The following is a 141145-nucleotide window of genomic DNA, read 5'->3' on the forward strand; positions in this document are numbered from 1 at the left end:
ATGAAAAAAGATACAATTTATACTTTCACTTAATTATGATATTCTGTAATTGAAATATTGCAAAGAAGGCACTGACTTTTTAGCCTATGGTCAATTTTTTCATTGCTTTATGGTCCATAAAAGCATTTGGGCACTTCTCTCATCTATACCATTAATGCAGGTGGCTTGAACTTTATTTTGCAAGTGACGAATTGCAGTCTACAATAGCTGTCAGCATAACCTTTGTTGTTGGTATTCTGAAGCCAAGTAGTAATGCATTTTGTATTATTGGATTTCCCTGATACTAAGCACTAATATATAATGCATTAGCACTTAATATACAATCAAAGTCCACCCATCAGCAGTGACACATTAACAGTGGAACTGAACAGCACATTAAATCAACTCTGAACTGCACCTCTCTCTTCATCAAGTAATTTACAAAGTCCAACACAGACTGGTTAAAATATTCACACAACTGTTTTTCAAAACATTTTATTGCATTATATTTGGTACCTTATGTTTGACAAAGGAAATTACATCTGTAACTGCAGGAATAAGAAGCTGGTCTGTTATTTGAAAAAAAAAAAAAATCTTGGGCCCCTTAAAAGTTACAAAGTCTTGAGTTTGCCTGAAACAACTGAGCAAGAAATATATTCTTAGAAATGTAGGGCTTCAAGTATTACAAACCGGTGACACTGTGGAAAAGTTCCAGAGGTATCTAAACTGCAGCACTTGTTTTTCTCTGCATAACGTGAACAAGGCCTGCTGAGGTTTTAAACTATTAGTCTCTTGATCAGTCATAAAATGGTAGTCAGGAGTTCCGCTCTTTGTAACTTCAAGCCATAGTATGTTCTCATTTTGTTTTCACTCTATGTGAAAAATGCACACTATCTTTCTAATTAGTTGGTGCCACATCACAGTGCATAATTTCATTTGGTTCTTGCATTACAGTTTTAACAAGTTTGGCCAAACTATGCTGTGAGGTTCATCTCAAAAACAGCAGTGTTCTTTCTTTTCAAGTTTAATTAAAATGAAGAGATTGTTCTAACTGGTTCCTTCAGTTTAAAACTGTGGTGCAAGAACACCAAACTGATCGTGTACAGTGAACTTTGGAGACACAACAAGCTTATTGAACACCCTATGTTTCTTAATTCTGCTTGGTATCTATATGTCCCAGTCTCTACAACATCACATGTATGTTGTAGTTTTCTCTGTAAATAGTGATTCACAATGAATACTTCCTATGAATAGAATCATCTCCATATCAAAATCAGTCAGATGCTAAAGCCCCAACAACTCTTTGTGCTCAGTGAAAGAATCCAGTGCTAAAACAGCGTTTTTGCTGTCTGAGATAATAGTAATCTCACAAGACAAATTTAAAGTAATATTTCTGCCACACACCTGCTCTGAGGGCTATGAGCCTCCAGATTTCATATAAATTAGTTTAAAAACATGGGGTAGGTAGGTAAGGATAAGGGTTTTTTTTTCTTCAATTTTAGCAGCTTTTAATTTTTCTTAAGAAACTGAACAACCTATATCCAGTAATATGTTAGATATTTTATATATATACTTTGTCAGCAGGATAAAAAAAGTAAAACTATTTGAAGGCAACATTTTTACTCCTTCCTTTCTCTGTGTAAGTTAGAACAATTCAGCAGGTGCGTGACAAAAATATTATACACCAGATATGGACCAATGTTATTCCATTCTTTCTTCCTTTTCCTTTTTTTTTTTTTTTTTTTAAACAAAGTTGTTCATATTTCATTGGCCAGTTCTTCAGTTTCTGCAGAACTATCTCCATTAACTGTGATCTTCATATCCTCTTCATATCCAGGGGGCATGAAAGCCAAAGCATAAGGGAAAAGCTTATGACAATTCGCTCTGTAAGTTTCAGCTGCTTCTTTACAGTCTCCCAGGCTACCATCATTCAAAGCTTCTAATACCTCCATACACGTCTAATTAAAACAAAAGAACGAAGTGTTAAATCTTCTTATAAATATTCATCTATGACACTCATTAAAAGATATAATACTTCTGAATATATAGTTATTTTCTAGCTTCTGCCCTACTTTCAAATGTGTATTTTTCTAAATAAATACATATACAGAACATTATGCATATTTGAGAAAGTCATACGAACATTTTTAGACTTAGTTTAAGGGCATAGCTGCAAAAGCCTTCTTATAGCATATTGTAAAAATACTAAATTTACTCCCTAGAGTCAAAGCATCAAGTAAAGTGAAATTTCTAGCCCTACTAGTTGCAGAGAGTCTTTTAACACAAATAATTATCACTTCACTTTGTTGACTCTCCTGGCAGAAAAAGCTGGAAGAGCATCAAAGTGTCAACATCACACAATTCCAGAGGTCAGCAATTCCAGTGATAAAACATTTGATTTAAATTTTGTTTCTAGCTTTACCTACACAATGATTCTAGATGAAATCAGAATTTTTTTTTCCTAAATATTTGGACTGTACAATTATGTGACTGTGTCTCGGACTCACTAGAGTTTATAAAACAAAGGAAAAAATACTTAGTAGTTATTTTTCATTTATAGGTGTTTTGCATTGCAAGAGATCCATATTCCTGCAATAACACTCCTCATACATAACTAATGGGACTGCATTACTCAAAATCCTCAGTCAATGGGTTCCAGAAGGGACCAGTGTACACCAGTACAGTGGAACTTGAAATAAGCCACAGCACTTCCAAGTATTAGCTCCCACGTAAAAGGTGTGATTCTTAAAAAACTGTTACAGAAGCCCCAACTCTAAGGCAAAAAAAGGCCCAGTTACAGGCACAAAAATACTATTCAAAAATTACACGGAAGTATGTTTTCTTTTTATCAAATGTAGATGCCTTGCATGGAGACTCAAAGAGTTACAAGAATAATGTGCCCTTTATTAAAAAGGGTATAGAACTCTGCATTAAAGTGGGCCTGCAAGCAGAAGAGTTTGGAAAGAATACTTGAAGACACCTTGATAACCACACAGGGAAAAGATACTGGACCAGAAGAATGACATAGTATAGAGGAAACTGTGGAGAACTGTCTGCAAATTATAAAGACATCCACTAAATAAAACATCTGGGAGGTATAACAGGTGGAGCATTCATAACTCAAAGACTTAGAACACTGGTGGCAAAAATCTAGATTTTTACTATGAGGCTGAATTAAAGCAATAATACTTTATGAGTACACCTCTACCCTGATATAACGCGACCCGATACAACATGAATTCGGATATAACGCGGTAAAGCAGTGCTCCGCGGGGGCGGGGCTGTGCACTCCGGCGGATCAAAGCAAGTTCGATACAACACGGTTTCACCTATAATGTGGTAAGATTTTTTGGCTCCCGAGGACAGTGTTACATCGGGGTAGAGGTGTATTTGAAAACTCCATGTAGTTTCCCTACATTTGTTAAAAAAGGGTAAATGGGATGACTTGGGTAATTATAGGCCTGTCAGCCTGACATCGATCCTAGGCAAGATAATGGAGCAGCTGATACTCAATTAATAAGGAGTTAAAGGGTAATATAATTAATGTCAATCACTATGGGTTTATAGAAAATACATCCTGTGAAACGAATATGATATCTTTATTGATAAGATTACAAGTTTGGTTGATAAAGATAATCGTGTTTACATAACGTAGTCAGACTTCTGTAAGGTGTTTGACTTGATATCACACAATATTGTGAATAAAAAACTAGACCGATATAAAATGAACATGGCACACACTGAAAGGATTAAAAACCAGCTCACTGATTAGTTTCACAACGTAACTATAAACGGGGAATCATCATCAAGTGGGTGTTTCTCCAGTGGGATCGCACAGAGACTGGTTCTTAGCCCTATGCTACTTAACATATTTGCAAAGGACACAAAAATTGAAGGAGTGATAAAAATGAAAAGGACGGGTCACTGATTCAGAGTGGTCTAAGTCTCTTGATATGCTGGACGCAAGGAAACAATATGCATTTGACTAGGGCTAAGTGTATACATCTATGAACAAAGAACATAGGCCATACTTACAGGATGGGGGACTCTATCCTGGGAAGCAGTGACAAATAAATTTGGGGATTGTGGTGGATAATCAGCTGAACATGAGCTCCCAGTGTGATGCTGTGGCTGAAAGAGCTCACACAATCCTGGGATGCATGAACAGGGAATTTTTGAGTAGGAGTAGAGAGATTATTTCACCTCTGTACTTGATATTGGTGCAACTGCTGCTGGAATACTGTGTCCAGTTCTGTTGCCCACAGTTCAAGGATGTTGATACATTGGAGAGGGTTCAGAGGAGAACCACAAGTATGATTACAGGATTAGAAAACCTGCCTTATAGTGATAGATTCAAAGGGTATGTCTACACTGCAATTAAACACCCATGGCTGGCCCATGTCAGCTGACTCAGGCTTGAGGGGCTTAGGCTATAGAGCTGTTTAACTATGGCATAGACCTTTGGGCTCGGGCTAAAGCCTGGGCTCTGGAACCCCACGAGGAGGAAAGGTCCCAGAGCCCAGGCTCCAGCTCAATGGTCTACAAAGCAATTAAAGAGTTCTCGAACTGATCCACTCTCTCTGCAGGCTGCAGTCACTGCAAAGAATAAAGATCTTCATGCGAGTTCAAGATTACACAAAGTAGCTCAAAATCCAATTTCTATTTACTTCTAATTGTTGGAACTATTAGGCTAAGAGTATTTAAGATGTGTGACTTCCTGATAATTAGTGGTTCTTGGATTATGAGAATGCTATAATTAATCCTATCCTTCGAGTGGCTATTCAGTGTATTCTTAGTCTATTTTTAATGCAAGCAATCATTAAGTCACTAAAATTCAGAGTCAGACTTCCCTTCACTGGTTAAGAAAATAGTACCACAATGCTGGAAAGCATCAACAACTCCATGTATAGCTAGCAGTTCTGTAAATAGTTCTGTTCTCAAAGTATCACCGAAAAACATTTTCTATTTTCGGACGATTATACTGAAAAAACTCAACTTCACAGCTAGTCTACTATACTGGGAATAAGAAACTGGTGACATGTGATGCTGATAAATGGTTTATTTTTAGTTTAACATGAAACAGCACTAAGTTCTATCGTAAGTATATGAATTCTGCTGCAGAAAACCTGAGTTTTTTCTTCCAAGAATGTGAAGAGACAGACAGGTCTGCTACAACAACTGATGAACATTGATCTCGGTAGTAAGAAAGGAACTAGACAGCTGGCAGCACAAGAGGCACTTGGGTTCTGCAGCTGGGGTTATATACAATGCTAGAGCCTAATGGCTTAGCTTTTTGAGCTCTAGGCATTCCAGTCAAGCACTAGGAGCAAGAGCCAAGGAGCATACTGAAAAGAACAGCCTTTGAAGAATCACATTTTCTAGTAAGTCCAGGAGTGCTGGAAATTTTTTTTTTATAGTGGGAGTGCTGAGAGCAACTGAACCAAACTGTAAACCCTGCATATAATGGAAACCACTTCAAGCCAGGGGGTGCTGCAGCACCCTCCGCACCTTAGTTCCAGCACCTATGAGTAAGTGTCAAGGGCATTGAAGGACGGAGGAGAAAAAGAGGAAATTAAGAAGAATTTTGTACATTAATCCAGACAGTTTAGATCTCTTCATTCTGATTTGTTTAAAATACACCTCTACCCCGATATAACGCTGTCCTCGGGAGCCAAAAAAATCTTACCGCATTATAGGTGAAACCGCATTATATCAAACTTGCTTTGATCTGTCGGAGTGCGCAGCCCCGCCCTCCTGGAGCACTGCTTTATCACATTATATTCGAATTTGTGTTATATCAGGTCGCCTTATATCGGGGTAGAGGTGTAGCTGGAATTATAATGACCTTTATCTGAGGTCCCAATACTAGATTTTCAGTCATCAGATACATGTTGTCCTAATTCTTTCCTATATTATGTCTTCCTGAAAGAGAGAATATTTCACAGATTCCAAGTCCATATGCCCCCAGAAAGAGCAGGATAAAAGATTCCTAAGTCTGTGGCAAAAGCAGTTAAGATGGGAAAGAAGCTATTTTAACAGTTTTTATGACTGACAAAAGCATCCTAAAGTCAGGATTTCTGCCCATCTGCAGAATACCAGATTATGGATGTACCAACTGTCTAACACAATCTAAAACTTCCCAAACAACCAAAATGATATTGCTTACAGAACCAAAAAGTTTAAGGGGGCTAATACAGCAGGGAGACAAAACACATGAACAACACTCCTGGTGCCAATTATCTAGAAGAGGCAAACTCTCAGGTTCCAAAAAAATCTCCCCTCTTTACCTGAAGATTCCTGTTGGTAAGGGATTCATCGAGGGATGTTGCCAGCTCCACTGCTCTTTTCTGACTGGAAGGATCCAAATAGTACACCATTTTGGCAGCTACAAGAGAAAAATAATTTTCTCCAGCATAATATCAAGTCAAACAAGTCTGTATTACACAATATTACACAGCTCTGAAAAAAATGGGATACTGAGTTCTAGATCAAAATTCAAAACTGGCCCAAAAGGATTCCCATTTGGAGTCTTGTGTTCAATGTTCTCCATATTAGAGTAAATAAATGGGTGCGCTATGTCTATTTTTTAATGCACAAGTTTCTACATAAAACAAATTAAGATTGGCAAAGTTGGTGGTGGTTTCAAAATACAAAATAGGCATGGAGAATGTACTAACCTCTAAATGCTAGTGGTGGCCCCTCTAGATCAAAGCTGAGGCACGATATCAGGGCTGTGCTGGGAACCCTGCATCACCACTGCCCAGGCTGTAATGCAGCAGCCACTAGAATATGTAATCACCATTGGGAAAGGGTGCTATGGAAAACCATGACTTGAAAAATGAGGACACCTAATAACTGGATGATAAACTACTAGGCGGAAATAAACATGGGAGATTAAGAGGGAAGGTTCTACCATAGGTGCTAGAACTAGGGTTGGTGAGGGTGCTGCCCCACCCCCTGGCTTCAAGTAATAACAACAACCCAAATACATGGTTGCCACCTTCAGCACCCCCACTATAAATATTGTTCCAGCACCACGGGGTTCTACTGGTGAGGTCAAGGGAATAATGCCCTGATAAGAAGGCCAACTCTTTATGCCACTCTGCAGGAAAAGTGGAGGTTTGTATGCTTCAAATTACTGTCTGCACCTTGGAGATTTTTCACCAGCACTAAACATTTTAACACATTTTAGGAAACCTGTATTAATATAATATTATGGTTGACATTTCAGACATACATGAAGAAACTCAAATTTGGCTTCCCACAGCTATTACAAATCATCCACTTGTAGCATTTCTATCATTGTGTATCGTGTTAATTTTAATGCTTTAATATAATATTAAAAAAATACATTAAAAAAATATTTCCGTTCAAAAGTCAAGCACTCAAAAAGTTCCAAACTGACAGAATCCACGCTGCCCATGCAACCTTAGATTGGCCTCTTGTGCATATACATGATAGCCTTTTATCATGATTACGTTACATTTTCCTCAGGATCCCTGCTTCATACAGTAAATTAGTAGTTATTCAGTATTTCAGTTTATCCTCCTCACTAAATAAGGGATCTACCACACACTGAATGTAAACCATCTAAATCCTGCACTGAATAAAAAATTATTATTAATTTCCTGGTGAGTGTGTATCCTGAATTCACCATACTGAGTACTTCAAGAACAATTAATTTATCTTTCCAACACCCCAGTGAGATTAGGTGGCATTCATACAACTAGGGAAATGAGGCACAAAGAGATCAAGGACAAAACTGTTGTAATTAAAAACAAAACAAAGCACCCCTTAAAAATAGAAATTCCATCACATGGAATCACACTCATCCTCATCTTGGGTCATCAGAAAAATTGAGACCTTTAGAGACACAGCACAGACATCCACCTCTTCAGCTAATGGTGTAACTGGTAGCAGTACTGTAGACTGTTATTGTCTATATGGAACAGCCACTAAAGGGGATGAGACACTTTGCCAGTGAGTTTCACAGCTATTTGCTGACAGCAGAAGAATATACAGACTCAGGACACCTGGCTGCAATTCCAGGTTAAGTGAGAGAGTGTTCTCTAGTGGCTACGGGCCATTCTACAGATTCCTGCCCTACTGGAGCCAACCAATTCAGACAATGTTTGAGTCAAACTGCAGCAGAAGCTCTTCCGTGACACATCAACCCTTATGTTGAGAACTTTACATTGCAGAGCTCTATAGTAGAGATGGCAGCTGCCTGAATCTTGTGCAGCATATTTAGACTACTGGACCCACTATTTATTATCTATTTTGATCAAATACCACTTGTTGCCAATACCATTTGCAGTTGGAATCTCTGATTTGCAACAAATTTAATCCAACAATTTCAGAAACAGAAAACCAGCACTGAAGAATCACGTATTCTAAAATCAATGAATTATTGCTAGAATTAGGAAAAAAGCTTGCTGGAAAAGTGTTTCACAATATTAAGTTTTTCCATTTAAGGGAAACTTCCCATCCCCAGGATATTTTAAACTTAATGAATCAATAAAATACAATTATTTTGTATAGTGTCATTCATATAAACCGTATCCCAAAACATTTTAGAATTAACAGTTAGCATTAAAAGATCTTTCATGACACTTCACTTACGCCAGAAATGTCTATGGGCCAGAGGTGATGCAAAGATTTTTTACACAGTGCAGCCAAGAATTGAGGCATACAGGGAGAGATATTAAGATATATAGGCAAGGACAAAAAGTTGTTTTCAACTGAGAATTTAAATGGATACAAGAAAGCCATTCCAGATGGAAAAAGCAGCCTATCACACCTATAGTGTGGGAACAGAGAGGGGCCAATGCTATATGGGCATAGGAAGTGGGAAAGAGGAAGAGAAAGATAAGGGTCCTTGAGGTAAATCCACAGAAACAGGAAACAATTTAGAAATAACAAAAACAAAGTACCTGATAACCTATGTGGTAGTGAGTCATAGTTCTTTTTAAGGAAAGCTTCATTGAAGTTCTTTGGATTAGTTGCCCCAAAAAGCCGATTCATTTCTTGATTTAACACTGTTCTAACTGTATCGGGTAGATCTTTACTTTCAGATACTATTGGGTAAAAAGGAAAAAAAATATTTAACACAAATATGGATATTTTCTACCATTAAATCACAGCAAAATATAACTGACTTGAAAAATATTACCCACCATTTTTATATTAGTGTAATTGAAAGAAATCAGTGTCAACGGAAAATTCATTAAGATGAAGAAAGGTAAATAACCAAAAAGTTCTATTTTTTCCCCTCTTTATACTTTATCACTAATAAGCCTTTACAGACAAAAAGATTGCAAACTGTGCTTTTACAGATTATATTGAGGGTAAAGGTCATCTCATTATAGAAATGCCAAATACTATAACAATTGCTGGTGCCCAGAAATTGACAAAAATAATAGCGATTTACTCTACAATAACTGTGGTTCTTTGAGATGCTGTAGGCAGTGTGGATCCTACTGTACAGCGTGCATACATCTCATGCATCCAAGACCAGAAATTTGAGTAGCAGGGTCTGTCAAGGGCGCACATGTCGTACAAAGGCATAAAGGGTGGGGCAGCTATGACCCTCCTTCAGTTCCCTCGCAATTTGAAGCCAGTGACAGCTAAAGACACCAAAAAGCAGGGATGGATGGCAGGTTATGAGATCTACAGTGACTACAACATCTCAAAGAACCACAATTACTGTTGGGTAAGTATCATTCTCTCTTCTTTGAGCATGATACAAGATGGAAATGCACTGCGCAATCCACTTCAAGACTCTCTGAGATGAGATGGCTTGGCCTTTGGATGGAACAGAAGGGGTCACAAAGAGGCAGGGAGACAGCTAAAATGGATCAGGTCCTATTAAAGTAATACAGTAAATGCTCTGGATGCATGTCCAACGTGTGTAGTTTCTTCTTTCCTATTGTGTGCGATTTCGGGAAGAACACTGGCAAGGTTAGGTACAAATCTGAGACTACCTTAGGGATGAACTTGGGGTGCAGTCTTAGCACTACCTAGACCCTACAGAAGGATGGGCAAGCGGATATTGCTGCTAGCTCGACCTAGAGAACACCAAACACTTGTTTCAGGAGCAGCACATAATCTAGTACCTTTGGTACTGGTGCCCCAATTGGGTCTAAGTTGTTTTGGGTTGCCCAAAGGGAAAATCTTTTCTACTTTGAGAGTAAGTCTTCTTGATGGAAGACCTTCTACTTTGTATGAGAATTAATGGAACTTGAAGGGAGCAACCTATTAGTACTGCTTAACCAGAAACATCCAAGCTGTCAGGTGCAATGACTGGAGATCTGCATGGTAGATGAAGAGGATACTCACCTTGTGAAGTAACTGTGGTTCTTTGAGAAGTGGGTCCTTATGGGTGCTCCGCTTCAGGTGTGCATGCACCTCTTGAGCCTTTGATTGGAAATTTTCTGTTGGCAGTATCTGTTTTGCCCACGTGTGCGCTCTACACAACATTGTGCTGTGCACTGAGGGTATATAGAGCTGTGAGTGCAAATCACCCTCAGTTCCTTCTCTATTGGAATGTTCAACGAAGAAATCTAAAGCAAAGGGGAAAGAGGGCGAGTAGTGGAGCACTCATAGGGACACACATCCCAAAGAACCACAGTGACTGCCCAAGGTCAGTAACTTCTTTGAGTAGGGTTTCCATGGGTGCTCCACTTCAGGTGACTCCCAAGCAGTATCCCCACAGGGAGGAGGGAGCTTTGGAATTGAGTCCAAGACTAAAGACAGTACAGCAATACTAGGAACCACATCAGATCTGACAGCGTGGATCATGGAACAGCGTTTAGAAAAAGTATGCAATGAGGGTCATGTAGCAGCTCTGCATATCTCGGACACTGGAATGCTCTTGAATAAACCTGGGGAAGTTGCCTGTGATTGGGTAGAGTGTGGTATTATCGCTTGGGGAGATAGAGCAGCAGCTGTGATGATACACCCAGAGATCCACCTAGAAGTCTGTGCAGAGGTTGTGGACCCCCTGGATCTCTCTGCGATGGAGACAAACAGTCTAGGTGATTTCCAAAATTGCTTGGTCTCATCTAGATAAAAGGCCAATGCATGTCTAATGTCCAAAGTATGAAAGGAGGTCTCACACTGAGATCTACGTGGATTAGGGAAAAATACTGATAGATGAATAGCCTGGTTAAGATGAAAATCTGACAGCACTTTAGGTAAGAATTTAGGGTACAGCTGTAAAAAGACCTTATCCTTAAAAAATACCATAAATAGAAGGTCTGTGAACAATGCCCCAATTTCCCCAACCTTGTGGGCTGATGTGATAGCTTCTAGACAGGCCATAGTCATAGATAATGGAAGCAAGGAGCAGGTTGCCATAGGTTCAAACAGAGGTCCCATGAGGTATCTAAATACCAAGTTGAGATCCCAAGAAAGAGTAGGATCCTTAACCCGGGGTATAGGTTCCCTAAACCCTTAATAAATCTTGAGGGCATAGGATGAGCAGTGTTCTCCATTATACTCCTGTGAAAAATGTTCAATAAATGCTGCAAACTTGATGTAATTTGTGAAGTTATACTTGGCCATGATTGCCTGACAGTTTGCTATCCAAAACTAGAGGGTCGCAGATGAGTAAACCTTTCAGCCAAGAAGGTCTAACCTCTTCTGGTCCTTACAAGGGGGAGACCTAGAGTGATGCTGCTTACCCCCCTCATTTACTTCCATTACCATGGAATCAGGTGAGTGGGTGGGAAAACAAAAATTCTGAGTCTCTCGGAGAGACATAATATTTCTTATCTGCCCATTTGCAAGTTGGTGGGATGGTGGCATGAATTTGCCACACAGTCTTCAATGGATCTAGGAGCATTTCATTAACAGATAGTCAACACCACCCACATGGGTTGCGCTGAAAGAGCTGGACAGAGCTTGTGTTGTGGGTCTTTATCCTTTAGATCTCTCTTGAGGAGGTTGTCAGCCACCCTCTTCATAAGGTTCTTGAATTGTCAAAAATCACTGGCTATCGGTGGTGGTGTAAGCAAGACTGCCTCATTAAGAGTCGAGGATGAAATAAGAGTTCGAGGGATGGCCTCCTTATCCACCCTAGTCTCCTGCTCTTCAAGAGCCTCCTCATGTTGGGGATTTGATAGAGCAGATTGTTTAGCCCTAGCTTCTCAGTGCAATGGAGCTAGAGATCTGGCAAACTGTTGCTGATCCCAAGGATCCCAGTATGGCATGGGGGGGAGGGGGCATATTGGAGAGGGGGAGGCACTCAATACCGATCTCTCCATCCCTGTTGTGGGTAAGGATCCTTGTCAAAGTATGGGTTACTGTATGGATGTGGAGGGGAACCTGCACTGATGAGGAGGCTGATTGAAGGTCTCCGTCCTCCTCCTCAGTGTCCTCCAATGGGGAGGCAGGGGGCAGTAGAAAAAGACAGAGAATCTTGTGGTACCAGGAAGCAATGATAATCCAAAGACCGGGGTCTCAGTACTGGGAGTCATTCGGTACCCCTAAGAAGTGGGGACTCTAGATCATCTAAACCTGGCATGTCTCTGGAGTTGCAGAATTCCTGCAGTACTGAGTGGGTCAGTATTGATGCAGCAGTTGAGGTGGACGATACTGTTGATCTGGAGCCAGGACGAAAAGTGTCTGGTGCTTCAATTTTTCTGGGAACAACAGTGCCGAGTGAGAAGACACCGATGATAAGTCTGATGTAGACGGTGCCATTCTAGAGGAATGTATGTCCTGGACCTCCCTGTCCTTCACAGACAATACTGGAGGGCCTGCTAGAGCTATGCTTCTCAAAAGCACTCCGGGGTCGCCCAGATCTGCTGAAAAGTCCAGAGAAAAGTCTTTCATTTCCAGAGTACTGAGCCGAGCCATTGAGGGCTCCAACACCATAGACTTAGTGGGAGATTGGGGCCTTCTGGGAGCCAGCTCTTTGTGGTGAGAGACCAAGCTCCTCCTCTTTGGAGCATTCCCAGAGTCCTCTGAAATCTTGCCCCTCTTAGGAGAGACCTGGCTGAGGTCGAAGGGACACTGGATCTGGGAAGAGACAGATGTATGGCATGTGTGCACAATCCTGTCCTGACTCAGAAGTGGGTCGAAGGGAGCACTCCATCATCAGAAGCCTCAGTTTTGTCTCCTGATTCTTCTGTGCTCTAAATTTGGGAGCTAGGCAAAAGTTACACTCTTGGGACACATGGGATTCTTCCAAGCAACAGATACACTTAAGAGTGGCTCTCGCTGACCGGGATAGCCTCCTGACAACAGAGGAAGCATATGAAACCTGGCTAGCAAGGCATGCCCAGCCAGGCCAAATAAGCTCCCCAGAAAAAGGGGAGAAAAAAACCCCAAACCTCTCACTACTAACAACAACAACAAACATTAACTAGAAACATTAAACTAACTGAAAAAACAACTGTAGAACACACTAAGGCATGGCCAAAGTGGACATACTAGAGTTCTGCCTCACACCAAGGTGGTAGAGAAGAAACTGAGGCCGGTTTGCCAGTGCAACTCTATATACCCTTGGTGTGTGGCATGCATATATGTGGGCTGAACAGATTCTGCTAATGGAAAATCTCCGATCAAGGGCTCAAGAGGCACAAGCACACCTGAAGTGGAGCATCCACAGGGACACTACTCAAAGAAGAACTGACTGTGATTCCGAGATATTATGTCCAAAGTAGGCCATGAGGTGCCCGGGAGGTCACGTGAACGTCTACAGCAGATCCAACAACCAAAAATCTGTCTCAGCCAGTAAAGAGCTATCAGGATTATTGTAGCGTGATCTCTCCTGATCTTGGATGCTATTCTGAAGATCAGGGGAATCTGTGGGAAGACAAGAGGAGTCCTTGATACCACCAAAGAAAGGTGTCCAGCAATGGTCCTGGCCTCATGCCTCCTCTGGAGAAGTCTGTCATTTGGTGTTCTCCTCTGTGACAAACAAGTCTACTATAGTAGCCCCTCATTAATTAAATATGGGATCTATGACATTTCCTCATTGGCCACTTGTGGTTGGTCACTGCATGTCTAATTAAGAAGTCTGCCAGGTCACTGCTGGGAAGTGGGATGTTCAGAGCCAGTGGGATTATCCCATGTTGATGACTCCACTTCCAGGCAGACAGAGCATGATCAAGCTCCTCCCTGCTTATATAGTACATCTTGGATGCACGGTCAGGATCTGCACCCACTGTGCACTCCCGCAGAACAGGCAGAAACACTATGCATGGCAGCCTGATGGGTCTCATCTCCAGGACGTCTAGTCATAATTCAGATTATCCTGAGACCATGTCCCTTGCATCTACAGGTGGCTCAGGTGGGCACTCCTGGCTGTCCCTGAAGCATCTGTGATGTGTATCAGTCAGGGAGGGGATAGAGAACAGGATCCCTGTTCTGCTGATGGTCTTTTTTGTAGATTGGGACCCCTTAATGAATCCCTTAAAGTGCAAGAGTGCTGAACCTTTAACGAAAAAGAACTTTTTTTCTAACTCTTTGCTCAGGTATTTCAACTTAAACAAGTATTAAATACAGCAAATAAGCAATTTTTCTCTCAAAACAAGACCAGAGTTTCCAAAAAACAAAAATCAATTAAAGAAATAAAAAGCCTCTGTTGACCCATCCTCATCTTCTTCCGTCCTGCTGAAAGTACAGATCCATTGTCCTCTTCTCCTACATCCTGCTAGAAGTATAGATTCACAGGACCACCACCTGTTCTTTGTCCCACACATTCAACCATTTCTAAATTCACCTAGATGCTTTCACCAAAGTAGACTTTGGGCATATAGTACTCTAAGCTACATTTTGTTTAAGCACACCTCCTTACTGGAGAAATTGCCTAACTGTTCTGTACTTCCAGCAGGATTGAAGGAGAGGTGGGATTCCAACACATTTCTTAACAGCATGCAAATTAGCCTTTAGGTGTCCTAAAAACATCACAAACAAGCAGAAGTGCACAATCCCAATTTTTCCTCCCCTCTTTGCAGATCACATCTAAAAAGTTTGTCAGCAGAAGTTAATCAGGGCCATTGAAAAACTGTATTAGTGGACAGTCCTTTTGTATGTTTTAATTTATGGATAAGGGCCCAGAACACAGGATGCTTTCCTAAAAACATTTTACTCAACAGTTTAACAGTATTAACCTGAACCCGAATAAGTCTTCAGTAATGTAAGATGTAGCATGTTAACATTTTAGTGCAACTTTGCCTTAATAAAAAGTTCAAAACAAAAAAAAAAAGTTGCAGAATGTTTTCTTCTTAACAAATGGCAAGATTTAGGTGTTGAGTATACATTTTATACAAAATTCATGAAGGCATGTTGTGGTATAAAGTTACACTGGTATGAGTTTCAGATGTCCACGTTAGTCAACTACTCACAATTGACTTCACTTGATGCCAAGAACTAGCAAAACTACTCCCAAGTTACGCAGAACATACCACCAAACACAAACAAGTACTTTGGCTATGCCACATTTTAAAAAGAGAAAACACCTCTCTCCAACCCCATATCCATTTAACTGCAAAACTAATTGCCTTAGGTACCACTGCCTTAGAATGGGGGGGGGGGGGGAAATAACGAATTATCAAAGGGTTTTCTAAAAGTTAGAAAACCACATTAGTTAAAGGGATAATGTCAACATAAGTTTGTGCCAAAATTTAAGTTCTGAAAAAAACAATCTTATTTTTTAAACAAAGAAGTATTCTCATGGAGCATTTGTAACCCAAAGACTGCAGCATTATGAACATGAAAGGAAAATGTTTACCAGAAGGTAAACCTGTATTCACCAATTTTCATTATCATAGCTGCAAGAAATGCAAAAGGGCAACAGAACTTACATAACAGGAAGTAAATTTGACTTAAAATGCCTTAGTTTTAATAGCACTGGTCAAGAAGTTTGTTTACAGAATATGATTTTTAATATCACAGCGCTCTTTTAAGTCACTCTGTAGTAGTCAAAACTGTACTGTTAATCTAGCAACATGAAGTTATTCATTTAAAGAGCATTCTAATGTATGTACATTTGATATTAAATATTTTGAATTAATTGTGTTGATAGTTTGTAAATGGAAACAGATAACCACAAAAGATAGCTGCAGATGTCATATATATTACTCCTGCGAGAATTTTGCACCTCTGCACAAGTGCAGTATTCATGTCCCCGGCCAAATTTGTTTTCTCCGCAGAAAATACATTCTTTTGCCCACCAGAGTCTGCTGTGGCACGAGACCAGAGGGCAGCCGTTCCCAGACGGGAGCAGCCCTCTGCGGATATGTAGGAGAAGAGGCTGCATTCCTTACAGTAACCTTACTGTGGGGCCAGGTGAGGAGGCACATGGGGGGGATGGACAGGTTGAGGCACATGGGACTGCTGGGGGGGTGTCACAGACTGGGGTTCAGAAGGAGTAGTGGGGGACAGACGGGTGGGGGCTGAATGGGAGTGGGGGTGCAGGGACACCTGGGGACGGGGGGTGCAGGGACACCTGGGGACGGGGGGTGCAGGGACACCTGGGGACGGGGGCAGATGTGTTTGACTGAATGAAAAAGGCTAGGGGCCAGCCATGGTCTGCATGGGTGAGGTTTCCCAACTCCCTAGCAATTCCACCCCCCTAACCACCCAACCCCAAACTCTTCCATACTTCTCCCACACACTCAACAATCCGCCAGGTTCACTTCTAAGCTTCTTCCTAGCAATTACTTCCCTCTCCCTCAGCTCCTCCATTACCTCTGACCTCCTAATCCCCCGCCAAGCCTTTGCACTGCTTCTGAGGTGTGTAGAAACTACATTTCTGTATTGTAGTTTAAATGAATTATTACTCAAAGTTGTGTATTAATATGCCTAATAAGAAATCTATTTGTCAAAAAACATTTCCTGAATCTTTTTTGTTGTCTGCATTGTTACAAGCATACTTCTTGACAGATATCATGGATTCACAGGACTGGAAGGGACCTTTTTAGGTCATCTAGTCCACTCATGGCAGGACTAAATATTATCTAGACCATCCCTTATTTTGAAATAAATTACTAAAATAATTGAAACTGGCCTGATTATATTGTGTTATTTTTGACAAATAAAATTATGCAAAATTCTGCATATTTTAACATATTGTGCGCAGAATTTTAAAATTTTTGGTGCCAAATTTTTAATTTTTGGTGCACAATTCCTCCAGGAATACTATATGTAGAGATATATATGATAGATACATACCACTGCCAAAGAGGTGAATCATACACTCATGAAGCCAAGGATGACTGGAGTCAATAGCAAATGCTCTTTTCACAGACTGCAGCATCAGAAGAAATTTTTCTGTAAATGAAATAATGGTGGTGGCTGGTTATAGAACTATCTCTGAAAATCTTTTAAATGAAACCATCAAATTAAGTTTTAGATGTTAAGATTGAGAATGATAATTATATTTGAAATGTCAATGACCAGAACAAATCAAAGATGAATGTATTACCATTACTTCTTTTGCAAGTAATTCGCCCCTCCTTCATTAGTGAGTGAATTCAGATACAAGCTATTCAAACTAAAACAATGTTTTATTTGATAGCTTAAATGTACAAAAGTTAAGCAATTAAAATGTCTAGTTTGGACGTCAACTGAATATCTTGTTCTTTTTATAGTGTTTCATATTACTGTACTGGTAGTACAATTTATCTCAATACTGTACAATATGGCCAAATTAAGGTTGTTGTGAGGAAGTATTGCAGATTTCAGTTTTGTGCATGGCAGAAATGTCTCAGGGCATTCAAATCACACTTTTTTTTTCTAAGCTGAAACTGAAAGGCTGGAAAAAAAACAACAACATCAGAGGTATCAGTGCTGAAGTCACCATAGAGGCAAGCGTAGATAACGCTGATGTGGTCTGTGTCACAGAATTCTAAGCAGCAATATGATATTTGTTATTCAGTCTGGACCCAATAGGAGGGAAGACAACACTGCCCACAACCCCTCAATGAAAAGCCCTGACCTAAGCGCCCTTAATAACTGTACTGATCAGAAATGGACATTAGGAGCATATCCCATTTTGACTTATGAATGTCCTGATCCAACACAGTGAGGATCTTTCTGCTACAAAACATATCTGAGTGAAAGAAATCTTAATATTACCTATGCTTACATAAGAACACAAGCCTAAAATCAGATTAAACACTTAAATCCAAATGTAAAAATCTGCATGTCTTTAACTTGCATTCATGAATGACTATGGGTGCAAGCAAGCAAACTGGGAAAGTGCAAGTTTGCACATTTTTATCTCTGATCCGTAAGGATTTAAAGAATACACCAAAAAAACTAGATAAACACCAGCTCTTCCAGATCTGTGAAAATGGCGGTCCTTGCTATTCCACAGAACCACCAGGGGAGGGGATGTGTCCAATTAAAAGTGATCTGCATCAACCAGTAATACTGCAGCAGTATAGGTCAGTGATGATTAATGTAATATCTACGAAAATTATTCTAGTGTGACAACTACAAAAGTTCTTTATTCTATTAGTTCTCTCACTTACCTTTCCTGAAGTAAATCTCAAAAGCAAAAAGATGGGTCTCTATTTTGTTCTTCACCAAATTCTTCAACGGTGTTAAAAATTTAATGGCTTCTTCCAAAGGTGCTTCAGCCTAAAAAGGCAAGAAATAGGCAACTCAAATGGGAATAAAATGAATGAGATTAATTTTCTCCTTTACCAATAGGAATATGAACTTTCTACAGTAACTCCTCGCTTAAAGTCATCCCGCTTAACATTGTTACGTTGCTGATCAGTTAAGGAACATACTCATTTAAAGTTGTGCAATGCTCCACTCTTACGTTGTTTGGCTGCCTGCTTTCTCCACAGCTGGCAGCCTCCCTACGGCCCCTCCCCCCCAGTGCCTTCCGCCTGTCGGCAGACTCTGAGGATCAGCGCCTTCCCCTTCCTCCCCCCCGCCTCCTGTCGGCAGCAATCAGCTGGCTTGCTGCGTTTTGGAGGCAGGAGGGAGGAGTGAGGACTTAGCGCGCAGGCTCCCCTTCCCTCCTGGCAGCGGCAATCAGCTGGCTTGCGGCATTCAGGAGGCAGGGGAAGGAGGGGGGAGGCGTGCCAAGTCCTCGCTCCTCCCCACTCCCTCCTGCCCGGGGCAATCAGCTGGCTTGCCGGGTCCAGGAGGCAGGGGAAGCCTGGGCGCTGAGTCCTTGCTCCTCCCCAGTCCCTCCTGCCTCCAAAACGCCGCAAGCCAGCTGATTGCCGCCGGCAGGAGAGGGAGTGGAGGTGCGTTGAGTCCTCGCTCCTCCCGCCTCCCTCGTGCCCAGGGCAATCAGCTGGCTTGCGGCATTTAGAAGGGAGGTGAGGGGAAGGGAGACAGGACGCAGTGAGCGAAGTAAAGGGGGAGGAGGTGGGGAGGAGAAGAGGTGGGTCAAGGGTGGGAGTTTGGGGGAAGGAGTGGAGTGGGCAGGCTGAAGGTTGAACCCCCTGCCTCTGGTGCTTGCAGAGTAGGGGAAGCTGCCCTGGAACCTAACCCCCTTCATTTACATTAATTCCTATGGGGAAATTGGATTCACTTAACATCGTTTCACTTAAAGTCGCATTTTTCAGGAACATAACTACAATGTTAAGTGAGGAGTTACTGTAGTTTGAAGTCAAACCAGCAATATGACTGCTCTCACATGGTGATGTACACTGGATGCCCAGAAAGTATATTATTTCATATATTTCATGTCAGATATTGCATTCAGATGTAGGTATAAGAACATGGATTGTCAAAGTATTAGCATGCCTTGGTGGCCTTTAAAACAAAAAGTATGCTCAGGTATCTAGCACTCAGTTGACATGCCACTCAACGGTCACTGGAGCTGTCCACCCATAGCACCGTTCCCAATTAAGACACTGATAAGCTTTAAGGCAGACTAAGTGACTAAACATTGATTTTGGTCACTAGATCCCAGCTAGAACAGTCCAGTAAACATTTCTTTCCTGCTCTGTGTTTATTTTCTATAAAGTGCAACAATTTTACTTTGGGAGTTTTGAACAACTCTGGATGTCATAATTTAGGAATCTTTTGTTCAATTCACTTAAAAAAAATTAAAAACATCTGTAGCCCTTTCCCTTATAGAGATGGATCTCAAAATTTAACTAGCCAACAGGGGGGCTCATCAGTAGAATACAATTTCCTCTCCAAAAGATTTGAGAGGGCTCCTGCTGAGTCTCCTAAGATTCACTGGGGGTTTCTCTTGAAGGATTTATTCTACCAGAGATCCCTCTCTAATGGTTAATAAAACGTTAGAGGCCCTGGTGCTAAGACACTTACTTAACCCTCATGGTAGCCTCAGATGTCTAAGGTTTAGAGACTGAAGCATTTTAAATAAGAGCCAGCTGTTGCCTTTATCACTGGTAATACATTATTTCAAAAACAGGAGTATCAAAGTCATTTTTCCCCAGAGGCCAAATATTAAATTTTAATTAAGGTCTGTCAGCTGAGATTACCCTACTGAGAATTAAAAAATTTAAAGTTAATAAAGGTTTTGTTGCATTCAATGCTGGCATTTCACTCGCCACACAAAGCTTTCTTTGCTTCACTCCTCACAGATCTGCTTCATACAAAATCAGCACTGGTCACACAACTACACCTCTGCCCCAATACAACGCTGTCCTCGAGAGCCAAAAAATCTTACCGCGTTATATCGAACTTGCTTTGATCTGCTGGAGTGCGCAGCCCCACCCCCCTGGAGCGCTGCTTTACCGCATTATATCCGAATTAGTGTCATACCGGGTCGCGTTATATAGGGGTAGAGGTGTATTCCTCTGCCACAGCTCTTATTCATGGTTGTCAGAACTCATATGCATTAGTGTATTTCCTTTCTCTGTGGTTTTGTTCAGGCCTTGTCTCTAAAATTCAACTTGCCCAATCTGTAGCAATTTAATTTCCATACCAAAAACCAAATCAATCTTTTCAAATCACTGGCTTCTTGTCACCATATCAGCTTTCAGTTAAAAATCCCACAATAGTATTCAAGATCCTCATGGAATTAGTCTGCTCTCCCTATCTGTCCAATCTAAACTCTTCCATACTCTGCAACACTTCAAATGTTTTTCTATTCCTCCTACTCAAAGCCTATGTTTCACAAGAACAGAAGCACAGAACATTCTTCTCATAAGCTGTTCTCCCTCTACTTATTGCAATTTCTTTGATAAACTATTCCATAACTTGTAATCCAATCTCAAACCCATCCTCCCGGTAATTCCAAACAAATGTTTCACCCAATTTCCTCAACCTTTTAACGGAAACTTTTTCAGTTACCTCTTAGTTCCTACGAATTCCACAATGCCTGACAAACTGCAAATACAAATTACTACGTGATGTGAAGAATCTAACAATGAATGTATCTATCTCACCTTCAGAATATAAAGGTTTTCAACTGGCTAAACTTGATGATAAATCTAATTAGTGACCTAGTACAACACATTTATGAAGATATTTCTACTTATTGTGGGGGACTGAACAGTTCTTGCTGCAATGCATGCTGTTTTTGAAGGACTAGAGACAAACTCAGTTCCTCCAGAACACTTGTAGATTACAGACCAGATAAGAAATTGTTCCAGAAACCTTTTGTTTTGAAATGGTGGCACTTCAGAATAGAAGCTACGCAAGAATAAAATTTAATGGCTCTCTGGAGTTCAAGGTAATATTCTGCAAAGCTGATTTTAATCTGATAGCCAATTACCGAACACTGTCAGGCAAGTACCTTTGCTAGTTTCTCAGGGATAAGTTCTTCTTTCGGACCGCCAATTTCCTCATCATCATCATCCTTTTTCTTCTTCTGATTTCTCTGCTGCTTCTCTTTTTCTGCATTCTTCTTCTCTTCCTCCAGTTGTGCTTTTTTCTGTGCTCTTCTCTGCTTATTGCGAAGCTTCTTTAGCTCCTTGTCAGACATATTTGCTGCACAATGTTTCAATAAAAGGGTGATTATACAGATTACCTTGATTTTTTTAAAACTACGTATTTGAATTTACTCTACTCAAATGACTGCCAGTTTCCACGTCTATTTTCTAACCCATATTTTTCCTATTGAGTAATGCTGCCGTTACATTTGTAAAAAGTTCTGACTTAACAAGTCAGTGGCAGAGCTGGGAGTAGAACTCAAAGCAGAGAACAGATCCTTGAGTTCTAACTACTAAAGAAAGCTCCTGCTTAACAAATTACCTAAACATTTAGCAAAAATATTTGAGGTAAACCATTAAATCTTTAAATACATGGTGCGATTAGGTTTAACTTTTAACTGCCTATATAGATGAATACGCAGATTTCCGTAACAACCAAAGCATTGTGAAATTTTGAAACACAAAAAGTAATCTGTAAAAACATATTGCATTTGTGCCCTTTCTAGCTTCTTTAGACCTGAAGCTATGCAAGTGAAACGGAGATGAGAAGCAATTTTTACTGAACCATTTAAACTGTTTAGTTTTGTTCATTCCTATTTCTTTAACAAAGATTCAGTACCCTTTCTTTCAACTCCTCTGTTAAGGAAGTCTCCAGTCCACAAGTCATCCAAGTTGTCCTTCAGTTAAGACCGACAAGACTGATGTTTTAAAAATAAAAACAACCCCGGCCCGCCAAATACTTAACACTGAGGACTTTATAGATCAAAAAGCAGGAGACCTATGCAACAGTCTGTACCCTCATGTTTGCCCCTTTTACAAAGCTATAACGGATTTTGTTCAAAGTATGCCTTGTGAGGTATTATTTGAAAACTCAATTTGCTGATTATTATTGTCCTGGTAAATTATGTCTAGCAACACTATATATAAAGTTATAAGATTTAACATTACTGAGACATGTTCCAAGTTTAGAAAAGCAGGCACAAACCAGTTCCTCAAAGACAAAAGGAAATTGATGCCTCAGCCAGGTGTCAACAAAATGAAATGAACTATCACCTGGTTAAGCGACCTCGGTCAGCAAGAAAAAAAGATGCGAGTGAGAAATTTACACTTTGGAAAAAAAAACAGCTAGAGGTTCCTGTCCTCCCAGACCTTAGATCTCCTGAACCTCAGCTGGAGTGGACTTTCAAAGAAAAAGAGAGCTATAAGAAAGCAGGACAGATGCCCCAAAATATCTCTCCCTTCATCTCTACTCACGGCATCGTCAACACTTGAAGGACAAAGGAAGCATCAATGGACTGGGGAGGGATCATGGCTGAAAGAATTTCAGTCAGTAAGACTGCTAAAACATGTGGTGAGAGACTTTTGCTTTGAAATTACTTACCTTGTTGAAAGCAACAAAGAGTCCTGCGGCTCCTTATAGACTAACAGATGTATTGGAGCATAAATTTTTGTGGGTGAATACTCACTTCGTCAGAGGCATAACACATGCGTCTGACGAAGTGGGTATTCACCTACGAAAGCTTATGCTCCAATACATCTGTTAGTCTATAAGATGCCACAGGACTCTGTTGCTTTTTACAGATCCAGACTAACACGGCTACCCCTCTGATACTTAGCTTGTTAAGTTAGTTACATTTTATTTAGTATTTCTTTGTACCCAATTCTGACTTTTATGCCTCATTACTTGTAATCGCTTAAAATCTATCTTTCTGTAATTACTAAACTTGTTTTATTGTTTTATCTAAACCAGTGTGTATTTGGACTGAAGTGTTTCGGAAACTTCATCTGAGATAAGATTTGTGCATATAATTTTCTATTAATGAAATGATGGACTTTACATGAGCTTGTATGGTCCAGGAAAGTGCTGGGGAAGTACAAGACGCACAGTTCTGGGGAAAGTCTGGGACCGGGAGTTGTTGCCCTGGAAGCAGTGTGAGAGCTGACCACGAGTGGTTGCTGTCACAGATACACAGTGTAAAAGGCATTGGAGAATCAGTCTAGATTGTACCCTGGGGAATGTCAACAGTACAACTCAATTTTTCTACCTTTCACAGGGCACCTTCGAATTGTGCCAAAATTTATTGGAAGAACAGCTGCTTCAAATGCAACCCCTCAGATCTGCTTCATCAGGACAACAGACCATGAATATGCAGCATTTTCTCAATCACTCTCAAATTAAATTTGAATGTTTTTCTTTTGGAAATTATACAAGGGCTCGAAAGAGTGTTTTAGAATTACTCCATCAAAATCCGACTTGTATTTTAACTTTAGACCTGTGCTGTATAAACAGAATGCGTAATAGTAATAATACCACTTTTCATCCGTAGATCTGAAAGCACTTGAACAAAGGAGGTCAGTATCATTATCCCATTTTTACAGATGGGGAAACTGTGGCACAGAGAGTTAAAATGACTTGCCCATTGTCACCAAGCAGGCTAGTGACAGAATAGAACCCAGATCTCCTGAGTCTCAGTCCAGCGCTCTATCCACTGGCTACACTCCCTCTATTTTTAATAGAGACTTGGCATTCACTTCTTACAAGTCAATTCCTGGCTTGCAACTTTTACCACTGAAGTAGGAGCTCCAGTCTAACTATCAGTATCAAACATACAAGTATTTATATCTACAGAATATACCCCAAAACACTTAAACTGCACACAAAATAAATCCAGGAAATTTCTTGTACCTGTATCAGCCTCGCGTTCTTTATTCTCATCTATTAGAGGATTATCATGAAGCTTCAAATATATCTCTATGGCAATTCGTGCTGCCTTGAAGTAAAATGGATGTTGTCGAAGTACATCTTCTAGTTTTAACAAGTCCACATAAGACCTAAGTGTAATCTTTCTCATACAGTAAGTGTGGAAGTCAAACTGGTCATCTGTAATTTCTACGAAATGCTAACAGAAAACAGCAAGTTTTAGCAAGTGTTAGAGAACAAAACAATCCTGAAATTCAAATACATATTTTCTTATAAACAGCTATGGAAAAAAATTGAAACTGAAGAAAAACCAGACAACTGATAATGGATCAGTCTCTTACATACTCAACTAGTGAGTGTCATTCAAGTTTTGGCACTTGGACTTAAGAAAAACGTATTAAGTTATGGGTGAAGTTACAAAATGACATTTTTCTCCTAAAAGCTGACAAAAATAATTCCACAAACTATCTAATACCCAATGTCAAAAAAGGAACTACTCCAGGACACAGGTAGAGTGTAACAAGTGAGGACCAATAAGCACAAGTTAAATTCTTTCAGACACTACTACAGTCAATAGAGGAGAGGAGAGTGCTGGAAAACTAAAACAAACTTGTCAAAGAATATGATTTTGTGAGAAAAAAGTTTATATTCATGTTAAATTCTAAGAAAAAAAGGCATGGACGACTTTGTGGACTGGTCCAGCCTTAAGCACACAAGTTGAGTAGTTGCAGAGTACCAAACAAAGTTTTGACTTGTGGCACAATTTTTCTCCTCCAGCAATTAAACCAGAGACAAATCATTCTGATCTTCTGGCTGCTTTCAGGCATCTTGGGGCTATAAAAAAGTCATTACAATGGCCTTGTTTGTCAAGACCCATGCAGATTAAGTCCCAATCCTGCAAGCATTTAGGCACATGCTTAACTTTATTCATATGAGTACTTCCATTGAACACAATGGGACTACTCATATGAGTAAGATTAAACACGTGTGTTTGCAGGATTAGAGCTTTATTTAATACAGTTACAATTAGAAATGGGTATAGGCTTCCACTTCACACTTGGAAGGCCACAGCATGCCACAGGAAATTACAAGGTTTCTAAGGGCCAGACTGGAGATGTTAATGTTTAGATGAAACATGCAATGACAGCAAAGCTAAACTGGAAATTTTAACAGATTAAATTACTTAGATACATACTCTCTCAATTTCATGGCATTTCTTAAGTGCTTCTCCAAATTTATTCATTGCCTTGTAAGCTTGGGCACATTCTGTCTGGAACCACATGCACTGCATTTCATTCAAGTTCTCTACTGCTGAGGTTCCTTCCTAAAAGCAAAACAGAAATATTAGAAATAATCCAAAAACATTTCCCTGGCTCAGGCACACCTCCTGCCTTCCCTGAAGAAAGAGAGGAACAGACGAATGGAAGCAATAACTAAGGGCAGCTTGTGGCCTCAGTGCCTCTGTCAACAATAAGAGGGCAGTCATTTTGAGCAATCTGGTGAAAGACTATGCCAGCCTCTGCTGAAAAATAAATTTTCAGTTATGAAGAACACTGGCAAAAAGTGACCATCAATTCTCAAAAATTCTTCACACGTAGCCCATTATCAAGATTTCAGTGCATTTTAGCCTCTAATTTATAAAACAAAAACAGAACGCCTAACTAAGGCTAAAAATGTCCCTGCCATAAACAAGAAGAAATAAAATTAAATAATTTGCAGAACACAAAACTGTCCTCCCCACAACTCCGATTACTCTCAGAAGCCCACTTCCCCAGCAGCCCAACAAATAAGATGCACCTTAGAGTATGCCTTGGAAATCATTACACCCAGGATATTTCCGACAAAGGGGATGGGAAACAAGGGACCTCACAGAATACTATTACCAACTATATGGAACGACTATGACGAAAGTTTAAATAGTCTCTATTATTGAGATCAGTTGGAACAAAAAAAGATTTCACAAAAGATTCTAAATTTCTTAAATAAATTTTAAGAATTAATTTAAAATCTAAACTGATCTATCTGTAAGTTCTCAGAAACTTCTGTACTGAGAGTAAAGTGCTGTACTTTTGGGGAGGATGTACTGCATTTTTCATATGTAACAAAGAAGCTGAATCCTTGTAAGTGCAAAACTCAGCTTAACCTTAACTATGGAGGCATTATCATCATGTAAATGAAATCTAGCTACAAACTACAAGTGAAGCGAGCAACCTTCATAGCTCAGCCAGAAGAGGGAAAGAAAGCTCATTACTGACCAAAATAGAGGCTCACAAGGACAGCTAAAATATGCAAGGTACTTTACACTTGATTATATCTACATTTTATTCAGCAAAAGTTATAGTAACTGGAACAAACCCTTGTAAACTTAGAACACATTTCTTCTGCCTCTTTAATCAAGTTGGCTTTCAACATATATTTTGCACATTTGGAGTTGATAAATCTGTCCGCTGTGTCCAAGGCCTGGGCTTCATCCATCCACCTCGCAGCTTCTTTAATGTTTCCAGCATGCTTAAAAAAAAAAAATTCAAATCAAGTAAGCAAGGAAATTGTAAAATGCACATAGTTTAGCCTTATCCACTCACTCTTCATTAACAAATGAAATATTATACAATAGGGTTAATTTAAACAAGGTATCAAAAATTTTATTAAACAGTTTTGCTTACAACAAAACGATACCTCAAAACAAAAAAGCGGCGATGCAACTGCATCTCAATATTATAGTTTCCCTCCTTTGACACTACAATCTTCAAACAGACCTTGTTAATCCATATTTTGCTAATTCACAAGCCTAAGAGCTCTTAATAAAACCAGGCCTCACTACAGCACTTTCTGGTTTGTTACAAAGAAGTGAGGTCAGACTAGGGTGTTTTTAGGACATGGTTATTTAAAAAATAATTAATAAGTTTACTAGTTCATTATAATTTAGCAAAGTAAACTAAAAATCCAGTAACTGTCAAAATCAACAAAGTACATTTTGTGATAACACTTTTCCTTTTTAATTGTTTGGTCAGTTACTAATTTGCAATAAACTCATTGATGTAAATTTAGGGAGGTTCTACTATATGGAATTTTAAGAACCCATGGAAACATTTCTTCTTGTAAAAGTCTGCTCATACAAAACCCAACTCCTCAACCAGTATTAGTGCTGAACCACTACAGAGAAGTACAGTCATGATTAAAGGTTTCACTGCAAAATAAAAGAGAATTCCTATCTGATAATGAAGAACAAATCAATCAAGATTACCTTATAGATTTTAGCCTTTACAAGGAAGAGTTCTATCAAGGTGGGAGTACTTTCTATAGCTGCATTTATGTATTCCAGAGCCATGGGTGGCTGCCCAATTTTGTCATAATGTTGTGCTAAGTAGTACTGGACCCACAGTAAAGTGGTTGGAGGTTCTTCTTTACCATCATCTATGGGGGGGAAAAGATGTCATATATTCCATTTAACCAGCATATAGCACAAGCAATAGCCTATTGATGTAGTGTATAGAATTTTTGTTTATCTCTATATCTAGCTCTCAACTCACTGATAGATCAGAAAAGTAGGAAACATGTTTACTTTATCTGGAGAGTAATCTTAGCACCTTCCAGTAAATTACTGTTTTAGGTCAAAGATATAGTACACCAATTGCATATATTATCAATTGAACTGTATCATTGTATTTGGCATTTACATCAGTATATTTTCAATACACCAATTTAAAACACTTTACATATTTAACTAGCTCAGACTAAGTCAGCACCAATCTATTCCTGTCTCATTATAAGTATCTTTAAAAAGCTTGGGACATACCTGGCATTGGAATAAAACCCACCTAGAATAGATAATTTTTTTCCAATTTTTTCTAAAGTAATCCTAAATCATAACTATAGATATCTCCTTTGTGTGCAACATAAACCACGACTCTGAAAGGACTCAATCCTGCAAGATGCTGAGCCCCAGATCCAGCAAAGCACTTAAGCACCAGCCAGTAGAGACTACTCAAGGCCTAAAGTTAAGTTCACGCCAAATTGGGAATGAGTGTCCAGTACCAGAACAAGCCCAAAGGCTTCAGTACCTATGACTAAGGCTGCATGTATGTCAGGGAGGTCATGGATTCTATGATTTTCTGTGACCTCTGTGACTTTTGCAGCGGCTGGCTCAAGGGGATGGGGTGCAGGGCAGCGCTTACCTTGGGAGGGGGCTCCCCGGAAGTAGACACCACGTTCCTGCAGCTGCTAGGTGGAGGGGCCAGGGGGCTCTGCACGCTGTCCCTGCTTGCAGGCACCACCCCCGCAGTTCCCATTGACTGCGGTTCCCAGCTAATAGGAGCTGCAGAGCCGGAGCTTGTAGCAGGGGCAGCACGCGGAGCTCCCCTGGCCTTCCCTCCCCGTAGGAGCTGCGGAGACATGCCGTCTGCTTCCGGGGAACTGTGCAGAGCCAGGTAGGGAGCCTGCCAACCCCTCCAACTCTCCCCACTCCCTTCCCCCTCAGCACCAGCATGGGTCCTGGGCCATGGACCGTCACCCACTCTCCCCAGCACCCGCAGGGGTCCTCCCCCTGCAGCACCAGACCGCCCCCCGGCCCAAGTTTTAGTTAGGGGTATACTGTACAAGTCACGGACAGGGCACGGGCCGTGAATTTTTGTTTACTGCCTGTTACCTGTCCATGACGTTTACTAAAAATACCAGTGACTAAAACGAAGCCTTACAGATGACACGATCATATTTTTACTTTTAATACTTTCTCTCCTATGAAAATTAAACAGACTGAGTTTTGTTCAGCCATGTCCACACAAATATGCCCCAATTTAAAGTTTTTCTTAAAAAACAGTACAAGTTTATGTTTAGATTTTTGATTCAGTTTGAGAGATTGGCTTATTTCAGTTTAGTCTAATACTGTAAAAAAAACAAGAGACTAAGCCAAAATGAAGTAAGCCATTCTCTTAGCCGAAGAGCATCTCCACACTACTTCCACTGGTTTGAAAAACACATCTTTAGTTAACTGGTGCATGTTTACATGTAGACAATGTTTTCACATTCAAGGAAGGATGAATTTTTAATTAACTGCCCAAAGAAGGACTTGACTTAAGACTGTGAAACAGTCATCATTTCTTGAAAAAAGATAGATTGGCCAAGATATCTAAATATGGGAATTTTAGATCTAAAGTTCTTCTCTGATAGAAAGTTTTATTATAACAAACAATATATACTAAATAGTATCAATACGGTTACAACATAATCCATTTTTGTTTCACATGGCTGCCGTAATTATAATGCTCTCCTCACCACATTTAAGAGTGTCCCAAGCTATGATATCTTGAAGTGAGTGCTGATAGCTGCTTAGGCTAAAACAGCATATATTTTGAGTACAGATTTAGAACATACTCAAATTCTAAGGAGGGCTACGGCTCATTTCTCTACTTTCAAAAAAGTTTTTAGGGTTTTTCCTATTCCTTCACCTCTGCCTGAATTGTTACATATAACATACGATGGGCACAGTATTTTCATAAAGTATTAAATCATTGTCACTCACCATTGGGATTAAATAACCTGCAGCTTTTTAGAGAAGTTTCATAACCTACCACCAACTCTTCTATAATTATGACCTATACATGCAAAGACAAGACAAGAAATATTAGTGATCCAGATATTATTTCACTTCAACATGAATGTCCTTGGTGTTAACTATACTGACTATTCTATTGTAAGAGATCTACTATTGCAATATACGAAGTCCTAGTACAAAGGGGAATGTGCTCAATTCCCATCTCTCCTGCTGGCATATAGAGAAAAATCTCACAATTTTGTGAACACAACACCTAATTGGTTTCTGTAAGTATTTCATGGTTTGGTACAACAACTGACTTGGAAAAGAGCTATGTAAATTTGCACAGTAGGAATTGTAGCACTACATTTCTGCTTCTGTGACCTAGAATAATCAGAATTATCAAGTCAGTGACAGTAATATAGTGTCAGCTGGGAGATCCCATTCTAAGTGCTGAACTTTCAGGCCAAAGTAGGCTCCAACTTAACATAAAGTTGCTTTTATTCCTTTAGTGTATAAGAATAAATCCATATTGTTGGAAAGATTCATTTACCTTTTCTTTATCTTTGTACAATGATCTCAAAGTATTAAAAACAGGTGGACAGCCTTTGCTGAAATTCATCCTTAGAAACTTGTCCAAACATTCCTTAAACTTTTCACCTTTGAGGGAAAAAGATCTGTTGATTTTGTTTTTTTACCAAATACTACTTTGCAATTTTAAAGTTTTATACTGTTAAATAGGAAGTTTTAGCAAAAAATATATTGTGAAACTATTTTTATTTGCTTGCAAAAATGCACATACCAGATAAAAAGTTTAGCGGCAGTCTTCTTGGAACCAGTCCCCTTGGGTACTTAGTCCAGGCCTCTTCATAGATTTTCAGCCTCTCAAGCATATTGGCTAGAACAAAACAAAATTTGGAAACTACTAAAAAGAATCTTTTCTGGTAATTAAATTACACACACCCCAGAATATATAGCAAGTAGTAGCTGTATACTTAAAGTAACACAATTAATTTGCAATGTAGTCCATTTTGAAAGGTCATTAAAAAGTAGTTTCAGGTACAATGGTTATGAGTCCCCTTGCCAGTTTGTTGATTGCATTCTCCCCTTTTAAAAAAAGGTTTCTTTCCTCCATTGCTGTGTGAATTACCCACACAGAGGAAAACCAACTGTACGGCTGGAGCAATTAAACTGATTGTATTTAAAGTGCTGTCAAAGGCACAAAGTAAATAAACAGAAAGAAATCATACTTCTGTCTGAAAATTGTATTGACTGTAAACACAAGATTACTATAAATGAAAGATCAGAGAAAAAATTAAATTGATAGTGTCCCTTCTAAAAAAGAACTTTGCCTTCTATTTCTACCATTCATACAAAGAGAAGGACTACAGCACTTACAGTCTGCCATTTTTTATCTATCTTTTACCAGATGAAGACAAACAGGACATCAGGACAAAAAGTCATGCAAGTCTTACAAGATAATGCTAGTAACAAAAAAATAATAAATCCCTTCTACATATCAAAAATTAGACTAGACATTGTCAAATATAAGTGTCCCTTTAAGAATGTACTTAATGCATGTTTTCAATGCATAAGTAAATGACAACTGAGCAAAAATAGATTCTTGATACTCTGTTATTACAAGCTGTAAAATCATTACCTGGTTTAAGTGCCTTTTCTAAGCCTTTGTAGTAAGCCCAGTTTTCAGGATTCCTTTCTTGCAATCCTCTATACACCTCAGCTGCTTCTTCCAGCCTGCAGAGTTGTAACAGAAGTTCTCCTGTTTAAAATTCATAAAGTTATACACTGAGTGTGAGGGAGAATGCAACAGCTAAACATCTGTAGGGCTAATCTGACAGTTGGACATTCCTCAATTCTTTGTTAATCTACGTTTCTTAGACATGAATATCAATGGTATGCCTGACAACTTCAATTTTGAGATTTAACCAAGTTTTCATGTTCATAGCCAACAACTCAATAAGCTTTTTAGTTGAAGACTTACACTTCATTAAGCATGAGGAACAAAAATTAGATGCATCTTGATTAAAATTTTTGAAGATCTAAGTACTGTTCTACTATGAAAAGTAATTAAAAACGGTACATGGTGTTCCATGTTTATAGTTTCTTGATATCCAGTTTGCAAGTAAAAGGATAAATTTACAAAAGTCAAGTGTGAAAAACCATCTTTTCAGATTTGTACATCAGCTATTTGCCTAACTTGTGAGTTGTACTGAGAGATTCTGCAGGCAAGTTCTTCCCGCACTGATACCTGGCAATAGGATGGCATAGTGGTAACAAAGATAGAATTTGGACCAGCATGTGTAACCAGCATTTCTGTTGATGCTACAGCCAGAAAACAATCCATCTCACTATTTCAGAGCTGCATTGACTTAGCAGTGCTAAAAAACAGTAAAAGTAATTTTACACACACACAGACACACACACACTTAGAAGTAACTAGACATCTCATAACTGATGACGCCTCCCCCCCTCACACACCCATTCAAGTAAGCACACTTGACTGAATTCATGAGAGGTGATCTGGTAATTAAGAAGGCATCGCCTGTAGAGCCAGGTCTCAATAACTTAGTGAATTTTGCTCTACAGAAAGGAAGAAAAGAGCAAAGTCTTACCCCTCACCTCTATTCAAACAACTTTCACAGCACAAGCTAGTGCTTACTACAGAAATGTTAACTTGGGCTATGGATCTTCACATAGCAGCCACTTTAGATAATCTTAAACCAGGGAGAGATACCTCTGGCCCACCCACCAGCATGACAGGGCCAGGAAATAGTATCTCACCAAAAGAGACCCAAATTCTGCCATGGAAGGCAAGAGTTATCATTGCTAATTCAATTCTAAACTCCTATACATGCCAGAACACTTTCCACTATGACTCAGTTATATTTCATTCATAGTATGTTTTATTATGCATTGTTAATATAAGAGACTCATTTATTTGTAGATTTTTCTGTGTCACTTACTTTTAGTACCTAAGCACATCACAAACTTTAATAATGTAATCTCATATGGCTGCTGGAGAAAAAATAGGTCAGTATTATAGGTTTTTACCGATGAGGGACTGAAAAACAGATTAAGTAGTTTGTTCAAGCTCACACAGAAGCCTGTGGAAAAGCTCATATTCAGAACTCAGATCTAATTCTCCTGTGACTTAACCAAAATTTGTCTGATGTACACATTGTATACAGAGTACTACAAGGTAGTTCAAATACATATCAAGTTGCAGAAGAGTGGTAAGATATTATGCTTGGCAAATAGTACGTGTTTATGTAATTAAAGACCTATCATAACACATTCATAAAGGACAGAGCTAAAGATCCACATATATCAATTCTGGCATTTCCTGATTTGTGTTTGCAAGATAAAAGCCCCTGTGTGCTTATATTTAATCATGGGAATCATCTCATTGACTTCAGTGGGACTATTTCTGTACTAAGTATGTAAATATGTGCAGGATCAGGTCCTTGGATCTTCACTGAGGAACTTCAATGCCATCAGTTGTTTTTCACTGGGTCTCTCTAATATCCTGGGACTGACATGGCTAACACTAAACTGCATTACCATTCACTATCATTAGGGTAAACTATTTAAATGGAGGACATAATACCTGTCCCAACATATGGTATACCATGCCAGTGGTATACTGTAATTACAGTTTACATTTATATAGCATTTTTCATACCAAAACCTTCTGTATATTATATATACACATGAGCATCATGGAACTATGTCAGCATCTCAGGTGGTGCAGCACCTGAATATTAGCCTGGGCTGGCTAATACTCAACAGTGGGGAGAAATACTGCAATATATAGGATGCAAACACTGTAAAATACGTTTAAAATTGAGTTTTTTGTAAAAATGAAGTTTAACAAAATTAAAGAACATTAAAAGTCCCATGAAAACAGTTTTTGCCTAATTGTAGACCTAAGCTGGCCTGTCTGGTATATTTCATAATTCAGTCATATAAAAATAGCTCATTTCTTTTATTTCTCAAACAATATATACAGGAACTACACACAAGATTCCATACTGCAGATATGTACAAGCACAAAGAGTGACAGCATCCTGAAGAGGCAAATACCTTTAGTTTCTTCAACAGCCAGTTTATCACAGATCTGCTTTTCATAGGTACCAAGATGTTCCAAGGCTTCTTTGTAGAGTCCTGCTTCTCGGAGGACTTGATTCTGATACAACAACAGCTCACTGTACTCATAGTCCACTTTATCAGGAGACGTCTGAATGTAAACAAGGCATATGAGTGTTCACCTTTGTCGCATACACTTAAACTTAGGGTAAACTGAATTCATTTGGTTTTAAAAATCTACATTTTATTAAATTGTTTCTGTGTTTGAAAGAATTACTTTTTTTGGCTCACAGCTAATCAAAACATATGAAGAATTCCATGTTTTCTTTTTTATACCTGTTGAGTCTTCCTAAATTCCTCTAAAATCTTTGCTGCCATTTCATAATCTTCCAGCAGATGATAAGCAATAGCATAACCAATCCATGAGGCTCGCTGTGCAGGTCGGAGCTGAAGTAACTGGTACCTGGTTTCCTGCAAGACAGTTTAACTACTAATTTTCCTGTTCTCATGGACTCTGAAGTTCTCCATAAAATACTGTAGCTTTAACATTTCAATATATTTGAATAAGACTACTTAACACAGAACAAAGGAAAAACTAGCAATTGCGCCAAATTAAAAAGCTTGAACTTTGATAAAGTGAAAAAAGGTAACAGTCAACTAAAACAGTACTAAAGAGGTACTATTTCCAACTAAGCTGTCCTCATGAGCCAAACTAACATCAATGTAGGTATCAAGACATGTTCTTCTCTATCCTAAAAATACTAAATAAAGAGCATCATTCAGGATATTTCAGTTTGAGACCTAGGGAACAGTTCTTGTAGTAATGACATTTCAGATTTATCAAGGAGTCTGTATGAATTCAATCAGAGATTCTACCCAACTCAACATAAGTGCTTGCATGAAGAAGGACTAGTGTAAGTGGCAGCCATCTTTATGGATATCTGCAAATGGCCTTTAATTAGTTTCAGAACCTAGCTGTATGACTCTCCAGGGAGTCGTGAATTTTTTTGACTGAGATTTCTGGAACAGCAAGTAATTTTAAAATATTTTTTAAAAGTCACTAAATACATAGAGGGTAACAAGCATGAGAAATAAACAGAAAAGAATCATGAAGAACAGCAAAGAGTAATAATAAACAATAATGCATAAAACTGGGGGAGCTGCATTATGTCTAATCTTAATTAACTTTTATATTAAATGAGATAAATATCTATCAGGGATGGTCTAAGACAGTATTTGGTCCTGCCATGAGGGCAGGGGACTGGACTCTATGACCTCTCGAGGTCCCTTCCAGTCCTAGAATCCATGAATCTATGAGCTAGCAGTAGAAAACTGCATGATGACATTCACAGATTTAAAATTGGGATGAGTTTTGAGCTTCAGTCAAGACAGATTAAATACAAAGGGACTTGGAGAAATTAGAAACATGGACAGCATATGAGATTCAACTTGAAACATGCAAGCACATACGTTTGGGGGAAAATATCCCACCTTCAATATACATGGGGAGATAAAAAACTAATTCTTAATTTCAGCAAATCAGACCTGAGTCTGCAATGCCACAGAACAGCAAAAAAGGGCAATTCAATTTGGGGATGCATTTGCAGAGATGTCAGCAGTGGTTGTAGTCCTTGTCCACAGAAACAAAACACCATAGTGCGACTGCATCTAGAACAGCGTCTTCAGTTCTAAGCAACATTTTACCAGAAAACTATTGACAAACTGACAGGAATTCAGAGAAGAGCAACACATATAGTCAGGAGCTGCAGAAACTGGCTTAAAAGGAAAATAGAAGGTTGAAAACTAAAATAAGTTCAGTTTGGCTACAAGATAATCAACAGGAGAAACATGGTAACAGTCTATGAACATTTGAAAATCTAAAACACAGGAATAAGAGGAACAGACAGAGGCTTATATGGGGAATAACAGGGATGAATATATGGGAGAAAGTTATGAAAGGAAAATATTTTGGTTGAATATTAGGACAGTCTTCCTGATAGTAAACTTTGTTAGGCAGCAGACAGTCTCCAAAAGAAAGTGGTAAAAGCCCTATCAACACCTGGGACACTTACAGACTAGACAAAACTCAAAGTGTCCACTAGTGAACAACTCTACTTTAATAGAAAGATAACCTAGCAAATTATATTCTTTATATGAAAGTCATTAAAAAGTAGTCTTCTGCATATCTGAGTCTGAATGTCAAAAGTGTTAAGCATATAAGGGTTTAATGTTTTGATTCCTATGGCCTTTAACCTGAGGAAACTGTATGCAAGTTACTAATTATTGCACGAACCCTTTGCTCTGTTTTCCTGGAAGCCTATAATAATGTAAATACTCTACTTACCCTGTAACCCTCGAGATCTCTCATTTGAATCTGTAGCAGAGAGAGATCTCTCAAGATTTGAAGATTGTCTTTATCCCATTTCAGTGCATTTCTGTAACATTTGATAGCTTCGTCGTACTTTTTGTCTGACCTCTGGAGAAGACCATAGACATGCCAGCCTGGAAAACTTTGTTAAGGATGCTACTGCATTTGAGGGTGAAGAAAATCAATCCAGAATGACAGATAAAGAGTGCCTACTAGGTAAAATAAATAAAATAATAATAATAATAATAATAATAATAAATAAAAAATCCAGCTTTGTAACAGACAGTAACACCACTAGAACATTCATACTGAAGATATAAAGCTTTTCACCAATTGATATTACAGGAACATGGTGTGTGTGGGAAGGGGGCACAATATTGCAATTCATTTTCCTACTGTTTGAAAGGACTATCAACTTGTATTACCTGCATTTTTTAACTTACCTAATACAGGCCCCAATTCAGGCACACACTTAAGTATGTATTTAAACTTCAAGTATGTCACTAGTCCCACTGACATCAGTAGGATAATCATGTGCTTAAAGTTAGGCACATGCTCAAGTATATGCTTAAATCAGGGCCATAGCAAGCAATTCTGAAGGAAAAAGGTTACACTTGCAAATACAATGGAAAAGAATAGCATGATTTTGATTCAACAACTATAATTCTTCCCACAAAAGCAAGAATGTGTATTTAATTGCTTGCGCTTCCTAGGACAGCTTTGTGACAAAATTTAGGTATGAAATTGTTCAGATAAGTTTAAACAAAATGTACTTGTATATGTATATGCATATTAAACTTACCATTTGTACACTTTCAATTTGGAACAGCAATAAATGTTGGCTCTTGTTCACATTCTATAAAATAATCAGTTTCTCTAACAGCCTTCTCTGCATTCAGAAATGGAAGGCATATTCAAAAAGGATACAGACATGACTCTTTAAATCATTCCGTAAGCCTCTACGCACTAGTTCATATGCTTCCTCTTTCTTCCCTAGACAGTTCAGCGTTAGTCCTTTCATCGCCAGAGTTTCTAAAAAACATTAGGATTCAATTGATACCAATCTATTATTTTATTAAACACAAAAGACATTCTATAAACCAGGGACAGGGAATTTTTTTTTCTATCAGGGGACACTGACCCACAGAAAATAAATCAGTTGCGGGGCACACAGCTCCGCGAGGTGGTGCGAAGGCTCGGGGCTTCCTCTAGGCTCCGGAGTGGGGTCAGAAAAAGGGGTTCAGGGTGCGGGAGGGGACTCTGGGCTGGGGTGCGGGAGGGAGTGAGGGCTCTACCTGGGTGTGGGGGCTCTGGGGTGCAGGAGGGGACTCAGGGCTGGGGTGCGGGAGGAGGGTTGGGGTGTGGGCTCCAGGAGGGGCTCAGGCCTGGGGGTTTAATCTAGTAAATGCTCCCTGCCTGCCCTGGCTCCGTGCTGCTCCCCGCGCCCACAGCTCCATTGGCTGTGGTTCCTGGCCAATGGGAGCTGCGGAGCAGGTGCTGGGGGCAGCACGCAGAGCTTCCCTGATTGCCCCTGCTTCTAAGGGCCACAGGGACATGTCGGTCGCTTCTGGGAGCTATGTGGAGCTGGCCGGACTTTTAACGGCCTGGGAACCCTAATTTCCCCCCACTGTGGGGCGAGCCAGTGCACGCGGCTCCAGGCCCGCAGGGGGTGGGGGTGGTACTGAGGCTCAGGGCTTCCGGCCCACGATGCGGAGACTTGCCACAGGCCGGATGAAATGAAGCAGCGGGACAGATCTGGCCCGCAGGCAGTAGATTCCTCAGCCCTGATATAAACTAATAACTTAAACCATATAAATATTCATACATAAGACTTTAGACTCAGGAAAGTTAGTAGCACAAAAAGATTCCAATTATTCTATTTTCAGATACAAAAGATTACACTTGTAGCTTATTCAGTTAGCGTATGAGGCTCAAACAATAAGTTCTGTATCATATTTCCAGTTTAAAAAAAACAGTATTCTGGTTAAAAAAAACAGTATTATAGAATACTGAACCAGTATTCTACTTTAAAGCATGTCAGTTTTCCCTGTATACACTGGTAGGCAGACACACTTCCTCTACTGGAAAGGAGTGCCATGTCTGTTTAAATAGTCCATTCTTTAACAGAAAAGGCAGTCATTTAAAGTGGATTTCAGAAAAGGACAGTCATGCCAGTCTAACAGGTAAAAAGGAAATTCCTTTGAGTACTTCAAAAGAGAGGTTCAACCGAAAGAGTGAAGACAGACCCCCCCCCCCAAAAAAAGTTGGGTGAGAAAAAAAAAAAACCCTTTTTTCTCTTCCAAACTGTTTCCCCCCTCACTGGAGGATCAAGATGATAATGCTAACCGCCATGTATGTGTGGTGTTCAACCCAACCCCTTCCCTAAATCATGTACTGCTTTTTCAGATATGAGAGAGAAAAAATAAAAAGATTAAGGACAGCTATTAAAAATGTTATATCAGCAATAAAGTATCACATTATGGTACAGGGTTTCCAAAAGTTACACTTTGTACTTCATCAGTTTCCCCTTAAAATTACTTATCCAAAGGATGAACAAAAAGATGCTAAAAGACTTGACATTTTACAGAAAATCTCTTAAAGTATGTATTACTTGTCTTAAAGCATATAATAAGCAGGCTATGGTAGTTTTATATGCCATATGAAGCCTCACCTCCATGTTCTGCAAACTTTGGATTAGAAAGGATCTGTTTACAAAACTTCAGCCCATTTCTGTACTGTTTATGTTCGTAACACCTCTGTAGAAGAACAGCAAAGTCAGTAACTTAATTCACAAAAGTAACACAAATGTTTTGCAATGTTAAAACAAGAAGCTATAGCACTATAATTTCAGATATTGAAATGTCAGCGTGAAGAATTTGGGATTTCAAAACACAAATGGGAAATGTCCATTTACATACTATGGTAATGTTAAGAATATCAGTCATTTGTACCAACATACTGGATATTATTGCTTTAAGCAATATAGCTTTTACTGCTAGAAAAACTAATATTTCATGTCCTTGGCAATTTTATTAACCTTACAATAGAAATCTGTGGCACTTCATCAAAATTAAAAAAACATCTTCATACTGTACCCATACTCACGCTACGTAATTTATCTAAACGCTTATCACAATGTAAGTGATTCACATTTGAACATAATGTTCCTGTACAACAACTCATATTCATTCAGACTCTACATTATGGAAGCCATATTAGATACTTTTATGGATAGCTCTAACTCCTTTAAAACCGATTACCTTTTTTATTAAACACACATGCCTTACAAATGTTCAATCAACTTTGGCATAATGCCACTTCCCAGGAGGGATAAAGCACAACACAAATATTCTAGATGGACAAATGGGGAGAAGGGTGGTTGTGATGATTCTTGGGGTACCCAGAACTGAGAGTCAGTTACAGTGGGATGAGTCTTTCCTGTGGCAGCTCCAGGTTAGTTCCATATCTCCTCCAAGCTATGCGAGCCCTCACTTCACCTTGCAGGTTAGCAAGAGGTACATCCCAGTTCCTGAGCCCCCTTAAAGCATTCCCCTCTGATATCCAGCCCCTGACACTGGCTTCTCATAGAAATCACAGATCCTCTACTCCCACATGAATAATGTAGCCCAGTTTACCAATTTTACCTTAAATCACCACTCTATAACACACAGCTCTTGTGAGCACTTAATATAAAGAAGATTTAAGTAAAAAAGAATAGAGGTTCCACTAAAAACAAGAAAGTGTGATGGAAACAGGTGGTTACAAAATAAACTAAATTCATACACCACAAACTAGGACCTACAATTAAGTTACCTTTCCTATTGAATAAAGTAGATTCCTTTCCCCACCCCCAAAGTTCATTCTCTTGCAGAGCTAAACTTTCATGGAATACACCCCCTTTCAACAAATTGTCTCCCCAGTGAATGGATACAGAGGGTCTTTTTCCACCCCCTCATATACTGAATCAAATCTTTTGTCTTTATTCACAGACAGGGTGAGCTCTTGTCTGTTACTGTTCCTTTTTACCTCCAAGTGGTTTTGATTCTTTGCAGTTGTTTTTGGTGGTTTTCCAGTGACTGTTCTTGGATGGGGCAAGGGTGGGCAATCAAACACATTACATAATTGGCTAGCCAGGGCAGGGTGACAACTCCCTCTCACATGAATGGGTCATCACCAAGACACGTGGTTACCTGTGGACTAACTTTTACTCCAAGACCATAAGGGGAATATTTTTCAATATAGTTACATTCATCCTTAAATATTATCCATTCATAATGAGGAGGAGTACTGGTAAGTTACAAACTTGCAGTACAGACCTCACCCTTCGTTGATAAATACCATAAAAGTGATGTATTAGGTACAGTGAGTTTGTCAGGTCAGAGATGAGTAGAGAAAAGTGAACCCTTCTGCCAGCTGTCACCAATGAGCCTGTCACAGAGGTTATTAATGTGAAATGTAATTTTTATTGGCCACATAGGCAGAAAAGATTGGGAAAAGTAGCAAGGTTCAGATCTCTATAATCTCTCATAGGTCAGTTTATGTGAAGCTGTGGTTTTCCTTGCTGTCCCTTGGCGTGGAATAGTAGGGATAAGGAGGTGGCCCGTGAGGCCACATGGAATGTGGGGGAAGGTAGGTGAGTTGGTACCATGCAATTCTCAGACAACTGCAAAGGGTGGGGAGTCCGGGATTGCTGGACCTGTATGTCAACCAGCGTCGGCTATGTGGCATTTATGTTTGCTGCCTCAGAAGCCCCATTATGTCCTGGTGCATTTCCCTCTCTTTTTCCTGCTGGGATTCCTGGGCCTGTCTCCTGTCCACTCTACCCTTTTCTTGCTGTCTGACATGTTGACCCTCCAGGGCCTTTGTTCATGGTTGGATGCAGCACTGGCTTGCAGGATCTTGCTGAATATATCCTCCTTAGTCCTCTTCTTTCTCCTTCTCATCAAGTTAAGCTGTTCTGAATGTGTGGCAGTGGCACCCATTAAGGCCAAACTGGCAGCAGCAGCTGATTAAAACAGAGAAGCACATCACTTGATTTACAGTCAGAATGGAAAAGGAAAGATACATTTCAGAACTCCCTTCCCTTATTCCAGGTAAAAACAAAAAACTTAGTATGACATGCTTATTAACTTTAGCTTTGGAGCGCCTTTTCACAGCACTGTCCTCCAGCCTCAGCCATGGTGAGTATGAGCCACCACGAAAAGAGGGGGGCAGTAAAGATTTATGATTGTATGAATCAAAATTTTGGTCCTTATTCCATGGGTACAAATATAGGGGAAATAGCACTGAATATTGGCACTATTTACCACAGGCGATGGAGATTTTAGCTGATCTCTCACTCTTGAAGGTAACAAAGGCACAGAAAGCACAGCTGCTACTGGTGTCCCGACCTGTATGCCACTAGCCTGTTTAATGCACTGGTGCCAGCCAAACTCATTGCAGAATGGCACAGGAAAGTGTTCTAGTGTGGAGGGAGAGATAAGGCAGCCATCCATAGAAACCTTTGGGAGAGGATTGCAGAGTATCTCCATGAAAGTTTAATTGAGATGCCATGGAAGGATACCCTAGGTACATAAACTGCTCCACCAGGTTGTCTCCGCCTAAACCAATAAGGAAATGAAAAGCAGATACCAACTCTACTCTGTTGTACCACTATCTCTTCTCTTACGAGTAAAACAATGCAAAGTCGATACCTGTGTCTTGTTAACTTGTTGGCAGGGCACCATCTTTAAATGTAAAACATTGCAAGGGAAAATTGATGCACACACTTACCCAAGGTTCTTTCCCCTTCACTGGGCTCATCTGTGTTTGGCTGGCAGGACTGGCTAGATGGTGGTGGAGACTACCAGGTTCTGGCTCGTGGCATGACTGGATCCCTCCACTGCATCTTCCCCGCTCCTTCACCTCGCTATTCATGGGCGGGGGTCTCAGACTCATCCAAAGTTCTCAGGGGGTGGTCTGCTTGGTGTTGATGGGTTCTCTGCTAAATATGGCATGCAGTTTGGTGTAAAAGTGGCAGGTCAGCAGCTCAGCACAAGATCAATTGTTGTGATATGCCTGTTGCAGTTCCTTCACTTTCACATGGCACTTCATACTCCTTTCCCTGCATCCCCTGTGTAATCTTCTCGTAGATGTCCTCATTCTTACAGCTGGTCTATAGCTATGTTTGCATAGCCTCTTCTCCCCACAGGCCCAGGAGATACAATACATCCTGTCTATTCCATGGAGGAGTCAGTCTAGAGTGTGGACCTGGCATGGTCAGTTGGGCAGTTGCACACTCAAAGGAGAGCTATTAGGTGTGCTCACCAAAATGGACAATCAGAAAAAGGCACGTCAAAGGGTGTTTTTAAACAGGGTGTGGGGGTGGCTTCCAGTCTCTGTGACCCTGGCAGTCAACTTCAGACTTGTGACTAAAGTGGCTACTGCAGAGGGAACGTAGCATTGTGGGACAGCCGCTGGAAGACTGTTAGGATCAACACAGGTCACACACTGTCTACACTCGCACTACATCAAACTCAGGAGGTCAACCGGGGCTCAAAGGCAAAGGGGGAGGTGGTTTTACTGTGTTGCTGTAACAGGGCACTTATGTCGGCGGGAGACAACTTTGAATGTAGTCTGTAGACACATGCACAAATAGGGTTAATGTAAAGCGACTTATGTCGACCTAACTTTGTAGCTGTAGACCAGGTCACAGACATATGCCATGTGGTCATTAGATAAAGGTTTCTGGCAATATTTATCTAGCTTAATTTGAATTTGATCTTCAGTTTATCATGTGATCCTTTGTTATTTATTCCTGGATATAACAGAAAACCGAGGGACTTGTCTACTTCTCAGAACCACACTAATCACAAAAAAATATACTGCAAAGAAATGGAAAGCAGAAAAACTGAAGTTTCCTATTAGCGTCTGGTACAAGTTCAGTGACCTAGTAAGTCTTGAGAGTTTTCCTCTTGGTAAGTCAGAGCTTGGCTTCCTTTGAAGAAATATGGTCTTCATTCCTGGAAGTGTATAGTAAAGACACTTTACAGCAATAAGGTATCAGTCTATGTCATGAGGATTGCATATGGTATCCGTTCCTGTTCTCTCCACCTCCTTTTCTGCTTCACCCTTCTATTGTCTTGTTTTTGCTAATTAGATTCACTTGAATGTAGCTAATAAATGTTATTTGTATGGTATGTAATTTTCTAAAACTGTTACTAAGATGTTTACAGTCAATTACATATTTGAAACAGATTTTTTCTCAGCAAACGGGAAACCACTAGCAAGACTCAAAGACTAAATTGTACACATTTTTTTCTCCTTTCTGGAATACTGGGATAACACCAGATCCATTTTGCTTTTTTTAATACTTTCATCACAGTAGCACTAAATCCACAAAGACTTAGGCACACGTACACGTGCAACCTGAAACACTTGGGTAGAGTTTCACTGATATAAACAGTGAGAACAGGCCCACTAATTTAAAAGCTGTGTAGTCTGGGGCTGAGCACTCATGGGAATACTCATGTGCAAAGTTACACATATGCTTAAGTCTTCACACCTTTGGGGCTTATACTATATTTCCTCACGACCCCAACAAAAACAGTAACCTGAATGCAATCCCTGAGGTTTTTATACCAGAAGCAGGAAACTCTCCAAAATAAAAATTATTTAAATAAGCTAAGTGAAACTACTCCACTTTGAGCTGTGGAACTGTTTTTTTAAAAAACTAGTTAACTGAGCAAGGTAGTTTTCCTGCTTAGTATAATAGCCTCTCACAGAGATGAACCTGTGACCTTTTCAGATATATTTCAGAATGCCATATTCAGCAGGACAGGATCCAAGACGTTTTTAAGGCTATGTCTACACTACAACCTATGTTGGCAGAACTTACGTCGCTCAGGGGTATGAACATTCCACCTCCTGAGTGACATAAGTTACACTGACATAAGCATTCATGTGCACAATGTTATGTAGCAGAGGTGGGTTTTTTATGCCGACGGGAGAGCTCTCTCCCACTAACATAGAGCAGTGGTTCCCAAACTTGTTCCACCGCTTGTACAGGGAAAGCCCCTGGCGGGTCGGGCCGGTTTGTTTACCTGCCGCATCCGCAGGTTCGGCCGATCGCGGCTCCCAGCGGCCGCGGTTCGCTGCTCCAGGCCAATGGGAGCTGCTGGAAGCAGTGGCCAATATGTCCCTTGGCCCGCGCCGCTTCCAGCAGCTCCCATTGGCCTGGAGCAGCGAACCGCGGCCACTGGGAGCCGCGATCGGCCGAACCTGCGGATGCGGCAGGTAAACAAACCGGCCCGACCCGCCAGGGGCTTTCCCTGCACAAGCGGCGGAACAAGTTTGGGAACCACTGGCATAGACCGTCTTCACTACATGTGCTGCTGCAGCGCTGTATGTATACACGTGGCCTAAATGTCTAACTAGGATAACAAATGGGATTTCCAGAATTTGCTATTTAAATAGATAATAAGAGATCATTGTATAAGATGCACTGTGAAATAAGACAGTGTGAAGGAAAAGACCAATGATTTGTAATATTTTGGATAGCAGTTAATTAAATAAGATAATACTTTAACAGCAAAAGCTGATCATTACATGGAGGGTGTTTTTGTGTGTGTATGTTGTTTTATTTTATTATATACAAGACACTTGATTTCTTCTTTGTAATTACATGAAGCAATTGCTCTTATTACACTGGAGTTTTCCTTTAACAGTACCATGATGGAAATGCTACTGAAAGCTACTAAAGCTGCAGATGTTCTCCAGTTTCTCCCTTTTTTTTATTTTAAAGTGGTCATCTTGATGAGAACATAGCTTTCAGTAGCACGTTTTTTTTTTTAAAAAGTCAGGATTAATATATGTTCCACTTTCGTACCTAAAAGTTTAAAGGGTTTTGTTATTTAGTTTACATTTGAAATCTAGGATTTGTTTAGAACAAAGATTATGATAAGAATTTTAAATGCATGAACAGATTTTTATTTTGAAATATTTAAACACTCCTCTTCAGTTTTGTAAAATCCAAACCAAATAGTCTGCTTATGTACGACACAAAGCAGATGAAACTGACCATTCTAGTTCTGTCATCGAAGGGACTAAAGGAGGGGGGTCTAAAGTGCAGCTTGCAATAGTAACACGGATAGCACCATAAAAAGAAGGGGACAAATTTTTGGCTTTGCATTTCAGCTTTAAGTACAACTGTTACACTAATTTGCCTGCTAGAAACACTGGATCTTACCTCTTGGCAATTTAGTTGTATGTGCTTTAACAGAAGTCTTATCTTGACATTTAAGGCAAGTCAACAAAGATGCATATTATACACTAATGAGAAGTAAAAAAATATCTACACAAATTTTAGATGTCCAGATAATTTTAGAAGATGCTGAATAAGTTTTATGACGACTGCCAGCATAACACAAGGTAAGAATGACAGCAAATTTTCTCTTTTAGACAACTAAGGACCTGATCCTATGAGCACTGAAGTCAACGGAAAGACACCCATTTACTTCAATGAGCTTTGGTAAGACCTTAAGAGCTTTTTACAAATTGACTCAAACACTGATGCTTGAGGCTCTGAAACTGAGGACCCAGCAGTAATAGTTGCATGCTTTCTTGGGAAATGAACAAACTGATTATAGATAGGGGCCTAGAATTCTTAACTACCCTGTTTTTGTTTTCAGATGTTGGTAGGACAAAGGAAATTAAATTGTTCTGACACTGATTTCCTGCATGTAATATCTCCAAACTTCCTGGTTCACACTCTCCAATCTATTTCACTCTGTAAAAGGAAAACTTCAGTGATTGTGTAATTCTGAAACTTGACAAGCATGTGTAAAATAATTTTTTTAAAATCTGTTTTAATAAAAATGGTAAGATACACTGACTTCATGAAGATTGCCATCTTCCCTGTGAACCAGTTAAATAAAAATAGCAAAGTACACTTGAAAAGGAAAAATATTTATAAATAAGTTTATCTGCATATTTTTAAATGCATGCTGAAATGATTTTATTTAAAACTGATTTTATTTAAATTTTATTTAAAAATGATTTATTTCACAGGCAGATGGTGTTCAGGAATTTTAGAGACAAACAAGTATCACCCATCCTAAAAACATGTCTTTATGAAGAGCTTCCTCAAACCCTGTGTCTGTCTATACACACTCCATTTGGAATGGGGGGGAGGGGGGAAGAGAGAGAATTAAGGGAGATTTATTTCCCCCCATTTAAATAAATGGGAAAATGTCCTTTCATTGAAGTTTGCCTGTTATTATGGTAATACCAACCGGCCCCAACCCACTGTTCTGGGCACTCTAGTTCGCAGACTCCAAGCCACAGTTTGAAGGCAGCTTCTACAAATAAATACAAAAACTATCAGCTGCCACAGAAATGTTGAAACTTCCCCAGGTAGCTGTTAAATTATTTGCACTTATACAGGGCTTTTCAAAGATATCCCTTTCTATATGTGCTATGGACATAAAATTTAACTTTTAAGTTGCCTATCATTATATGGTGATATCTGATACATCTCAGTTAAATCTCTATATTTATAACATGGAAATAACTGAGGTATCTGCTCATGGGACTGTAAGGGACACCACTGTATATAACAGGGGTCGGCAACCTTTCAGAAGTGGTGTGCCGAGTCTTCATTTATTCACTCTAATTTAAGGTTTTGTATGCCAGTAATACATTTTAATGTTTTTAGAAGGTCTCTTTCTATAAGTCTATACTATATAACTAAACTATTGTTGTATGTAAAGTAAATAAGGTTTTTAAAATGTTTAAGAAGCTTCATTTAAAATTAAATTAAAATGCAGAGCCCCCCGGACTGGTGGCCAGGACCCGGGCAGTGTGAGTGCCACTGAAAATCAGCTTGCGTGCCGCCTTTGGCACGCGTGCCATAGGTTGCCTACCCCTGGTATATAAGATGAGGCAGACTTGTCCAAAGACACACTGAGTCAGTGGCAAAAATGGGAACAAAACTCACATTGCCTACTGTTCTCTGCTCTAATCACTAGATTATTCAGCCTGATTTTTACTGATTTATTTTTTCATTAAATATTTATTCTAGGGCTTTGGAAGCATGATGTGTACTAGCTAGACTGAGCCATATAATACAGATGGAGTGAGATCTATAACCTATAATACCCTAGTAAGAAGTCCAACCCCCCACCCCCCAATGTTGAGAACGGGCAAGGGCTCACATTCCAGTATGTGTAGGGACACCCCTCTTGAATTACCTTTTGTCTAACAGATGGCCAATAAATAAATCCTTACTACCACCACACACAATCAACCCTTCAGACATTAAAAGGTTGAAGGAGCTTTCTCTCTGTTTCTCCCCAGCCTCTTCCCATCCAGAGCCTCCTGGTTGCCAGCAGGATAAGGTGGAGGGACTCGGCTTCTTTACACCTCACCTCACTCAGACTCCTGGTTGCTGCCACAAGGAGCTGGAGGAAGGTGTGCCCTTCCTTCAACTTTCTGGATTAGGCTTGACAAACTGGTCAATTGACTTATTATTATTTGAACATGGTCAAATAGTTAAATATTCCAGCAAGAATGCCTTCATGTAAGTGGTGACCTACATTTTTCACTGCATGATGGTGCCATCTGTTAAGAAGCCCTACTTAAATGTTTGGATCACTTACTGTACTACATACTAATGCCACCTGTTGGGGAAAAAGGGGAACTAATTGAAAGTTGAGCATCTTGATTGGCTGGAATATTCTAGAACAAACATTGTATGTATGTGTAGCTTTATTTGTATACCATGCCATCAACACACAAAGAAATTTACAAAAAGCACATTAAACAAGGTAAGACACAGCCCGTGCCCTGAAGAGCTTCTTCCTCTACACAAAGAGAAATGTGCAGCCATTAAGCCTCTCCCTTAAATAAAAGTAACACAGCTATTAAACCCCTCTAATAGTTCCCCACCAACCCTCAATAACCTACATTAAAACACCCATGTAACTAAACCCTCACTCCTCCCCCTCAACAAGAATCCCCTTCATACCACACATTTCCCCAGCAATACTTTGTTGATAATATGCAAAGTTCTAGGCTAATGAAGGAGCTGTAACATCACATCTCTGTAAAGACCCTCTCTTCCTGCAGCTGCTTATTAGTCCATTGTGTTAGTCCAAGAAGATGGACTGCCTGCCACCCTTCCCCTCCATGTAATCTGTAAGGCTCCTGGGAGGTAGAGGGCAACATGCCGGAAAACACTGAGTGGCTGGAATCTTCTGGTACAGCAGCCATTAGAAAACAGAACTGCATTATTACTGGTTGATTGAAATCCATGAGATACTTCATAAATCTAGATATTAATGTCTCACTACTTCTGGAATGCTAACATCATAATATATGTAGAGTCAGGGAAAACTAAAAATAATTTGTATGGACATTTTTTACTACACAAACTTTGAAAACATTAAAGCTAAACGTAAGTACTGTGCTTCTGACTATGTGAAACATAGATAGATGGAGAAATGCTTGTTAAATTCTTGTGATATGTGTTCATCAGTGTCCTCTGAACAGAAAAACAAACCTGACCATCTGTTTACTAGAGGTATAAATGCCAGCAATAAACCATTTAATACAGAAAAAAATCCTTATATACTAGATTTTTTTGAGAAGTTGTGTCCAATTTACAAAGTAGGAAACAGCTTGCAGGAAAGTCTTCTGAATGCCAAAAGTGGACATGAAAAAGAATTATTGTTCTTATTCCTCAAGTTCCTCATGTGTCTCTAATATCTGATAGATGAAGCAATATTCACAGTGAGAACGTCATCAACTTCATGGTAACAACTCCACAACTAGTGGTTTACTCATTCCAATGCACAACTGAGCATTATCATGCAGCCTAATATTGCTGACAATACAATAAATGAATTGGGTCCACACAGAAGGGTATTTCAGTTGTGACTGAGAATGTGACTAATGTGAAAGCAGCTTAGTCTTTGCTGATAAATGAGTATCCACATCTTCTGTGTTATGAGCATGCTGCTCTGAGGAGGCAGCATTTCATTGGTGATGTTGAAGATTTGACAAACTTTCTCGTCACATATGAGAAAAGTGAAAAAACACTGTCAAATTTTTCAAAAATAAAGTACCAGCTGCCATTTTCAACATCATTTAGTAAAGCACTCAATTTCATCCATGCTGAGTAAGTCTTGCATACTCAATGGGGCTCTTCTATTAAATGCCTCAAAGATCTTCCAATGTACAAGCAGACCCTTCAATCAGCTGCTGCTTAAGAAAGGGTGGCTGGGCGCTGCCCCCAAGTAATCTTTACTCATGTTCTTGATGATGCAGTCTTTTGCAAATGTTAAAGGACATACAAACAAACAATTCTGATGGAAGTAGCAAAGTATAAAGCAAGAAGCAACCCATTCAGTTGTAAAACAACCAGAGAGCAAACCCAGCCATTGAATCAAAACACCTCTCTCTATCATGGTGGAAAGGGTCATGCCCAACTTGCAGTTTAGCTACAGCAACAGAAATTCTTTTCATACTTCTGTATACTACTACTGTATGCACAAAACAACGTTTAAAAAATTACTTCCTTTATAGTTGCTATGTTTGTTTTATTTCCATTACAAAAGAAAAACGATAATGAAAATGTGACAATTATTCAAGACTGAACAGTTTCATTTTTTAGAACTTCATTTAATTATGTTTTGCATTTTTCTGAGTTAAAATAACGCAGTTAAAAATTTGTTTTTTGTAATTAGGCATAAGAATCTAAGGCTAAGCCTATTGGAGACCATAAAGTCTTACTCCTTTTGTTATAGTTATTGTTCTAACAAATTAGTGCTTTAAAATAGTTGGCCATTTTTCACATTTGACAATATTTGACCAATGTTTGCAATTGACCGATTATTTTGGACTGGTCAAATGCCCAACTCTATTCTGACTGCTACAACGGGATCTTTTCTATTACTCTATCCTTCTCGCAGACACCAATTTAAGTTCCGCCTCTCTATTTAATATCTCTAGTGCCTGCATCTGCTGCTCAGAGCTTCCCAAACAAACTGCTACAGAATAAAACTTGACTTGATTCTCATCAGTTTCACTATGTACCCACAAGGTTATAAACAACCACAATGAAAACTGACAGGTTCTTGTCAGTGATCACTCTGGAAAGCTCTGAGCAGCAGCATTAGCACTGAAGTCACGTATGTGTTGTCTTATGTCTGTAATGTATTGGTTTACACTTGGTATTAATATGGAAAGTTTATCTTCACACCCGTAAAGACTAGAAACTTTTTTTTTTTTTTTTTTTAAGAATCTGCAAAAGCTACTTCCACTAATTCTTCCTCTTCCCCCTCACCAGAGGCAAGTAAGCAAATGGACTTTTCCAGCCCTAATTTATCCATCCAACATATGTTTATTTTCTCTCAAAACTGAGTTTTAATTTAAATGGCCATGTATGTATGTTCTCTACTAAAACATAAGAATACAAATCAAGTAAAGAACTAATATCTGAGTGTGAATCATAGTGTCAAATATATGGCATGAGCTGCTGAGACAATGATGCATATCATATATCTTTACTTCAAAGAAAAAAATATACAGCTGCAGGTCATTTTCTGCCACAAAGTACCAGCAATCTTCCTATTGTGCATGCATTCAATCCCTTGGACAGGACATTTAATAGCTGTCCCCACTTAAACTCAATTTATTGCCTAGAAATTTCAATCACTGAACAAGCTCTTCCATGTTCACTAATGATCACGCTAACAGTAGCTGTAACTCTATGCCCCCATTGCAGGGTCTCAGAGCCTGAGTATTTACACCACAATTAAACAGCCCCATAGACTGAACCCAAGTCAGCTAACACGTGCCAGCCCCAGCTGTTTAACTGCAGTGTAGACATACCCTGACTCCCTCTGGCTGCTTGAAGCAAGTAGTAACAGTTTCAATACTCACACCATTTTCACTGCAATACTTGTGGTTTGTTGGCTACTATGAGGAGGATAGTGGGAGGATCTCTACTAATGTATGTCTACTGAACCTGAGCTGCTATTCCATGTTAGAAGCAGAGCTGCCCTATCTTAACTTCTATTTTAACCTGAGTTAGTTGACATGCGTTAGCTAACCAGAGTTAAGAACACACACTTTTTTGCCGTGATGACGTATCATAGGAAGAGAATAATTAAACAGTTTACATTTGGGTCACGTTGGGAACAATCTCTTTGCAACCATAAAGACTAAGTTTTCTTTAAATGAAAGTGTCAGACATGTCTTCCCTGCATCATTAACTCAAGCTATAACTTGAATTTTGCCCCAGCCCAACTTCCAGCCACATACAAGAATCTCTAGTTAGTAATGCAGTGGAGATGCTGCAGCTCAAGTTGCAACAAATCATCTGCTGCTAATCCACTCACTCATTTAATATCACTGTGTATCTTGATTGTTTTGCAATGTGGTCACTCTCAATCTAGCTCAGTGGTTCTCAACCTGCGGCCCACGGCCTGCTTGTGGCCCTATCAGCATACAGCTGCTGCCTATGTGACATCCTCAGGGCCATACAGGTAGTATTGGATGCAGCCCACATAACACAGTGTGGACCACATATATAGCCCACAATGGTCAATAAGTTGAGATCCACTGCTCTAGCTGCTCAAATGTAGGTAACTCCAGTGTACCAACTTGAGCTCCCTGGGGCAGTGAAGACAAGCCCACAATTCGGAAAAAGTTGGTGACACTGACATGAAAACCACTACACATGAGCAAGTGGATTTTTTTGAGCCCTGATCCTACCGAACAACACAGTAGTCCCTAGGCATCTGATACCCCCACACTATCCTGACAGGGGATCCTGGTTCAATGACTAAAGACATACATAAAATGGAGGATTGAAGATTAGAGCACCTCAGCAGAAAGATGTGTATTTAATCTGAACCAGCTGTGCAAACCACCTGATTAATCCTATGCTAAAGAGCTAAAAAACTAAGAAATAGCCTTCTGCCACTGATGTAAAATCCTGGCAGACAGAATTGTTCTGGAACGCAAGTCTCAGCAATCTACACTAGTCCCAGGGCCTAAAGAATCCTCCAGCTGCAAAGAACCTTGTCTTACTTCCCAGAAGAGATTGACTGAAAGTATCACAGGTCCATTGGAATCACTGGGGGGGGGGGGGGGGGGGGGGAATCTCTCCCCCAACTAGCTTCAGGCAAGTCTAAGAAATGAAGTGGATGTTTCTTTTGTGGTGGTGTAGAAAGAATCTGTACAAACATCTGAACTGTCCCTCCATTCATTGGTGGTGAAATCTAGTGAGGAACAGAATCTGACAAAGACAAACTCCTCTTAATCCTTAATCATGTATGTGTGACACTTGCTCAAAAAGCCATCTTTCAGCATCAACTATCTTAGCAACTATTCCCTTACTTTTAGTGTCTCCTTCTTGGAAAAAAGTTATTCAAAAAGTGGCAGTGGGCCAAACAACAGCTGACTTCCATCCAATACTCTAGATCTTTTTCAATCAGGCTTCATGACTGAATATGGCACAAAGATCATACTGGTAGCACTGATGGATGATCTCTCTCAGAATGGAGGTTGAAGATCCATACTACTAGATCTGCTGGCATTCTTCAACATCATGGATCACAAGGTTATGCTAGCTCAAATGCAGACTCTCACAGAAGTAGATGGAAACATGTTAGGTCTGAGAACAGAATCAGCATAAGAGTAGCAATGCACAATTGGTCTTCTTCTCCAAGGACCTGAATCTGCCAAGTCCAGAAAAGTTCAGTCTTGTCACTGCTCTTATTCAATGTCTGTGATACACTTAAAAGTGATAACACACAATAAATCAATAGTGTAATCTAAACTGACTATGTCTAGCAAGCAAAACCAGCAGATCTTCCTGACACTAAAGTATATGGAAGAAACTGAAACATAAATTGCTAGGTTAGATTCAATTAGAGCAAGACAGAAGGTAGTATTTGTTGACAGAAGATACTGTACAAAACTGGTTGAGTTTGGATCCACCTCCTTCACTGAGACTATTCCCCACTCCAGACTGTCATGCAATGCACAACCTCTGGGTTCTGCTAATTTCATATCTGCTCCTAGATTCCTGTATTTACAGCTATGGCTGATTAGGAGATGTTTCCTATTCTTTCAGTTAAGAGCCTTAGGTAGAAGCTTCTTCGATCACAAGCAAGGGTCTTTTTCTTCACACTTAAGAAAACAGAGAATCAAATGATAAATACTATGAACTTTTGAGCAGGGAATTTTGTGTGTAAAATCCATGACACAGTTGATGCAAGACAGCAATTTCAGTTGGTAAACAAGCTTATTAAATTACCTAATTACTTACATGGCCTATAGTCCCCAAGAGCTTTAAACACTAAAATTGATCTTCAACATTCCTATAAGGTAGGGAAATAATATTCTCATTTTCACAGAAGCAGTAAGGTCACAAAGGTGGCTGTGTAAGAGACAGGAACTGAACCTAGGTCTGAGTTCCTGCCCACAAGACCATCCTTCCACTTAATTACTGGAAAGATTAATTAGTAAAATATCCTTCCTAGCAAGGAAAACCAGAAACCAATACAATATCATCTTGTTATCCCTACCCATTTGAGAACATGGTGATATATATATTTAAACTACAGAATTCAGCATACTCAAGTAACCAGTAACATTATGGTGCAGCAATGATCATCGTTGGTGTATAGTCTATTAACTCTGTGGGTTATCGCTATACATTGGAATTATCACAATCTTTAATCTTGGACCGGGTTGCTGCTGCATGGCATAAAAGAATATATCTTGAACACCACACAGTATGTACTTAATACTAGATCTAAAACACATACTTGAATATTGTTAATTTTAGCACATCTAGTACAAAGCTTTGAAGCAGTGGAGAAACATAATCCCTATAGCAGACATGGTCTAGGTGTAATTTCCTCATTTGAAAATGTTTTCTTTACAAAATTGAAATTAAATATTGTTATATCTGAGGTTCAAAAAAAGTTACCTGTCACCTATTAAGCCAATACTAGCCAGGGTGAAATGTACATATAACACCATGCTTTCCCAAAAGGATACTGTTCTCCAAAGTTATTTCCTCTGCAATTTGAAAGAATAAAAAAGTTTTGTAATATCATATACCATATTTAACTATCATTGCAAATCAGCTTTCTGATTATTCCCGCTCCCGCCCCCCATGCATGTAACTACTAGGTCTGGTCAAACAAAAGCATTCATTTAATATTTGACATATCCAATTGGTACTAATCTAAATACATTTGCTGAGTTGTATTTGACCAGCTAGTCATACCATGAAAGCTGGTTAAATAGCATAAGTATTAACTGAATATTTGCCAAAAACCTGTAAAATTCACCAGTCATTTGTAAACTACAACTCAAACAGTCCTACCTCCTGCATGCCTTGATTTTGTTTTACCTTCTTTGCCTTTTTCTTCACTCCACTTTCTCCTTTCCTTCCCAGGAAAGTGCATTTCTCCATTACATTACAACTCACCAGCCTCTGCAAAGGGGGTGCATGTTGTTTTAACCCTCCCGCAACTTTCTGGCTGGTGAAAGGGGTGTTTCTTACTCTTCCCTCTTCTCAACCCCATTTTGAGTCCTCCTTCCAGTGTTAGCCTCTGCTGTTGCTCATCGCTTGTACAAGTACAGCTGAATGAAATAGACCCAATTAATGTCAGTTTCACTGATGCCCACAAGGATCAAAAAGAAACAGTGAAAAGTGACAACTTAGGACAGCCACTTTCCCTCTTCTGCACCCTGTGGAAGCCCTGAACAATAGCAGAGGTACTGGAGCGCTCTGTCTGCAGATTTAACACAACAGTGAATTAGTTTAACCTTGGTTTGCACTTGCATACCTTCATATCTCTAAGAGCTAGAGAAACATATTCAAAAATGAACTTAAGTTCAGCAGAAAGTGGTAACTTCCTGGGAGAGTTTCTTACTCATACTGGGGTGAATGGATTTTTTGAGCCTTGATTGTCTGTATTACAGTAGTGTCGAAATGTTAAATATGGTACACACAGAGAGCACATTCCCAATAAAACTGCCATACATCTATGAGCAATTTAGGAAAATCTTACTCTATTTAGTGCTTTTAGCAAACAGTGATAGGACACATACAGATAAGTGGAAGAACAGGTTTGCAAGCAGATTTCTACATAAACATTTCTGTTACAGATTTCTGATCTTGATAGCTTTAAAAAACTGACAACTGCTCCAAACCTCCAAAGATTAAAAGGTAAATTATTTCCCCAACAGACTGATCAGATCCTGTCCTGTTTCTGTAAGGCATAACATTTAAGTTTTGAGTACATTTTCTCAACACTATGAATAAATGAGACCCCTCTCCAAAGTATACAGAATTGGTTTAGTGTCCAAAATATCTATGTCTGTTTTAATCTTTGCTTACAAAAATAAAATGGCAGTTTATCTGCTTGAACTATTGAGTTTACAACAGCTGAGAGAACTGCAGTTTCGATGGTTCTGTATTCTGGTAAAACTTCTGTGTAACAATATTATCTATTGAAGGGCAATACGCCTCTTTTGGGTACTCTGTAGGCTAGATCACATCAGTGTCTGCTGAAAAAATCTTGACGCTATAAGTCACCTCTTGATATATACAAATAAATGACATACCTGAATCGTGGCATGTTCACTGGTCAAGCTTTCAATAAGAATACTGAAACTTATTTTTCAATCTACCTATTTTATTTTGCAACAAATTAGAAAACCACAGAACGGTCTACACATGTGAACCGTGGTCGTGGGCTCAAATACCATGAAAGGGAAAGGGGCAGCAAGAGTGAGGAGCATTAAGTGTTAAATTGTACATCACACAGGAACTGAAGTTATTTAGGTTACAAAGATTCCCCCCCAACTTGATGACAACAGACCGCCCAGTTAAAACAAACAAACAGACAGAATGAAAACAAACAGGCTAAACAAAATCTGCTTGGTCTGGAACAGATCTCAGCCTAAAACCAAGTTTCCTGAGCTGGACCAAGCTTTATTGCTCCTTAACGTCATCTTCACTGAACTCCAGCTATGACAGAACACTCCAAACCAAACCTTTCAAAGTGGAATGCCAAGACAACTTTGATATTTGAGGAACTTTTCAAAGGAAGTTTGAAGAGACTGCATGGCAAGGATTTAGAATGTACTTGTGTCCACATTTGGGTGGTGACTTCTGTTCTTCAGTACTAACTGAAGTTGTATGTTTCGTGATAATACATACCTTTGCACTCTTAACTATTGTGCAGTTATTTACAGTTCTGTACATTTCTAATGTAGCGTTTTTAAACCAAACACTCAGTAATAGAATACATATATGATACATTAAAAGCAAACATTTATAGAAGATTTTAAGAATGTTTTGCACACAAAAACCTTAAGATGCGTATATTAAAAGAGATATTTCTCATTATTTCAGGAGAATTGATAAGACTGAACTAATATGAATAAGATGCAGCCTTCTAATGAGTTTCTCTGCATAAACCAATTGTCTTCATCCGTGCTACAGATTACAATTTCTGCAATCTGAGACATTTCAAATAGATTACAGAATCTGGTTTAACATTCCTGATCTCTGGGAGCACATAATAAGTTTAAGAATCTTTAAAAACAGACAAACATTTTGGAAACCTAAACTAACATGCAATATTTTGCAAAAAAAAAAGTTGTGGGAGAGAACTATATGATATTTCAAGATTAAGTAGTTAAGAGGGAATCCTCTTAATATGAAACTCTTGACAATCATTCATTAATTGATCCATCTCCTTACAATACTCCATTTGCCCCAAGTGCCTTATATACAAATTTCATACTGCACTGAATCAAAGCGGATGTGCACTTATTATATTGCTTTGTACAGTGAATTATTCATTCCTTTTATGCACACTTTAAATGGAAAGTATAATGTCTTCGTTTGTACTCTTAGTAATTATTTTGTGGTGCAGAGCTTGTTTCATTGACATATGCTGGAATCAGAATCCAGGGAAAGTAAACTGTCAAAATGTTTTCCATAGACAAGGCTTAATTGCTCAGTTAGTCTAGGAAAAGTCACTCTAAAACCTTCACCATTTTACATTTCCTCTGGCCAAAGAAACATTCCCCATTGAACAGCAAGAACTAATCTCTCCAAATCTGACTTTTAAAAAACCCAGAGGAAGCCCAAGGCCCCCAGCTACTGTAGGAACAGAATTAGTGAATTCAGGATGCTTTAAAGAGCCTATGATCTTGCACTAGCTTAGGATCACATCTGACTCTCTTTATACAATTCTGAAGTGGTCAGTAAGATGCAAAATGCAGTGTGCGCAATGTACTAGACCCTCACCCAAACATAATGGGCAGGATTCAAACTAAAAATTCACTAGTTAATGGGTGTTCAGAGCTCTTCTGCTCCCCCCTCAGCGAAACGCAGCCTGAGAAACCAACCCACCCCTGTCGCTTTTGCTTACCCAGGACAGCACAGGAGGAAGAGGCTCGAAAGGGGGCTACTGACGGGGAGGAGTTGGAAACTCCCCTCAATTATAGACTTTCCTCCTATCTCCTCAGGTTTTCTGCCCAGCCCCTCCCCGGACCCCTTTCTCCCGGGCCTCCTACCACATGCCGGGGGAAGTCCTTCGTTCCCAAGCACTGGGGGAGTATGGGGGCTTTCGCCCGTCCTCCCGCTCCTCTTCAGGGGGCAACGGGGGAAGACAGACCCTGAAGCTGGCAGGATGCAGCAACCAGCGGAACAGGGGGTTACGAGAGCCGGCGCCAGGGCCCAGGCAGAGGTGTGGGGGCTCCCTAGGTCCCGTCCCACCGAAGCAGCCAAGGCTGTAGCTCCCTACGTTTCACCGGGCGCAGGGGCCTGCCCAGGCGCCGCCGAGAGCCCCCCGCCCGACTCACTCACCAGGATGCGCTTGAAGAGCGCGTTCTCCTTGGGCGGGAGGCTCACGGACGGCATCGCTCCTGCTGCTGCCGCGGCCGGCTCAGGCTCCGGCTCCGCTTGGAGGCTCCGGGGGGCGGGGTGTCTCCTGCCGCTGCTCGGTCACCGCCGCCTCCCGGGACTCCCTGCCGGGCCGCCCCCGCCGCCCCCTAATCGCTTCCGTCCCAGGCCCGGCCCCTCCAGGCCGCCGTATCCGCGCCGGGTTCCCCCTTGCCCCGCACCGAGTCCCAGGCGACAGTTCACGTGGTAACTGAACAGGCCGGAGAGAGGCACCGCCAAAATGGCCGCCGCCGCTTAGGGCTTCCCCAGCCGGGTCACGCTGCTCAACGCGCATGCGCCGCGACCCCATTGCCCAGCCCGGCTCGGGAGTCGGTGCGGGGCATGCTGGGAAGCGAGGCCGCTCCCGTGTTCCGCCCTGGTGACTCAGAGCCCGTCCCAGGCGTCCCCCGCGGGGCGGCCGGAGTTGTCGTGACTCGCCTCCGTCCCCCGCAGCCGCAAAAGCCCGGGGTGAAATGGGGCCGTTCGGGGGCTTTGCCCCAACCATTATGCACCCAGCCCTTCCTCGCCCTCCAGCGGCTCCGGGGCCGCCTCTATTTTACGGGCCCTGCGATCTGGTTGCAGGCGCGTCTCCCACCAGAGGCTGGACAGCTCCGGCCCGGCTGGCCTAGGGTTTAAGGTGTGCTGATCGCCTGAGTTAGCTAGCACGTTGTAGAAGCTTAATGTAAACAAGGCCTGCTGCCTCTAAGGTGTCAGCCTGGTGGGGCTAAAGTCGGGGGAGCGCAGGGCTTAGCTCATGGAAAAGGGCTGTGCTTTGGCTACATTAAAATGATTAGATTGTTAGCTCGTGCTAACATTGTGCCTTTAAATCCTACTCTAGATCAGGCCTGGGTACATGCCATTTGGAGGAACATAGCATACCTCCCTCTCTGGCTTTTTACCAAAAGTGATGAGTAGCTACCATATGTGGGCATTTGGTCCAGTGCCAGCTCCCCTTACACCACTCTGACGTGGCACCTCCACCTGCGGCCTCACCCTGCTATCTTCCAATCTTGCTGAACCAGTTTTAGTTACAAAAAAGGCACATGCCTGCTATTTTTTGGGACCCACCCTCGCAGTGCTGTGCCAGCAAAACAACTCAGAAGCTAGTCAATTCTTGCCCCAAGACAGTGGTTCAGGCCACTGTTTGCTCTCCTCTGCTTCCCTCCTGGAACTTGGAACCACAGAAAACATGATGACTGTTGCACATTTGGGTGTCCGTAAAGCAATTATTATGTGCGGTGTTAGAATTTTGTATGGTATTTAAATGCAAATTAGGATGAGATCCTCAGTTTTTGTCTATAACTTCAGCAGGATTTGAACACAGTTGTCCAATGAAAAGTTTACATTCAACCTATTGTGCCACAAGCCTTCAGCTGATGATATTGCAAAACAGTTTTGTACCCTAAATAAGTACTGAACTGCTTTTAACATCAAAAGTAGTAATGGAATGAGAGTTAAAGTACTTTTATGGATTAGAAACTTGCTAAGAAACAGAAAACGAATAGGAAGAAACAGTCTTGTTTCAGCATGGCAAAAGTTAACAATGGGGTGCCTTGCTTCTGCATTAGGGGCCTGATCTACTGGCCCACTGAAATCAATGGGAGTCTTTCCTTTTACTTCAGTGGGCTTTGGATAAGGCTGTATGAGGTGTTTAATATATTTATTAATTATATGGAAAAAGGAATCGACACTGGGACACAAAATTTGCATATGAAGAGACTAAAGAGTGCTCTGAGAAGCTTCAGCAGGAATTAAAGATTAAACTAAGATCCCAATCGTGTAAAGATTTATGCACATTGCACATGCTTAACTTTACTATTGTCTTGCTGTCTGGAGTAGCTCATGACCGTGAATGCCAACCTTAGGGCAGATTGTCAAAAAACAGGGAAAAAATCCCAAACTGGTTGTATGTTCTATAACACTGCTCTACAGCCAAAATGCTTCTGAAATAAATGTAGTCAAACTTTACTAATTCTGGGTCACTGAGAACAAAAATGATGCTTAAAATTGTTGATTGGCTCTAGTTTTCAAGATATGCTATTGGGTCAGTATACACGACCCTTGACTTGGGAATGGCAGAGGATAAGTGAGTTATAAAGTTAAATCTCAATTTAAACCAGAAATGACTAAAATACATCTTTGACTGGATCTATGAATAAATCTATGACTGGGTTTGGACAGTATTTGCTTTTTAGGCAAAACAATGAATGATGCAATCTGAAGCTGGTATTGTGTAATACATGATATGAATTGCATCATGTTATTCCTAGAAGTCATGGATGATGTAATCGTCACGAAGCTTACATCACTCTGCTGAACAAATTGCCCTATATCAGCTCTAGAAATCATACAGTGTCATGCTCTCTTATTTGTCAGTGTTTGATTTTGCAAAGGGACACATTTCTATTTAGCCAAAGTGAGCAGAGATGCCTCGTACTTGTGTGAACAGTGCAGATAACTTCTGCTATGTTTGTGGTGAAGTGACTTTTGCATCACAAAAGCGCAATATAACCCCTCTGGTTAAGACAGCCTATCACCTTTATTTTGGCTGCAAAATTGGAGATCAGGACAAGAGGTGGGCCCCACACAAACTGCTGCAACACTTGTTCAACAAATCTTTGCCAGTGGTTGAACAGGAAAAGGAAATCTATGCATTTTGCAGTGCCAATGATTTGGAGAGAGCCAACAGATCATACTAGCAATTGTTACTTCTGCATGGTGCCTCCAGTTGGGAAAGGTGTGTCAAAGAAGAAAAAGTGGACTGTGCATTATCCAAACATTGCATCAGCTATACGCCCAGTACCCCACGGAGAAGGACTGCCGGTTCCTGATGCACCAGAATCGTTCTCACTTGAGTCAGACGAGGAAGAGGAAGAGGATGAAACTTCTGGTGTTGAACCATCAATGTCACAGGAGCCACATTTTCTCCCATCCTCCTCCTCTGAACCACACCTCATAACACAAGGTGAACTGAATGACCTTGTCAGGGATTTGGAACTGCCCAAGAGTAAGGCAGAGCTGTTGGGCTCCAGACTATAGCAGTGGAATCTCCTGGCAGGTGATGTTAGGGTTTCCATGTTCCTTGACCGTCAAAAGGATCTTGTCCCATTCTTCTTCATGGAAGGTGATCTTATAGCCTGCAACATCGATGGTGTGATGGCAGCCCTCAACATCGTTCATGATCCAGATGAGTGGAGACTGTTCATTGATTCATCGAAGACGAGTCTTAAAGCTGTTTTACTGCATAATGGCAATGTTTTGCCATCAATTCCAGTTGGTCATGCAGTCCATATGAAGGAAACCTATGACGACATGAAACAACTTTTGAGGTGCATAAACTATGACCAACATCAGTGGCAGCTTTGTGGCGATTTGAAGGTTGTTGCTCTCTTGCTTGGTCTGCAGACTGGATACACAAAGTACTGCTGTTTTCTCTGCTAATGGGATAGTCGTGCAAGAGATTCCCACTACATCAAGAAAGATTGGCCACTCCGGCAGTAATTGGAGCCTGGGAGGAAAAGTGTTCAGCATCCACCACTTGTTGAATCAAGGAAGATTTTGTTACCACTCTTACACATCAAGCTGGGTTTGATGAAGAACTTTGTCAAGGCCATTGACAAAACACAAGCAGCTTTCAAGTACCTCCGTGGAAAATTTCCAAGGTTAAGTGAAGCTAAGATAAAGGAAGGTGTCTTTGTTGGTCCTCAGATTCGTGAACTTCTTCGAGATGATGCATTTGACCATGCACTGCGTGGCAAGGAAAAGACGGCATGGAAAGCCTTCCAGTTAGTGGCAATAAATTTTCTTGGAAACAACAAGGCAGACAACTACAGGTTGTTGGTGGAAAACCTCCTCAAAGCATGCAAAAGCCTTGGTTGCAACATGTCACTAAAGATACATTTTTTGCACTCTCATCTAGATTTTTTTCCACCGAACTGCGGAGCAGTGAGCGACGAGCACGGCGAGCAATTTCACCAGGACATTGCAACAATAGAGAAATGCTATCAAGGCAAATGGAGCCCATCAATGCTTGCAGACTACTATTGCTGGACAGTGACAAGAGATGCTCCATTTAACGAATACAAGAGACAAGCCAAGAAGCGCCGAGCGGACACTGAATAGGACTAAACTGTATATAATAGTTTTTTGCCTTTTGTTTCGTAAATTTTATTTATATAACCCTTTTGCTGATTTTTAAACTGTTACATAAACAGGACAGGTGAAATATTATCATGTAAGGCAACCATAAACACATGAAAAGACTTAGGTTTACAATTTATGATTAAAACTCTACTATCTACACAATATACATAGACATAAAATGTAAAAACTTAAATATCTTAGAAACAGTAGCCAATCAGTTGTTTTAATTGTCATATTTGAATTCAGCACATCAAAATACATAATAAATAGCACATTTTATCTCTGAAGCAGACGACTTCTCAAAAATTGTAGACCAGTGTAATTAGATTTCACCAACCTAGTAACAAGTGTGAACTCCTGAAGCACTATAACATCTTACCACGGAGTCATAGATAGTCCCCTTGGGCATTCCAATTTATCTTGCCACCCAGGAAAGATGGACTATGTGATAGATGATCATTTTACACCAGAAATCACAATAATATTCAGAGGTACTTGTGGCACCTTAGAGACTAACAAATTTATTAGAGCATAAGCTTTCGTGGGCTACTGCCCACTTCTTCGGATCCAGTAGCCCACGAAAGCTTATGCTCTAATAAATTTGTTAGTCTCTAAGGTGCCACAAGTACTCCTGTTCTTTTTGCGGATACAGACTAACACGGCTGCTACTCTGAAATAATATTCAGGTTACTCCCAGTCCCAAGGGGCCAGTCACTTACGCCAGGTCAATTTGCACTTTAGATCTCACACCAAAGACAACATTTGTAGCCAATCCTGTAATTAACTTAAGATTTCTTAACTAAGAAAATAAATGCGCATTATTTACAAGGTTAAAACAGGAAACACACACACGCACACAAGTTACAGTCTTAGATTTAAAAAGGTAATATAAGCTTCTATAATAAGCAGCTCTATATGACCTTTAGGGCTGGCCTATACCAAGAGGATCTCTTGCTTATGCTTAGGAATCTTTTCCCTCTGAGGGTATGTCTATACTGCAATTAGATGCCCATAGCTGGCATATGCCATCCACCTCAGGCGCACAGGGCTTCGGCTAAGGGGCTGTTTAATTGCAGTGTAGATGTTTGGACTCGGGCTGCAGCCTGAGCTCTGGGACCTCCCACCTTGCAAGGTCCCAGAACCTGAGCTGCAACCTGAGCTCAGACATCTACACCACAGTTAAACAGCACCTCGGCGCATGCCCTGCGAACCCAAGTCAGCAGGCACGGGCCAGCCACAGGTTTTTAATTGCAGTGTAGATATACCCTCATTGTCCAGACAGCATAAAGAGTCCCAGTTTCTCCTTGTTAGAGATTTTTATCGCCTCTCAACCTAGAATCCAAGCTGACGGGATGAGTTCATGCGCAATCCTCCCCTTCCTGGAGGGAGTTGGGAATGTAATCAACAAGGTCTCTCTTCCCTTTGGTGCTACACGATGCCTCATTTGCTTTCAGTGGGCCATCTTGTGTGCAGAATGAACACTTCACCTTCATTAATGCTTCTTTTCCTGTTTGGTGAGGACTTTATAAGTGGGATACAGATATTATAAGTAGGATTAACACATGTAGCATCCTACAAGCATTCCATAAAGTATAAATACTTTCTTATAATTAATATCTATTTTAACTATACTAACCCACAGGTAAGTTTCCAACTATGCTTTGGTCAGTGTTCAGTGAGGCCCTGGGCTTTGGCGTGAGCTGACACCTGGTCTGCCAGCATCATGGTTACCATGAATAGTCCCATTGATTTTGATAGGACTACTCATGGTAGTAAAGTTAAGCACATGTATAAGTGTTTGCAGGGTTGGGACCCATGTGACTCATTCTTATATATTGATGCACAATTCTTTAAAAAGCTGGGACATCTCCACACAAAATACTTAGCCCACTGTGAGTTACAGTTGCTAGCATATTCCACCAAACAAGTCATTCAACACCCCATCTATACTCCATCTGTTTGATTTTTGTCCCTCAAATACCTTTTTTCCATCACCGACATTGTTGCGAGTTTATCACGAGTATCATGGTCTTTGGTGTTTTCCCTAAAGCCGCAGCTCCTGGAGCCATGAGATTATCTGAGATTTGGAAATGTAGTGATTTTTAAATCAATTGTAGATTTTTGGGGGCTTGACGGGATTTGTGAATGCTTGGGTTTGGCACTGCTGTACCTCCCACTTTATTCTGGGAGATTATTTCTCATTGGATGGTTAATTCTGTCAATTTGCTACTCTCTATTTGAAGGTTTCAAGTGGAAAAATACAGAAGAAAATGAAAAAGTCCAGAGATGGTGCTTAGAGGATGAGACTTGTAGGTTACAAAAGAAGGCCAAAAAATGGGGATGATTTAAAATCAAGCAGGTGATGAGTTAAAGAAGAGATACTCAGAAGTAGGAAGGGTGCAGTGAACACTGATTTGTCCCTTTGCTTTGAATGGTAAATGAAAGGGTAGACACTCTCGGGGAGGGTTGGGTGGATCAATGCTGCTTTATACATGTGTGCAGCCAGCGAGGGGCGTTCCTGTGGGCAGGTTGTTGGACAACCTACCAAGTGCTTCATTTGTAATGAAACAGGTGCCAGGGCTCAAGCACTTTTTTTACATTCATAACTGCTGCAGCAAGCCCAGAGGTGGTGGGGCTATGAACTGCCAAGCCCTGGCACAAATTAAGCACTGCACCCACCCACCGAGTGACGCAGGGCCCCCAGGCAGCCCGCGAGCCCCTCAGTGAGAGTGGCAGGATGTTGCCTCGGCAGCCCGGCCAGGAGAGGAGTGAGGGTCCCTGCTAAAGGAGACGGGCTGGGCAGGAGCATCACAGGTCTCCCGCTTCCGGGTACTGCGCCAGGGCTTCTCCGCAGCAGGGGGAGCCCTACGCGCCACAGCCCCGCCCCCGGACTGCTCAGGCCGGACTGCGGCGGCGCGGGTGGAGCTGGGCCGGGAAGATGGCGCCGCCGCTGGGGCTGGCGAAGCGGCTGTTCCTGGCGTCCGGGAGCCTGAACCACAGTGAGTGCGCGCGGGCCCCGCCCTGGTGGGGATGGAGGCTGGGGAGACCTGACCGCAGCTGCGAGGAGGGGAGCGGCGGGCCCCAACTCCAGCAGTGCCCGGTAATGTCCCCCTCCCCGCCCACGGTCTCCGTGGGAAGGGCTGGCGGCCCCCCGCCTTGGCGCTGCGAGTGACCTTCAGCCTCCCGCTGGGCCGGTGCGCGCCGCTGTCCCTGGCCGAGGCGGGGGGTGGCTGGCAGGATCGGTGCGGGGAGATCCCTTATTTGGTGCCCCGTGTCCTACGTCGGCTCAGCGGAGCGCGGCCGCGTTGTCTTGGGTGTCGGCAAAGGCTAGCAGGCGCTGGTACACATGGAGGGGTTTGCACGGTAGGTGCTCGCCCGCGACATAGGATTTGTCCTGGATTTAGCATATACTTGCCCTTTACTGCCTCAGAAAGTAGGTGATCAGACTTGGGGGAGAGAGCGGGTTTTGCTGGTCCCCAGGAGCTGGGTCTTTGGAAGAGGTTTGGAGAGGGGGAGCATTTATGGGATTTGCCCGTCATATTCTGTGTGTGTAGTTTCAATGTCCATGAGCCCATCTGTTAAATGGGGCTAGCTGGGGCCAGGCTTGGACACAAACAAATGACTTTTTCTGACCCTTCTTTCTATGTTGCCTCTAAATCCCAGAGAAGTTCTATACCAACTCATTGCCAGACTGTCCTTCCTTTATATTTTCACACATACCTTGGAACAGGCAGAGGCCAATCCTACCCTGCTTTTGCCCTCAGCCTCTCTTACTGCCATCTCTGGGCAGGCTCAGGTTAACAATACTGCCTATCTCATAGTATTAGGATTAAGTTTTAAAAATATTTTTAACCTTTGCATATAACATTTATAATAAGTGGAAAATCCTTATCCTAATCCCCCTTTATATTGAAACACTTAAGGTGCTTTGAGAAAATTGTATGAAAGAAATTATAACAACTTATTTATTGTCTTTATTACTTTATTCTGAGCACCAATCACTATAGGAACTAGGGTGACCAGATTTCCCAATTTTATGGGACAGTCCCAATATTTGGGGCTTTGTCTTATATAGGTGCCTGTTATCCCCCACCCTGTGCTGATTTTTCACACTTGCTATCTGGTCACCCTAATAGCAACAGGGCACTTATATAGAAATGCACAATATTATTGCCTGTATTACATGGAGCTGTTTTTATTTCACACACACAATTGTCTTTAGGAAGGTTTTCTGGCTAAGCTAAAGGGTGACAACAAAGGTTTTATTACTTTTATCATCAAAGATAATTGGTTAACCTCTCTCTGAGTATCTTAAGCTGCTTCCCCCAGGAAATGCCCATCTTCTCGCTCTTGTTGTGTTTTTACTTTTTGACTCTTGAAGTCCTGATTAAATAATCTTCACCATAATAAAGACTTTTTCCCTTTCTCCTCTTTGTGATGATTAGATCTAATACACAGTGTGATGATATATGTAGGGAAGTGGTGGAAGACCTATTGCTTAGGACTTCTAAAGTGGGACAACCAACTGAGTAAAATATAGTAGGGTACAATCCTGTATTCCCAGAGGGACGGAAATAGGTATAGTCAGAATTGTGCTATCATTGTTGCTTCTCATCCTTCCCTTGATGAATTCCTGTGCTCAATGAATGATCTTTGCAGAAATGGGTGAAATGAGAGGGCTGGAAGACCATTTACACAAATAATATAGTTTGTCAGAAAATCTTTTATAATACAGATCAGACAAGACTGTCATGAATTGGTTTGATAATCTAAATAGACTTGACAGAAACTAATGTGTGCATGTATAAAATTCCTATATTTTAGCATTGACTCGTTCTGCATTCATTGCAAGAAAACCTGACTATGCAAAACCAAACTGGGGAAAGGTTGGACTGACTTTTGGCACCACTGCAGCTCTGTGGGTCCTAGTAAGTATTCTCACGTTGTTACGCTATACTTAACTAGTCACTAGAGAAATCTTAACAGTAGCTACTGTTAAGAGAAGGTTGTACATAAATACCTATTAATTTGCTGTAATAGATAGGATAACTGCAGGGAATGTCAAGATTTAAGAAATACACATAGATCAAATATGTCTCTCTGAAGACTCAGGTAGTTTGTAATATTCCTTTAAAAACTAGAAATTCACTAAGCTATTCCTCTTTGCTACAACTTTCCAAACAACCATACACTGAAGAATTGATTTTCTACAGATCTACCAACTTCTCTCCCAGACAAGGGGTGGGCATGTATATATCTATGTGTAGAGGTGTTTAACAGTATGTTCTTTTCTGCTCTAAGAAAAACTAGACATGTTTTAGGGAGGGGCTGTAATAAAACCTTATTTTTCTTTTTGAATATATTAGGAAAATCATAATTTTATGACTGGATCAGACACTCATATTTTTTGCTAGTTTAAAGCTTTATCCTGTCAACTATTAGGGCAGCATTGTGCAAGGCACTGTGCAAATTCTTAAATAAAATTTCTCTGCCTGAGAGACCTCATGGCCCAGGATAATGGCAAGACATGACAGGTGAAGGGAGCATGTAATAATTGTAAAATGAACATGTTATGCAGAATAAGCAGCAGTCAGAGGAATGTTTCACTGTTCCCAATTTGTCCGGTATCCAGTATCCTGTCTCTATCAGTGGCCAGCGCAAGATGCTGCTGTGGAAGGTGTAAGAAACCTCCCTGTGGGTAGTAGTGGGGTAAACTTTCCTCCTAGGGAGTCTCCTCCTAACTTCTGATTGTCAAACACTGGCTTATATCCTGAATCAGGAGATTTTATCTCTCTTAAAACTTACTTTTATTTCTTTTTACAATAATGCTGGTTCCAGCTGGCTGCTTCCCCGTATGGCTTTTTTTAATCATACTGTCATCTTCTAGCTCTTCAAGCAACATAATGAAGATGTAATGGAATATGAAAGGAGAAGAGAAGAGAGGGAGAAACGTGATGCATGTACAGGATGTTCATAGTAAGTATACAAATACAGACTGGTAATACATAGACTGATTTATCTCTTTGTAGACAAGCCTACCTCCTCAAAGGTGCTTACTGGCCTGTCTTGCCAATTAAACAATGAGAGTTGACTCTTCCTCTTCTTGTTTCCTACCCTTACTCACTATCTCCCCCCCCCCTTCCCCTAACTCAACCCCTCGTTAAAGGTTTTAAAAAAGAAAAAAAGGCCAACACAAATAATAAGTAAGATAACTGTGCCAATTCATCGCTATATTAATTTACATGTATGTTTTATCACCATTCCCAAGCCTTTGTTTGGTTTTTAGACTGTAAGCCCACCAAGGCCTGAATTCTCTTTTTGTATGTGTGTGTCAGAGCATTTGTATGATGGCCAGGACAACGGGGCCTCAGTCCTTATTGAGGCATATAGGCAGTACCATAATATATATGTTTTGATAATAAGGTGTCTCAAGGAGCTGTTCAGCTTATTGTAGGATCAGACCCATAAGAGAAATCATTATTTTCTTAATTTCACATATCAGAGTATTCCTGTGCCTTGTATTTTATATACCCTGGTTACATAGAGGATACCACAACTCTAAATCAATGCATATTAATTGGGCCACTTGATTTTTGAAATATAAAGATAATAGCCCTCATCATGCCAATCAGAAATGGATATTTCACTCATTATCTGTGTTGAAATGTAATTTATTTACTTTACTGTTACAAAACATATAATTAACTGACAGATATTCGTTCAGAGGCAGTTAATATGCAGTTTTAAAAGAACATTTTTTGTTGGGAAACCCCACAGTTGATGGTCACTTTCTCTTCAATTTTCTATAAATGTCTCTACTGTGCAGCTAAAAATGGAATGAACACAGAGAAAACATGTAATCACACTTATTGAACATATTTCATTTTCCATGTCAACCTTACAAGTATGTTTTTTTCCTAGGTTGAAGATATGCTCGAGGAAGTGATTGAGCGATAATTGTAATCCACAAGGAAATGATGAACAGGGTATCAGAAAATATCTGGATATTTATCTGTTCTCAATGTTTTGTACAAAGCACTGTGAAATAAACAGCAATTAATATGGAAGAAGGTGGTTGAATCTATTTTCTTGCTGTACGTGTTTTATTCTGAAGACTAGCAGAAAGTGTGTTTAACTGTTAAAGGTGTTTAATTTCACCTTTGCATAAAATCAGTGTTACTGTTTCAGAGTTAATGATTTTTCATTTTTAACAAATCATTGTGCTTTTGAGATTCTCAGTTATTCTGAAAGGTGGAATTCAAATAGCACTGTCTCTGAATTTTTATATGTAGCAAATTGCTGAAGTCATTAACTAAATAATTTCAGTCACTAACCCTTAAAAGTAGAGAAAATAAACCATATGACTTACATAAGTGTAGGGAATTCACTTAGAAAAAGTGAATCCTGCTTCGTGAAGAAGAGCACTTACAGTTGCAATCTGTATATAAATGCTAAAATGTGCATTTCTGGATTTTTACCTTGTGAATATTGTACATTGAAAATATTTTTTTCTTATAAGTCTTGTTTGAAATTCCACTTGGTTTTGGAGAAGTTGCTTCAGAAGCTACTGCAACTCACGTTTACGCATCTGCATGCAAGCTTGAAGTCATTCCTAGAGCACTAGTGTGCTTCTCCAATCCTGTCTGCTCCGCAAGATGCACACTGAGTTCATTGCCCTATAGTATTTGGGCCATAAAACATGTAGCTGATAAATACTATTATGGTAGATTGTTAGTTTTATGCCTTGAGGTTGGATAATAAACTGCAATTCCATTCTTACAAATGATCTCTTATCAGTAGGATACTGAACCTCTGCAGACAAAGGTAGTGCCCCACTGCTCTTGTGTCAATTCAAAATACTTCATTATCATGACAAGTTAATCAAAGTGCTAATGAGGCAGAAATACTTAGAATTTCTCAAAGGTATGTGTGATATACCAAGCATCTTCCTAGGATGGGACTTGAAAGTATGTTTAGGATTCAGTTTCCTGCCACTACTTGGTCATTGTCCATTCTGTATTTGTTATTACTGATTCCATGTGTGAGCTAATGATTCTGTGGTCATTTAGTTTACAGCAAAGAAAAAGGAGAGGATTCCAGAACTCTCACCCTGAAACTTCATCGGTCATGCATCTGTATTGCTATCGTACCTTTGTCCCTTTCCCCTTTCAGCCTCTCTTTTACTAACAAGGAAGGTTGTGGTTTAGGTATTTGACCTCATGGCTTATACTAAGTCTTTGACTGTACTGTATTTTGAAACAGCCAATGAGAATTAGGTCTTTGCATGAGGAAATTGACCAGCATAACTATTCTGGAATAAGTGATTTTATTTTCAAATAATTACTTGGCTCTCTGAGAGTAATTTTCTCTGATATGTAATATAGTTAAATATTCCCACAGTCCAGTTTTTGCTGTTGTAAAACAGATTTTCATCCCATATGCTTAGTGAGTTATGTCTATTTAAGTACTACGCTATTTCATCCCTTTATATACCAATCCACCCCTAAAGATATCACATGTTCCCTGAGATGGATGGTGACTCAGAAGTCTTAAACTGATATTTGGTGGTCTCTAATTAACATGTTTTTGCATTAAATGATAACATTTCAAGACCTCTAAATATATATGTAAGAGAATGGTTTCCTCCTATTTAAAGGCTGCTTAGAAAGGGTAAAAATGGGACTGAGGGTTTTTTGTTTTAAAAAACGCATTTATGATGTAGAGAAAGTGTGATGCTTTTTTCATTTAAAAGAGAAAAAAGGAGTAGGGTTATGGTTTCTACTTAATTTTTCTTTACTGAATTAAGTCTTCCCTCCCTTAGATGATTACAGGTTTGTCTTTCTTAGAAAAATTAACAGTACATAAATTAAATTGATGCAGTTAACCTATTAGACTGGGGTGCAAATGGTTAGTATAATACCTAGACCTTATACAGTGCTTTACACAGGATCATTATCCCCATTTTACAGATGGGGAAACTGGGGCAGAGAGGTGAAGTAATTTGCCCAAGATCGCAGAGTAGGGAATAGAACCTAGCTCCAGGGTCCTAGTCCAGCACCTAATCCAGTGGATCATGCTACCTGTAGATGCATGTAACCATTTGAAATCAATTAATCTGTTTAAGCGTGATTTAATCTAGTTAAGTGCATCGATATTATTAAGGGTTTGAACCAATGTAACTAGATAGATTTTATATCTGGTCACACACCAGTGTATACATCTAAACTAGTCCAGTCTTAAAAGAATTGCAGTGGAAGCACTTGAAGGAGCAAGGATGCTGAGTCTCAGAGAAAACTCAAACAGCTAGAATAAAAGCTAAATAGGTGCTAACATCAAGAAATTAATCAGACTGGAGTAAAATAATTTCCCCTCTCAGCTAATCAGGTTCTTATTTCCTTTAAACCTCTGTTGGCATACCTACTACACCTCTACCCCAATATAATGTGACCTGATATAACAAGAATTCGGATATAGCGAGGTAAAGCAGTGCTCCGGGGGGCGGGGCTGTGTACTCTAGCGGATCAAAGCAAGTTCGATTATAATGCGGTTTCACCTATAACACGGTAAGATTTTTTTGGCTCCCGAGGACAGTGTTATATTGGGGTAGAGGTGTATTTTTGCAGTCAGCCACCAGGCCTTTTATGAAATTGTCAGACAAAATCTGAATTTCTGTAGGAGGAACAAACCCTTTTGGGGGTTTGGAAGGGGCTTTAAGTTTGCTTGATTAATCACAGAGCAACAAAGGATACAGAACTATTTTGTTTCCTTTGCAGGTCATAGTTAAGGACCTGATCCTGTGGCCCTTATTTGTGTGAGAAGCTCTATTGCCTTAAATGAAGACTACTCAACCCTACTGAAAATTCCAGCAACTCCTTTGTGATTATCCAGCTAATCTCTGTTTCTTCTGCGCCCTGTTTCTTTCAATCAGATACAGGCATAGAAACCGGCAGCTGTTACCCTGTTCCTAACATACCTCTGAACCTGCCAAGACCCAAACTTGCGACACAATATGTGACAAAGACTTGCAATATAATAATTATGCATGAAATTTAAAATGCTATGGGATTCTTTACTAAAATAACCTTTATTTTTATGTACATTTTCTACAAATAGAGAGGACACCAACTTTGTGTGAAATGTAGGAAAATGGGACTAAAATGAGTGATATCACTCAAAATGAGGGACATTAGGGAAAGATGATTCTCCAGTGAAAAATCTTCAAATGAACTTCCCTTTTGGGCCATTTGCAAGGGCTGCTGGATCAACCCTTAAAATTTCAGCATTCACAGAAGCCTGACCTAGCAGGGATTAATCTTGTATGCATTTTGGAGCATAGATCTAGATCATATTCTATTCCTTTTCATTACAGGTTGGTGTTTATGAGGCAGCATTGGTCCCTACACTAAAGTGATAGAAATAAATTTGACTTCTGCTGAAGGTGTGGAGTTCTCAAACATAATAAAAGTTTGACTATGCAGGTTGAGAATTGGCAGCATGGGGCCCAGCTTGAAGTTCTGCTGTGACAATATTTAGCTCAAGGATAGCCAATCTGGAGGGACAGATGCTTTTGAATGGACCATGAAATCTTTTTATTTATTTGTTATTTTTCTGAGTCTGAACCTTGACTATACCTTGACCAAGAAATTTAGGCCTTGACAAAAAATAATTGATTACCTTTGATTTAGCATATGGAACTGCTCATCCTACTGTGGCCTAAATAGCAATCAGAGGGTGGGAAACTTTCAAACAGTATGTTTTGTTTCTCTAGCACTAACTGTAGCAGAGGATTAAAATAAAGTGAGACACAAAACTGGAAAGACAGCAAAACCCTTCTTCACGATAAGAGAACCTCTGATCTTCAAGAATCTTGCATTCCTGGCTTTTAAATCAGCTAGACCTGACTAGCAAAATCCTTCATCGCAAACGTGAGAGATCATCCCTTGTGTGCCGAAGGATTTGTGTGTGCGCATTACGCAGATTACAACTTTTTTTTAACCTCTCCTTTAATCACCCTAGCCCTTTAGTTATGTAAATGACTCCCAATGGGAGAGCTCCCAATTCCTCGGGGACTGGTAGGTCGGCACAGTACGTGGCTCGTGACTCAGCCTTCTTGGGGTCATTTCACGGACAGCAGAGGGGAGGGAAAGGACGTGAGGTCCGAGTCAGAAGGAAGGGATGCTGGGCCCTGGTTGGAGAGGTGCGGCCTGGCCCCGGGAGGAGGAGAGTGGGCCGAGTCTGCCCTCTCTCTCCCCTCCCACCTGCTCCCTCCCACTCATGCGGAATCGCTGCCTCCTTCCCTCGCTCGATCCCGCAGCTTCGCTCGGCAGCCGGGTGAGCTCTGCCCAGTCGCTCCGTGCAGCCGCCGCAGCACAGCCACCATGTACGTCTGCAGGGCTGCCTGGCAGGCGCTAGCCGCTCGCTTGGCCAGCGTGTCCTCCACTGCCACGCTGCTCAGAAAGCATGGTAAGAGCGACAGGCAGCCGGGGAGCCGAGCGCGTGGGGACGGGACACGGACGGGCTGAGCTGCAGGCAGGCGGGGGTAGAGGTCAGACAGCAGCGATTCATGGTCACGGCTCCGTTAGGCCACCTGCAGCCCCCGGCTGGGCGAGGGGGTGGAATCGCGCTGGTGAAGGGCGCCCTGCGCGTGCCTGTTGTTGAAATGCCCTGGGAGAGGAGAAGTGAAGGTCACAGGTGGGGAATGGAGCCCAGCCCAGCCCAGCCGCGGGTAAGTTACAGCGCAGCCTGGCTATCCCCCTGCCAGGTCCTGCAGAGGAGGAATGCCAGGCAGAGGCAGGAACGACACAACCGGCTCCAGGTGGTTTGACATATCTAGGTGTCGCCCGTCTCTCTCTGTACCGTTGCTATTTGCCTGACCAAGAAGTGTCGTTCAATCTTGAGCTACCGGATCCCTCTGCGCTGATTTTTATTGCTATGTCGTGCTGAACACTGGGGGTGGGCTCTGTTTTTGCTGAAGAAGAAAGGGGGGGGGGACACGAGTCTATAAAAATGCCAGCTGAGCATTGTGAGCGTGTTGTGCAATTGAAGCCAGACGTCCTCAGTCTGCGCCCTACAGGGATCCTGCATGTGACCAGCTGACACAAATACAGGAGATCGCAAATAAGGTCCAACGATTCTGTGAATAATTTGGAGCTCTGAATGTGGCTGGGTTGGAATAACGAACGAGAACGGAATTTTCATGCGGTTCAGCACCAAAAGCTGCTGCCTTCAGTCATTGTTGATCCATTTCATTTGTTGTTCCTGAAAATTTAGATGCATTGCAATAAGCTGTGTGTTTATCTGAGTGTATGTACTTACTCTGTTAGGTTATAGTTGGGCCTTGTAACCTTATCTTTCCCCCATATATTTTTCTAAAGTCCATGTAATGTTATCTTAGAAGAACAAAACTTGTTTTAATTTTTTAAAGGTAATGATTAATACACTGCAGCAACCGCTGCAACAGTGCTTCATCAATATTTATGCAAAGTAAGAATATCCATCGGGTTCCTGCACCAAGAGAAGAGTCAGATTAGCATGTGATGAGACAAATGCTGCTCGACATAATCTGGCACATGACGGTAATAAGAAGAACAGGAGTACTTGTGGCACCTTAGAGACTAACAAATTTATTAGAGCATAAGCTTTCGTGGACTACAGCCCACTTCTTCGGATGCATATAGAATGGAACATATAATGAGGAGATATATATACACACATACAGAGAGCATAAACAGGTGGGAGTTGTCTTACCAACTCTGAGAGGCCAATTAATTAAGAGAAAAAAAAAAAAAACTTTTGAAGTGATAATCAAGCTAGCCGAGTACAGACAGTGTGATAAGAAGTGTGAGAGTACTTACAAGGGGAGATAGTCAACGTTTGTAATGGCTCAGCCATTCCCAGTCCTTATTCAAGATCCATAAACCTGGATATCGTGGACGCCCCATCATCTCAGGCATTGGCACCCTAACATCAGGCTTGTCTGGTTATGTAGACTCTGTCCTAAGACCCTACGCTACCAGCACTCCCAGCTATCTTCGAGACACCACTGACTTCCTGAGGAAACTACAATCCATCGGTGATCTTCCAGAAAACACCATCCTGGCCACTATGGACGTAGAAGCCCTCTACACCAATATTCCACACAAAGATGGACTACAAGCTATCAGGAACAGTATCCCTGATAATGTCACAGCTAACCTGGTGGCTGAACTTTGTGATTTTGTCCTCACCCACAACTATTTCACATTTGGGGACAATATATACCTTCAAGTCAGCGGCACTGCTATGGGTACCCGCATGGCCCCACAATATGCCAACATTTTTATGGCTGACTTAGAACAACGCTTCCTTAGCTCTCGTCCCCTAACGCCCCTACTCTACTTGCGCTACATTGATGACATCTTCATCATCTGGACCCATGGAAAAGAAGCCCTTGAGGAATTTCACCATGATTTTAATAATTTCCATCCCACCATCAACCTCAGCCTAGATCAATCCACACAAGCGGTCCATTTCCTGGACACTACTGTGCTAATAAGCGATGGTCACATCAATACCACCCTATACCGGAAACCTACTGACCGCTACACTTACCTACATGCCTCCAGCTTCCATCCAGGACACACCACACGATCCATTGTCTACAGCCAAGCTCTAAGATATAACCGCATTTGCTCCAATCCCTCGGATAGAGACAAGCACCTACAAGATCTCTATCAAGCATTCTTAAAACTACAATACCCACCTGCTGAAGTGAAAAAACAGTTTGACAGAGCCAGGCGAGTACCCAGAAGTCACCTCCTACAAGACAGGCCCAACAAAGAAAATAACAGAACACCACTAGCTGTCACCTTCAGCCCCCAACTAAAACCTCTCCAGCGCATCATCAGAGATCTACAACCTATCCTGAAAGATGATCCTTTACTCTCACAGATCTTGGGAGACAGACCTGTCCTCGCTTACAGACAACCCCCCAACCTAAAGCAAATACTCACCAGCAACCACACATCACTGAACAAAACCACTAACCCAGGAACCTATCCTTGTAACAAACCCCGATGCCAACTCTGTCCACATATCTATTCAAGTGACATCATCATAGGACCTAATCACATCAGCCATACCATCAGGGGCTCGTTCACCTGCACATCTACCAATGTGATATATGCCATCATGTGCCAGCAATGCCCCTCTGCCATGTACATTGGCCAAACCGGACAGTCTCTACGCAAAAGAATTAATGGACACAAATCTGACATCAGGAATCAAAATACTCAAAAACCAGTGGGAGAACACTTTAACCTGTCTGGTCATTCAGTGACAGACCTGCGGGTGGCTATATTACAACAGAAAAACTTCAAAAACAGACTCCAAAGAGAGACTGCAGAGCTAGAATTGATATGCAAACTAGACACAATCAACTCCGGTTTGAATAAGGACTGGGAATGGCTGAGCCATTACAAACGTTGACTATCTCCCCTTGTAAGTACTCTCACACTTCTTATCACACTGTCTGTACTCGGCTAGCTTGATTATCACTTCAAAAGTTTTTTTTTTTTTTCTCTTAATTAATTGGCCTCTCAGAGTTGGTAAGACAACTCCCACCTGTTTATGCTCTCTGTATGTGTGTATATATATCTCCTCAATATATGTTCCATTCTATATGCATCCGAAGAAGTGGGCTGTAGTCCACGAAAGCTTATGCTCTAATAAATTTGTTAGTCTCTAAGGTGCCACAAGTACTCCTGTTCTTCTTTTTGCGGATACAGACTAACACGGCTGTTACTCTGAAACATGACGGTAATAGTTTATCATAGAATGAGGCTATTGAGTCTTCTTACAGCCACTGGTGTGTATACAGCTGCAGAAACGACTGAACAATATACATATATTTTAAATTGCAATATATCCTATGAATATATGATTAAATTGCTGCGGGCTGGAGTCCGTTTTGCCTCCCTAAATACCCTAGTTACAACTCGGATGACAGAACTGCTTTATATTTAATGAAAGATCATTCAGGAACATAACACTTAGTATACATTATTAATTTGGGGTGCAGTTACAGAGTGCAGTTAAAATCTTCATTAGGTCACAGTAATATGTATGTTTTTTTCTAAGCTCTATTTGACATTTAAACTGATGTGCAATAGAATTCTGTGGCTATTGGATCTACATCTGGGTGAGCATCAAACCAACAGAATCAGACAAAAACAAACCTAGCCAACAACGCTACTGTGCCCCAAAACAAAATAAATTTCAACCAGTACTGATAACGTGGTGTAATACCCCACCCTTTCTTAACCCTTCCCAAATGCCTAAGAGACAGGGCCTTGTGGGATGTCCCAGACCAGGACTCCTTGGAGTGACCTCCAAGTTTGAGCTATTGGGACCAGGAATATGTAAATCTAAAGCCAAGGACTCCTCCCAGAGAATGCCCAGCCTCCTTTAATCCTTCTTCTTTAAAGTGACAGGGCTAAGTGCCTCTGTTGATCACAACTATGGCAGAATCACACAGGGACAGAGTCATTCTCACACATAGGTATATCCCATTTAGGGCTTTATAGATTAAATTAATAGACAGCCAGTGCACATCATGGACCACACGTGTAATGTTCTCATGGTGAGATACTCCACTTACCAAGTGTGGAGCTACATTTAGTTAAATAAGTATTTGCTTAATTTTCTTTGTTTTTATCAGCTGACTTTGTTTCAACTTTCTACAGATTCATCACTCTGCATCTCAGGTTAGATGATATTTTCTGTTGTTTTATTAGCACTTTATTTTAACGTTATTTTAATGTTTTATACAGCACCTCTTCGCCAGATGTCATCTGGCAGTGTCCCCGGCTCTTCTGGGGAGAACCTGATTTACTATCTGTTTGCTGGTGTGGCGTGCACTGCTGGTGGATATTATGTAAGTGCCTCATGTTTTAGGAGTATATGAAAGACGCAGTTAACATCAGTGGCATATGGGGGAGATGTAGCATGATCACGTAATCAAACATGGACTTAAAATATGGAAACACTGCTCCTTGGTGAATCAAGCTCCTCTTCTCTTCCCATACTAGGGAAACGAGATGATGGGTTCTGGATAATTATATTTCAAGTTGGCGGAGGGAAGGGAGGGAAATCCCTTATTCCAAAGTAAAGCTGAATTTCAATGTTGGAGATTCTTGAAGTGGGAATTTCACACCAAATGATGCTGTTCTACATTGGCAGTGAGATAATGTAAAAGAGGCGTACAGAAATAGAGAGACCAAGCTTTTTCCTCTTTCTGTGTTCTTGGCTAATAAGAAAACAGGTATAAAGATTGCAGGCATGTCTGAACAAACCATGCTTGGGCCCAGTTCAAGACCCATTCTCCTTTGAATAGATTGCTCCTTGCGAACATATTTTTTGAAGCACAGATGTCAGACTATAACATTCCCGTCTTCTAAATATTTCAGTTCTGTGAATGTGTAGCATTTTCATGATGGAGTGATGCATTTTTTATTCCCCCTTTTCCAAAGTCAGTCTCCTCCCTCCTCCTAAGTCTTGCCCACTTTTTTTCTTCCACTTCTTCTTGCTAAATCCTTAATTTCTCAGTTTCTTCCACCACTAATTGCTGCCTCCAAAAATAACACCTTCTAGTGGGTGAATGAAATCTATCACTCAATGAGTATTCAAAAATGTACTCATTTTATTATTTTCATTAGGCTTAATTTTCTACTTCAAGCATTTGGTTTGTAACTATTTCTACTGCTGATTGACAAGTATTTTTTATTAAATGAAGACTATTGGGTCAATTTTGACCCCCACATTTAGGGTTTATAAAGCATAAAGATTAACAGAAATATTTCTTTGTTTTTAAATATTCACCTCCAATTCCTAAACAATGCAGTGTTGTGTGAATGTGAGGCTAACTAATTTGTTTCCACGTTGCAAGAGGAGAGAGAGGCAAAATTTAAAACTAAAAGTTTGTATGATTAAAATTTAAAGTAGATTTAATTTTTTTTAAACAATCTAAGGTGACCTTTCAACATAGGGAAGAACACTTGGTTAACATAGGATTTTTTTTTAACTCTTTATTAGTAGAGCTGTGGAAATAAGTGCAGGTATGTAATTTTATTTTCAGGCCTACAGAACAATCACGTCAGACAAAAAGAGGTACAACGAACGTATTCATGCTATTCAGCAGAGTAATACAGCTGAGTGGAAACCAAAACCCTGGCCACCCCAGCGTAAGTTGTGGTGTTTTTGTTTTGTTTTAGTTTTTACCATGTTTCTTTCAGCACACAAAAATTCTACAAGAAATGGAGTTTATTTCCAGACTAGACAGTCAGACCTTTACCATACTCTGTCTCTTCCACAGTCCGAAGCTTTTACTTGCTTTATCAGTTTAAATCATTCTGCTGCCGTTTAAATTGCAGAGAAAAAAATCTTAATGAGAAGACACTGAATCCTGTAGGTACCCAATTAGAAGAAATCCATTTGAAAGGAAATGGTTAATAGACGAACCAGTAATAGGAGATTGGGTGACAGAACTTGATGACTGAAAGCTTAATTAAACTTGACTAAATGAATAACGCTGTCAAAACCAGTTCTGTCCTTTTGTTTGTTTGTGAAGCGAAATTATATCTTTGTCCTGGTCAACAGTTTGGCTCCAGGCCATGCATCACAATTGCTGTACAGTCCAATCTTAGCAGGCTGGGGAGAGGGACATTTGTTTAAGTTTTCAAAATACTGGGTATAAAACCCATTTCTTCCTCTTGCCTTCCCGCCTCCCAAGCATTAGTTTAACGTTAAGATTAACTGACATAATTTAAATTTACAGCCAATTAAATGAACTAGAGGATTACAGAGCTCTGTTAGGTTGAGCAGAGACATCATTAGCTCAAATACTCATGATGGAATCTTCTTATTCTTTAGCGTTATTATTGTACAGAAGTTTACAGTCTTTTTTTAATTAATCAGTTAGTCTAATATAGATGGAAAACTATGTTTTTCCCCTGGTGTGTACTTTGCCCATATTTCTATGTGCTGTTTCAGATATTGGTCTATTTGTATGTGCCAGAGTTCACACAATGTGTATGGCAACCTAACACTACTAACTTAAAAAAAAAGATGGTGGGGAAGGAAATTAGGCTAAAAGTGACCTGAGGGTTTTAAAAGCATTAAATGCAGTTCCATTATGAAAAGTAACTGTAAAATGGCATTGTAGGGATCCATATATATATTGCTTCAATTGCCAAATCAAATGGGCTCAGTTCACAAATCAAGAGATGGCACTTAGCTGGTATATGTGATTTTTAGGGCTAAAGTTTGCTGAATATGAGGCAGCATATTTCTGGAATAAGAAAGCATCATCTTTAAAGTCTCATTTCAGAACAGAGTCATACTTGAAACTGATTGCTTCTGTAAAGGTTGATTCCCCTCTTAAATTGTACTGGATTGCTATTACTTTTGCGAGGGAAAGTTATATCATACTTCCTTCACTAGTTCTAAAGTTTAAGATTAAAGGATTTTAACACTCCTCTTATAAATAATAAAATATGTATATTTCTTTCCTATTCTTAAATAGCTGGAAATTGTAAGTTTTTAAATTTCCTCTTTAGGTGTTAGGACTTGTTAGTTTAAATACAAAAAGCAAACAAACACTGACTGGCTCTTCCCAAAATGTAAGTCTTTATTTGATAAATGTGTGAGAATTTAAAATACTTCTGTGATGAGACCAAAAAAGATGTTGCCTTTTCCTGACACTTGCCTATGCAGTACAATATTGGGATGGTCTTAAAGTGATCCTATCCTGAAGAGCCTGATATATGTAGAGAGAGGTAGACAAGTCTACCAGTGGCAAGTAAAATTTCATAAGGTAGTTAATTGGATTCTTTCTCTGAGATTTGATCTTACAAGGTGCTGAGGTTTGTGGCCCTAATCCAGCAGAGCATGTGTGTGCTTAATTTTCAGCTTGAGTGTGATCCCACTGAAGTGAATGGGCCCACTTGCATGCTTAAAGTTAAGCATGTATTTATGTGTTTTGTTGGATTGGGGTCAGAGTACCTTATACCATGTAGAATCAAGCCTTTATTTTGTAACGATCTTCAAGATCTTTTCCCACAACTTTATATCTGTACTGTATAATACCTAATATCTTTCATCTCCTGGATGTATTTCACAAAGATCTGATGAAGCAGTAAAGCGACCATCAATGGAGGATGCTCAGATACCTTCTTTTCTATTTTTTGTCAGTTCACCACTGTCCACCAGCCCTCCAGTGCTCTTCTTTAATGACCATGCCTGTTAATAAATTAACTTACACTCTGAAACCTCTCTCCAACCTCCTTCCCAGGATCAGACTCCTGACTCTAAATGTCAGCCTTGGGGTTTTCACGTTTAATTCAACATTTGAATAGCTGTAACCTCAATTTATAATACAAATCCACCATTGAATCAGCTCTCGCATTTCTACCCTTTCTGTAGCTTTTAAAATTCTTCCTCCCCTTCCGTCTTCCCCCTCCCTAACCCCCCCCCCAAATTCTCCTCCCACATTCCCTAAACTGGCTTCTGTTCCCTTCTATCTTAGAATCCCCTAGATTAACATTTTTCATTTTCTCAAAAGCACAAATGTCTTTGCTCCCTCTTATTTTTTTCTTCTATGTGTAGTCCTAATTCTGTATTTAGCATGTGTCTCATCATAGAGCAGTGCTACATGGCTTCCCGTCCCTACCTCCACAGAATCAGTTCCCACAACTTCTCCACCCCGACCTCCTTTGAGTGCAGTTAGTCATCATACTTATTTTTCACAGTGTTTGTTGTGGAAATAACTAATTAGAGAACTGGTGAACCTGCCATTCAGAAGAACATAAAATTTAATCCTTTAAAGCTAGATGATGCTACAGGTAGTGACTTATTTGAGAAATTTCTGATTTTTTTTTTTTTTTTTTGGATGTTGAGGAACAGTACTAAACAGTGGACAGAGATAAACACATCCCAGTACACTCTCTTAGCATGATACAAATAATAGTTATAGTTACTTACTATTATTAATGTAACACAGAGGAGGCAACCATTTGGCTAGAAGGACTGGAATTTACAACCAGGGAATAGATGGTTAGGTTAGAGGGAGAATTTCCTTCACTTTCTACCAGTCATTTGTCTTTCCTTTCCTTAAATTAAGCAATGTCATTTTCTCTGTTAAATGTTTTTTCCCAAAAATACTTAATGCTCAGAAGGCACACAGCCCTCCCAAAATAATTTATACAAAAGAACTACAGCATACAGCAAATAGAAGTGGTCAAAAAAGGGAGAAATATCAAATGCTTTTTTCAAGTTCATTTTTAATTTGGTTATTTGAAAACTTCAGAAATTGCAACCACCTTTAATAGCAAACCTTTTAAACTCCTATTGATTTATAAACCAGACTTTAACAAACACAGAATGTAATAGTGGATTTTAAAGTCTCTGGGAGGAGCATGATGAGAAATAGTGGTGGAAAATCTTAGGGAATTATCTTATTATAAAATGAATGTTTGCCGCAACGAAGTACACTTCATTTTTTATCCTTTGAGTGCATGTATTTGCTTATGTGTCCTCCTTTCTTGTTCTATTGTGTCCCCCTCTTCAAACTTGATGCTGATCTGCTTTTTAGTGGTAATTTTTTCTTAATTTAACTTTTAATTGTAAAAGCTGATTCAGCCTTTCTAATCATTACTCTACTTTTACACTTTCCAGAATAAAATACAAGGGAAATCTGTCTTTCCAAACCTGAGGATGTAAAATACAAACAAAGAGATAATCCTTCACCATTGCATACCTCGCAGCCTACCTTGGGATGACTTTATGCCTTCTACTGTAAAACTTCACACTTGTGAGACTTAAAAAATACTAGCTTTACATTTGCAAGGCCAAACCATATTGAGCTACTGAATATATCCTGTAGAAGGCAACTTTGAGATTTTTAAGGAGCTGGCTGTTTTGAATGAATGCACTTGTATATTTGACTGTCCAATAAAGTATATTGAATGTTGAGCTTGCCTGTTACTCTGGTCTTTGTGTGATAAAGCTTAGTTTGTTGGAAAGATACTAAGGGACACAGTCAGGTAACTTGATCCTATTTAGTGTGAAGGGGTTTTTTTTGTTTTGTTTTTTAACCAATGGAATCCGATTTTGTTTGAGTTTAAACCCAAACAATGCAGCCCTGTGCTAGTGCATGAGAACCAGGGAGTGAAACTGACTGGTCAGTTTAATGCCCCCCTCCCCATCTATTCGCATTCTCCTAACTGAGTGAAATGCAAAAAGTAAGTAAATGGCATATGGCCCTCCCTTTTAATCCAAAATACTAACATTTTTAAAAACAGGATTATTTTTTTAGCCTGACAATGTCTCTTTAAGCTTTTTTATTTTCTTTCTCTGCCTGCCTGCCTGCAACTGTTATACAACTCTTTCCAGTTCCGTTCTTCACCTGGTGAATTTGGTGTGAGGGTTAACTAACAATGAACACATGGTGCACTGTTTCAATTTGCCAACTTGTATGATGTTTGTGTGGTTTTTATGTGTGTGTGTTCTTTGCATGCCCTCTTGCCTTGGACTGTATTCATTTTAATTATTTTTTTAATCCCACTTGAGTCTGAACTAGTTCATTCTGATGAGACAACATGGGGTTTCACTGCTGCTGAACAATTTTATACACAGAGATGCAGGCAAACCTAAAAGAGAGAGAGCTCAGGTTTGCAAACAAGAAAATCATCAGTCGTAAATGGCTACATGAATCTCCAGTCTCTGGATGATCAACTATAGTTTAGTGTTTACAAACTGTTTCTCTATTTTATACACCTAGTTTTTTAATAAGTGTCTTCTGTTGTTTTTGTTTTGTTTTGTTTCTGTCCCATATATAGAGAGAGTGGGCTTTACTTTCCTTAATTATTTATGAATGCCATTACTCTTGAACTGCAACTCTGACATGGTGCTAAACTGCATAAGAGCTTCTAAGCAGGACAGTTAATGTGTTGTATTCCATGTTTAGATAACTTCACCAGTGGGTACAGCTGGAATGTGGACTCTGATCCTACTTCCAAAGAAGTCAATATCTGTTTTGCTATTGAGTCCTTCAATGAGAACCAGTTTGGACCCATAAATCTTACATCCCTCTGGCATGGGTTTCTGACACACTTTGTGTGTGCGTACTCATTCTATTATTTTCTTTGTTGTCTACCACTTGCTTTAAGCCATATTTTCCTTTCCATTATAGTGACATGGTAGTAAAGCTAAGCTAATGATTGATAATATGGCTTAATGACATTTTAAACATTATCTGATGCAGGGACTAACTTTGAGTTCCTTGACTTTTATATGGAAAATTTTAACCACAAAATGAACAAATTTTTTTCATTGTAAGTTTAAATAAGATGGTGAAAGCAAATGGTGAACTTGTTTTCCTGTTGCATGCATACACTTTACACTTGCTTTATTGTATTAACTAAATCCTTAAAAGGTGATGAACTGGAGATAGCTGAAGTCACTGAAGCAAGCGAGCAGGCCACAGAGGCACCTACAGAAGAGGCTGAAGCACAAACTGCTGATGAATCTACAGAACAGAATGAGAGGTCTATGGTATCCACAGAAGCTGAAGTGGAAAAAGAATCGCCAGTTGCAGATGCATCCTCTGCTGTGGAAGCAGCACAGCAGGAAGCCACTGCTAGTTTGGAGGCTGCCCAAGTGCAAGGTTAATTCATTATTATTTTTTAAAAAACAAAAGCAAAGAAAAAAAATCTTTTATTACAGGGAGTTCTACACTTTTTGCAACAAATAGTGCACTATTCCTAGTGGAATTAACCTGCAGTGAAAACTAATTCCATCATCTGTTTGACAAATCACGAGCTTTAAGTTAATTGTACTCTCAAGAAGTCGTACTACAGTAATCTTTTTTCCTAAAAGCATAGCATCTCTGGCACCAAAGTTGGTGCTTAAGACCATGAGAATGAATGGTCCTTACTACTTCTACATTCCATGTCTCTTCCACATGTTTTTAAAGTAACACTGGCAAATAGCATGATGGGAATATACGTGTTAGTGCCCCCTCATAAGAAATTTTTACAGATCCAGACTAACATGGCTACCCCTCTGATACTTAACTGTCAGTTTGATGAACATATTGTACAGTGCAGTAAAAAAAAAAAATCAGAATTAGGTATTTAATACGGCTTTGCTACAGATGGCAAAAAAAGGTTTGTTGGAGGCTGTTTGTCTAGTTATGTCTCAAGTCTTCTGAAGCTTTTCCTTGTTTGGGACATAAGTGAAAAACTACTAACACGTTTTTTTTCTTTATCATAAAAGCAATATAAAAGCAAACCTACAAGTACGTTGTTGAAATGCAATTTTTTTAAAAATGAGACTTTTATTTAAAGACTACACAAATAATCTAAATTGATTTTAGCAACAAATCTTGTGACTGGGCTGGAAATATAGAGCATCCATTCATCCTGTTCTTCCAGAAAGGAACAGCTAATATCAGTAGGGAGACATAAAGGAATCATGATTTCATGGTGGATAGGAAAGTAACAGCTACTTAAATCCAAGGTCTTTTGTAAAAAACAGACATATGCACTTGATCTGCTGTGCAGTGTCTCAGTTCCTGTCTTGAAGGGAAGAATTTTTTTTTTTAAAGTCTTTAGTGTGAATGTAACGTGGAAGAAAAATACATCGATACAGCTTTCAATAAATCATATGATTTTAATGTAGTTTAGGAATTTCTTGGGTGGATAGGAGACATGAGTATTAATGTACTGTTCCTGGAACTTACCTTGTACTGTGAGTATGCATGATACCTCTTCAGCCAAACGAGCTAGCATCAGCCTTATGGAATACATTAAAGCAGATTTTAGAGGTTTTATTAAAAATGACTGCCATGTTGTCAATTGTGGTGATTTGAAATGGACTTTTAGTAATGACTATGAAAAACCCTCCATAAATTAGGTGTATTGGCTAAGTCTTGCATTCACAATACTGAAGTGACTAGTATAACACCAGAGCTACCTTCAGCCTTGCTATAAGCAGACAACTTCATTTGACCTCGTAAGTTGCATCTGCTTACCCACTTTGGCTCAGAGCATTTTTTTACTGGCAAACAGAATGCTGAATTTGTGTGTGTCAACTGCCTATTACTAAATAAACCAGGGAGGTACATTTTGCACAGGATTTCTAATTGCAGACTTCTATAAAATCTCTGGATCTGCTTGGATTTTTCTTTCATGTTTAAAAAAAGTTTCTACAGACAACTGTTTGCAAAGCAATCAGTTATGAAGTATATGTATAGAGTAATAAATGTAGTTTAAAACAAAAAAGCAGTCTATTACTCATTCATATTCAATTCAGTGGGGTAGTCAAGCTCTCAAAATAATTGTGTATTGTTAGATATTACCTGTGTCACTGGTGGCTTGTCTGAGTTTTTTTTCCTCATCTGATGAATATGTCTGCAATGATTTTTACATTCTGCATATGAAGTAGCAAGTTAAGGAAATTATAAAGCAGAATTAAAGAATAGCAGAGAATCTTTCAAAATCTGCATTGCTATACAATCCTAGCAGACAGCTATTCTAATTCCATGGGAAATACAGTCCAACCTATAATAATGCAGGCAGATTAGAGCTCCAGATACACAGGGATCAGCAAAATATTTGCACAGCTCTTCTTAGAAGTTGTATAACTTTTTTCTCCCTTTTAGCCAATGCCCTGTCCTGTTGCAGAAAAATTACAGAACTTCTCTTAAGACTTTTCTGCTGTTTCCTTTATCTGGATGCAGTTCATACATTTTCCTGTTTTACCTACCTATGTATAGCTGTAGACATCTTAAATCCTGTGTAATTGCCACTTTACTATAGATGTAGAAGCTAAGATCCAGGTACTTATCTGGGAGGCATTGTTCTCTAGTGAATGTGGTTTGAGACTGGAATTTGATGGTCTAATTGTGGACATAGTAATTTTGGGTTCCTCATGGTGTGTTATGAGACCTACTTAAACATTTAAGTACTATGTAAGTGCAAATTATTATTGAAATTGATCAGAAGTTGATAGGGCTGCAAGTCAAGAATACTATCTTTTTCAAGAGTCTAAAGTGGAACAGTACCAATGCCAACCCTGCCTTCCAAATGTTTGATTAAGAGGGACTCTGAGATTTTGTTTAATTTTGAAAAAATGTAATGTTTTTGCAAGGTTTTCAGAACGTGGGGTGTGAAATTGCATGAACCAATCAAACAAACAAACAACAACAAAAAGCCTTTCACCATTTTCAGTCAGCTCTCTGCTAAACTCTAATTACAGAATATTACATAGCAGAAGGTTTAGCTCACCACCATGTACTTACACTCCCCATGAATAGTGTCATGTTCTCATAGAAGGGTATATCTTGTCCAGTGTAGCAACTGCCTGTCCCCTCTTGAATCTGATACATTATGATCTTTACCTTTACTATAATTTGGCACTGAATGCACCTCTAGAGACCAGTTTTACCTGCATACTGTTAGATAATGCCAAACTCCACTGGTCACTATGTAGAGTCTCAGCCAATATAGCTGAACTATATACTGGATCACAAGCATATTCAGTGGTTAAATATTAGTTTCTTCTTTGAGTACATAACTTGAAATTGTATGAAAATTGCAATTCCCTCTTTCCTGGCAGAAAATACAGAAAGCACTGATTCCTTATTTGAAATGATACAAGGAGAAGGTATTCTAACTCATGTTAATAGCTGTCAATTTCAAACAGATCTCTGATCAAGGACTGGATAATGACGTTATTTTTCAAGCAACTTACCTTCCGTAAACAGTTTGCATTTTTTAACATTAATTTTTCTTTTGCTTTATCAAACAAGTTCTGGTAACACCATCCTCTGCAGTGTTTAATGTAGCCTCCTTATTTAAAAACAAACAACTTAGGTCTTGACAAGCTTTTGCAGAGTCAGATATAGCAATATTTTCCTTTCAAATGTTTAGGTGTCTTCTACTGATAATGAAAAGGCAGACTTACTAAAATACTTGCATTTGTAAAAATTATTTGTAAGAAGTACCCTTTTCAAAGCTTGTGTTTGGTAGCTTGACATGCCTCCTGCATAGTGTTGCAAGTATTTTTTCTAGGAGGTTAAATACAAACAAACTTTCACTACTTACCATGGGATAAATCAAGTTCTTCGGCCATATAATTGGAAATATAAAGAATCCAACTGGTGAATATCCATCTTTTATTCCAGGGTGTAAAAAGAGATATTTAAGGGGCTAGATTCAACTGATTAGGATAATTACTATTTTACCAAGTAAATCAAAGCTAGCTTTCCACACCCCCAACGTAACCCTTCACTGGTACCTGTGATACATGGAGATTGGACAGCCAGTCTATATATTTAACAAGATAACTCTGAAATATATTGCCTCTAATTTCACATTGCCAAGTGTTGCTTTCTCTGGCCCAGCCCTGCAACCAGTTCTGGTCACAATGAAGAGCTGATCCTGTTTCATTTAAATAAATGAGAGCAGGATGGGGGACTTAGTTCCACTGAAGTCAAGAGGAATCTTTTGGGGTCTGGGCCTAACGTTTTAAAGATGCCACGATCGCTGCCTCCATGTTACTCTTCTGAGACTGAAGGTTACTCTGAACTCCAGTTTTCTGCATAGTAATGGCTGATCATAGAAGTTGAGCAATCAAAGTGCCATATTGTTGTGTGAAACTTGTTAGTATCAGTCTATATTACAGTTCATGCATTAGGTGTTCAGAGGCCATTAAATAAGGTCCATTAGTCCTGGGGTATAGATATTAAACAATGCATGAACTGATAGGACACTATTTGTACTAAGAGTCTCATTATTTATGAGAGCATTTGGACTGCTTTTATGCAATAAATATTTACTTCCACTCTGGTATTAATAGCACAGGAGCAGAAACATGTTTTGTTAACTCAGAACAGACATTAGTTACTATGTATTTTAGGCTTCGACATACCTACTTCCTTCCCATTATTTATCTGTAGATTCAGAGTCAGATAATTAATGTCGGCACAGCTGCTTGTAGGCATACCCGTTTAGCACCACTTTTATTGATAGATAGTAAAAAGCTCGTCCATATATTTAGAGTGATGGTATAAAGAAAAATTACCTACCACTCTTCATCAGTGGATCTCTAAACTTTATTTTTTTTAATCAAAATCCTGATTCTTAAATAGATTGAAAATAAACATAAACTGAAAACCACATAAACCGTGTGCTGGGCTTTAGGATAAGTAGCTAACTAAAAATATACACTTGAGTATTTTCACTGTGAAACAAAACTGCAAAAAGTTGACGAATAAAAAGTGTTTTTTCTTATACTTTGTTCTTGGCTGCTGTTGCAGACCTACGTAAGAACTCTTAACCTGACTTCCTGATCTTGCACAGAATTGTAATCCTGTGTTTCAGGCTTCTCAATTTGTTACCATAGAAATGATTGTGATATCTGTAACTCTAAGTATTGTTAGGACAGCTCTCAATCTGGGATCAAGTGGGAGGACAAGATTAACTATGGACTATGGGGCAGTAAATGCTTGAGAGCATACTTCTAAAAATTGGCAAAAGTGGCAAAGGTAAACTACAAAAACTAAGTGTTTTAATCTGAATTTACCTGTTAAGATTGAGCAGTCTTGTGTTCTTCTTGAAAGGTGACTACCTTAAGAGTTTTAAATATCATATGGATTGTAGGCTTTGGCATATTTCAAAGTGCTTGAACTGGGTTGGGGGAGGCTTATAGGTAGTTATACTATACTTCCTCTTACTTTCATTGACTGAAAATAGGAGGAAAAATTCTAAGAATTGCTTATCATTATTTGTACAACAGGCAAAATATTTATGAAAGCATAAATTAAGTAGGTACATCCCTCTTATGTTTCCTTCCAATTTGAGTACAGTTTAATTATAACTTACTGCAAATATTGCGCAACACATCTTGTTTATACACTTCTTTTGCTCTCTATGTGCTTTGTGCTGTTGAGGAATTGTAGAGCTAATGACTGCAGCAGCAAAACCATTTCCACTGGAACAGGCTTTTTGCAAAATTTATGAGTTCAAAAGCAGTAAATTAGGCCAGTGGTTCTCAACCAGAGGCACGTGTACCCCATGGGGTACACAGAGATATTCCGGGGGTACATCAACTCATCTAGATATTTGCCTAGTTTTACAACAGGCTACATCAAAAGCACTAGGGAAGGCAGTACAAACTAAAATGGCATACAATGGCTTGTTTATACTGCTCTATATACTGTACACTGAAATGTAAGTACAATATTTATATTCCAATTGATTTATATATGGTAAAAACGAGAAAGCAAGCAATTTGTCAGTAACAGCGTGCTGTGACATTTTTGTATGTTTGTCTGATTTTGTAAGCAAGTAGTTTTTAAGTGAGGTGAAACTTGGGGTTAGGCAAGACAAATCAGACTCCTGAAAGGGGTACAGTAGTCTGGAAAAGTTGAGAGCCACTGAATTAAAGACAGAAAAAGTGATTTAATTTTCAATCTTGTAAACCTTTGTGTACAGACTATCTTGTCAGTTTGGTGTTTCAAGTACTGTCCTGGCATGAAGAGGTTTAGGGAGAGAGAGTAAAATGGGTTTGGAGAGGATTAGTGTGTGAATGTGCCAGTGTTTTCCATGTTAAATGTTTCTGCACTGATTCCATTCAAAGCAACAGAGCTAGACTGCACTAGGCAGGAGGGTCACTGCTTTTTGTAATAAGGTTCAGCAAAATCTCTGTACACAATGGCCCAAAAAACCTATCTGAGTACAATGTTTTGTATCCTTTTGTCTGGTGTGATGTCAACCCCGTGTGCATGTCCACCTTTGTTTTAATGTCGACCCTAATAATGGGAGAAGGATAAACTGGCATTTGAGAACTGCTTGAAGAATGCTAGTTGATGAAACTATTGATGTCTTTTATAGCAATTAAAAAAACCACCTCAGTGTACTCAATAGAATGATGATGTGTCTTCCTAATCAGGTGAGTGTTACCTGGGGGAAACCCACTTGCCTGCCCTTTGGGATCTCTTCCACATTGGACGTTATGGTGAGAGGCAGAAAGGGCTCTGGACTGGGACTCAGGAGACCTAGGGTCAATTCCTGCTGTCTGACCTTGGGTGAGTTACTTCCCCTCTCTGTGCCTCTCTCTTTTCTCCCACCAAAGGTCTTGTCTAGGCAGATTATGAGCTCTTCAGGACAGGGGCTAGCATTTACTATTTGTACAGTTGCACCAAGATCTCAGTTGAGGCCTCTAGGTGTTACTGTAACACAAATAATAAAGAAAAAGACGACCAAATATTCACCTCTTCAGGGCACTCTTCTGTTTTTAAGCTATTTCTTTTTCAGGTGCCCCCTCTCGTCTCTTGCCACCTTCATACTTCGTCTGTGTTACTGCAATACACTGACCGCTGCTTCCCTATTTCTTTTCACTCTTTCCCTTGTAGTTGAGCCACTGAGTAATAGTGCTTGTAGTATAACCAAGTTCCAAATCCTTGGGGGAGGACTCTAGGGAAAGCTTTTTTAAACAGAGAGCTTGTAAGAATCTGAAGTTGGGTGAATGGTGGCCCAGAACTGAACAGATTCAGAAAAGGATGATACAATCGAAAGTGAGAAGGGTCAGAGAGAAGCAATAAAAATATTAGATGTATGGGGAAAACCATATGTGAGGAAAGATTAAAAAGGCTAAAACTTTCTGGTTTAAAGAAAAGACAATAGGTAATACCATGATAGTGGTATAAAATCATGACTTGTATAGAGATGGTTGTTTGGGTGCTTCTGTTTATCTTTTCTTCTAACAAGGGGCCAGGCAGTGAAATTAAAAGACAATAATTTAATGCAGATGAAATAGCTTTACAAAATGATTTAACGTGAAACTCATGGCCATGAATCATACTGAGACAAATGGCTTATAATTAATGATAAAATGATCATCTGTAGTTACATGATCTAGGTTAATGAAATTATAAAAGATATAGACCCTCCTGCCAAGACTGAGCCTGGGATAATTGTCCTATTTTAAAGAATAGAAAACAGTTTTATCCTGGATGAACCTAAACTCTGCTAATGTCTACCTTACACTGAACAGTACATGGGCTATATCTAGGGACTATATTTCACTGCAAGTTATTAGACCCTAAGGTAGTGTTTGGGGAATATTAGTGATGCTACTCTTTGGACAATGTTAAAACCAGTTCTTTTCTGCTCATTTCTAGTGGCTGTTCAAATGCAAGTTAAAATCCCATGATATTTCTTCTAAATAATTGGGGGAACATACTTGAGGCCAACATTTCTCCTTGCAGTAAATATTATTTTCAAAACTGCATGGGAGCTACTGTAACAAGTGCACATTGGTTGCTCCTTTGGAAACAGTCACCACATTGATATAATTCAGTGGATTCATTTGTATATCTTGAGTCTAACTGGTACTATAGAAAATAAATGTGTCTTGGTGATAGGGGAAATATGGTATAAAAACTTTTGAAAGATTTCATAAATCCTATTATTTCTTACTGACCACTTTCATATGTAAACTATGCAACATTAACTTGATTGTTAGTGCCATGTTAATTTTAGTTAATATTTTTAGATATTAAGTTGTCAGAAATTGATCAGAATAGACCACTGTGGAAAACATTTTATTAAAACAAGAATAGCTAAGATGTGAGTTGGCTCTCATATTTCTATAAAACACAACAACGAGTTCCTAACAATGAAAACACTTCCTACTTTTACTAAATTTGTGATCACAATATGAATTTTCACCAACAACATTAAACTACACTTGTCAAATTAATAAAATCTCTTACAATGCTGTATCCTTGGGTTTTTAATTGCTCACTTGCTAACTCACAAAATTCACCAGTTTGCCATGGGTCTTCTAGTCATTCATGTGAATTAATGAGGGTTGTGTATGTGTGTAGGAGCTAATGACCTACCTTAGGGACTAATAACATGCAGGATGTTTGCTTGGAAAACCAATTTCATTGTTACACAGGGATTTAGAAATACAAACTTTTAGAAATACAAACTCCTTGCTTGTTATTTTTAAATGTACTTCTAAACTGTTGGAATTATGATCCAGAGATACTTGTCTCTGGGGTGGAGCCTTTTCTCATGTTTCTGTTCGGAGGGTTTATGGATGAATTATAAAAGAAAAGGCTGGCCTTCTCAGTTATAGGGTGTCATAAACAAATAGTTAAGGGTTAATGCCTCTTTTACCTGTAAAGGGTTAAGAAGTTCACCTAGCCTAGCTGACACCTGACCAAAGAAACCAATGGGGGAACAAAATGTTTCAAAAGGAAGGAGGGAAGTTCCCTTTGTCTAAGTCAGTTTTCAGTTTTAACCGGAGTGGGAAAGCTCCAAAAATCAGCCGCTTATCAAGTAGTGAGTATTTGTGAAGGGAATAAATAGGTTTATGTTTATTTTCTTTGTAACTTATCTTGGGCATTAGGGAATAATCAAATTGGGTAATTTTTGTGTAACTAAGTTTTTGCCCAGGGGAACATCCTCTGTGTTTTAAATCTGTTGTCTGAAAATCAGCTTGTATGCTATCGCCCAGAGTGTTTTCTTTTACCTTCCTTTTCTTTAATTAAAAGTCTTATTTTTAATACCCTTATTAATTTTTCCTTGTGTTAGGATCCAAGGGAATTGGATCTGGACTCACCAGGAACTGGTGGGGGAAAGGAGGGGGAATAGTTAAATTCTCCTTCTGTTAAGATCCAAGGGTTTGGATCGGTGTTCACCAGAAAATTGGTAAAAAAGTCTCTCAAGGCTAACCAGGACAGGGAGTTAGTACTTGGGAGTGGTGGCAGCAAAACCAGATCTAAGCTGGTAATTCAGTTTAGGGGTTCACATGCAGGTCCCCATATCTGTACTCTAAAGTCCAGAGTGAGGGTAAAACCTATAACATAGGGGCACAAATGGTCAGGAATCCCAAGTCTTCTCTATTCTGGTTTCACTTCCCCAGAACCCCTTGGACATTAATTGAGCATTGTGTTCAGGATGAGTTATGAAATTAGTCTGGTGCCAAAAGGAGGAGACTCCAAGTTTCAACTGTATCCAGCACTGGGAGGTGTTTGGAGCTAGGATTTTTTTTTGGGATCCCTCTGCCTAAACTACATCTGGCATATTTTTGGCAAGAATAGTAGGATACTCTGAAAATAATTACTCCAGTGTAGAGGCAGCTAGGTCACCAGAAGAATGCTTTCGTCAACCTAGTTATCACACGGGGAAGTGGAATTCCTACAGAGATGGGAAAAACCCCTTCTGTCACTGGAGTCTGCATCTACACTATGGGGTTAAAGCAGCATGACTATCTTGCTGTAGCACCCATAGTGTAGACATGGCTTTACCCTTTAAAAAAAGAAGTGTATTCCAAAAAAGTTGATTACCATAATATTTGCAGGTCTTTACAATTCAAAGGGTGCACTAAAGTTTTCTTAATTTTTTTTTTAAGGAATAGGGTGGGAAAACTTTCCCTTTTTTAATGAGCTGTGCAGTAAATTTTATTTATACTAAATTTATATGAAGCTTTCATTCATAAATAGAGACTACTCTGAGGCTTTGCCCCTTTAATATATTCAGCAAACTCATATTTCAGGCCTGAGATTAGACTGATAGATTGTTTTCTATGTTGCACTAGAATGTGATGTTTTTAGCTACAAAGTTCAACAATTGTTAACAAAATATTTTATCTTCTGTTCTTTTCATGAGTGTTTATTATGAGAGAATATTTTTCTTTTGCATTGCTCTATGCAGCATTCACTGGATACACTGCAGGTAGATTAAATCATGAAAGACATTGCATTGCACTCCTGCTCTTGTTTACATGCATAGCTCCAGGCAGATTCCAGCTGTATTATGCTGGCCAACTTGTATTATTTTAGCTTCATAAGTTCTGCAAAGACTCTTTGAAGAACTATTTGAACATGACATTTTGCATTAGAGCAGACTTCTCTTGGCTGAAAAAGTAACTGATTAAATGGAAGATGTGGTTCTGAATGAAGTAGTCAATCTCTTTCATAGAGTTTTCTTTGCTTTTTAAATATTGCTTTATATACCTAAGTAGTGTAAATTCTTACTTTTGAAAAGATTCCTTTCCCGCTCTGTGTCCCTGGTTTATTTCTAGCTTAACATCACTTTTTGAGTTTAACAGTTAAACCTTGCTTCCTATTAAGCACGAAGAAAATTTAGGAAGAATTTACAAGTAGTAGCAGGAAGAACTTGTGATTCAGGTACAAGTCTGCATAACTGACTTATAATACGAGTTCTATTCCTGAGTTATTTGCAGTCTTCTACTTCTGGCTGTTTGTGACTTCCCCCAATCTGCAAAAAACTCCCTCTCTTCTCTCGGAGGGGGAAAATGTGTGAATAAACCACACATTTTAGGGGGAGGGGGGGGAGAAGAAAATACATAATATTCATTTTGTGAATATATTTATTCCTCAAACATTACAACAGGCCAAACTGAAAAGCTCACACCCCTATAAGTAAAATACAAGAACACAATAATCGAGTTAAGTTAGATAGTTAGGCCTACTGCTTTTTTGTATCTGGGCCTAGAAAGCAATACTTTTACCAACTTGTTTGCTTTTTTCAGCACCTAAACTATTACTAAGTTTCAACCAAACCAATCCCAATGTGCTATAAACATGCTGAACTGTTACTGAGCGGGCAGAACTGTTAAATGCTGAGTACTTTTTACAATATGACAATTCTGAATTCAATAGTTCTATTTTTACTTCCATAATTTTCCATCATTTTGATGCAACTAATTGTGACACAACCTCCCCTGCTACCATCTTCCATTTTAAATGCTAAGAAGGAAAGGAATTCATTATTAATTCCATAAGACAAAGTATCACCTTTTTTCCTTTTTAAATTAAGGTAATGTTGTTGTTTATAAAAGAAAGTTCAAACCTACAAGTATTTGCCTTTTTAGTTTTTCTTATAGCATAATCAGAATTTTTTTTTGAGTCGGGGTATTTGAACAGGTACAGAGCTGCCCCTAAATACAGCTGCTGCTGTTGAATAGTTGCTGCAAGGCTTTAAACAGTGTCTTAAATTAGCATTATGGATACCTTTTAATTACAACATAGCTGTTGAAAACAGCTCACTTACAGAACTGTTGAACTCACCAATGTGCTACTCTTCTGCTTAATGTATAAAGCTTCATTAAACAGCACAGTTGACCTTGAGCACTCCTATTCTTTGTGGTCTCTCAGGGCTCGTCTAGATGTGGACACTCAGGAAAGTTATTAATTAACTAAACCAAGTCTCTAACAGTTCCCAAATCCACCCACTTCCAACAACATCATTGAGAGTTTGTTCCACATGCTTGCCGTGGCCTTCGCTGTATCCATCCCCCTTCCCTGTTACCTAATAGACAATTCTATAACTCACTGTTTTGCAGTAGGTAAAAGTCCCTTGCTATCCTCACCACTTCCTATTTTTAACCCTGTAGAATAAAGTTTTCTTGGATAGAAATTCCAGCCTGTTTCTAATGTCAAAAAAACTTTCAAGAATATTACAATTCACGTAAATACTTCAGAGGGACAAGTTAAAAAAATGAAGGGAAAAGTGGGAAAAACCTGAGAGAGGATTTTTCACAATTCTGTTCTTGTGTGACCTTAAGCAAGTCAGTTCGCCTCTCTGCCTCACGTTCCCATCGGTAAAATGACACAGGTTACTCAGGAATGAAATCTTTGCCAGTTTAAAGTATGTCTGTTACCTAAAGCATGGCTGTAAGGATGTTGTTGATATATGAGAGCTGACAATTTCCATATCTCATATGGTACTAATAAATTGAGTAAATCTATTTCCAAACTGCTAGCCCTCGAAACTCAACCTTGACTCTAAAAGGTAGTCTGGGTTCTTTCTTTCTCACATGTCATCACCAGTAATAAAGGTTCTGCAGGTCAAATTAGGCCCTCAGTTACACCTCTACCGCTATTCTGTTGAGATCATGGCCTGAGTCCCATTGCTTTCAAAAGGACTGCAGTATGGCTGATTGAAACATTCATTCTATTGGTGCTACATAAGAGTAGAGCAGCCTGTTCTGTCACAGTTTTAACTGTGCTGGTGCTCAATGCTTCTAGGAGTAAAAATGTCTTTAAATTCAGCAGATGTGATTCTTAATATATCCAGGGAGTAGATCTTCAATTGATTAAGAAGGGGCATTTTTATAAACCTACCTCTCAGGGTGGAAGCAGGCTTTAGATTCATACCATGTTCAGTCCATTGGAAATAAGCTATTGGGAGCATCGCAATTCCCTTCTCCTAAGCATTCAGTCATAATCTGCCATTTCCTTTTGTTCTCATAAGCAATTTCCTCTCCACCACATAACTACATACAGAATTTTGTTTTTATAACAGAAATAGTTTGATATCCTCTGCTTTGACAGCAGTCCCAGGGCACTGATGGCACTTGCTCAGTCACGTTTTGTGTTTGCAATCATAGGTTTATAAAATTAGCTTGGAAGGACATATTTCTTCCCAAAATAGTTGTCCTTTTATACCAAGAACAGGACAGAAATTAGTCGGCATGGACAATACTACAACAAAAAAATTGTGTCTGTCTTAGTCAACAGTGTCTATAATTGCCTTTAAAAGGTATAGGAAATATCTTCATTAGATGTCAGCAGTGTGATATGTAAGCAACTAGCTTAGTTTAGGAGTTTAGTTAAATTGTGAAATACTGTAGAGGAACAGAGTAGATATCCCTTAAAAAAGTTTGAGCACTCTAACTTGAGTGTTTTAAAAGCCACTGGAACCCTGCCAGACTGAGCAGCTGCGTGTAGAAGTAGGTAGGCCTTGTTTGTCATTAGTAAACAGATACTTGGACCCCACTGAGCCCTGTGGTTCCTTCAGATTACATTCTGTTCTTTAAAACACACAAGTCAATTGGGGTTGAGGACAAACTCCTAGTCCAGGAATACAGTGAAACAATGTGTGACTACAGGGGCCTAATAAGTAATGAAACTGAGATGAAAACTGCAGCTGCTGGGACTATGAGTTAGTTGCTCACTCAGAAAAATTGAAATATCTGGCTGTTTGGGGGAAACAGATTTCTTTGATAGCTCAGTGGAGGACTGGCCCAACTATACTGATAGCTAATGAAATACCTGATGGGAAAACAGGTGGCAATTCTATGGAGTGTAATGGAGGGCTAAAATTTTACAATCTGCTGTGTAAGCTAACAGGTCCTGTTAAACTCAAGGACAAAACATTTGCTGAGATTGTGGAAACTCCATCAAATCACCCAACCCCAAAGCCACTGGTGATTGCAGAGTGTTTCTGCTTTTATGAACTGATTCAAGAAGAAAATGAAACAATTTCTGAATCTGAGGCTGGATTAAGGAAACTAACAAAGCACTGTCAGTTTGGAAAGACTGTAAATAATGAATTAAGGGAGCTGTTAGTACTGTATGTGATGTTCAAAATGAAGAAATCCAAAAACACTAGTTGACCAAGGCTAATTTGACTCTAAAACATGCTAGAAATTGCTGAAGACAGCTATCAAAGATGTCATGGAGCTGTAACAGCATCATGTGATATGGGCAACAAATAAACTGAGGGTCACACATAGAAAGCACAACACAGAAAATGCTCAAAGCCTGTATTCTTTCACTGTGGGAAACAGTCTCACAATGCAAATGATTTTTAGTTTAAGGACACAATCTGTAGAAACAGGAAGAAATTGGGGGTGCGGGCAGAAAATGTGCAGATTGGGGGGAAAAGCATAATCACCTCCCCACAAGGGCAATATCAGAGGATTTCAAAGTAATCAGCTGGCAGATGACAATATAGAGCAGGGGTTCTCAAACTGGGGGTCAGGACCTCTCGGGGGGGGTGTCACAAGGTTATTACATGAGGGGTTGCGAGCTGTCAGCTTCCACCCCAAACCAGGCTTTGCCTCCAGCAATTATAATGGTGTTAAGTATATAAAAAAAGTATTTTTAATGTATAAGGGGGGATCACACTCAGAGGCTTGCTGTGTGAAAGAGGTCACCAGTACAAAAGTTAGAGAACCACTGATAGAGTCCACAGAGCATGTTACAGCATCTCTACAACTGTTAAGACAAATGAAGTGTCATTTGGATTTCATTACAAGTGGAACGAATAAGCTCCATTTCAAACCTTAACACAGGGTCTGCAGTTCCTGTAGGATTATCACAGGCTACTGAGAGGTAAAGTTGCAGAAAATCTCACTGAATCTAAAAACATATACAGGGGAAATCCTTGCTTCCCTGGGTGTTATTACAGTAAAAGTAACCTTTTACTATAAAATTTATGTGCAAAACCTTTATGTTGTGAAGTGATGGGCTGCTGTATTATTAGGGTGACCAGATGTCCCGATTTTATAGGGACAGTCCCGATATTTGGGGTTTTGTCTTATATAGGCCCCTATTACCTCCCATCCCGTCCCGATTTTTCACACTTGCTGTCTGGTCACCCTATGTATTATTGATGGAGAATGGCTAAGAGAGATTCAGCTGGTCTAGAAACACCTGCATTGTCTGTAGGCTTAACAAAACCAAACTTAACTTTATAAACTCCAGCCCAAAACAAAAATTTAGATGAACGTTTGGACAAGACAGCTGATGTCTTTCAAGGTGGTATCAGAACCCTAAAACGTATGAAAGCAAAAATTTGTGCTTGAAGAAGGAGCAATTCCTAAATCTCACCAAGCTTGTCCAGTACTTTTTGCTATATAGCCAAAAGTAGAGACAGAGCATCAGCATTTACAAGATTCTGGAACTATTTCCAAGGTTGACTGGAGAGAATAGAACATCACTATAGTACCAGTAATGAAAAAGAATGTGGCTGTCCCTACTGGTAGTGATTTCAAAGTTACCACTAACCCAGTGTTGCATGAGGATCAATATCCTTTATCGCAAATAGAAGCTATATTTGCCTCATTAGCTGGTGGAAAGCATTTCTCCAATATCAACCTAGCCCAACTCTATCTACAAACGGAGATTGAACACAGTGGTAAATACAACCTCGTGATTAACACATGAAAGGGCTTATTTCAATATAAGAGGCTAGCATGTGGCTTGCATCCAAACCCACTATTTGGCAGTGACCCAGGGACCAGGTACTACAGGGTATTCCTGGCACTCGGTGTTAATTTGGATGATATATTGGTCACAGATGCTAGTGCTGAACACCTTGAGAATCTCCACTTGCAAGGCTGAGTATGGCCTTAAAGCAAATAAGGAATGTGAATTTTTCAAAGATTGTTACATATTGTGGCTGTACCATTGACAAAGATGGTTTGCATGAATTGCAAGATAAAGCTGAAGGCACTCATCCGGGCACTACAACTGCAAAACATGTCATGATTACGTTCCTTCCTGTGAATGATTACCTATTACTACAGCATTACATTCTCTGAATGAACTGTTACACAATGGACAGAAATGGCATTGGTCTATGCTGAACCAAGGCTTTTGAAGAAGCCAATAAGCTATTAGCATCTGAAATGGTTTTACATACCACAACGCATCTTTGCATAAAATGTTAGCTTGGTACAGTTCCCAACATGGAATAAGAGCAATAATTTCATGTGATGGAAGGTTGTAGAGAAAGGCCTATTGTCTTTGCTTCTAGATCTCTAACCTCTGTCAAATGTATACTGAACTTGACAGAGAAGCTCTGAGTTTTGTCTGGGGAGTTACAAAACTTCACCAATATCTGTATGGGAAACATTTTATTCTGGGTACAGACAGAGCATAACTGCTGCTTTAAATTTTTAACCCAAAGAAAGGAGTACTGGCAATGGCTGCAGTAGAGTTACAGAGCTAGGCGATACATTGGGCACTCACTGTTACAATACTGAGTTCAAAGAACTAATGCAGATTGTTTGTCACGGCTACCATTGGCAATAGCAGGCAAGGATACTGAAGTGGAATCAGATATGACTTCTATGGAACAAACTGAATCCTGGGCAGTGACAAAGGCCCTGGGGCAACATGAAACAAAAAATGATCCACTGCTAGCTGAAATATATGACATTATAATGAATGAATGAATGGACTTATGCCTACAAACAACTCTTCCCAGCTTTCTTTTCTTAAAAAGAACAGTAAAGTGTGTATCACGGTTCCCTAAGTTGTGGCACCAGCATGGTTACTTCTATGAATCTCAGGTCATATGTAGTCCAAGAGTTACATGAAAGCTATTTGGGAATTGTTAAAATGAAAGTCCTGGGCAGGAGTTTTGTGTGGTGGCCAGGGACTGATACACAAATAGAGGAAACGGTGAAAACACCGATGAGATTGTCAGTACATGCCTAAATGTGCTCCTTTGCACCTGTGATAAATGGGGGGGAGGGGGGCGGAACTCCCTTTTATGGACACCCAGTCAACCAGCTAGCTATAAAATCCCTCTTATTAGCTGTTCTCTACTTGCTTTACCTGTAAAGGGTTAAAAAGCCCACAGGTAAAAGGAAAGGAGTGGGCACCTGACCAAAAGAGCCAATGGGAGGGATAGAACTTTTTAAAATTGGGAAAAACTTCCCTTTGTTTTGCTGTTGTTCTCCAGAGAGAGGGGACAGAGCAGAGACGGGGCTGGGACTATGTTGTAAAAAGCTTTTTGTCAGGTATGGAAATCATCAGATCATACCTAAAACCTACTCAGAAATCAGAAAATGTCTAGAAAGACACAATTAGGTTTATTTCTGTTTATTTCTTATTGGCTTGTGGACTCCTCTGTGCTAACCCCAAATGCTTTTGTTTTGCTTGTAACCTTTAAGCTGAACCTTAAGAAAGTTATTCTCGACGTTAATTTTTGTAAGTGGTTTTTTTTAATCTAGCAAAGCCTAAATTCCAGATGTATTTTCTTTCTTTTTGTTTTTAATAAAATTTACCTTTTTTAAGAACAGGATTGGATTTTTGGTGTCCTAAGAGGTTTGTGCATATGTTGTTTAATTAGCTGGGGGCAACGGCTAATTTCCTTTGTTTTCTTTCTCAGCTCTTCCCTGGATGGGGGTGAAAGGACTTGAGGGTACCCCACAGGAAGGAATTCCCAAGTGCGCCTTTCTGGGTTCCCAGGGGTTTTGCATTTGGGTGGTGGCAGCATCTACCCATCCAAGGTCAGAGAGAAGCTGTAACCTTGGGAGTTTAATACAAGCCTGGAGTGGCCAGCATTAATTTTTAGAATCCTTGTGGGCCTCCACCTTCTGCACTCGAACTGCCAGAGTGGCGCATCAGCCTTGACAGCACACTATGCAGTGTCAATGAATCCACATAGCCAAGGCTGGACAGTTTTTGGGACATCTATGATTGCAATAGATGCCCATTCTAAATGACATGAAGTAATCGAAGTCATTCAAAATGATCTGGACAAACTGGAGAAATTGTCTGAAGTAAATAGGATGAAATTCAATAAGGACAAATGCAGGGGCGGCTCAAGGCACCCGCGCAGCAAGCGCGTGCCTGGGGCGGCAAGCCGTGGGGGGCGGCCTGCCGGTCACTGTGAGGGCGGCAGTCAGGCTGCCTTTGGCGGCATGCCTGCGGGAGGTCTGCGGCTTCCGTGGTAATTCGGCGGTGGGGACACTGATGGCGTGGCACCGGCGGACCTCCCGCAGGCATGCCGCCGAAAGCCGCCTGACTGCCGTGCTTGTGGCGGCAAAAAAAACATAGAGCCACCCCTGGACAAATGCAAAGTACTCCACTTAGGAAGGAACAATCAGTTCCACACATACAAAATGGCAAATGACTGCCTAGGAAGGAGTACTGCGGAAAGGGATCTGGGGGTCATAGTGGACCATAAGCTATATACGAGTCAACAGTGTAACACTGTTGCAAAAAAAAGCTAACATCATTCTGGGATGTATTAGCAGTGTTGTAAGCAAGACACTAGAAGTAATTCTTCTGTTCTACTCTGCATTGATTAGGCCTCAACTGGAATATTGTCTCCATTTCAGGAAGGATGTGAACCAACTGGAGAGAGTCTAGAGAAGAGAGACAAAAATGATTAAAGGTCTAGAAAACATGACCTATGGGTTTGTTTAGTCTGGAAAAGAGACGACTGAAAGGGGACACGATAACAGTTTTCAAGTACATAAAAAGTGGTTACAAGGGGGAGGGAGAAGAATTGTTCTTCTTAACCTCTGAGGATAGGACAAGAAGCAATGGGCTTAAATTGCAGCAAGGGAGGTTTAGGTTGGACATTAGGAAAAACTTCCTAACTGTCAGTGTGGTTAAGCACTGAAATAAATTGCCTAGGGAGGTTGTGGAATCTCCATCATTGGAGATTTTTAAGAGCAGGTTAGACAAACACCTGTCAGGGATGGTCTAGATAATACTTAGTCCTGCCATGAGTGTAGGGGACTAGACTTAGATGACCTCTCAACGTCCCTTCTAGTCCTATGATTCTATGATTCTAAGTATTCTGTCTGAATTCAACTAGATCAGCATAGATGGGTTAAGTGTTAAGACTATTGTTTTCATGTGCGGGAGTTCCTTAACAGACTGTGACAATGGAATGCAATTCACATCTGAAGAGTTTCAATTGTTTGTCAAAAGAAATGGTATCAAATGTATTACATTAGCTCCTTGCCATCTTACCACAAATGGATTACTGGAAAAGTTTATCCAGATATACTCAAGCAAGTGAACTGTGCTATAGTTCAGATAAAAGTACCTTACAACACGAGACTGTGAATTTTCTAGTGGCCTATAGGAATGCAGTACTTGCAATTACAAAGCAGATGCCAGTGATGTTTATTGTCTTGCTTGAACTTGTTAAAGTCTTATCTATAATGTGATGTTCTTAAGAAACAAATGTGATCAAGTAGCCTCAAATTGTCACACCCAACTGCACAGTTTCATGTGGGAGAAAAAGTCTTAGTAAGAGACTAGGGAGATAAGTCATGGAAATCTGGAGTGGTTACATGTATTTTGTCATTCTGGGGATGAGCCCATAAGGAAGGGGATGGAGACGGAGGGGAAAAGACACAAGGCTCTTGAGCTTTAAACATACTTTAGCTTTCAGCAATCTGGCATTCCCATTTTCCATAACGAACCTTTTCATTTAAGGTGTCAATGTGATGGACTGGATCACAGAAACCCCCTTGGGACTGCCAACTGATGTGTTGAGACTACCTCTAAGTCCATTTTCCCTGCCAGCTTGGAACTTCAGAACCCTAACTGGTTTGAGCCAGACACACTTGCCTGCTGCAAATCCAGACCCAGGTCTGAACCATGTCCCCTAATGGCTGCAGGCTTAACTGAAAACAGCTTAAGAAGTGTTCCTGTCTCTAACACTCAGATGCCCAGCTCCCAATGGGGTCTAAACCCCAAATAAATCTGTTTTACCCTGTATAAAGCTTATACAGGATAAACTCATAAATTGTTTGCCCTCTATAACACTGATAGAGAGAGATGCACAGCTGTTTCCCCGCCCCCAAGGTATTAAATCTATACTCTGGGTTAATTAATAAGTAAAAAGTGATTTTATTAAATACAGAAAGTAGGATTTAAGTGGTTCCAAGTAATAACAGACAGAACAAAGTTAATTACCAAACAAAATAAAATAAAACACGCAAGTCTATGCCTAATACAGTAAGAAAGTGATTACACATAAACTCTCACCCTCAGAGATGTTCCAATAAGTTTCTTTTACAGACTAGCCTCCTTCTAGTCTGGGTCCAGCAATCACTCACACCCCCATGGTTACTGTCCTTTGTTCCAGTTTCTTTCAGGTACCCTTTGGGGGTGGAGAGACTATCTCTTGAGCCATCTGAAGACCAAATGGAGGGGTCTCCCAGGGATTTAAATAGACTTTCTCTTGTGGGTGGACACCCCTCCCTCCCCCTGTGTAGAATCCAGCTACAAAATGGTGTTTTGGAGTTACATGGGCAAGTCACATGTCCATGCATGACTCAGAACTTACAGGTAGCAGCCATTGTTCACATGCTACCTTGAACATCCTCAGGTAGACTTCTTATGTGGATTGGAGTCTTCCAAGATCCATTGTCTGCTAAGTGTTTCTTGATTGGGCACTTAATGAAGCCCCATTTGAAAGTTCCTTTCTAAAGAAGCTGACCAAATGCCTTACTAAGGCTACTTAAAATCAAACAAGAACACAGCCAATATGCAAAACTTCGAGTACAAAAATGATACATGCATACAAAGAGGATGAATATATTCAGTAGATCATAACCTTTGCAGAGATGTGTTACATGGCCTATCTAGTATCAAACATATTCCAGTTATATTTACTTTCATAAGCGTATTTCCATAAAGCATTATGGGGTGCAACGTCACAGTCAATACAGTGAATTAAGGTGTTTCAAGTTAGCTTATACTGCTGAGTTTAATGGTGGGTCTTTTGCCCTTAGAGCTTATTTTGTTAAACATCTTGGCCTTGGTGTTTAATTAAGTTCAGTAGTATGCACTGATGTATTGCTGTTTCAAACGGTAGGTCAAAGTGCATGACAGAACTTTCAGTGCATGGCATCAGGGTCCACGTGGTGATTTAGTGCTTGACAGGCTGTCATGCTGTACGTTTACACCCTGGCTTGCCTTGCAGTAAGTCTCCATGTGGACAAGCCTGAAAGAGGCAAAGGGATACAGCCCATCAAATAAGGTTAAATAGCGCTCATGTTATGGCAGATCTCAAACCAATCATCCAAGCATGCTGTTAAAAGGGCTAGTTTTACATAAAGAACTGCTCAACAGTATCTTCATTTTCCATAAATACATCGTATATAATCCCCAAACAATAGATTATCCTATCCCACCCAGTTTGGACTGAACCTTCTACACCCAAATTAAGTATCAGCATTGTGCAATGTGGGTTAGAAAAAATTTAAAATAAAATATAAAAATGACCAGCCAGGAGACACTTTCTCAAAAGTACACACCTCAGGCTAGAAAAATACTAGAAATAATTAGCAAAATAGTTACTGTTTATAATTCTCTGACCTAAGGGTAGGAGGATTCAACAAAAAATAGTGGATAGTATCTTAAATTCCAGTCCTGCAAACACTTATGCACATGCTTAAAATTAGAATCATGCTTACTGAATTGGGGCTCAAATGACACTTCATTTATACTGGCAAATGGAGAAAAAAGAAAAGACAATTATCTCTCTCATTCACAGAAGTTGTGGGTGAAGGCTTGGATGTTGCAGCAGCTTCTGCTCATGAGGACAACGTAGACAGTATTCAAGAAGGAACAGCCTCAGCAGCTCAAGAGATGCCTGACACATCCTCAAGGAACCAGGAGGCTGTTGAGGATGAGTCTGGGCAGGATGCAGAAGGTGCAGAGTATTGTCTAATCTACAATGTTTTATTTCTAAAATAAAGTCATGGCTGTTTGCTTTGGATTAGCTGCACTATTGTCTAGAAAAATTAAGTGGAGCCATAAGTATGCTAACGAATATACCATACATTTTAAAATGTCTTTTCTAGGTCAATAATTTAATTTTTAAATCATCACCACACACTGAAAATAGCTTTTATTAAGCTTTGGCTAATGTTAAACCCACAGGGCTTTTTGGGGGGACCATACTGCAATTGTCTCATGATAGGTAGCAAAATTATTTGATGGAAAAGTTACTGCCTAAAGAAAACTTCCACTTTTGTCACACGCTGTGACAAAGAATTTTTAGCCTAACTGAATTTGAAAGGAGGAATCTTCTGACATGAAGTTGATGAAATATGCTAAAAGTGGTATTTTATTATTGTTTATAAGCAATGTAATGTTTAATACAGTTATGGTACTTTTATTTTCTCATTTATCTTAAGCAGTAATACGATATAACTAAACTAGAAGGAATGGGTCATGGTTGAGCAGTCTAGAGGATTTAAACACATCTTCCATTAAAATTAGAAACAAAATAAAGGTAATGACCAATATGTGTCCAAATCCCCTAGATGTCTTTGAAAATTTCAACCCATGAACCCATAGTACCACTCTTATTTCTAAAATAGGGTTTGCTTTATTCTGTAGCTCAGGGGTTGTCAACCTTTCAGAAGTGGTGTGCCGAGTCTTCATTTATTCACTCTAATTTAAGGTTTTGCGTGCCAGTAATACATTTTAACATTTTTAGAAGGTCTCTTTCTACAAGTCTACACTATATAACTAAACTATTGTTGTACGTAAAGTAAATAAGGTTTTTAAAATGTTTAAGAAGCTTCATTTAAAATTAAATAAAAATGCAGAGCCCCCCAGACCCATGGCCAGGACCTGGGCAGTGTGAGTGTCACTGAAAATCAGCTCGTGTGCCGCCTTCGGCATGCGTGCCATAGGTTGCCTATCCCTGTGTAGCTACACTGTTAAACCACTGAACAGAAATATTTCCAACTGTTTGTATTTTGTCTTCCAGCTTCTTCGGCAACAACGGGATCTCAAGAAATTCCTAAGGATTCTTAAAGGTATATTGAACATTCAAGCATGCCATTTTCATTTTAACCTCCAACTTCCAAGCTTTCTCAGCTATTTACAATCAGTCCATGTTGAAACTTTGCACACAGATTGTGACTGTGAATTCACATTCCATCCCCCATAAAAGAAAATGGTAAAAAATAACTTAGTTGAAGTGTCTTGAATAGCTCAAGAATCACAGTGGTTCTATTGACATCTTATTGGAGCCAGAGGAAGCTTTATTACACTATCAATGGTCTCATAATTTTTTTGTCTATTTATTTAGCAAGTTTTAACAGGTTTACAAATCATTGCTATATATATGTCAGTGACAAAATTATATTCATTACAATAGTGAGTTTTTGTTTAGAGAAACACTATGCAGTAATTTAATCCATCAAATCTCTATTTAACATGGTGCTGCCCTGCTACCGAATATGCATCATTATAGCTTCCAGGAGATATTGCTTCTAGTGATTTTTATTAAAATGAGTGAAACTTCTGATTACACATTTATCTGATTCAGCTCCCACTGACTGTCATGGGAGTTGAATCAAGCATTTAGGAGCTGGTGGAATCCTAATTTCGTTCAAGATAATGAGTTCTTCAGATGTTGATTTAAATGGGAACAGATATTGGATCCCTGGATTATTACCTTATCAAACTGAGCTCTTCTCTTGTTATCCTGTGTAAACACAATCAGGCCCAATATGTTCCTTTTAAGTACAGTCATTGACCAAGATCAACTTTTCAATTTTTAGGACTCTTCAACTTGCCTTTAATACAACTGCTGAATTTGTCTGATATCTTTCTCAGACCCAATTCAGCAAGGTTACTGAAGCACATACTTAACTTTAATAATGTGAGTAGTTCTACTGGAGACAGGGAACTACTCATGTAGTTTGAAGAGACAAGGTGGGTGAGGTAATATCTTTAATTGGACCAACTTCTGTTGGTGAGAGGGACAAGCTTTCGAGGCACACAGAGCTCTTCTTCAGTGCATACAACATGTGGTTTAAACTTAGGCATGTGCTTACGTACCTTGCTGAATTGACTTTCCAGAAGAAAATGTTACCATTCCATGTGATTTTATATAGTCCTAAAGGAGAGCGTAAGATAGTGAAATGAATCTGCAGAAAAAACTGTCCATTGCAAGATTTTTTCCATAAGGTTTACAACAAAAATGTAAATAATCATAAACAGAAAAACTCCCCAGTTTAGGATTCAACCTTTCCCAAAGTCATTTTCTGTCTCCCTACTAGTTTCTCAAGCAACCCTCTTGTAGCGCTTCCCTAGTGCATCTGTGAAAGAAGAGGGGGAAGTTGAACAGAAATGAACTAATTGTTCACCAGGGATCTGTCAAAGTGTGTGTGTGGGTATACAAAATGGTAAATAGATTCCTCTCCTCTATCTGTTTGCTAATTTGCTCAGTCCATTACATGGTACTATGTAATATCACTCAATACCTGTCACCATCTTGTGATTAAAAAGACAAATATTGTTTTGTATTGTACTAATAGAGAGGCCATATGTTCTGGTTTTTCATCTATGATGTCCTGAAAACCTCTTTTCGATCACCTGAAATGTTCTGTTTTTTTCCTTTCATCGATCCAATCATTTTTTAATAACTATACGATGTTTGTTCAAGATATATTACTGTTCCAAATAGAATTTGCTCTGTACTTACCAGGAATAAAATGGTGCAGTGGAACAGGTATTCTGTTTGATGCACATGCTGGGAGTGCAGAGAAAAGCTGAATGAGTGTTGACACAGTCAAAGTGGTTCTTTTGTTCAAAGTTGAGACAGTGTATCACAACAAATTCATTGAGAACACTAAGCTTCTGGAATTTATCCTGCAATCCGAGAAATGTGAACATATTGTTGAATCATAAGGTGATAGCAACAACACTAGTATAGATTTTAAAAGAAAGTGTATTTTTGGTTTTTACCTGAAGATTTTGCAATCCTAACTACTTGTTCCCATAAAAGTGTCCTAGGTTTTGATTTTGGAAACATAGTCACCTTAATGAATGTAGAGGTAGTAACAATATTATTTCATTAGTTAAGGAATAATAAACACACACAACTGTAAATGATCCATTTTTGAACTAACTGCAAATTTAAGGAAAAAATTATTCTGGGCAGTAAGGGAGAGTCTGTGCATGTGGTTGTTACCAACTAGAATATGGCTGCAAATATTACTGGTTAAAATGTGCTTCTACTCCGAAAAGCAACTTTTACAAAATAGCATCATGGGGTTCCAAATGACTCCATATATAATCCTGTTTAGTTTACAAATAAAAGGATGTATTTTTCTAACTGCTGGTGTTGCAAACACAGCATGAAATGTGAAAGGCAAGCTGGGTTTTTCTGTCTTATGCATCACTAGCAACAAAGATTCTCCACTCGGGACATAGTTAACAAGATGGTAAGCTTTTTATTATACGTCAGATTGTAAGCTCTTTGGGGCAGGGACCATACTTTTACCAGTGTGTGTAAAATTACTAGCACACATTGGGGTGTTCAAATTAATACATCATAAGGACAGCAATTCTGTTAATGATGTGTCATCCAGAATAGAGTTGCTCTTTCCCACAGATATACCTGTTCTCCAGTGCAGGAAAAGTAACAAAGGCTTATTTTAATTTATGAAGTCATTAGCTATGACTCTGAATAGACATTGAAAGATTCAATTTTTACAGTCACTTTTCAAAGTAGAGCCATGCTTCAATATATGTCTGGTGGTTGAGAGTTAGGCCCCTAAGGTGAAATCACTCAGGTGTGGAGGAGGCCTACATGAGGCCTGTTTTTTAAACAAAGTTTGGGGTTTGGTATACAGAGACCGCAGCCTGCCCTGGCAAACACATTATTACAAATCTTTTAAACCCTTTATTAAAGATTCTGGGGAGGCTTGAGGAGGGGAAAGAAAAACACTTCAAGCTTTTGAAATGTTAAAATTAAAGCCTTACTTAATACTTTACAACATTCCCTCTTCCTTTTCCACTTAGCTGGAGAGAGTCTTTAGAAGGAAAAATCCCCTGTGTTCGACCATCTTAGATGGTAATAACTATCTTTTTGGGGAAAAGAGAAGAATCAGTTGAGATGGGCTGGCATTGCTGTTGTTAGAAGTCCGATCCTGTTTCCTAGAAGACAAAACAAGACAAACACACTTAAAAGGGGGAGGGCAAAGAACTGTGAAGATAGACAGTGCGACTTCTGTCTCTGATGTTGACTCTCACTTGCAACCTCACTGCTGGAGAAACACAGGCACAGCACACTGGTCTTAGCCACTCCGAGACCTGGCAAATTTGTACCAGCATTGGGCTGTTTAGGGCACTGCATGTAGCAGCCTCTTTTTGGTCACAGGCTTTCAGCAGTGTTGCACAATATACAGGCTTGACTGACTAAGCCAAACTCTTATTAGACAGAATGAAAAAGGAGAGGGATAGGAAAGAGAAGAAATACGGTGGGAAAGGAAAGGAACACACACAGGAGGTGTGTGACAAAGTCTCACATTCCAAGTGGTATTCAGGACTTAGTCAGAGCCAGTGAAGGTGGCAATGTCATCTGATTCCCTCTCCCCGGTCTGGTCAGGACATCATTCAGGATTAGGATGAAGAAGGTCCAGAGTCCAGGATGCAGTGGGGATGGCAGCATCATGGTGGAGTTTGCTTCATCCTCTCTCCTCTTTGTCAGCCAGTTTTGCAGGAGCCAGCTTTCCCTGCAAAGTCTCCAAGGACCCCAAAAGGGAGTGATGTGTGGAATAGCTAATCTCCCTCATTATTTTGTTAACCAAATGTTAGGCCTAATGTCAGACTCATCAGTTTTGGGTCATTGATTTCCAGTATCGCACTGTTCTGGTTTTTGTTATTGGGTATGATTTTCACACTGTGCTTGAGTTTTATCAGTAGGCCTTTTTGTTTGGACTAATTCAGTCTTTGTCTCTTTTCTGCACCTTTTCCCATCAGCATTTATTATTATAGGTTATTGTGACATTTTATGAACTTTCACTTTTTGCAATTGAGCTCACAATCAGGGTTAATTTGTAGGCCCAATTATCACAGCCTTGTGGGGTGGATGGATCCATGCAGGACACCACTGGTGGAGAGGCTCTGGGGCAAGGCATGCATCCACAACCCCTGCACACTGCAGAGGGAAATATGTGTTGTCTCCCAATAGGATGATGCCAAAGAGGGTGTAATGGAGAAGAGCCTGTGGCTCCACACTCAGTGGTTCCATTGGCCCAAAATTGTGGCTTAAGAGGTGGGGAAGGAGGGCAGGCACCGTGATGGGGTGGTGTTGCAACAACACAGCCTATCTGGGAGTCTAAGACTGAATCAGTCCCCCTAACCTTGTACAGGTCCCGGCACAAAGTCCCAATTACTTTAATTCTGACAGGGGAAATGGTGCACCTTTCTCTTTTGGCCTTCACTAATCGTGTCTCTTAAGTCCAGCAAAAAGGGTATCATAATATCTGCTTTATCTAGCTTTGCAGAAGCACATTATTTTTTTTTTTTTTTTTTTTAAATAATGGAGATATCCCATCTCCTAGAACTGGAAGGGACCTTGAAAGGTCATCGAGTCCAGCCCCCTGCCTTCACTAGGCGGACCAAGTACTGATTTTGCCCCAGATTCCCAAGTGGCCCCCTCAAGGATTGAACTCACAACCCTGGGTTTAGCAGGCCAATGCTCAAACCACTGAGCTATCCCTCCTGTTATAGAGACACAGCAGAACAGTAGCTTCACCACTGATTTTAGCTGTTAGAATCCACAAAGTTATTTTTTTTAAAATTAAAATCTGAGGAGGGGAGGGGGGGTTTGTGGTAGTTACACTGGTCACTGACTGGCATCACTGCACTGGGCTATTGCATAAGGCCCCATCCAGCAAACACTTACATATATGTCTAATTTTACCCCATCAATAGTTCCATTGAAGACAATAGGACTACTTAAATGCTTAATGTTGTGTGTGTTGCAGGATCTAGGCTTAAGTGGCATGCCAATACCATGCATCAAAATACATGAATGTCTTATCAACCATAAAGATTCCTTGAAGGTCTGGCAGTTTTAATTGTGCTAACAGTCAAAGTATTTGTAAACCAGCATGTAAGAGATCTATAGCATACAAACACTACTGCTGGATAAAATCCTCCCTATCAGATATCTAAAACAGGGTTGACAGGAAGTGGTGGCTTGTAAATTCCGAAAACATATATGATGATTTGATTTAACATAATGCATACTGAAGTTCTTTTAAATACCTGATGAAACTCTAGGCATTGTTTACAACTTAATGACTATTATATAATTTTTATATGTGTTTTTAACTAATTAATAAGATATTGTTATAAAATGAAAGCTCAGTTATTAATGCATGGAGTTCAATTGTGACAGGAATTTTTAATATGTGCTTTAATATAAGACTGAAATATCTTCGCTAGATTTATCCATCCTTTCAGAATCCAGTACTATTGCTAAAATTAATTGTTTGCTCTTCAGACATAAGAACATAAGGGTCAGACCAAAGGTCCATCTAGCCCAGTATCCTGTCTCCCAATGGTGGCCAGTGCCAGGTGCCCCAGAGGGAATGAACAAAACAGGTAATCATCAAGTGATCTATCCCCTGTCGCTCATTCCCAGCCTCTGGCAAACAGAGGCTAGGGATACCATTCCTGCCCATCCTGGCTAATAGCCATTGATGGACCTATCCTCCATGAATGTATCTAGTTCTTTTTTGAACCCTGTTATGGTCTTGGCCTTCACAACAGCCTGTGGCAAGGAGTTCCACAGGTTGACTGTGTGTAGTGTGAAGAAATACTTCCTTTTATTTATTTTAAACCTGCTGCCTATTAATTTCATTTGGTGACTCCTAGTTCTTGTGTTATGAGAAGTAGTGAACAACACTTTCTTATCTACTTTCTCTACACCAGTCATGATTTTATAGACCTCATAATATCTCTCCTTAGCCGTCTCTTTTCCAAGTCCCAGTCTTATTAATCTCTCCTCATATGGAAGCCGTTCCATACTCCTAATCATTTTTGTTGCCCTTTTCTGAACCTTTTCCAATTCCAATATGTCATTTTTGAGCTACCATATCTGCACACAGTATTCAAGATGTGGGTGTACCATGGATTTATATAGAGGCGACATGATATTTTCTGTCTTATTATCTATCCCTTTCTTCATTATTCCCAGCATTCTGTTCGCTTTTTTGAGTGCCGCTGCACATTGAGTGGATGTTTTCAGAGAACTATCCACAATGACTCCAAGATCTCTTTCTTGAGTGGTAACAGCTAATTTAGACCCCATCATTTTATATGTATAGTTGGGATTATGCTTTCCAATGTGCATTACTTTGTATTTATCAACATTAAATTTCACCTGCCATTTTGTTGCCCATTCACCCAGTTTTGAGAGATCCTTTTATAACTCTTTGCCGTCTGCCGGGGTCTTAACTATCTTTAGTAATTTTGTATCATCTGCAAATTTTGCCACTTCACTGTTTACCCCGTTTCCAAGATCATTTATGAATATGTTGATAGGACTGGTCCCAGAACAGACCCCTGGGGGGATACCACTATTTACCTCTCTCCATTCTGAGAACTGACTATTTATACCTACCCTTTGTTTCCTATCTTTTAACCAGTTACCAATCCATGAGAGCACCTTCCCTCTTATCCCATAGCAACTTACTTTGCATAAGAGCCTTTGGTGAGGGACCTTGTCAAAGGCTTTCTGAAAATCTAAGTATACTATATTCATTGGATCCCCTTGGTCCACATGCTTGTTGACACCCTCAAAGAATTCTAGTAGATTGGTGAGACATGATTTCCCTTGACTAAAACCATGTTGACTCTTCCTCAACAAATTATGTTCATCTATATGTCCAACAATATTGTTCTTTATTATAGTTTCAATCAGTTCGCTCGGTACTGAAGTCAGACTTACAGGCCTGTAATTGCTCGGATCATCTCTGGAGCCCGTTTTAAAAATTGGCGTCACATTAGCTATCTTCCAAGTCTTCTGATACAGAAGCTGATTTAAATGATAGGTTACAGACTACAGTAGTAGTTCTGTAATTTCACACTTGAGTTCCTTCAGAATTCTTGGGTGAATACCATCTGGTCCTGATGACTTACTGCTATTTAATTTATCAATTTGTTCCCAAACCTCCTCTAATGATACCTCAATCTGGGACAGTTCCTCAGATCTGTCACCTAAAAAGAATGGCTCAGGTTTGGGAATCTCCCTCACATCCTCTGCCGTGAAGACCGATGCAAATAATTCATTTAGTTTCTCCGCAATGGCCTTATTGTCCTTGAGTGCTCCTTTAGCACCTTGATCGTCCAGTGGCCCCATTGATTGTTTAGCAGGCTTCCTGCTTCTGATGTTCTTAAAAAAAAATTGCTATTGCTTTTTGAGTCTTTGGCTAACTGTTCCTCAAATTCTTTTTTGGCCTTCCTAATTGTATTTTTACACTTCATTTGCCAGTGTTTATGCTCCTTTCTATTTTCCTCACTGGGATTTAACTTCCACTTTTTAAAGGATGCCTTTTTGCCTCTCACTGCTTTTTTTACTTTGTTGTTTAGCCACCATGGATACATTTAAATTGAACCTCTATTATGGTGTCTTTAAAAAGTTTCCACGCAGCTTGCAGGGATTTCACTTTTGGCACTGTACCCTTTAATTTCTGTTTCACTGACCTCCTCATTTTTATGTAGTTCCCCTTTCTGAAATTAAATGCTTCAGTGTTGGGCTGCTGTGGTGTTTTTCCTGCCACAGGGATATTAAATTTAATGATATTATGTTTACTATTACCAAGCGGTTCAGCTATATTCACCTCTTGGACCAGATCCTGTGCTCCACTTAGGACTAAATCAATAATTGCCTCTCCTCTGGTGGGTTCCAGGACCAGTTGCTCCAAGAAGCAGTCATTTAAGGTGTCAAGAAACTTTATCTCTGCATCCCGTCCTGAGGTGACATGTACCCAGTTGATATGGGGATAATTGAAATCCCCCATTATTATTATTATTATTGAGTTTTTTTTATTTTAATAGCCTCTCTAATCTCCCTGAGCATTTCACAGTCACTCTCATCACCCTAATCAGGTGGTCAGTAATATATCCCTGCCGCTGTATTCTTATTATTAGAGTACGGAATTTCTATCCATAGAGATTCTATGGTACAGTTTGATTCATTTACAATTTTTACTTCATTTGATTCTATGCATTCTTTCACATATAATAACACTCCCCCACCAGCACGACCTGTTCTGTCCTTCTGATATATTTTGTACTCTGGTATTACTGTATCCTATTGAATATCCTTATTCCACCAAGTTTCTGTGATGCCTGTTATATCAATATCCTCATTTAATACAAGGCACTCTAGTTCACCCATTTTATTATTTAGACTTCTAGCACTGGTATATAAGCACTTAAAAAACGTACCTCCTTTTGGCTGTCTGCCATTACATGATGTAATTGAATGGGACTTTTTTTTATTTGATTGTTTCTGATCAGACCCTGCCTGTATTTTATCATTTTCCATCCTCTTGTTCTCACTAGGATATAGAGATTGTCTATGAATAGAGCCTCCCCTAAGGGATGTCCGAACCATGTGCTCCTCCGCACATGTCGGCTTTTCCCCAGCCCTTAGTTTAAAAATTTCTCTACGACCTTTTTAATGTTAAGTGCCATCAATAAAACCATTTTGGTTTAGGTGGAGCCCATCTGTACACCAAACCGTACACCTATTCCCTGCAAATCCTTAGTGTAGCTATCTCCTGGTTGATATATGAGGTCCCAAGATTGCTTTAGTTATTGCTTAGTCAATTAGCTTGTACAAGCTAACTCATGCTGATAAATTCAAAGTAATGTACACTGAAAAATATAATCCCAACTATACATACAAAATTATGGGATCTAAATTAGATGCTACCACTCAAGAAAGAGATCTTGGAGTCATTGTGGATAGTTCTCTGAAAACATCCACTCAATGTGCTGCAGCAGTCAAAGAATGTTAGGAACCATTAGGAAGGAGATAGATAATAAGACAGCAAATATCATAATGCTACTATATAAATCCATGGTACGCCCACACTTGAATACTGCATGCAGTTCTGGTTGCCCCATCTCAAAAAATATATATTAGAATTGGGAAAAGTACAGAGAAAGGCAACAAAAATGATTAGGGATATGAAACAGCTTCCATATGAGGAGAGATTAAAAAGACTGGAACTTTTCAGCTTGGAAAAAAGATGACTAAGGGGACATATGATAGAGGTGTATAAAATCATGACTGGTGTGGAGAAAATAATAAGGAAGTGTTATTTTCTCCTTCACATAACACAAGAACCAGGGGTCATCCAATGAATTAACAGGCAGCAGGTTTTAAAACAAACATAAGGAAATATTTCTTCACACAATGCACAGTCAACCTATGGAACTCATAGCCAGGGGATTTGTGAAGGCCAAAACTATAACTGAGTTCAAAAAAGAATTAGACAAGTTCATGGAGGAAAGGTTAATCAATGGCTATTAGCCAAAATGGTTAGGATGCAACTCCATGCTCTGGGTGTCCTAGCCTCTGTCTGCCAGAAGCTGGGAGTGGACGACAGGGAATGGATCACTCAATAATTGCCCTATTCTGTTTGTTCCCTCTGAAACACCTGGCACAGGCCACTGTCAGAAGACAGGATACTGGGCTAGATGGACCACTGGTCTGATCCACTATGGCGGTTCTTATGTTCTTAAGTCAGTTTAATTAAACATACAGTGGTACTTCTAATAGCTGCATAGGAAGTGATGGTGCATCAGGTTTATTACCATTAAACATAAGTTACTATTCTCTCTCTAAAACGTCAGTGTATATTTTTTTCTCTCTCCCCAGTGAGCAACAGTGACGCCTTTGAAGAGTTTCACAGAAATATGTATGACAATCAACCAGCTGACTGATGTTCTGAAACCTAATGTTCTTCTTTGGAGATGTAAAACAAATCTTGCAGGTTGTTGCACCTAAAACTGCTTGTTAGGGCTAGCATTTGATATTTTGATCAGTATTCATTCCTTACAACAGACAACCTAACATGGCGTAGTTTGTCAGAGAGAAATAAGCTTTTGCAGTGGGTATGCTCCTTTCTGAATCAGAGACACAGCATACAGTAATATAGGTCAAGGTACCATATAGTACACACTACATCTATTTACCAAGAAAACAGTAGATTTAATTAAATCCACGGCAGGTGAACTTTTGTTTAAGTTTTTCGTTTAAATCTAGTTGTTTACATAGACTCCTTACCCGTATTCTAAGCTGTGAAAGGTGATTATAACATTGCAATATTCCACACTAATCAGAAAAACACTTTATCATCTTATTTATGTTTTATTGAAGTAAAAATATTCATGGACATAATCTCATACAAACTACATATATGTGACTAATATTTTTATAAAAATACAATAAAATCTTGGCCACAAGTCAAGTTTTATATTATAAATAGGAACATTATTGATATTTGGCATATAGAGTTATATATAATGAGATGTTTATGTTCTTATTGCATAAACATTTTAGATTTTATCCTTTCCCTCACATTTGTACACTGTCTCTATTAAATAGATTGAACTAAACTTTCAAACTAAGATATAAAAAACTATAATTCAATATTGGAAGTGCTTAGAGGCAGACAGCAGTGGGGCTTTTAAAGCTCCTGTTTACAAAATATAATAAAAAACAACCAAACAAAAAAACTCCTGGCAAGGTGTAACAACAGTTACACCATAGAAAAATTACAGAAAAGCTTGAAAAATACACACAAAACTTAATAATATGGCCAAGGATTATTATTGATGATAGTACTAAAGCTAGACCAAAAATAATATATACCATATACAATTTATATGGCAACTATGAATCCTACAAGTAGTATTTCTTCTCTAAAGCTGATGGAGAACTCCTAAAAGAAAATTAATGTAGTGTAGTTTACATGTGGAATTCTTCCTTCCGATTACATACAAATGTATCCTCCCTCCCCGACATCCTACAGCAAGTTCTAATGTTGTCAAGATGAATAGATGGCCGGCCTCAATCTCCGCACCCTGTATAATGCAGGGGCAGAATGGGGCTTCTGAACTTTAATAATCTATACCCCAAACTTTCACTTTAAAACAATGCTATTCTGATTAGAAACAAATACTATTGTGGGAAGACGTGTTTTGAATAAAAGTCTTAATCTGATATTTCTGTGGCTGTGATCTGTACCCTATCTAACTTACTTCAAATGTTAAACATGCTGCACCTATTTTTAAACATTACATTTACTGTGCCGTCTTATCCTTTTCATTCATTCCCAATGAAAAAAAGACTTTATACTTTTATTTTTCAGCAAGTGCTGATTGTACTTCTCAAAAAGTGGGTGTTGGAGAATGCCCAGTTGCTTTCTGAAGCTGCTCTTTCACAAGAGTGAGAAGTCTGTCAGCCTTCAAGAAGAAAGGTCCTTAGAAGCAGGGCTCAGTCCAGGACTTGTTTAGAGTTTCCACAGGCTTTTTAACCGAACTAAAGAATCTAATCACTACAGTGCAAATTGTACAGCTGCTTCTTGTCATAGCTCTTTTTTTTAAAAAATATGTCCACTGTGCTTCTGCAACCTACGCTACAAGAAATCCAGCGTTGTACTGTAAACTCTTGCTGAGACTACATGTTAGCACAATATACAGTACTGCCTACTGGATAGCTATGGATTTGACGTGTGATGGTATTTCGTAGTATGTACAGTGGTGCTCTATGTAGAATAGCAAACTACAACATGCAAAGTACTTAAAAGAAGTTTGAGACTGTAAAGATAAAATGTATCCTTGTCTATGATCACACCACTCTTTATAACAATAAGAATAATAATTAGCGCTTATAATCTGAAGGTGGCAAAGTGCTTTACAAAGGATGATATTATCCCTGTTCTGTAGACGAGAAAAACAGAGGTTGAGGTGGCTGAAGTAACTTGTCAAAGTTACACAACAGCTTAATAGTAGAGCAGGGAGTAGGACACAGGTTTACCGATTCCTGTCCAGGTCCCTGTTGGTTTTGGATCATGTTGCCTCCAGATAAGATCCATACCTATTCTGAGTATGTGGAGGGTGCTCATTATTGTAGTATTTAGGCATCAAGGGAAGCCAGTTAAGGGCTTCTCTTAGCATATAGGTAGTTCTAGTTGCATGAGATTAGTTTTGGTGATAAGTATTACAGAACACATTTAGAGAAGAAGGAAGGGCTTTCCCCCCTCCAACAGAAGGCAAGTGCTTTCATGAAAATGGTAATACCTGAGGCCTGGTCTACACTAGGAGGTTATGTCGAATTTAGCAGCGTTAAATCGAATTAACCCTGCACCCGTCCACACAACGAAGCTATTTATTTCGACATAGAGGTCTCTTTAAATCGATTTCTGTACTCCTCCCCGGCAAGGGGAGTAGCGCTAAATTCGACATGGCCATGTCGAATTAGGGTTAGTGTGGACGGAATTCAACGCTAATAGCTCCGGGAGCTATCCCATAGTGCACCACTCTGTTGACGCTCTGGATAGCAGTCTGAGCTCGGATGCTCTGACCAGCCACACAGGAAAAGCCCCGGGAAAATTTGATTCCTTTTCCTGTCTGGCCAGTTTGAATCTCATTTCCTGTTTGAAGACCAGCAGGCGACTCAAACGCTGCTTGGACTAATGAGGGAGCAAACGGACGTGCTCCGGCGCCTTCTAAATGTTCTGCAGGACCAGAGGCAGAAGGACAGAGCCCCCCTGCATTCTATCTCTAACCGCCCTCCCCCCCCACATCACTGGCAATGATGCAGAACTCTCCAGCGGAGGTGACCATGCAATCGCTGAATAGAAAGAGGGCCCCAGCATGGACTGATCGGGAAGTCTTGGATCCGATCACTGCGTGGGGCGATGAGTCCGTGCTTTCGGAGTTGCGATCGAAAAGACGGAATGCGAAGATCTACAAGAAGATCTCAAAAGCCATGACGGAGAGAGGATACAGCTGGGATGCAACGCAGTGCCGCGTGAAAATCAAGGAGCTGAGACAAGCGTACCAGAAGACCAAAGAGTCAAATGGACGCTCCGGATCCCAGCCCCAGACATACCGTTTCTACGAGGCACTGCATTCCATTCTAGGTGCGGCCGCCACCACTACCCCACCACTGTCCATGGACTCTGATGATGGGGTATTGTCGACATCCACTTCCTCGGAGCTGTTCGCGGACGGGGAAGATGAGGAAGGAGATAAGGAGGACGAGGCAGTCGACAGCGCTTTCAACACTGATTTCCCCGACAGCCAGGATCTCTTCATCACCCTCACGGAGATCCCCTACCAACCCTCCCAAGGCGGTACCCGGACCGTGAATCAGGGGAAACATCAGTAGGTAAGTGTTTTAAACATTTATTTTGAATAGAATAGGCATGGTATGTTAGCAATGGGTTTTTAATGATTAGTTTGCCCTAGGCGCTTAACTTTTTAGTCCTTGCCAATGCAGCTACTGGAAAAGTCTGTTAACATGTCTGGGGATAGAGTAGAAATCCTCCTGGGACATCTCCACGAAGCTCTCCTGGAGGTAATTTGAAAGCCTTTGCATCAGGTTCCTGGGGAGAGCGGCCTTATTGCCTCCTCCATGGTAGGAAACTTTTCCGCGCCAGGCTAGCAGCATGTACTCCGGTATCATTGCCTGGCAAAGCATGGCAGCATACAGCCCTGGTGTTTGCTGGCATTCATGCAGCATGCGGTCTTTCTCTGCCTCCGTAATCCTCATCAGAGTGATATCACTCATGGTGACCTGCTTTGAATTAGGGGAATTTTAGTATGGGGACTGATTGCCTGTTCCTTTAAATAACTGTAACCGGCGGTTTACAGCCACGCGGTGGGGGCGGGGAGGCAAACCGTTCATGTTGAGCGGTTCGCCAGCAGCGTGCAGGGATCTTTCCTGAGCCCAGCCACATGGTGGGGGCGGGGAGGCGAACCGTTCCTGCTGAGCGGTTTGCCGGCAGCATGCAGGGATCTTTCCCAGAGACAGCCGCGATGGGAGTGGGACAGGGGCAGAGTTCATGCTGGCCGGATCGCCGGCAGCAGGAACTGGCCAACGCTACGAGCATTGCTTGGAACGTGAAAGGAGGGCACTGCTGTAAATTAAGCTTTAAGCCTTTAGGTCTATGGCTTGCCATGGCCGCCTGCTAGCAGAATTCCGGTGTCTGGCCCCGCTTGTGTGATCTGTACAGCAAGACCCCAGGCACTCAAGGTGAAGACAGAAAATTCAACCTTGTACTGAGTGCACATGTAATAGGTACTGTGCATGGTCTTGTTCACAGAGAAAGACTATATTCATTGTTTTCAAAAATGTATCTTTTTGAGGAATTCACTCCCCTTTTCCCATCCCACAGCTGCAAGCGTCTCCTGAGCTACCCCGGCATCCCCCTGCCAGAGGCTGGCGCAGATCAGGCGGCGAAAGAAAAGGACATGGGACGAGATGTTCTCAGAACTTATGGTCTGTTCCTGAGCCGAGGCGGCACAGCAGACCCAGTGGAGGGAGAACATGTCGCAATACCAGCGATCACACAGCGAAAGGGAAGACAGGTGGCGGCAGGAAGACCAGCAGGCGACTCAAACGCTGCTTGGACTAATGAGAGAGCAAACAGACATGCTCCGGCGCCTTGTAAATGTTCTGCAGGACCGGAGGCAGGAGGACAGAGCCCCCCTGCATTCTATCTCTAACCGCCCTCCCCCGCCACAAAGTCCCATCACCCCCACCCAAAGTCCCATCCCCCCCACCCAAAGTCCCAAGAAGGAGGGGCGGCAGGGGCCGTGAAAACAGTCACTCCACCCCTGCAGACTGCTCAAATTGCAGAAGGCTCTCATTCCCAAATATTTGATATGTCCTTTCCTTCCCTCCAAATGCACCTTACCCCGTCCCAGTTTCATCCCCTAACTGTGCAGTTCTTAATAAAAAATACGTTTCTCTTAATTACTGTTTCCGTCATGTTCTTTTAGAGGACAGTGTGTTTGAAGGGGGGAAGGGGTTGGTAATTGGAGAGCACAGTCACCTTTACCAGGGTACAGACACGGGGGCAGGTTCAGCAGAAGGTCACACACACATTGCAGTCACTAGGCACACTGGTCAGTCTGGGAGGTGGTTTTCATGTTCTGTGTGGGGGGGCTATATGAGTTTGTGTTGGGGGAGGGCGGTTACAGATCTTATGCAGCGGTCCTTAGCCTGGATGACAGAGCCATGCAGCAGGGGATCTGTAACCGCCCTCCCTCGCCACAAAGTCACATAGCCCCCACACACAGAGTCCCGAAAAGGAGGGGTGGCAGGCTCCATTGAAACAACCAGTCCACCACTGCGGACCGCTCTAGGAGCAGGAGCCTGTCATTCCTCGAGTTTAGAAGCGTCCTTTCCATCACTATACCCGCTCCCCACCACTGTCTGCGACCCAGTTTCAACCCTTTACCGCGAAATCCTTAATAAAGAAAACGGTGTTAATGAACAAAGTTTCATTTATTTTATTTTTAAAGGTGTGATGGAAGGGGGGGAAGGAGGTTGGTAACTGGAGAGGATAGTCAACATTAACTGGGTAAAGAAACGGGGGCAGGTTCAGCTTCTGTTTAAACAAACGTAATAGTCACAGGTTACCCTGCTCACTCAGGAACCTAGCTTCCAAAGCTTCCCGGATACACAGCGCGTCCCGCTGGGCTCTTCTAATCGCCCGCGTGTCTGGTTGGGTGTAATCAGCAGCCAGGCGATTTGCCTCAACCTCCCACCCCGCCATAAACGTCTCCCTCTTGCTCTCACAGAGATTGTGGAGCACACAGCAAGCTGCAATAACAATGGGGATATTGGTTTTGCCGAGATCAGAGCGAGTCAGTAAGCTTCTCCATCTCCCCTTCAGACGTCCAAAAGCACACTCCACCACCATTCTGCACTTGCTCAGCCGGTAGTTGAAGAGTTCTTTTTCACTGTCCAGGGTGCTTGTATAGGGCTTCATGAGCCAGGGCATTAGCGGGTAGGCTGGGTCCTCGAGAATCACTATAGGCATCTCCACATCCCCAACAGTTATTTTGTGGTCCGGGAAGTAAATACCTTCCTGCAGCCGTCTAAACAGACCAGAGTTCCTGAAAACGTGAGCGTCATGAACCTTCCCCGGCCATCCGACGTTGATGTTGGTAAAATGTCCCCTATGGTCCACCAGTGCTTGCAGCACCATTGAAAAGTAGCCCTTTCGGTTAATGTACTGGCTGGCCTGGTGGTCCGGTCCCAGGATAGGGATGTGAGTTCCATCAATAGCCCCACCGCAGTTTGGGAATCCCATCACAGCGAAGCTATCTATGATCACCTGCACGTTTTCCAGGGTCACTACCTTTGAGAGCAGTAGCTCAACGATTGCGTTGGCTGCTTGCATCACAGCAACCCCCACGGTAGATTTGCCCACTCCAAATTGATTGGCGACTGACCGGTAGCTGTCTGGCATTGCAAGCTTCCAGAGGGCTATGGCCACTCGCTTCTGGACAGTCAGGGCTGCTCGCATCTGGGTGTCCTTGCGCTTCAGGGCAGGGGACAGCAACTCACAAAGTTCCAGGAAAGTTCCCTTACGCATCCGAAAGTTTTGCAGCCACTGTGATTCATCCCAGACCTGCAGCACTATGCGGTCCCACCAGTCTGTGCTTATTTTGTGGGCCCAGAATCGCCGTTCCACAGCATCAACATGACTCATTGCCACCATGATGTCCACGGCGCGGGGTCCTGTGCTTTGTGAGAGGTCTGTTCCCCTCTCAGACTTAATGTCCTCACCGTGCTGCCATAGCCTCCTCGCCTGATTTCTCAGCAGCTGCCTCTGAAAAAGGTTCATGATAAGGCGTGAGGTGTTGACAACGGCCATAACTGCAGCGATGATCGCAGCGGGCTCCATGCTCGTGGTGCTGTGGCGTCCGCGCTGTCAATCACCAGAAAAGTGCGCAAACTGATTGCCCACCGGCGCTTTCACGGAGGGAGGGCGGGCGTGAGGGTTGAATGTTGACAGTTACCCAAAACCACCCTTGACACATTTTTTTGGCCCAGCAGGCATTGGGGGCTCGACCCAGAATTCCAATGGGCAGCGGGGACTGCAGGAACTGTGGGATAGCTACCCACAGTGCACTGCTTCCAATGTCGACACTTACCCCGTTAGTGTGGACTCACAAAGTCGAATTACTGTCCTTAGTGTGGATTGACTAACGTTTGACTTTGTAATATCGGTTCCACAAATTTGCTTTAAGTAAAATCGAACTACTCTCGTAGTGTAGACATACCCTGAGACTCAACAAATCTGAATGGTGCAAAAAAATTCTATTATGTCTATACAGAGCAAGAGCAGTTCACAAAATCCTGTGATGCTCCCAGAGCTGACTTTGGGAGTTTAGGATGACCCGTCTGACAAATTGTTGCCCCCCCCTATAAACATAACTGTGCCATTTTAATGAAAATGCTTCCTCTGCTGTCAGAGAAGTGGGGCCCATACGCTTGTGCTTGGGGCCTTGGCTAGCTGTCAGCATCTAATATTTTTATCAAGGGACAAATCTCCAGCTAAGACAAGGGTCTGATGGCTACTAGGCCCTCACTAAGCATAGAGCTGTGAGTATTCTGGTGGATTTATGTCCTGTACCCCCCCGCGCTCTCCAATCTTTTACCTGTTTATAGAATCTAAAGTGGCTAGCATTGTTCATATATTAATACACAAAACTTCACTGGGAAGCAGGGTTGCTATACAAACAAAAGGCAGGAAATTAAAAGATAAGCCACTTAACAGTACATATCCTCTACTTCTCCACTCACAAGCACTCACTTTATCATTACGACAACTGTTGTACACCACAAACCATGCACAGCAGCTGTAATTCTGCTCCATTTTCACATTTCTGCACACGTCCCTACTATTTTCCCGCAACAGAAGTAGTTGTGGATGTGTGATGTAGTGGGTGATTATATTAGGAGAAGGTAGTTTGGTAAAGGATTTTGTGCAGATGGGCAGCTGAAAGGGGTAATGGGAGGCTGGTATCTCTAGGGGGCAGAGTAATGATTGCTGTCAGGTGGCTTAACTTTCATGACCTTCATCTTGTGGGTTTGAATGAGTTGTGCTGTGTACGGAGTAGCTGCCATGGTTATATAAGGATGTGGGCGTGAGTCCAGAGCCCTAAGGTTTTAGAACACAGACATCTGGAAGGCAGAGGGCAGACAGCCTGGCAGGCTGAAGCCTACAGCTGGCTCACATGGCTGTTAGGGAACATTTAAATACAACTAACTTAACTATTAAGCTCTTTATGCCTTAATAAGACCAACACACCAGATACTTGACAATAAGTATGCTGTGTATAAATGTCCAAGTTTTTTTCTGTATTTAAAGGGGTAAGCAGTGGATGAGCAGAGAGGAGTGGGCCTGGGGGGCTACAAGTGGGAAAATATTTTATCTCTCAGCAGCTCTGCCTGAACCCTCCCATATCAGCAGTTGTGCGCACAAACCCTTTTCTGCTGTAGGACAAAAATCTGACAGAAACTCCTGGAGATAGTTTTAAGTGTGTCTGGACTCTTGACCCCATCAGTCAGGGTTGCATGTGCCTGCTCCTCCTCACTCAAGCAGGCTTCTAGGTCTCCCCTCACATCAACCAATCAGGTTTGGGTGTGCTTGCTCCCACCGCTGCCCCATCATCAGTCAGGCTAGCATGTGCTCACCCTTAAAATCCCCTCTAATTAATCAGACTTTTGTATGCCCCCACACCAATTGATCAATCAGTCAATCAATCAATCTTGTTTTGAATGCGTTCACTCCTTCCCAAATAACCAATCAGCTTTCTGTGTTCCTGCCCTACCGCATTAACCAAGTAGGGTTGCGTGAGCTCCCCATGCCCCCCTCCCCTCCTCAGAAAAATCAGGCTTCCATGCCCCACCATCAATTAATTAATCTTGTGCACATCCTACCCTCACTGCCACAATCAATTGTGTTATCATGTACTTGCACTCCATCAATCATGCTTGTGTGCACAGTATATATATGAACTTTCAGTTACAATGTTAGTAGCAGCTAAAAATGACCCTAAATCCAACATTCATTTAAAAAAATGTCTCTGTTGCCCCAATTCTCTGCAGGATCCATCTCTGCCAAGTTTTTGTGTGGATAAACTATGTAAGTAGAACTGCCAAGGAGATCTTGAGCCAGAGCCCAAATTTCAAACCCTTACCATTAAAAAAAAAAAAAAAAAAAAAAACAAGAAAAAACAAAAACTACATAGAAAATTCAAAGAGAAAAAACACTGACCCAGTCTGAAATTTCACATTAACTGGCCATACACTTTTGGAGGGAAACAGGAATTTATGCCCTATTTTAGACCATCACCCTAACTATGGAGTCTCCGTAACCAGGCATTTCCATAATTCTAACAAATGTATGAGATATTCTGTATAGATCTGTGCAGTTGACTGGGACAAGAAAGGATGAAGTAGGCCTTGAAAAATGATGGCTTATGAGAATTTAGAGTGTTTATAAAATTTCCTTACTTATACATGTGCAAATTACCACGGTGATGTGCAGTTAGCTGAATCATTAATATCTGGTGTCCACACTGGCTGAGCTGCTGTGTAAGAGATGACTTCCACTGATATGTCTTGATAAGTCAGTTACCAAAACCCCACAAACATCATTAACAATGAGATTCTGGAGAAACCTCAACTAAAGTGAAAGTTAATGTCAGAAACATTTAATCGTTGTCTTTGACCTATCAAAACAGTGCACTATTATTAATACCACAGTAACACATCAAGGTTTCCCCCACCTATTTTTAAAAATACTTATAGGTGGAGCTGGTAGTACTGCCTATTATTAAGGTTATCTTTATAATGGGAAGTGTTGAGTGTGCCTTCACTATAGGGTTAACCCAGGCTCCTGCCTGGGCTTTAGACCTGACTCTCCAACTATCCACATACAAAAACTTTTTACTTGGGTTTGGAGGTGCTTTGAACGCGAGCTAACTTACCCAGCTGAGGGTATAGATTAGAGCCTGGGTTCTGCTTGAATTTATCATAGAATCATAGAATCATAGAATATCAGAGTTGGAAGGGACCTCAAGAGGTCATCTAGTCCAACCCCCTGCTCAAAGCAGAACCAATTCCCAGCTAAATCATCCCAGCCAGGGCTTTGTCAAGCCGGGCCTTAAAAACCTCCAAGGAAGGAGACTCCACCACCTCCCTAGGTAACGCATTCCAGTGTTTCACCACCCTCCTAGTGAAATAGTTTTTCCTGATATCCAACCTGGACCTCCCCCACTGCAACTTGAGACCATTGCTCCTTGTTCTGTCATCTGCCACCACTGAGAACAGCCAAGCTCCATCCTCTTTGGAACCCCCCTTCAGGTAGTTGAAGGCTGCTATCAAATCCCCCCTCATTCTTCTCTTCTGGAGACTAAACAATCCCAGTTCCCTCAGCCTCTCCTCATAAGTCATGTGCTCCAGACCCCTAATCATTTTTGTTGCCCTCCGCTGGACTCTTTCCAATTTTTCCACATCCTTCTTGTAGTGTGGGGCCCAAAACTGGACACAGTACTACAGATGAGGTCTCACCAATGTTGAATAAAGGGGAATGATCACGTTCCTCGATCTGCTGGCAATGCCCCTACTTATACAGCCCAAAATGCCGTTAGCCTTCTTGGCAACAAGAGCACACTGTTGACTCATATCCAGCTTCTCGTCCACTGTGACCCCTAGGTCCTTTTCTGCAGAACTGCTACCTAGCCATTCGGACCCTAGTCTGTAGCAGTGCATGGGATTCTTCCATCCTAAGTGCAGGACTCTGCACTTGTCCTTGTTGAACCTCATCAGGTTTTTTTTGGCCCAATCCTCTAATTTGTCTAGGTCCCTCTGTAGCCGATCCCTACCCTCTAGTGTATCTACCACGCCTCCTAGTTTAGTGTCATCTGCAAACTTGCTGAGAGTGCAGTCCACACCATCCTCCAGATCATTAATAAAGATATTAAACAAAACCGGCCCCAGGACCGACCCTTGGGGCACTCCGCTTGAAACCGACTGCCAACTAGACATGCAGCCATTGATCACTACCCGTTGAGCCCGACGATCTAGCCAGCTTTCTATCCACCTTACAGTCCATTCATCCAGCCCATACTTCTTTAACTTGGCGGCAAGAATACTGTGGGAGACCGTATCAAAAGCTTTGCTAAAGTCAAGGAATAACACATCCACTGCTTTCCCCTCATCCACAGAGCCAGTTATCTCATCATAGAAGGCAATTAGGTTAGTCAGGCATGACTTCCCCTTCGTGAATCCATGCTGACTGTTCCTGATCACTTTCCTCTCCTCTAAATGTTTCATAATTGATTCCTTGAGGACCTGCTCCATGATTTTTCCAGGGACTGAGGTGAGGCTGACTGGCCTGTAGTTCCCCGGATCCTCCTTCTTCCCTTTTTTAAAGATGGGCACTACATTAGCCTTTTTCCAGTCATCTGGGACCTCCCCCGATCGCCATGAGTTTTCAAAAATAATGGCTAATGGCTCTGCAATCTCACCCGACAACTCCTTTAGCACCCTCGGATGCAGCGCATCCGGCCCCATGGACTTGTGCACGTCCAGTTTTTCTAAATAGTCCCGGACCACTTCTTTCTCCACAGAGGGCTGGTCACCTTCTCCCCATGCTGTACTGCCCAGTGCAGCAATCTGGGAGCTGACCTTGTGCGCGAAGACAGAGGCAAAAAAATCATTGAGTACATTAGCTTTTTCCACATCCTCGGTCACTAGGTTGCCTCTCTCATCCAGTAAGGGGGCCCACACTTTCCTTGACTTTCTTCTTCTTGCTAACATACCTGAAGAAACCCTTCTTGTTACTCTTAACATCTCTTGCTAACTGCAACTCCAAGTGTGATTTGGCCTTCCTGATTTCACTCCGGCATGCCTGAGCAATATTTTTATACTCCTCCCTGGTCATTTGTCCAATCTTCCACTTCTTGTAAGCTTCTTTTTTGCGTTTAAGATCAGCAAGGATTTCACTGTTTAGCCAAGCTGGTCGCCTGCCGTATTTACTATTCTTTCTACACATCGGGATGGTTTGTTCCTGCAACCTCAATAAGGATTCTTTAAAATACAGCCAGCTCTCCTGGACCCCTTTGCCCTTCATGTTATTCTCCCAGGGGATCCTGCCCATCTGTTCCCTGAGGGAGTCAAAGTCTGCTTTTCTGAAGTCCAGGGTCCGTATTCTGCTGATCTCCTTTCTCCCTTGTGTCAGGATCCTGAACTCGACCATCTCATGGTCACTGCCTCCCAGGTTCCCATCCACTTTTGCTTCCCCTACTAATTCTTCCCTGTTTGTGAGCAGCAGATCAAGAAAAGCTCTGCCCCTAGTTGGTTCCTCCAGCACTTGCACCAGGAAATTGTCCCCTACATTTTCCAAAAATTTCCTGGATTGTCTGTGCACCACTGTATTGCTCTCCCAGCAGATATCAGGGTGATTAAAGTCTCCCATGAGAACCAGGGCCTGTGATCTAGCAACTTCTGCTAGTTGCCAGAAGAAAGCCTCGTCCACCTCATCCCCCTGGTCTGGTGGTCTATAGCAGACTCCAACCACGACATCACCCTTGTTGCTCACACTTCTCAACTTTATCCAGAGACTCTCAGGTTTTTCTGCAGTTTCATACCGGAGCTCTGAGCAGTCATACTCCTCTCTTACATACAACGCAACTCCCCCACCTTTTCTGCCCTGCCTGTCCTTCCTGAACAGTTTATATCCATCCATGACAGTACTCCAGTCATGTGAGTTATCCCACCAAGTCTCTGTTATTCCAATCACATCATAGTTCCCTGACTGTGCCATGACTTCCAGTTCTCCCTGCTTGTTTCCCAGGCTTCTTGCATTTGTGTATAGGCACTTAAGTTAACTCATCGATCGTCCCTCTTTCTCAGCATGAGATAGGAGTCCTCCCCTCTTGTGCTCTCCTGCCTGTGCTTCCTCCCAGGATCCCATTTCCCCACTTACCTCAGGGCTTTGGTCTCCTTCCCCCGGTGAACCTAGTTTAAAGCCCTCCTCACTAGGTTAGCCAGCCTGCTGGCGAAGATGCTCTTCCCTCTCTTCATTAGGTGGAGTCCGTCTCTGCTAGCACTCCTCCTTCTTGGAACACCATCCCATGGTCGAAGAATCCAAAGCCTTCTCTCCGACACCACCTGCGTAGCCACTCGTTGACTTCCACGATTCGACAGTCTCTACCCCGGCCTTTTCCTTGCACAGGGAGGATGGACGAGAACACCACTTGCGCCTCAAACTCCTTTATCCTTCTTCCCAGAGCCACGTAGTCTGCAGTGATCCGCTCAAGGTCATTCTTGGCAGTATCATTGGTGCCCACATGGAGAAGCAGGAAGGGGTAGCGATCCGAGGGCTTGATGAGTCTCGGCAGTCTCTCCGTCACATTGTGTATCCTAGCTCCTGGCAAGCAGCAGACCTCTTGGTTTTCAGGGCGGCAGATAGATGACTCAGTCCCCCTGAGGAGGGAGTCCCCGACCACCACCACCCTACTCCTCCTCTTGGGAGTGGTGGTCGTGGAACCCCCATCCCTAGGACAGTGCATCTTTTGCCTTCCAATCGGTGGAGTCTCCTTCTGCTCCGTTCCCTCAGATGGGTCATCTAGTCCACTCTCCGCATTAGTACCTGTAGAGAACATGGAAATGATTGCTCACCTGTATCTCCATTGCTGGTGCATGGACGCTCCTCTTTCTCCTTCTGGAGGTCACATGCTGCCAAACCTCTTCACAATCCTTCTGTCCCTGTTGTGCCTGCTCTGAATCTTCAGAACATTGTGGCCGGAGAAGCATCTCCTGACGTCTGTCCAGGAAATCTTCATTTTCCCTTATGCAATGCAGAGTCGATACTTGTTTCTCCAGGCCTCGAACCTTCTCTTCCAATATGGAGACCAGCTTGCACTTTGTACAGACAAAGTCGCTTCTGTCCTGTGGAAGAAAGACAAACATGGCACAACCTGTGCAGGTTACAACAGCTGATCGCTCACCTTCCATATCACCGTCCTCTTAGGAGCTTCCTCAACTGTTGCAGGAACTACTCAGAGAAACCTGCAGATGAAAGCCTCAGTGAGCTCTCCCCAAGCGAACTCCCAGGCAAACTCCTGCTGTTAGCCTCTGCTGTTCGCCGCTCAGCTGGTTCGCTGCTGACTTGGGCTGTAACCCATGTACTTTGCAGTATGCAGGCTGTAAACCAATTATTTAACGTGGGTACTGATAGTCTTCCAATCCCTTCCCACAATTCTCTTGGGCCATATTTTCCTGCCCTTCTACCTTTTCCCTTCTTCTGCATTGGAAGTCATCTATCAGTTTATGTACACCAGTTTAGTATTTAAACCCCACATTCCAAGTGTCTAGAAGTATTTCAGTTTACTGAGTTAACAGGCTAAGAGTCATTCTGCACAGGGGGTAGGGAAGCACAGACAAGTTCTCCCACAATACACTATGAAACAATTCATAGAGTGATGCAGCTTAGTGCAGCGCTAATAGCCATGGGATATGCCCCCATAAGTCCTAGCCTGGATTAGGGCAGTGCCGGTAGGGACGTGACTACACAGGTAGGACCGGTGGCTTAGCATTGTGGACACTCAGACCCAAGCTTTGCTAACCCAGGTTCCCTGACTGCCCAGACCTGAGTTAACTCTGGAGTGAAGACATTCATTGTTTGTACAGCCGTGGCACCTACAAGCAGGGCCGCCGAGAGCGGGTTTGGGTCCCGGTGAATAATTTTTTTGGGCCTCCCCAGCAAGGGTGGACCTGCTAAACAGGGCCGACGAGACGGGGGGGGAAGCCGGGCCCCCTTCCGGACCACCGGGCACCGGTAATTTGTACCGGCTTCCCCCCCTCTCCTCAGCCCTGCCTACAAGCCCCAGTAATAGATCAGGATCTCATTGTGGTAGGCGCTGTACAGACAGCAAACAAAAAGACAGACCCTGCTGCAGAAAACTTACAGTCTTTCTAAGTAATACTTTGAAAGTGGCTTTCTATCTTTGCCAAACTATAACTATTTGGGTTGAAACTTTATATTCCAGTTGTCTGCCTCAGGCTGATTAGTTTTATTTATTTATTTATTTATTTATGGAAAATTTCAGTCAAAACAGTTCAACTGCTTCCAAGAGTGAGGTCAGGGGAAAACATGCTGTTTTCTCCATCTAAACAAACTCTGGTAAACTTTTATTTGAAAAGCTCTAGCACCTCCATTCCTTGGAGCAAAGATTTGAAATTTGGCAGGGGGTGGCTTTTGTGTGATGGATGTGCCTTTGGCAGCCTCTGTGAAAACCCACCCACATTTGGCCAAGTTATAAGCCTTTGAAAAATCATAGTTTGCACATGACTCAGGCACCAATCCACAAAGCTACTTAGGCAGCTAAATCTTGGGTTTAGGCTCCGAAGTCCCACTCTTAGGCTCCACTGTGATCCACAAAACTCTTGCTGAATCCTCCAGGTGCCTAAGTTTTCAGGGTAAAAGTTCCCTAGGCACCTGTGTTTCTGCCTCTGGGAGCACGCGGTGCTGCCTCACTCCAGGCATCTGGATGCCTATTTCCTGCCTAAGCCCCAAAGTGATCCAAAAACTGGGGAAAAATAGGTGTTCACTCACTCACCCATCTCCCAGGCAGCACCTGATCAGGTACGTGTGCTCAGCAGTGGAGAGAGTGTCCTATAACTTTTAGCTCAGTAGTTAGAGCACTCACCTAGGATGTGGGAGACTAAGATTCAATTGCCCCCTCTGGCTGATGGGGAGAAAGCATTTGAACAGGAGTTTCCCACCACTCAGGAGTGCTCTAACTATGGAGCAATGGGCTATTCTGATCTGCGTTTCTGTCAATCTCTCCTGTGTAAGCTGTTCACTGTGGATAAATAATGAAAGAGTGATTGGAGTAGGGGGCACTGGACCTTGGTATTCCACCTCCCAGGTGCCTCTTTCTCTCGGCCCATGACTATTTAAGTATTTATACACAATGGAACAGCATTCCCCCTATGATTGGCATCTCCCATTGACTAATTTAGATGACTCACTGGCTTTTGTTAATCACATTCTAAGGTGCCTATCTTTCCCCATTCATTGTCTAGGGAGCCAAGGTGCCTAATTCAGGTTTTGTGGATCACAATGTTGTTCCTCTGATTTTCTAGGTGTCTAACAATTAAGCATTGTGACAATGAGCATTATAACGCCTATGTCCCTTTATGGATACAGACCTTAGATTTTAGAAACTAAATTCTCTGAAGATTCCATCTGCACTGGGCATGCTCCAGCACAGAGCTGAGCAGAACTTTCCCTGCAATAAAGCCCTGGAATGCTATGGGCTGTATTGGATGCAGATTCAGATCCTGGCATGGGCACCTGAACTTAGAGTAGGGAATCTGTTTCACCTGTATTTGCAATGACCCCATGCTAGGCCCAGGCAGCATGGAGGAGGGGAGGGAGTAGATTGGAAAAAGGAGCCTGGCCAGATCTGGCAGCTTTCTAGGCCATGCCAACATGGCTAATAGGAAGCACAGAATCTGCTGCCCTGGATGTCACCCAGCATCCTTCCCCCTAAGAAAGGATGGATGGGATTGCCTTTAGGGCTCATCAATGCTACTGTTTAACTGGAACACAAAACATTCTTTGAAAGGGGCAGAGTGCATTTTCTTGCTTTATTCTGAGTTCTTTGGTGGTCAAATGAGAATCAAATTTAGATCTCATGCATACCAATAGAAAAGGCATTCAGCTAGGGTAAAATGACATGATTAGCAGATTTACAAGCAATAATGAGATAGTACTTTGTACTGGAAGTTGTATGAAATATTTTCTCTTACCATCACTTTTCCAATACCAACAGAATCAAATACTGTATTATAACTCTGTCTACTCTTTATGTTCAGGCATATATCAGCATCATTTCATTATTCCTTAAGGATCAATATAACATGAACACCAAGAATTGATCCATTTTGTGCCTATAAAAGGGCCTGTGGGCAGCAATTAGAATGAGATCATCCAAGATCTAATCCTTAAAATAGCCAAAAATATTAAAAAATATCCGGGGACATATTTTGGTGTGGATTAATGCATTAGCTTTTCATCTCCTCAAAGTTAAAGTCAGGTCATCAGCCCAAATAAGTTTGGTGGTCTTATCTGGCCTTGATTTTTGTATGTCTTAAACACATCAGTCATTGCAGTATGGTGAGTGCCCTACCCACTAGGTTATAGGATATTCTGATGTGGGGCTCCCTCAGTCTCTCCTGTTGAAGTTGGTACACTTAAATTAAACAATTAAATACCTAAACAGTAATTGGGCTAAAGAATGGGGGGGAGGAGGGATCGCTCAGTGGTTTGAGCATTGGCCTGCTAAACCCAGCGTTGTGAGTTCAATCCTTGTGGGGGCCATTTAGGGAACTGGGGTAAACCATTTGAATGACTATCTAGCTTGGTGATTAGGACATCCATTTGAGAGGTAGATGATCCCTGTTCCAATCCCTTCTTCCCCCTTTGGACCACAGTCTCCCACATTCTGGGTATGTACAAGATTACAAGGGAGGTCCTTCCTTCTCACTGCACCTGCTATTGTATAAATTCACCTGAGGGGCCCAATCTCATAGGCAGCCTCTGAGCAAGCCTAGTGGATTCTGCTCTCCCCTCCCCGCCCCCCACATACTACTTGGGCAGCTGCACGCCTATCTTTCCTGGTTTGTGTGGCAGGAGATAGGCATCTGGGCATCTAGAGTGAGACTGCAGTGCACATGCCCAGAGGCAAAAACTTAGACACCAAGTGAATTTAGGCATCTACAGGGATAGGCAGCAGCCAGGAGGGAGTTTTGTGGATTATAGTGGCGCCAACAACAGGATTTAGGTGCCTAAGTGCCTTTGTGGATCCTATCCCTTTTGCCTTCCTATTCCTGGGTTTCCACCATGCCCCCCCCTTCTCCTCCACCATTCTTATTTCTTTTCTTTTTACCTGTCAACATTTTAAACATTGGGATGGTGAGGAGAGCTGATCTGGAGTATAGTTATGCCAGAAACTGTTAATAGATTCCATGCACCAGTTCTTTGATCTATAGACAATTACAGATGTGGATGAAACTGCTTGGTATGCTAACCAGACACAAGGAGCTCTGTGTGATTCCCCACATTTTCCCCATCCGTTTTTTTTACCAAATTCAATAGGGTTCTGCCCATTGATGCATAGAACATTCCCTGACATTTTGTAGTTGATCAGATGCACTGTTCAAAAGTTACCATGTTACATACAGACAAATAGAAAAATATCATCAAGTTGCATGTAGGACTTTGCTGTGCTTGGCCAACTAATTATATTTTGCTGGACATAAACCCAAGTTATCAGCTTCATGTACAGATTAAGTGTTCCTAAATATCTCAAAGGGTTGGTAGTGTACTGGTGATTAGCTTTCCCCATTCCAAATACCTGTGACCTTCTTACCTCAGTTATGATTGATACCACCTACTGAGCTGAGCCAATAGAACAGTAGCAACATATAATGCTTTCCTTGGTGAGAGATCTGGGTTCATGTATCAGCTCAGTAGGTGGTATCAGTTGTAATTTGTCTCAGCAAAAAATCTGCAGTTTTGCAAACCAGTAACAAAAGGAAATGACATAGGAATAAATTGGAGAGACCAAGTGGTAAAGGAGAAAGCCCAAACACTTGTCAAGTATGCAATATATAACCAACAAGGACTACTCCAAAAAAGGGCATTTTCTGAAAGACTGTAATTACATTAAAAGGAAGGCACATACATGCTTGCAGTGATTTCATGGCTTTTTCCACAATAGAATTTTCTAGAGGAGCTTTTCTTCCTATGTCTAGTGCTCTTGTAGTTTTCAACTTCTAAAACATTTCAGTCTGTTTCCACTCCCAATAGTTTTTAGTAGCATTGTCTCTGTTTAGGCTAACTGAAAACAAACCATTGGCTTCGTGTGTACTGACACTATCAAACAGAAGAGGGCACTAAATCAAAGGCATCAAGATTGCTGAAATGTACCACAGAGGATCCCTCCAGTACACAGAAAACCTGAAGCTGAACAATGCAGACAAAAATGAATAATTTATGTTTTCTATTGGAGAAAATTGCCTTGATTTTGAAGCTTAATTGCACCTTGAAGGAAATGCAAACCATATTGTTCCTTTTCATTCTACAGTTGCAATTATCTTCAATGCAAAGTGCTTGGTTTTGAATTTGTTATACTGTGACTAGAGATGAGCCAAAACTGGAGTCATAATTCCAGACTTGACTGAATTTTGAGGACAGGGAAAAATGGGCCCTGACTCTGAACCATCTTGGTTTTTGTTGAAGTGATCAATAAAGTTTTGCAAAACCAAAATCACTCCAGTTTTACCCCTTTCCGCTGATAGAAACAGGGCTGATTTAATGGAATTAAAAGGAGGTGCAGACTATGGGCAGTGTTAATCTATGACTGTAAACAAAGAAGTCATGTAAACAAAGAAGACAAGCACAGTATAGAATTACTATAGTGTTTAAGGTTGTTACTTTAATCCCTTTGTAAGTATAAGTAAAGCCCTTCTTAGATATTTTAATCCATTTTTTTTTTTTTTTGGCCTTTTGGTGTGTTGTTCTCAAGACCTCATTCTCTGTATTAATTTCAAGATGCCTTCATCCTTGTACAGTCCAGATGAAGACATTTATCAATAGCAGAGTTGGTAGGTGCACAGATCTGAAAAGCATTTTTAAATGCAAGGGGTAAAATAATGTATTGTGACAAATAATTTGTCTTGTCCAGGCCAACTCTTGTTTCCACTTCCCTTTAAAGGAAAATGGCTAAAAACCAACTAGATCTAGACCGGATTTTCTTTATGTAAAGAACCTCTTTTTACAAATGACTTTCCATATAATGTACCAAAAAGGAGTAATAGTAGGGACTCTGGTAGGTGTTCTGTTTTATGTCACAGATTAAGGAACTCAGTCTAATAATACTTGCATCCTACATATCTGTGTTTTTAAAATAGTTTGAATGTAAAAGTGGTGTAATGCATCCCTGTCACTCAAATGCCTCTACCTTGGTATTGTCTCTTCTAAAATACAGAAACACTCCAGAGGACAATATCATTGGATGCACTCATGTGGCTCCTTTATTTCAGAAGCAATATGAGTTAACTTCAGGCCAGGGCAAAATTATTCCTTTGGGGCTTGATTACTCCACTGTAATGCTGTGTAACTCCACTGAAATCAATCGGAGTAACAGTGCTGAATCAGGCCTCCAGTAATTATCCTGCCTTACAGTGTATCACATTTACAGGCAAAACAATACTAGCAGCACAGCAATTGAAAGAAATATTTTTCCCCTTCTCAATTGCACATATAAAAAAAATGGGAAATGACTGCCTAGGAAGGAGTACTGAGGAAAGGGATCTGGGGGTCATAGTGAACCACAAGCTAAATATGAGTCAACAGAGTAATGCTGTTGCAAAAAAAGCAAACATCATTCTGGGATGTATTATCAGGAGTGTTGTAAGCAAGACACGAGAATTAATTCTTCCACTTTACTCTGCGCTGATTAGGTCTCAACTGGAGTATTGTCTCCAGTTCTGGGTGCCACATTTCAGGAATGATGTGGATAAAACTGGAGAAAGTTCAGAGGAGAGCAGCAAAAATGATTACAGGTCTAGAAAACATGACCTATGAGGGAAGACTGAAAAAACTGGGTTTATTTAGTCTGAAAAAGAGAAGACTGAGAGGGGACATGTTAACAATTTTCAAGTACATAAAAGGTTGTTACATGGAGGAGGGAGAAAAATTGTTCTCCTTAAGCTCTGATGATAGGACAAGAAGCAATGGGCTTAAATTGCAGCAAGGGTGGTTTAGGGTGGACATTAGGAAAAACTTCCTGTCAGGGTAGTTAAGCACCGGAATAAACTGCCTAGGGAAGCTGTGGAATCTCCATCATTAGAGATTTTTAAGAGCAGGTTGGACAAACAGGGATGGTCTAGATCAGTGGTTCCCAAACTTGTTCCACCGCTTGTGCAAGGAAAGCCCCTGGCGGGCCGGGCCGGTCTGTTTACCTGTTGCGTCTGCAGGTTCGGCCGATCACGGTCCACTGGCGATGGTTCACTGCTCCAGGCCAATGGGAGCTGCTGGAAGCAGCGGCCAGAACGTCCCTCGGCCCGTGCCGCTTCCAGCAGCGAACCGCAGCCACTGGGAGCTGCGATCAGTCGAATCTGTGGACGCAGCAGGTAAGCAAACCGGCCTGGCCCACCAGGGGCTTTCCCTGCACTGGCAGCGGAACAAGTTTGGGAACCACTGGTCTACATAATACTTAGTCCTGCCATGAATGCAGGGGACTAGACTAGATGAGCTCTCGAGGTCCCTTCCAAGGTAGAGTAGGAAAATCCCGCTCGCTGAAACTAAACTGAAGGTAGCGGTGAACACAGATAAAGACAAGGTATGTGTTTGTAGTTTCCCCGAAGAATCTGCTTTTCTAGATTTATACTGAAATTGTTACCAGTGTACCTTTGAGGTTAAATCAATTGTTTCATTAGGACTGAAATAAACACAAAAGTTTAAAGAAAATACTCAGAAAAGCTCTTTAAACAGTCTTATTTCCTTGTGTGCATCCTACATTGCCATGTTGTATGTAACCAAGCGTAACTCAGAGAGACCACAAAGTGAATAGTGGAGAGCAAGAACAGGGTACTTTACAGCAGAGGTTGTGAGCAGAATGTGGAGTCTGTTGAAAGCCCCCTTGCCATTTTCTATTTATTTTTAAAATTATTGCCACTAGTGTTGAATGATTGCATGACTGCTGTCCCCAGGGACTTTCATGAAAATGAGAGGCACATCTCATGAGGCTTTCCCAGTGAGCAAAGGCGTTAAATAAATATGTCTAAAGAGTTAGCACTACTTCATTAATAGTAATTACGAAATGGACCAGTTGAGACTGCGGGGTTGGTGGGACTTAAACTCCTTCATTGCTTCTGTGTCATTTCATTAATATAATTTCTTCCCCTTCACCAGAGTGGCAAAGGCAGTAAACTCACTGCAGGCAGATTCAGATATGCCTCACCATCTGAGGATAGTGCTTAAAAGCAATGTGGATTGCAAGCTCCCACATGGAAGAGCGTCAGACCAGCATCAGTTCAACTGCTGACCCCACAGAATCCCTCTGGCACACTCCAGCAGCAACAATTTTGCAGTTGCAGCTCTCAGCAGCTGCAGGTCCATGCACCTGAACTGAGAACAAGGAGCCTGTCTCTCCTGTGCTCCCAAAAACCATCCCCCACTGATGCCTAAGCAGTGTGGAGGAGGAAACTGCTGGATTGGAATGTAAAGTCCAAGAGCTGGACCTGTGGGAGGTTAGTGATGGTAGGAGTAAGGGAAAAGGAGCCTGAGTCGAAGCAACTGGGACTGGAGGCTGGCAGGAGTGAGGGAAACTGGAACTGGTAGCTGAAGTGGGGAGAGACTGGGAGCTGGGAGTAGAGACTGGGACTGGGAGCCAGGGGGAAACTCTGACTGGCTGGGCAAGAAGACTGGAACTGAGAACCAGTGGAGTGGAGGAAGTAGTTGAGGGGAAGAGACAGATCTGATAAGGAGTCAGGCTGCGGGGAGAAAACTGGGACTGACCAGGCAACAAGACTGGGACAAAGAGCCAGGGGAGGGAGATTGGGAGAGGGAGCTACTGGGGTAGGGTGACTGGACACCAGGGATGGGGAGAAAGACAGATCAGATGAGGAGCTGAAAAGGAGAAGTGGGACTGTCTGTGCAAGGAGAATGGGAGCTGGAGGTGAAAGGGATCTGAGAATGACTAGGCAAGGAGACCAGGAATCTGCAAAGGGAGACTAGGATTTGTAGGGCAAGGAGACTGAGACTGGGATGAGAAGCCTAAACAGTTTAGATTGGGACTGGCTAGGTGAGGAGAATGGGATTAGGACAAGGAGCTAGGAAGGGGAAGGGACTAGTGGAAAACATAGTATATGATCATGTAATTAAAGACTGTATCATAATGCAAACACAGAAGGAGGCTGAATTAAGATTCACAGGAAATCTTAATAAAGTTCTTTTAACACAGTTTTTTGTGTGTAATCTGTACATAAATTTCTATTCTATTCAAGATTTT

At 40.7% G+C, this 141145-nt stretch overlaps 3 protein-coding genes across 5 annotated transcripts; 2 read left to right on the forward strand and 1 right to left on the reverse strand.

The window, feature by feature from the left end:
* Positions 1-458: 458 nt before the first annotated feature.
* Positions 459-58708, reverse strand: NAA15 (N-alpha-acetyltransferase 15, NatA auxiliary subunit). The gene is made up of 20 exons (XM_054030045.1): positions 58402-58708; positions 39184-39268; positions 37440-37544; positions 36489-36646; positions 34481-34615; positions 34142-34295; positions 31698-31817; positions 30840-30935; positions 30591-30697; positions 30026-30098; positions 27752-27921; positions 26863-27015; positions 25703-25831; positions 24493-24706; positions 21671-21864; positions 18468-18576; positions 17164-17262; positions 8913-9056; positions 6267-6364; positions 459-1937 (listed from the first exon to the last, which is right to left on the reverse strand). Exons 1-20 carry the CDS (start codon positions 58453-58455, stop codon positions 1737-1739), a joined length of 2598 nt encoding a protein of 865 aa, XP_053886020.1. The 5' UTR covers positions 58456-58708; the 3' UTR covers positions 459-1736.
* Positions 58709-65508: 6800 nt separating this feature from the next.
* Positions 65509-69703, forward strand: NDUFC1 (NADH:ubiquinone oxidoreductase subunit C1). Its single transcript, XM_054030068.1, has 4 exons — positions 65509-65618; positions 67444-67547; positions 68507-68595; positions 69541-69703. Coding segments are annotated over exons 1-4 (255 nt in total). The 5' UTR covers positions 65509-65557; the 3' UTR covers positions 69542-69703.
* Positions 69704-73812: 4109 nt separating this feature from the next.
* Positions 73813-119243, forward strand: MGARP (mitochondria localized glutamic acid rich protein). 3 transcript variants are annotated; one of them, XM_054029739.1, is made up of 7 exons: positions 73817-74082; positions 78429-78532; positions 79733-79838; positions 85088-85318; positions 106740-106898; positions 107967-108015; positions 117897-119243. In XM_054029739.1, exons 1-6 carry the CDS (start codon positions 73998-74000, stop codon positions 108011-108013), a joined length of 732 nt encoding a protein of 243 aa, XP_053885714.1. In that variant the 5' UTR covers positions 73817-73997; the 3' UTR covers positions 108014-108015; positions 117897-119243. The 3 variants fall into 3 exon arrangements, with proteins under 3 accessions (XP_053885715.1, XP_053885717.1, XP_053885714.1); XM_054029740.1 differs by lacking the exons at positions 107967-108015; positions 117897-119243 and adding an exon at positions 91609-91744 and having other exon boundaries at positions 73813-74082; positions 106740-106826; XM_054029742.1 differs by lacking the exons at positions 106740-106898; positions 107967-108015; positions 117897-119243 and adding exons at positions 91609-91744; positions 92840-93284 and having other exon boundaries at positions 73813-74082.
* The last annotated feature ends 21902 nt before the right edge of the window (positions 119244-141145 follow it).

This window comes from Malaclemys terrapin, chromosome 5 (genome assembly GCF_027887155.1).
Source record: "Malaclemys terrapin pileata isolate rMalTer1 chromosome 5, rMalTer1.hap1, whole genome shotgun sequence".
NCBI lineage: Eukaryota > Metazoa > Chordata > Testudines > Emydidae > Malaclemys > Malaclemys terrapin.

What these genes read in the sequence shown, in the direction of transcription:
- NAA15 (XM_054030045.1), bottom strand. Translation starts at nt 58,455, where the DNA reads ATGCCGTCCGTGAGCCTCCCGCCCAAGGAGAACGCGCTCTTCAAGCGC. An exon ending in AATTTAGGAAGACTCAACAG is followed by an intron (nt 34,296 to 34,480) that starts GTATAAAAAAGA and finishes GTTTACATTCAG; the next exon opens with ACGTCTCCTGATAAAGTGGA. An exon ending in TGTACAAAGATAAAGAAAAG is followed by an intron (nt 30,099 to 30,590) that starts GTAAATGAATCT and finishes TTGCATGTATAG; the next exon opens with GTCATAATTATAGAAGAGTT.
- NDUFC1 (XM_054030068.1), top strand. Translation starts at nt 65,558, where the DNA reads ATGGCGCCGCCGCTGGGGCTGGCGAAGCGGCTGTTCCTGGCGTCCGGG. An exon ending in GTCCGGGAGCCTGAACCACA is followed by an intron (nt 65,619 to 67,443) that starts GTGAGTGCGCGC and finishes CCTATATTTTAG; the next exon opens with CATTGACTCGTTCTGCATTC. An exon ending in CTGCAGCTCTGTGGGTCCTA is followed by an intron (nt 67,548 to 68,506) that starts GTAAGTATTCTC and finishes GTCATCTTCTAG; the next exon opens with CTCTTCAAGCAACATAATGA.
- MGARP (XM_054029739.1), top strand. Translation starts at nt 73,998, where the DNA reads ATGTACGTCTGCAGGGCTGCCTGGCAGGCGCTAGCCGCTCGCTTGGCC. An exon ending in CACGCTGCTCAGAAAGCATG is followed by an intron (nt 74,083 to 78,428) that starts GTAAGAGCGACA and finishes TGTTTTATACAG; the next exon opens with CACCTCTTCGCCAGATGTCA. An exon ending in AAAACCCTGGCCACCCCAGC is followed by an intron (nt 79,839 to 85,087) that starts GTAAGTTGTGGT and finishes AATCCTTAAAAG; the next exon opens with GTGATGAACTGGAGATAGCT.